Source organism: Vipera berus (assembly GCF_964194415.1).
Source record: "Vipera berus genome assembly, chromosome: 2".
NCBI lineage: Eukaryota > Metazoa > Chordata > Lepidosauria > Squamata > Viperidae > Vipera > Vipera berus.
In genome coordinates this window covers 73,641,701-73,785,879 of record NC_138203.1, presented here as the reverse complement: position 1 = coordinate 73,785,879, position 144,179 = coordinate 73,641,701, and the positions used below count along the sequence as shown (strand labels likewise).

Sequence of the window (144,179 nt, the reverse complement as noted above, 5' to 3'; positions counted from 1 at the left end):
TTTCCTCCTACCTCCTGGGCCGCTCGCAGTCAGTGTTGGCAGGAGGGCAGAGGTCGGCCCCGAGGCCTCTCGTTTGTGGAGTTCCTCAGGGGTCGGTCCTCTCTCCCCTCCTGTTCAACATCTATATGAAGCCTCTGGGTGAGATCATTCGTGATTTTGGTGTGGGGTATCATCAGTATGCTGATGATACCCAGCTTTTTCTCTCCACCCTGAACCAACCCAGTGATGCCCTCGATGTGATGTCCCGTTGCCTGGAGGCGGTCCGGGTCTGGATGGGGAGAAACAGGCTTCGACTTAACCCCGCCAAGACTGTGCATACCGGCATCTCGGATTGACCATTCTATTCCATCGTTAATTATAGGGGGTGAGGTGTTACCCCCCGTAGATAGGGCCCGCAACTTGGCTGTCCTCCTGGACTCACGGCTCAGTTTGGAAGATCATATAGGAGCCGTGGCCAGGGGGGCTTTTGCCCAGGTTCTCCTGGTGCGCCAGTTGCAGCCCTACCTGGACCAAGATGCCCTACGTACAGTCACTCATGCGCTTGTGACCTCCCAGATAGACTACTGCAACGCTCTCTACATGGGGCTGCCCTTGAGGACCACTCGGAGGCTTCAGCTGGTGCAGAATGCGGCCGCGCGAGTTGTGATGGGGGTTTCTCGATACTCCCATGTAACACCTCTTCTCCGCGAGCTGCATTGGCTTCCGGTTGCCCTCTGGGTGAGATTCAAGGTGCTGGTGATGACCTATAAAGCCCTAAATGGCATGGGTCTGGACTATCTTCGGGAGCTCCTGCAGCCAGCATCAATTTCCCATCGTCCTGTGCACTCCCACAGGGAGGGTCTTCTCAGGGTGCCGCTGGTCAGGGAGTGCCGGCTGGTGGCACCCAGCGGGAGAGTGTTCTCGGTGGGTGCACCTGCCGTTTGGAATCAGCTGCCGGTGGAACTCCAGATGGCCCCCGATCTTCGCTCGTTTTGCCGGGACCTAAAGACTTGGCTATTCGAGCTTGCCGGCCTGGACTGAGGGTTTTTAAGGTTTTATTTTTTATTTTTTGGGGCTATCTAATTTAATTTTTATTTTAACTTGTATATATTGTATTGTTTTAATCTGCCCTGTAAACTGCCCTGAGTCCTTCGGGAAAAGGGCAGTATATAAATCGAATTAAATAAATAAATAAATAAAAAGGGACTTATGACTTGTTTTTCACACTTAATGACTGCTGCAGCATCCCTGTGGTCACAGCGTTAAAATTTAGATGCTTGGCAACTGACTCATATTTATGACAGTTGCAGTGTCCTGGGGTCATGTGATCCCCGCTGTTGCGATCTCCTGACAAGCAAAGTCAGTGGGGAAGCCAGATTCACTTAACAACAATGTTATTAACAACTGCAGTGATTCACTTAACAACTGTGGCAAGAAAGGTTGTAAAATGGGGCAAAACTCACTGAACAAATGTTTCAGTTAGCAACATAAACTTTGGGCTCAATTGTGGCCATACGTCGAGGACTACCTGTACCTGAGCTGGTTTGGAATACTGGGAATTACAACCTCAACTTATCTGGAGAATATCTAATGGGGAATATTAGATTAGCCTTTCTGTGCAAGTACAGGTTGTCCTCGACTTGCAGCCATTCATTCAGTGACTGTCTGAAGTTATAACAACATTGAAAAAAAAGTGACTTATGACCATTTTTCACACTTACAACCATTGAAGTATCTCCGTGATCAAAATTCAGATGTTCGGCAACTGGCATGTATTTATGACTGTTGCGGTGTCCCCAGGGCCATGTGATCCCTTTTTGCAACTTTCTGACGAGCTACAAATTACCAATTAGATTAAGAATCTCACTAATTATTTCCACTGTCAAAAAGTAAAGGCCTGGATTCAGAGATGTGCCAGCCAAAAGAGGTTTATGCGAGCTTCCTTTTCAATCTCTCCTCTCCTTTAGGGTCCCTCTAAAAATACATATTATGAGACTTATCCTTCCATTTGAAGAGGTCAGGTAGAAGCAGGGAGATCCTTGAAAACTGGATGGAGAAATCTTTCGTTTCTGCAACACTCCATTTTCAAGGATCCCCGCATTTCCCCTTACCTCTTCCTCACAATGTAACCCAGGTATATCAGCTGGGAATGTTTGGAAATATGGAAACATTCATAGTATGGTTAAAGATCTGACTGCTCCATGAAACTCAGATTGGTAAAATTCCCACTTCTACTCATTCTGCTAAGAGAGAATTAGCAAAAGGGAGAAGGGAAATGGATCTGGAGAGATTTAGCAAAAGGAAGAAGGGAAATGGATCTCAGAACTGAGCAAACTCCAATTCAATTCCTCAGAAGTGAATTCTTCACACATCTTTTAGTCATCAGGAAACTATCTGTAGTGTATGCAGGTTCTGAATACACGTGAGGGGTCAGTGAATTAAGGAAGTGCAGAGCTGGAGAGCTCCGCGCAGGAACAGCAAGCAGGAACAGCGTTCGGTGGGAAGCCAGAACAAAGAGACAGCATTCGGCGGGAGAGCCGGATTTAAAGGGATTGGCTGACCAGCCGACAGGATGCTTGGATTTTAACCCATTGGCCAGGCAGTTACCTGGCCAGGTATAAATGAGGGCTGAAATCCTTTGTTCCCCAGTTCGGCCATGTTCCTCAATAAAGCAATATAACTCCTGAACCTGTGTCATCTCTGATTCTTGAACCCAACTTTACAACTGGCGACGAAGGTGGGATATTCTGAAGGGTGGTAGGAACCTCAACTGACTGGAAAATCGCCACCTGCATTGGATCAGAACGGAAGGAACGCACGAGATGTCCCAGGATGGTCAGGCTCAAATGGCTCAGGCGGGTCCAGCTCCCATGGTCCAGGTCAGTCAAGCCCCCACGGTGCCGGTCAGTGTAGCCCCCACTTTTAATAGCACTCATCCCAAAGAGTGGGCGGCATTCGTGGGGCAGTTAGAATTTTACTTCATCGCCAATAATATTACTGAGGACAGGATCAAGGCGGCCACCCTGCTCAGCACATGTGGGAAGGACATTTATCAATTAGCCATGGGCCTGTGTGCGCCCACAGCCATCAGGGCGGTGAAGTATGATGACCTTATGGACAAATTAAATCAGTATTTTAACCCGCACATGTCGGAGTGGCATGGACGTTCGAATTCGAAAAAAGGAACCAGCAGCCAGAGGAGTCAGGGTCTGCATTCATGGCTGCAGTCAGGCAGGCGGCTCGCCTGTGCAACTTCAACGACTTAGAAAGGAGATTGCGGGACCGAATCGTTTGCGGGCTCAGAGACCGGAAATTGAGACAAAAGCTGCTGGCCAGACCAGGTCTAACCCTTAAGTCGGTGCAAGAAGAGGTATTGGCCTGGGAGCTAGCTGAAAAGCCAGAGACGTCCAACGCCAGCCGCAGCAGCCAGGTAGGCACCATCCATAAGACGCACGGGGCAGAAGGAACCAGCGAGGAGGAACTAGCGGCCAAAGTAGATGTGCTTCATCTACGACCCCCCCCCCTATCCGTCTGGACGGCGTGGGAACCCAAAAGGACAACGACCAGCATCAACAACACCAGCCACCAACAGCCAGGACAAGAGATGCTCCGGGTGCAAAGGCTGCATGTCCCGACAGAAATGTGCTGGTTGCGGGGGGAATCATCACTGCTTTACCTGCAAATTTCAGGGAGCCAAATGCCGAGCGTGTGGCAAGATGGGACACATCGCATCCATCTGCCGGAGTCGGAGTCAAGACGCGCTACACGAGGTGGGCGCTGAAGCTCACCAGCCAGCAGGTACTGGGCGTCCGAAGCGCAGAGTGCCTATCAGCTATACCAAGAGCAGATGGGCGGTTTGTAACACGGGGGGTTCTCAATCACTCACCCCCAAAATTAAGCTAGAGGTGCACCTTCAAGGAGTTCCATGTAAAATGGAGCTAGACTCAGGCTCCGCAGTCTCAATCATTTCATATGAGACTTATAAGCTCATTGGCAGCCGGAGTGGCCAGCGGGTTCCCTTGAGGCCATCTAGCATTACCCTTACTGATTTCCAGAACACCCCGATACAAGTCCGGGGGGAGGCCACCTTCTCTGTGAGGTACAAGGGGTTCCAGGGGCCTTCGGACATCCTAGTGGTCAAGGGACAGAGGACCAGCTTCCTAGGGTTAAGCTGGTTCAAAGCACTGGGAATCCGCATCGTCGGAATTCACCAGACACAGACTCAGACGCCCAGCATCAAATCCGTGCGCAAGACTTTTGCAGATGTATTCGATGGAATGCTAGGAAAATACACAGGTCCACTGATTGCATTCAAATTGAACCCTAACGTTCAACCAATCAGAATTAAGCCCCGGAGAGTACCATTCGCCCTTAAGCATAAAATTGAGTGGGAACTCGACAAGCTAGTCGCGCAGGAGGTTTTGCACCCGGTAGACGGGGCAGAGTGGGAGACCCCAATTGTCACCCCGCTCAAGGCAAACAGTGACATCAGGATCTGCGCTGATTATAAATGCACAATCAATAAATCGTTGAACCCCCATGCATACCCAGTACCCACAGTTAGCAGCATCCTAGCATCACTCCAGGGAGGGGCCATTTTCGCTAAGCTGGATCTCGCTCAGGCTTATTTACAGCTCCCGGTCAACCCAGAGACTGCCGCTGCGCAAACAATAATCACCCACAAGGGGGCGTTCCGGGTAGACTGGTTGCAGTTCGGAGTCAGTGTAGCTCCAGGCATCTTCCAGGAGGTGATGGAGCGAACACTTAAGGGCATACCGGGCGTCTGCCCGTATTTCGATGACATCCTCATAGCAGGGGACTCAGAGGGGGTTTTGGCAGAACGACTGCAGGCTGTTCTGGGTAGATTTCGTGCTGCTGGCCTTAAGCTTAAGAAAGAGAAGTGCTGCATTGGAGTGCCTGAGGCAGAATTCTTGGGGTTCAGGATTGACGCTGAGGGGGTTCACCTTGCAGCATCTAAGGTGAAAGCAATCAAAGAGGCCCCCACACCAAAAAACAAGGCTGAGCTGCAAGCTTTCCTGGGGTTACTTAATTTTTATCATGCTTTCCTACCCCACAAGGCTTCAATCGCTGAACCCTTGCATAGGCTATTAGATAAGAAATCAACTTGGAACTGGACCAAGGCACACGACACCAGTTTCCAATCTCTAAAAATCCTGTTGGCAAGCAATGCCACCATCACCCACTTCATAGAAAATAAACCAATTTGCATTGCTTGCGATGCTTCTCCTTATGGAGTGGGGGCTGTGTTGAGCCACCTAGAGGAGGATGGCAGACAAATTCCCATTGCATATTACTCCAGGACCTTGTCAGCAGCCGAGTGGAACTATGCACAGATAGACAAGGAAGCCCTGGCAATAGTTGCTGGAGTAAAGAAATTCCATGATTATTTGTATGGGAGGAATTTCACCATCTTTACAGACCATAAACCCTTGCTAGGTCTGTTTACCACAGATAAGCAAACTCCACAGATCTTGTCACCCAGAATGCTCCGTTGGTCCATCTTCCTTTCGGCTTACTCTTATAAACTAGTGCACAAGCCGGGCAAGGAAATGGGCCATGCAGACGGGTTAAGCAGACTTCCTCTTAACAACACGGAACCAGATCCAGCACCAGCAGCCCAAATATGTGTTGTGACTCAGGGCCAGCCTGTGGGTCCGACAGCCGGGTCCGATGTATCGGAGGACTCAGATGTGGGGGAGGAGGGAAACGAACCGGCTGATGATGATTTGGAGGCTTTGCAGAGTCCTCAGCCGGGGACCTCTTCTCAGCTGTGTGAGCCCGAGAGTGCGGAGGATGATGACCCACAGCTGGCCCTGTTCAAGGACGCCCGACGCAGGAGGCAGACGAGCAGGGACAAACAAAGAAAGACTATGGGACTCCTCGGGAGGAGGCACAGGGAGACCACGCCCTGAGCTCTCTATAAAAGAAGTGTTTGGGGAGGGGCTGGTTGCTGAAAGCAACTTTTCCGCTTGAGAAGACAAGCTCTTGTGTTTTTGTTAACTGCGTAATTAAATCTTGGCAGAAGCCTTTTAGCCTTGGACGCTTTCCAGACTCTTCTTTTAATTAGGGGTTGCGAGAAGAGGGCTGGTTCAGAACAATATTAGCCATTCAAGATCTGCCAGAATGTCCTCTCAGTGCCCGAGACATCGCAGCAGGAACCACAAAGGATAGGATTTTGAGTAGGGTACAGACGTGGGTTAACACAGGTTGGCAAGACAAATCACCAGGGCCCGAATTCACGGCATTTTTCACAAGAAGACACGAGTTATCCTCACACAAGGGTTGCCTATTGTGGGGATGCAGGGTCATCATACCACAAACATTGAGGAACAGAGTAATCCACTCACTACACGAGGGGCATCCAGGGGTCATACGGATGAAGGCATTGGCAAGGAGCTATCTGTGGTGGCCGGGCCTTGACAAAGATATTGAAGAACAAGTAGCTGGCTGTTACATTTGCCAAAAATCTCAGCCACCACAGCCACATGCCCCTGTTCACAAGTGGGAGGAGACACACACACCCTGGTCCCGGATACACATTGACTACGCAGGCCCCCTGCACAACCAATCATTCTTGATAGTAGTAGACAACCACTCCAAATGGTTGGAGGTGGTGCCAGTCAGTATCTTGACCACATCAGGGACTGTCCAGGCGCTCATGGGGCTCTTTGCCACTCACGGCCTTCCTGATGTATTGGTCTCTGATAACGGTCCACAATTTACCTCCTCGGAATTCCAGGCGTTTTTGAAGACCAATGGGATTAGACACATCACCTCGGCTCCCTTCCACCCCTCCAGTAATGGCTTGGCTGAACGGGCAGTGCGCACCACAAAGGACGCATTGAAGCGCATCATCCATGGAAATTGGAAACAACATTTGGCCAAATTCCTGTTGCACCAACACACCACTCCCTGCACCACAACCGGGAAGAGACCAGCGGAACTTCATTGGGGCAGGTGCCTCATAACCACTCTTGACAGACTACACCCAGACAGAGTGGCGGCAGATGTGGAACACCCAAAGGTTCCCAGGGAATTTACAACGGGGACCTCATCTGGGCTAGGAACTATAGCTCCGGGGATACATGGGTGCAAAGGAAAGTAGTTGAGCGGATGGGACCAGTATCTTACATCGTTAGGGTGGAGGGGGGTTTACTGTGGAGGAGACATGTTGACCAACTCAGGCGTCGAGCACCTGAGAGGGGCCCAGCTAATAATGGGCAAGAGGCCTCACTCCAACCTATAGTGACTCAGAGTGACCCAAGAGACACCCAACCTGTAGTGATTCAGAGTGACCAAAGAGACACAGCAAACAGGGAGATAGTTCCCAACTCAGAGGGGTTGGAACTGCTCCGACCTCATCAACAGCTGGATCAGAGTGAGGGACTGATGTCACCTGGGGCCAGTCAAAGGAGGCCACATAACCCAGGGGCGACTACACCTGAAACCCCATCATCTTTTTCACCAGCACCAGGTGAGCATAACCAAAGAAGCATAAGTTCAAAGGACAATATCAAGCCTGTGGGGGGGATCCCCCTAGGCGGTCTGGCCGAGCTCACAGGCCTCCAGCCTACCTCTCAGATTATGTACATACTTGAGGGGGGGTAGGGGGTTGTGGGTAAGTTGTGTTGATAGTGTGGGTACGGGGAAAGAAGTAAATGGGAACGAGGGTGTGTTCCCGCCATGGGGGAAGGGGTGTAGTGTATGCAGGTTCTGAATACACGTGAGGGGTCAGTGAATTAAGGAGGCGCAGAGCTGGACAGCTCCGCGCAGGAACAGCAAGCAGGAACAGCGTTCGGTGGGAAGCCAGAACAAAGAGACAGCGTTTGGCGGGAGAGCCGGATTTAAAGGGATTGGCTGACCAGCCGACAGGATGCTTGGATTTTAACCCATTGGCCAGGCAGTTACCTGGCCAGGTATAAATGAGGGCTGAAATCCTTTGTTCCCCAGTTCGGCCATGTTCCTCAATAAAGCAACGTAACTCCTGAACCTGTGTCATCTCTGATTCTTGAACCCAACTTAACACTATCCTAGCCTAAAACTTGCTCTCTTCATTGCCAGTCCTCATCCCGTCTCTATTATCTCCTCAGTGATTGCCAGGCATCTTAATTGTCTCTGGGTAACCGGTGACAAACCTAACAGACACTTGAGAGACTGTCTGTGTTGTCAAATTAAGAGAGAAAACATTCCTTTAATGATTTAATAGAGTTCCATGATGACCTAACCCTGTCTCACTCAAAGATGGGAGACGAAATGAAAGCAATAACCAAGGACTTGGCCAAAAAAAACGGGTTGCTAGGCCATGTTTGGCTCCTGGTTAGGGTTACCTGAGAAACGACTACAAAGCACCTACAAGCTCTCTGAGAGGCCAGCTTTTCTATAGGAATGCCAACCATGGACATTCAAATTAATGTGTTACGGTGCATAAGGTTTAGATTAAGACAGGGGAAAGCAAGTTTCAATCCCACCCTTAGTCAGGGAGACGCCTGGTTTGACATTAGCCTGTGACAATTCCATTAGCAACTCTGTTTAGAAGGCAATAGAAGCAGCTATCTATAAAACTCTGAGTTAGAGGCAGTGCTTAACAATATCAATGAGGGTCCAGTTCACTTACATGTCCAGCCTTATATATAAACTCTAATGAGATTCTCCATGCCAATTTGTAGCTCTGCTTGTTGTATAGTATAAATTCCTGCATATTTCATTGATGCACTAAACCAGAAATATGCCCTAGCTTTTAAAACGATGTTAACATTTCCTTTATACGGCCTTATTCTGATCTTTTCATAGCCATTTAATTCACTGTAGCTGAGTTTCGGTTTTCATCCAAAATGTAAAATCTGACATGGACAGAACTTACCTCCAATGAAATCTGTGGCCAAAATTTCTCTCAAGAAATCATCAGTCTGCTGCTCTGGATGTTACAGAGAAGAAATAGACACAGCTTCCTCTAAAACAATTCTAAGAACTGTACTTTGTTCTCATTGTAGAGGACTTTAAAAAATTCCCTTAATTTCCTCGTCACACTAAATATTCCAGGTGTCCTTGAGGAAATAAAATAAAAGACCATTAAGGAAAACATTTGACTTTCCAATACTTTAGGACTAAGATCAAGATACAGCCCCTGCCTTCTTCAACTGAGTATACCTCTAGCAGTTAGGCTAGAAAACCAGGCACTGTTAAGAGGTCACTTTGGGCCTACACAGTGGCAATAGAAGTGGCAAAGCATCAGTTCTTCTCTTTACCAATTGCATCTGTGGATCACTAACTGGGGGCCCAGTTCAAAGATGAAGTCACCTAATAAGATTTTGGAAGCCAACCTTAAAACAGCCTGCTCATGGAGATGCAGATGATCCCAACCTGTTGGCTTTCAAGAAAGTGACAGAGATCTGGCTTTTTCCCCAGGCCCTGGCTGAAGAATGAATGAATGAATGAATGAATGATTCATATATAGAAACTGGGTATCACAAAATCCACTAAGTTTCCCCTGCAAGTGGAGAATGAATAACAATCTAGCAACCGAATTACACACTGTAACTTAGGAGTTATAAGTAATACTAAATGTTATAAAATATAAACGGATACAGTGAAGCAGAAGTCACAATGTGGTTCCTATGGACATGAATATATCCAACAATCCCTTCCTGTCCAGGTTCCAATGGTTTCATATTTCATTTTGCTAAAGATGTGTTTAAATAAAAAGAATTTACATATAACTATGGGGAGATGATGTGCTGCAACGTATATCATCAAGAATAAGCAGCATTTCTCATAATGCCTTTGTGCAAGGGCATCTGTAACAAGCCAAGGTTCCATCAAAATGTGTTGCAAAGTCACAAGGCAAACTGCACCCTTAAGGGACTTGGGAATGAATCCCAGGAGGCTACAGAGATGCCGGAGCAACTCCCTCAATTTGCATTCTGGTAAATTTATCCCAGGAATTCTGGGATTTGAAGTTCACGAGTCATAAAAGAGCCAAGGTTGCCTACCCCTGCACTATGCCAACTGTTTTGTGCAAGTATCAAAAACAGCTTCTCAAAATTCCAAATCTGGCTCCAGAGAATAGGGTTTCTCTACATTAAAGACTAATCCTCAATATGTTTACTTGGAATTAAGTCCAAATAAGGGAAACAAATTCCTCCCAAATAGGTGCAAATTGTCCAAGTTCTCAGAAAACAAAGTTATGAGAGGGTGTATATTCAAAGGTCTTAGTTAAGCAAAACAACAACAACAACTTGTTATTAACATCTAATTTGGAATGACTGAATATTTTTTTCATTTTTTAACTTTAACATTTTAATTTCATATAATGTTTTATATTCTGATGTTGTATGGTATACCACCTAGAGTTACTCTTTAAGAGAGATGGGTGGTTCAAAAATGTGAAAAATAAAGAAATCTAATGTATGAGTTCATTTTTTCAACACATACATACTAATTTGCTTGTGTGCAATGCAGATAGACAGATGAGAGAGAGATGAGAGATGAAAGACGTGTGTGTGTGTGTATGTGTGTGTGTGTGTGTGTGCACGCGCACTTTTGTCTATGCACTCCATTCTATTCAATACAACCTGCTCCTCTGGTTACTGTACAATCATCCCCCTTATGTTCATGAAAGACATAACTGTTACCATAGGAATTTCACATATGTGATGTTCCTCTTCCACAGGAGAGATATTGGCCTATGAAGCTTTATCCATCTTATCTTCATCCATCGCAGGTTCCACACTACTATAGCACAAATCAAAAGTAACTCAGACCTTTAGAGGGAGCACCCATAGTTTTCCCCACTTGAGGCCTTTGGTTATATGGTAAGAGAAGAGGACAAACCCCACAATTCATATTCAGTCATTTCAGGGCAGAATAGAAACATTTTGGTTTAATTCAACAGGAACAGGCTTATCAACAGCTTTATCTCAACAGGAAATCAAAACATTGGCAGTTCCTGCCTGATACAATAACAATTCACAAAGTGTGTAATTAAAGAACAACACATTGATCTCCTAACGTACATATATCTGAATTTTTAGAAACAAAGGAAGCCACATTCCAGATTTCTCCATCAAGAAATGCTGCTAAAATCACTCACAGGAATTTACTGGTTGAATCAGAAATTGTTAACCACATTCAAATCACATGCTTGACAGTACTCAATTCTGTAAGAATCAACTCACTGGCAGTTTTGCATGACACATTGGGAGAAAAGCCTTCAGTCATGTGAAATAATGATTTTAAACCTCCTCTAGGTTGCCTGTCATCCAAAGTTCCAATTTCGCAGGTCGAATCCCGAGTGCCGCGTAACAGAGTGAGCGCCTGTTACTCGTCCCAGCTTCTGCCAACCTAGCAGTTTGAAAGCACGTAAAAATGCAAGTAGAAAAATAGGGACCACTACGGTGGGAAGGTAACAGCGTTCTGTGCGCCTTTGGCGTCTAGTCATGCCGGCCACATGACCACGGGGACGTCCTCGGACAAGCGCTGGCTCTTCGGCTTTGAAACAGAGATGAGCACCGGCCCCTAGAGTCGGAAATGACTAGCACGCATGTGCGGGGAAACCTTTACCTTTACCTTTAAAACAGGTATGTCCTATAGAATAGAATAGCAATGGAATATGGGCTAAAGGTATCCAAGGTAGCATCCATTCTGAGTTTATACTACATAGCAAATCAGAATAGCAATGGAATATGGGCTAAAGGTATTCAAGGTAGCATCCATTCTGAGTTTATACTACATGGCAAATCAGAAATTTTGGGTAAAATTGATAGGTTAAAAGGCCTCTGATCTGCCCCTCCCCCTTTTTTAATAGCTCTCTGAGCTGCTGACCACCCCCAGAATAAACATACAATCCTAACATTTAGACCAGCATCTCACTGACTCCATCAAAGATCAGAATCCCCCTAGGACAGAGGTAGGCAACCTCAGCTCTTTTATGACTTGTGGACTTCAACTCCCAGAATTCCTTAGCCAACCATGCTGTCTCAGGAATTCTGGGAGTTGAAGTCCACAAGTCATAAAAGAGTCAAGGTTGCCTACCCCTGGCCTAGGATAAAGGTAGACACAAGAGATGGAATCTGTCTTTCAGGATTTCACACACCCAAATCAGAAGCGTCCTGAACTGCACATCTGCATGGGAAGGACCCATGTTAAAACCAGCATGTACACAATCCACACCCCCGAGCTGACACCAAGGACCAGTCCCCCTGTAAAACCAAGTTTCTGGACCCCATTTCCTCTATTCCCCTGAAACAAATCCTTATTTGTGGGAATAAAATGAATCTCCTTTTTCACAGAATGTCTGGATTTTATTTTTGACTTGTTCTTGCATCGAGCCAGTTTGTGGATACCCCAAATTATTATTTTAACAAAAATTTAAAAAGAGAGTTCAGAACAGAAAGCTCTGGATTTCTGAACGGTGACCCTGGTAGAAGTGTCACGTTTGAAAGCTATGTTGGCTTATATTACTTTTAGCAGCAGCACCAATAAATGGCTGTGTTGAAGCAAGAATTTGTGGATGAATCTTCATGATAATTTCAGCATTTTGAGATCAGAAACATGTGACAGATATAAGGTATGTAAGGAAGACATGTAAGAATTGACAACATGAACCTGCACAGGAATCAGATTACCATACCTCATTCTGTGAAACAGGTTAAAAAAAAACTGGCCTGGGGATAAGTACTTTAACTGAAAAATGATTTACAAGCCGATGCAAAGAATTGCAGCTTTGGACTCATTTTCAACTGATCTTATGATTTTCATTTATTTCTAAGAAATTACAATTCTTAGTAAGGGACTGTACTCTTGAAATAATTTCTCAAGAAGTCAAAGTCCCATTTTTGAGGAAAATTATGCCTTGCAGTATAAATAACTTCCTTGCAATGCTAACCAAAGGGAGAAAAGCAAGATCATGACAGTGCAATATTACGTTTCTCCTAAAATAATTGCGAAAAGTACTTAACTCAGAACTCTAAACATTGCTTCACATATCACATTACAAAATAAAGTTCAACCCATCTGACCCTGTCTTCCACTAATTACGGTAACTAATTTCCCTCTTTCCTATCAAATATAACCTGTTCAAGGCAATTTACAAAAAATAAAACAACACTGAATAAAAGCATCAGTGAAAGTAAAACCTGCAACAATAAAAAACAGAAACACACCAAAATAATGCTATAGTTATCCTGATCCAGTAGGAATCTCTCTTTGAGGACACTGTTCCATAGTCTTATGAAGTCACTTGCTCTGATAGGGAAAGAAGAAGGAAATTTTCATATACAAGAATAAAAATAAAAATTAAAGTTGTTAATATAAGAAGCTGGAGCTTTTCTGATAGCCTGAACGTTTAGAGCAGAGTTTTGTCAACCTTGGCAACTTTAAGATGTGTGGATTTCAACTCCCAGAATTCCCCAGCCAATTGCTGTGTATCCGCACACCTTAAAGTTGCCAAGGTTGAGAAACACTGGTTTAGGGTCAAGGTTAGTACCTTGAACTGAATCAGGAAGCAAATTGATAGTCAGTGCAGATTGGCATTATACTAAGCAAAAATACAGGGTTTCTATCTCAGACATGTCAAACACAAGGCCCGGGGGCCGGATCCGGCCTGCGAAGTGCTTTCATGTGGCCCGCGAAGCCATCCTGGAAACAGTGAGGGAACAGCCCCCACTGCCTTGGCCCTGGCCCAGAGACCCTCCTCCTGCCAGAGACCCTCAGATCTGTCCCACTCCTGCCCAGGCCCCCATAGGCACCCTCGATGCGAATGATGTAGAGCTGGCCATGCCCACCCAGTAGGCCATATGCACTCTAGCCACGCCCACCCAGTAGGCCACACCCACCCTGGCCATACCCACCCGGCCCCCTGAGGACAACCGCAATGCTGATGCGGCCCTCAATGAAATTGAGTTTGACACCCCTGTTCTATCTGAATCATCTACACTTCAGAACTACCTTAAAAGTAGCCCCATCTATAACACTAATCCATCTTGGAAATGCTTAGCACATGGAGGGCTCAATCAAAGTCTCCCTTCTTCTAGAATGGGACTATGATTGTGTGAGAGGATGGCCAAAGTCCACCTGTGACCATTCCAGATGGAGTCCAAGGAATGGTCTGCATGCCACTGTAAAGTCTCATCATCTTCCAGGGACCAAGTCAGCCACCTCGATGGAAGGGCAGCTGCCAACTCAGTGTTCAGTTCCATGGAATTGGCTGGTGCTGGACCAATGATACCGGTATTGCCAGATGGATAGTTTACGCCTCCTGTATTTCCATCAGCACTGCTGTTGTCTTAGTTCCAGAGGGATCAAGATATTTCTTCTTGAGCTGTAACCAGCAGAATACCTTCTGTGGGGTTATTGCCCTGGCAGGAAGGTGGCCTGGACCTTAGCTCAGGTCCTGAGTACCACCTTGGACCCTACCCAACATTCACCACAAGGAGGCACCAAGTCATGTAACTTGACCCTTACAGAGTCATAGCTACCTCCCAGAAAGTGTAAGTAAAGATAGTTGTGGTGTACCTTCCTGTGAGGAAAGAGTTCGAACTGATATGTATTACACAGAGACACAGTGGAGGCAATTTGTTTGTCAGAGAACAAAGAAGTGGTAAGAATGGCTGGGGTTGTGTGTAACTGCTGAGGAAGAGAAGAAACAAAATGTGAAAGTAAAAAGGGATGAGGAGAGAATGTGCATGCAAGCATGTACACAAGATGTGTGATGACCCAGGGCACAGCACAGAGGCAATGCAGTCAGCTGGCAATTCAAACAGTCCTTTAATTGCTCCAAATTTTCCCCCAAATGCTCCCACGTTTCTGGCAAGCCTCCAACAAAAGAAACACACACCCCTTCAGCTGACTCTGGCTGCAAGTAGTTTCACATACAGTCTGATTATTAAGGGAATGTACTCAAGGCCACAGAGATAACAAGGAATAACACATAAATCATAAACCTAACAAGTCTGTGTGAATACAGGCTTGCCTGAGCAGTTTCAAAAGAGAATCCAAAATACAGTCCGAGGTCTTTACACATTCAAGCAACGTTGTCAGTCAGTCCAATAGTCAGAGTTTCCAGGTTTCCAAGCAGAAGTCACAGAACAAGAGATCAGCAACAACACACAACACTCCAAGGAGTCAGTGTTTGTTCCCGACAAATGCCCCTCCCCACAGCGTCTCCGTAAATCTGTCTCCAGGTGTGCCTTGTGGAGTGGGCCGGGACGCTCTCCTCCCAAGTAGTTGAGCCTGACTGTGTTGCTCCCTCCTCTCCACTCTCCGTGCTCTAGGATCAGGTGGGGGTGGTCCTTGCTCATCGCCTGAACTCTGTCTCTCCTGTTCATCCTGCCCCAATCCTGAAGGGCCCTGGCCTGCCTCGGCCTGCTCTTCCCCACATTCCTCTGAAGCCACAGACACCTCTCCCACGGCCTCCATAGGGTCCCCTTCCAGCTCATTTTCCTCTGCAGATTCAGGCTCCTACTGAGGCTTGACAAGATGTGAGACAGAAGCCACCAGGATGTCTAGAGGGCGTGGTCCAAAAAGTAAAAATGCATCTATTTAGTGTGTGTGTATGTATGAGAGAGAGAGAGACAGACAGACAGGCAGACAGAGCACATAAAAAAGGCAGCACCCTTGTGACCTGCATTTTGACTTTTCTTTCGGCATGTGCTCCTCATATCCCTGGAGGTCACGAATGCCACAAAGCTAGAGGAGAGGCCAACTTGGAGGGAACTGCACATCAGTAGGGAGGGATCCAGCGATAGCACAAGTGCCCAGCTCTTCTTCCCCTGAATGAAGGACACCAGCTTGGGGGTGGGGGGGACTCAGAGACCTCAACAAAGATTTACCTCATGATGAAAGGAAGGAAGTGAGTGTGCACAGACGGGATGGGGTGGGCAGATGAGCTGTACAAATTCCAAAGAAAACTGAATGAAGGGCAAGGGAGCCGCTGAAGAGAGGCCCTGGAGGGTGCAAGGGGTTCTGAGGAGATGGAGGCAGAGGAGGATAATAAAACACTAAAGTTTAACAGTGGTATAAACCAGAAAACAAAGGGTGAGCAGGAAACAGAAAAGGTGAAGCGGAACACCCAGTATTTGGATGGAGACAAACACTCTTAAGCATAATGAAGTGTGTGATTTTATAGTTAAAAAACAGAAGGCTAACTACACCAATGAAGCTATAAACAGTTTGAAGTTGGTTGGAAACAGAGTAAGAAATTGAACTTTAGAAATAGTTGCCAATACCATTGTAATATAAGGCAAAGGACAGAGGAATAGAGAAGACAAACTTCAAAAAGACAGAGGAGAATAAATTTGTACAAATACAGAGGCAAGGTAAAACTGTAACAAGTCAAAATTCTCATTCCGATTTGTGTTTCTTTCGTACACGTTTCTGTAATAACACATTCTTTTTTAGTAGGAGCCAAATGTGCCCTGTCAGATCTGTAATGAACCTTTATTGTCAAAGTATAACCATGTATACATTGAGATTGGCTGAGCCTCCCACCCTCAACTCACAGTGACAACAAACCCTCCATCTTATTACACCATGTGAGCTAATTGCACAACACACAGGCCTCGCAAGGCCTAACATGCCTAAAAAGACCTCGTGACAGATGGGCCACAAGAAGTTGTAGACAACCCGCTTGCGCCTCACTCTTTCCTTGGTGTCTCACACATAGCAGTGATCAAGGAGATCTTAAGAAGCTGAATTTTATCAGCTCAGACAATTGGATGCTTTCCTGGGACCCGCTGTGCTTTCCATTGCCTCTCTCTCCTCACCGGCTCCTGATCCTTTGAATTAAACTAGCTAGTGACTCAAACTTGGCTCCATGACATGGATTTTTTTCTTCTTCTAACACTGGCCAACAGTCCTTTATCCAAGCTGCCAACCAATTGTGGCTCCATCCAAGGCAGATGACATTCTTCCATAGAGATCTTTAAAACTTCAGCCAACTATATTTTCTGGACTATCAGCACTTTTGCTTTCATTCACTTCCAAATAGAAACTACAGATTTCTACTGCCTTCCCATGGATGACTTAGACCTGAGGATCACTTGCATATTGAGAGCATCTTGGTCCAATCTCCAAATAAACTTCTCCAGGTTGATATGTAGATATCTAAATAGAATAAACCACAAATCTTTCTCAAATCTCTAAGCTCAGCATAATCAGGCTGAAGAAAAAAATCACCGTAAGATGGCAAAAAAGAAATACACTGTGGAGTCCTTGCTGCTTTTTAAGCCTGTTTGGCTCAAATTGGGATGTTGGCTGGTTCCCTAAGTTGTCACAAAAGTTGGTCAAAGATAGATAATTTTCACAAGGCACAGATCAATTAGAGAGTTTCACACAATGTTGTTGGCGCCACCCTGTGCTTTAGTTTATGACAAAGAGATGAAATATGAATGTAGGAGCAAAGGCTGGATATTTAGCTGAGGCATACCAGTAGTTGCTGGATTAACAAATAGAGATGGTATATTTAACCACAACTATATGCAAACTTCAGCTCTTCTGATAGGTGCAGGGTGCTGGACTCTAGAAAAGCAATAGCACCACCTAGTGTGCAATTAATATAAAGCATCTCACAAACGCCAATCAAAGTTGCCATCCATAGATCCTATTTACAAAGAACACAGAATCATAACGTTAAAAAGATGCTTGGAGGTCTTCTAGTCCTCAAATAATAATCCATGAGGGGTTTCTGATCATTAGAGGCAGGGCAAACAGTGGGTGGAGCTGCTTTTTCCTCTCCCTGTCTTCCTCCTTACCAACAATACTTTTCTTGGGCTTTCTGCTTTGACATAATGTCACAATTTATTTATGTCATAGCCTGTACACGGAAACTTTGTGGTCTATGTACACCTTTGAACTCATTGTTACTGTTCTGTTCCCCCCTCCCAAGGTACAAACAGACAGACAAGCAGGCACGATTCACAAGGGTTAAGTCTTTATGCTGTAGTAATTGCTTTCCGATAAAGCCTTGGCAGCAAGATACCCACAGTCAGCCAAAAATAAGCTCATTACCTCAAGCGTCCGCTGAAATGAGATAACTGCCAAACAATTAATCCAACTAAACAATCCAAAAACAGAAGTGAATAAGCGTTGTCAAGAATCCAGACCAGAGTTTCAAAGACGTGGCCAGAAGTTGTTTGAATTATTGTTCGTCACAAAGTTCTGAGAGCAGCCACACCCCCTTTTATACCTTGTGGGGTGTGGCTCAGTGACTCAGCTAATCCCTGGCCCTCCTACTCTTCCTATGCTGCTGTAAACGCTTGGCCCTGTGTCTTTCTCGGGGGTCTAGCCATGATTCATCTTCGCTAGTCTGTATCTGCTGCAGCTGCTCGGGCTCCGTCCTACCCTGGCTAATTACAGGCTGCTCCTGTCGGCCTTCAGATGGAGATGGGGGCCTTGCCAGAGAGGAGGGCCCTGGAGAGGGAGGCCTTGCCAGAAGGGAGGGCCCCAGAGAGGGTGGCCCTGCCAGTTCCTCCCCATCATCCTCAGAGTCCTCTTCCTCGGGTAGGACAGGCTTGGGGGTCAGGGCCACAACAGTTATACTCTCAGGCACAAACTTACATGAAATTAGATATATTAATAAATTTTGAATATGGGACAAATGATGTCAATGAGGTCTTTACATAGATGTCAATGTAGCCTGGGTTATCCAACATTGTGAGAATCAGATCTCAGCTTTTATATGTTATAATAGAAACAATATGGGCCTTTCTTGAATCATCTTCTCTTTCAGTCAGAAAACTGTTGCCCTACAATCTGGGGGACGAGGCTCTTTTTTGGGCCTGCAATTTAAATTGTCAAAAATAGAGCCAGTCAATTCAAAAACACAGCCAGCCAGACATCTGGACAGAGAGGCCCTTTGCTTGGTCCATCTCCATCTGGACAACTGCAATGTGCTCTATGTGGGACTAACCTTGAAAACTATCTGGAGGCTTCAGCTGGTACAGAATGCAACCATGCTAGCAATTTTGGGTGCCCCAAGGATGGTGCATGTAACACCTCTATTGTGCAAACTCATTGGGTGCCAATTTGCTTCGGGATCCAATTCAAGATGTTGGTTATGGCCTTTAAAACCCTACCTACATGGTTTAGGCCAGATTACCATCTTCACCCCATTACATTGGTCCATCCCAGGCAGAGAAAGTACGCTGTGGACACCATCAGGCAAAGAATTCTGACTAAGAGGAAGGGAACCTTCTCTGCCATTGCCCCCACTTTTCCCCTGAGATGAGGCAAGCCCTCACTCTCCTGACCACTGTAAATGGTTAAAGACCCAGCTCTGCCATCTTGCTTGGGGCTCTGAAGTCCCTCCCCCACTTTTTAAATCATACTGCAGGCTACTTCTGTTGACTCCCGGCTGCCAGCAGTTTGGCAGTTAGAGTTTCACCGGCTCAAACTTGACTCAGCCTTCCATCCTTCTGAGGTCAGTAAAATGAGGACCCAGATTGTTGGGGGCAATTATGCTGACTCTGTAAACCGCTTAGAGAGGGCTGTAAAGCACTGTGAAGTGGTATATAAGTCTAAGTTCTATTGCTATTGCTATTATTTTATTCCTACATATACATGTATGTATATTTTAATGTCTATTTATATACAGTCTAACCTCACTCTTTCCATCATAATTCTCAGCCAGAAGTTTAAGTAGACAGACCTGCTAACACCTAGAAGCAAGCAAAGTTATAACCAGAAGCTAACACAGGTTTGTCAAAAACAGATCATGCTAAACAAATCTTATTTCATTCTTTGGCAAAGTGACTAAATTAGAGCAGGGTTTTTCAGCCTTTTCACTTATTGTACCACTTAGGATATGGCAACATCCGAGTACCACCAGTCGCCTAGCAAGGTGTCAAAAACTTGATGATTAAAAAAAAAGGAAAAAAGTGATGAAGTACAGGTAGTCCTTGACTTACAACAGTTTGCTTAGTGACTGTTCAAAGTTACAATGGCACTGGAAAAGGTGCCCCCCAAGCCACAGCCGAGCAAGACACCTGCCTGCCTGCCTGCCCGATGGCGCTCTTCCTCCTGTCCGAGGTTTTCATTGTTGTGAGCATTTCTGTTGAGGATTGGCAGTGGGGGTGGGGTGGGGGGTGTTTGGTTTTTATTCTCCCCCTCCTTTGTATGGTGGTTGCAGCAGGTTTTGATCACTTCACATGACCCTGGGACACTGTGACCATCATAAATATGAATCAGTTGCCAAGCATCTGAATGTAAATTGCAAGACCCTGGAGATGCTGCAACATTCCAGCTGATCGGCGCTTCTTCTGCAGAATCACCAGGATCAGCACCGAGCTCCAGCTGGAGCCTGGCGTTGATCCTGGCGCTTCCGCTGAGCCCTGACAGCCCCGAAGAAGCGCCAATCAGCTGGAAAGCGGCACTGATCCTGGCGCTTCTGCTGAGCCCTGACAGCCCTGCAACTCCAGCCCTCTCTCGCTCAGGCTTGTGCAGTGCTGCCACCAGTTTAGCTCATTCCCCTCCCCCGCTACCACTTTTCTAGGATGGTCGCGTACCACCTGCCAGGTGGTACCCGTACCACTGGTTGAAAAGCTCTGAATTAGAGGACTACAAAATGTAGTGGACATAGGATTCTTGGATTTCAGTAAAGCATTTAACAAAGTAGATCACAACCTACTTCTTGGCTAGCTAAAAAAAAATATGGGATAGAAAGTATCATCACCAGACGGATTTGTAACTGGCTGACAAACTGCATTCATTGTGTGGTCCTTAACAGAACTACATCTACATAGAGGGAAGTAAGTCTTGGGGTACCCCCAAGGTTCCGTTTTAGGCCACATACTCTTCAACGTCTCCATAAAAGATTTAGATGAGGGAATAGAAGGGAAACTTATCAAATTTGCAGATGACACTAAACTTGCAGTAATAGCAACACCCCAGAAGCAATACCCCACTAAAGGTTCAGATGGATCTTAACAGACATGAACACTGGGCCCTATCTAATAAAATGAAATACAATGCAGGAAAAAAATAAGGTTTTAAACTTAGACAAGAAAAAACAAATGTACAGGTATAGATTAGGTAAAACCTGGCTCAATAGCAGTATCTGTGAGAGGGATCGTAGAATCCTAGTGGACAATCATTTAAATTTGAGTCAGCAGTGTGTGGCAGCAGCCAAAAACCCCAATCCAAACCTATATTGTGTTAACAAAATGATAACATCAAGATTATATGAAGTATTAATACTTTTACAAAGCTTTAGTAAGACCACACTTAGGCTAAAACATATGAAGAAGGTTGCAGGAATTGGGTATGTCTAGTCTAGTGAAAAGAAGGACTAGGGGTGACATGATAGCAGTGTTCCAGTATTTGAGGGGCAGCAACGAACCTATTTTCCAAAGCACCAGAGGGCAGGACAAGAAACAATGGATGGAAGCGAATCAAGGAGAGAAGCAACTTGGAACTAAGGAGAAATTTCCTAACAGTGAGAACAATTAACCAGTGGAACGGCTTGCCATCAGAAGTTGTGGGTGCTCCATCACTGGAGGCTTTCAAGAAGAGACTGGACAGCCACTTGTCTGGAATGGTACAGGCTCTCCTGCTTGAGCAGGGGGCTGGAGTAGAAGACCTCCAAGATCCCTTCCAACTCTGTTATTCTGTTAGACTTTGGTCACCCCTTGCCATTTCAGTTAAAAAAAAATTCTGGGGTCAAGTGAGAAGACAGAAAAGCCTTTCACATATTGTTATCTGGTTACATTCCTGCAACCTTCTTCATATGTTTTACCTCTTGACAAAAGGCTGGCTGGAGATGACCGCCGCGCTTTCCCTCAAGTCACTCACTGATCGGCTTTGGCCATAGACCAGGGGTAGGCAACTTCGGCTCTTTTATGACTCATGGACTTCAACTCCCAGAATTCCTGAGTCAGCTGACTCAGGAATTATGGGAGTTGAAGTCCATGAATCATAAAAGAGCCGAGGTTGCCTACCCATGGCCATAGACACAGGTTTCTCTTCCAGCCCATAAAAGAAGGCGGGGCTTCGACCGCAAGGACGTCTCTGCGTCTTTTTTTTTAACCCTTCTGCAGAAGGGAGGATTCTCTCCCTGACCTTTTTAGCGGTTTAAAACTTCATTTATTTACATCCAGCCTTTATTATCTTTATAAATTACTTAAGGTAACGAACATACGCCTTCCTCCTCCTGTTTCCCCCACAGCAACAGCCCTGTGAGGTCAAACTTGAGCGCGGTCTTCGTACTTGTCTAAGTTTGCAACTTTTACTTAATTTTGCATTTCTGAGCTACGAAGCTCCTATCAGCGTTTAGTCTATTTTAATCGCTACACTCAAGAGCAAACCCCCCCACCACCACCAAACGCGTCCCAGAAAGGACTGGCGTTGCAAAGAGTTGGGTATACCACCGAACTTTCCTTTTTTTTTTTTAGGAAAGGTGCATAGAAAAATGCAGTTTTATCATCTGATCACCATCCAGCCTGCTATGGAGCAAACAGATGCGGGCATGAATCATACGTGAATCATAGTCCAACTCGAGGCAAAATGAGGTCTCTATTACTGCAGCCTGATCTGAGAACAATTAACCAGTGGAACGGCTTGCCATCAGAAGTTGTGGGTGCTCCATCACTGGAGGCTTTCAAGAAGAGACTGGACAGCCACTTGTCTGCAATTGACTCTCCCTGAGGATGCATATGGCAGCTGTCAACCCGACACGGGTGTTCCCCCCCCCCCCGGTTGTTAGTTGCACCCGTTAGTTGTTAGTGAAAAGTGCATACCATAGCACGGGATCCTCTCTTCGCTGGAACTTTCCCTCCCTCCCTGCCTCGCTCGCGATTTCCACAACTCGCGATTTCCACAATGCCTTCGCCCATAACAAACTCCGGACAATGTTTATCAGCCACGCTGGGCGAATTGTACCCGGAAGTGCTTTGCATTCTAGGCCAACTAGCCGAGGTTCTGAGTGAGCGAAGATCACCTGGAAAGGTAAAATATGGGAAAGTTTGGACTAAAGGCAGGGTGTCCAACCTTGGCAACTTTAAGACCTATGGACTTCAGCTCCCAGAATTCCCCAGTCAGCATGGCTGGCTGGGGATTTCTGGGAGTTGAAGTCCACAGGCCTTAAAATTGCCAAGGTTGGACACCCCGGGCTAAGGAAAAGCCAAGAACGGAGAAGGGTTGGGAAGCATGGTCTCTCTTCGCCGTTTGTGCACGATTGGGGCTTGGCAGAGCAGTGGTGTATGCGCGGTGGTTGGCACTGACTGGGCATCGGTAGACTCTGGGACTACAACTCCCATCATTCCCCGGCCGGCCTTTCAAGAAGGCTGGGATACTCAACGCGCTCAGAGTGGGCGGGCTGCACATCCGTCGCCCGCGTGAGTTTGGGTGTCTTGACTTGCGAACTGCAGCTCCGAGGCAGATTCTCTCGACAAGGACTCCTCTTATCCCCTCTCTCGGCAATTGTGGTTTGTAAACAGCGATTTATGATTTAGTATGTAGGAAGGAGGAGTAACCATAGCTGGGCTGCAGATGCCTCCACCGCCACTAAGAGAGCAGAGCCGAGTTTATAGTTTTCGGTAGGTTTTTGAATCCTTTGTATGGCCTGGGATTTTTGCAGCCCAGATCTGACAGCGCTCATACAAATTCAGCCTATTGTTGGCAACCATCGTTAAAGGCACAGCAAAACTATCCACCCACATTTTCTGGTTTCTTCAAGATATAGGATAGCGTTATTATGTGTGAAACGTTTGGGAGATTGTTAATGATGGTTATACAGCGAATTCCCTCCTTATAGATCAAAATGGGATTCATCTTTTCAAAGTCTGTCAATGAAAACCTAAAGAATCAGCAGGAATTCATGCTGATGAATTCACGACTTCAGGTAGGTTTTTGCATTTTAGAACTTTGTAACAATGTAAGGATTTTAGAAATACAGTGTGATCTTCTCTTCCATTTAAAAAAATTTTTTTTAGAGTAAGGCATAAATAAAAAAATAAAAGATAAAATAAGGTGCCCATGTCAGTTTATTTTGACCTAGGCAATCTCGGCTCTTTTATGACTCATGGACTTCAACTCCCAGAATTCCTGAGTCAGCGTCTCAGGAATTCTGGGAGTTGAAGTCCATGAGTCATAAAAGAGCCGAGGTTGCCTACCCCTGTCCTAGTCTAAGGTGGAGACAGTTGTTCTATTTCACTTGGTAATGAAACTGTGCCAAATTGACAACTACTAGAACACATTTTTATATATTTTATCATATTTAATACCTATCCATCTCTCTCACAGAGGAGGGCTGAATCCTATATCGTCTATTCATAAGTACGTCTCATTGAGTTCGTTATTTTTTTATGTAATGCAGATTCATATTATATTGCTCTATTTAGAAGACAAATGTTATGATTTATATTGTTGGTAGCACGCTGCACATGTCCTCATGTAAAATTGTTATCCATAGGTAACAAATGTTAGAATACAGTATCTATTTACCTGGACAGTTACATTGAAATCAGTACATTTTTCTGTCAACAAAAGATCCTAAACCTCAGTTGTCATAAGGTCACAAAAGGGGATCATATGACCCCTGGGTCACTGCAACCGTCATAAATATGGGTCAGTTGCCAAGTGTCTGAATTTAGACTGTCACCATGGGGATGCTGCAATGGTCGTAAGTGTGAAAAAGTCATAAGTCACTTCTTTACAGTGCCATTGTAACTTTGAACGGTCGCTAAATGAACTGATGTTAAGTCAAGGACTACTTGTATTCAGAAGTGTTTGTAAGCATGGATGTGCCCCTTTTCTTTGGCCATTAGCCAGCTTCCACTGAGCCCATTTTTCTCACATTATTTTCCACTAGCTTTTTGCTTCTTGCATTCTTTTCACACACTGCCTATCTCCTCATTGTTTTAAGTACTAGCCTTTATTCAGGCTTCCCAAAACTCAGAGAAAATTGCATTGATGATTTCTTTTAATGGACTTCTCCGCTTATATTTTACATAAACGCACAGCTTTCCCTCATTATAGTGTCCTGAAAAACAATGAGGGATATTGAACTGGGCTTTGTGTGGCTTGCTTGCCAATTTCTCTCTTTTTGCCACTTTCAGTCACCCCCAGCTCCTGTTTGGCTTTGAAGGAGTTAAATGGTTGCACAGCATGGCAAAATTTGTCTACATCTTCACTAGATCTATTGCTGTCTTGATGCCTTCAGGTGCCTAATAATAGGCTCTCCTGGTATCTATTATTATTGTTTTACATTCTTTTACACTGTGGGGAGGAAGGGCAGACAAGTGAGTTCTGAAGTTAGACCCTCCATATCTGCTTAGTGACTTGATTTTTTTTCCTGTGCTGGCTGACGATATGATATGCAAAAATCCAGAGAAGCCAGTCACCTTGCTTATCACAAATGACATCATCACTTAATCAGGGCATCACCATTTGACAATAAGACAGATCTGACAGAGACAGAATGGGCACTGATAGGATCAACAAATTTATTCCAGTATTGTTTTTCTGCCAGGTTTCATAGATAAGTATATAGCTCCTTAACTCCACAGTGGGGTGAGGAAGAGGGGAAAAAAAACAAGGACAAGGCCATGCCATGTAGCACTTTATCATGTATCTAGAACTTGTTACTTTAGGAGAGTTCCAGAACATTCATATATATCTAATAAACTGTAACAGCAGGGTACAGCATGGTAGCCTATCATGGCATGCTAAACCACTGATCTGAAACTCTTTTGAGATCCAGTATGGCGATACACTAAAGTCTCATTTGGACTATCATGCAGGAAATAAAACAGATTGATAATATAATAGAGATACAGATAGTCCTTGTCTTAACAACCGTAATTGAATTAATGCGTAATTATGGTTGTTAATCATGATGGTTGTTAAGTAGGTCATCACATGACCCACCCAGTTTTATGACCTTCTTTGCAGGGGTTGTTAAGCAATTACGGTGGTCATTAAGAGAAGCCATTCTTTGCTATGGGCCATTTTTTTTTTGCTGGAAATCAGGAATGAATGCCAGTTTTTAGTAAAATCATTCTAAATTTTGATCATGTGACTGTAAGATGAGCGTACCCAAAATGCAGTCAGTCTCATGACGATGGGGAAGGAGCAGCTATCAGAACTTTGAATCTGGGTTGCAAATTACTTTTTCAGGATCCATTGTAACTTTTGAACAGTTGTTAAGTAACAGGTCATAAGTCAAAGACTATGACTATGTACTTAATCATTTGCTGCATTGGGGTATTTGAACTTTGTAGCAGTAATTACATTGAGTTGACACCTAGCTCTTGACCTTTTTTGACATTAGATGGTGATCCTGGTAATTTTGAATGATCAGGAATTTTTACTGATTCATAAATTAAGAGATAACCAATTACACATGGTGAATCAATGACTAATGAATCAAGTCTGGTTTTAAGAGCTATACTAAACATATTTTTCACTGGAACAAATATCATCATACTTGCAGATAGTTCTGTAAATATTTTTAAATAAAAATATTGCATTCTGATAAACATTGTCATAATATTAAGAGGTTGAAAAAAAAATCTTGTCTCTTTTGTCAGAAGTTATTGGGAAAACCTCATTTTTCTAAGTCATCCAAAATACGTAAAAGATAAATATTTATGCAGTAATTTGAAAAAGTGTGTGATGTTTTAAAATTCAACAAGTATTTTAAGATAATAATTCTTTATCCTGAAATTATGAAAATAGGTACCAAATATATAAAGGTTGAAGACATTGTTATTCTGTGTTACTGAAATATATCAGTAAAATCTTATCTTTTTTTTTTTACATTCAGCTAGAAAGGCAACTTCTGATGCAAAATCAAATGCGTGAGAGACAGATGGCCATGCAAATTGCCGGCACACGAGAGTTTCTCAAATATTTTGGATCATTTTATGCCCTTACAACTGTGGGCCTAACAATTGGGTATGCAATTCTTCCCCCCCCCTTAAATAGTACATGAGATAGATTTTATTTTTTTTCTCTCTCTCATTCTTTTAGTTGCTAAAGGATACATTTAATATAAAACATTAACTAAGAAATAAAACTGATTGTATATTCCAGTCTAGAGGTGTACATGAAATGAAAAATGTGTTTTGGTCCAGCTATGCATTCTGTATTAAAGATAATCACATTAGTAATTATCTTTCTTTTCTGTTTGTGCTGTTAGAGCAAATGGCATTTTAAGGGTTAAAGCTGTCTCCTTAAGGGGTGGCCTTCTGGGAAATGTAGTTTAGTTGGTCAGATCTGTGTTTTAACTGGCCACTGGGAGGGACTTGTATTTTTATTACGGGATTTCCTGGCTACATGCCAAGCTGTAAGTCTTTTGTCTGAGTCCAATGAGAGAAAGCATGTGTGCTCTGTAAAGATGGAGAAATTATTCTCTTTTTACCTGTGTGAATGGACAGATTATGAAAAATGCCTCAGATGAACTCTTCACTAAGTGCAAAATACTGTTCCTTTTCAACATTGCATCACATAAAGTCCTTCACAATACTGGTTCATACTGTATTATGGCAGAGTATGCATGCAGCCTCGCACTCCTGATAGCAAAAGAAACTAAGAAACCTGAGTTGGTTTACTATTACACCTACCGGTAATTGAAATTTCTGGTCTGTATCTCCAGTTGTGATTTCAATTGGAGCCAAGCTAGTTCTATTCTTAGTTTAGTAATATTGGTCTATGACAGGGGTAGGCAACCTTGGCGCTTTTATGACTGGCTCAGGAATTCTGGGAGTTGAAGTCCATGAGTCACAAAAGCGCCAAGGTTGCCTACCCCTGGTCTATGAAGAGAAGGATAAACAAAGGATCCGGGTTTGCATTTTTTGGTTGACTTCTGACAACTAGCCCCTGCAGGATTTTGGTTTGCTCTTCCTAGGACTGAGAGAGCGCCACTGCCCAAAATCATTGAGCTAGCTTGTGCCTAAGTCAGAACTAGAACTCACCGTCTCCCAGCTTTTAGCTGCTACCTTAACCACTACACCAGGTTTGCTCTATAGTACATTAAAACATTGCTTCCTGAATGGTTTAAATGTTTCATTTGCTTTTTATTTGTATTTGTTAGGTTTATATCCACCTTTCCTTCAGAGTTGAAAAAACAGTGTACATAGAACTCCAGCCTCCATTTTTTGCCCTTTGAGATAGTTTGGTCTGAGTGACTGGTCCAAATTCACCTAGTGAGCTGCTATAGCTGAGGATGGATTTGAAGTTGACTGTGCATTCTTAGGCTAACATCTTAACCTCTATATCACTCTGGTACAGGGGTCTTCAAACCTGTGGACTTCAACTCCCAGAATTCCTCAGCCAGCGTGCCTGGCTGAGGAATTCTGGGAGTTGAAGTCCACAGGTCATAAAAGGGCCAAGTTTGAAGACCCCTGCTCTGGTATATCAAGTAATACGAGCTAATGAGCTTGCTTGCTTAGAGTAAACAAATGGAATGGGAGGAGAATTTTCTTATCAAGAACTATCTTGCATTTTGGTGTGGAAAACAATATTAGAACAAATATTTATCATAATTATCTTCAGTCAATATGGCCAGAAACAAATTTACAGTAAATGAGTAACAATGGCACATTGTTCTGCTATAATCTGGTGAACTGAAAAAGCCCTTACAACAACCAATTAAACATAGGATTTACAGTTCGCACAACAAAATATAACTGTTAGCATAATTGTTAGCAAAAGTACATTAATAACACATTAAAAGAACTGAATATGTACGAGATTTGGTTAACTTTATTATCTGCATAATTATACCAAATGAAAATATAAACTAAAAGCTACAGAGTTTTATTGCCACAAAACCTGTTTAATTTCAGCATTAAGTAATCTTAATATTTTGCACTTAAAGCATTTTATCTGGATATTGACTTTTATTTCCAGTTTATTTAGTATATATTTTTTTTCAATACAGAGCAATAAAAAATAAGAGACCGCGACTCTTTATTCCAATTATACCTTTGAGCTTTATACTTGTCTATCAGTATGATAAAGGGTATGGAACTTTACTACAAAGAATGAAAGGTAAGTACAGTAATCTCTTTGCACAAATTTAGTATCATTGATTATCTCTGGTCTTACAAAACTGATGCAATATATACATGAATCCATCTTTTTCTTCAGGTGAAGCAGAGAACATCATTGACACAGAGTATGCGATGCTAGAAATGCCAAAAGGAGCTATGACTTTTGATGATCTTGAAAAAGCCAGAAGAGCACAAAGCAGATTTTTTATTGAGAAATAAAATAGCTATGTTTATAATCACATTGCTGATACAAGCATGGTATGTGGAACCTTTTCCGAAACTTGAAAACTTGAAAAGTTCATCATCTTGTCCATCAGAAAAGGAATATGAGGGTGCTAAAAACCAGATCCTCCTCACTCTCTGTCCCAAACAAAGAGAGTCTTATTTTTAACCATTTTAATTAGGAGCAGGAACAGTTTCTATTGATTATCATTGAAGCAAATTGTATAACCTGACTAAATAAGGTGACGCTTTTAAGAAAGTATTGCCTGTATAGCACCTGCTTTATTAAATAAAACCATTTAATATAATACAAATTCTATTTTTTATTATTTTTAAACCACTTTTATTTTTTATTCATTTTATTATCTCATCCTTTTCTGTAGGCTGACCTTGATACCCTTTGTGGGCATCTATCATAATAGATAATGAAATACACAGTAATGACGGAGAAGGGAACGGAATAAAGACACTGTTACTAAAAATAAATCCTACCAACAGCCTATACGTTAGCTAGCAGTATTTTCATAGAAAGGTGCAGTTGCTTTCTAAACTGATGGTTAAGTTTTCCTTGCACTTTCCAGGGCTCAGGACAAACAGTAATTCAGAGAGTCATTTTATTGACCTTGTGGGTTGATTTGGAACATACATATTTGCATCTGGAAACAAAAAACACCTTTTCATCCGAAGGCTCTTTTTACATCGGCATATTATTCCAAAAGCACTTCAAAAATAATTAATTGAACTGTTAGGTATTTTGATCCATGAGCATGCAATCACAACCACAGCATATGTGTGCAACGCTTGTAGCTTTGAGGATGGGTTGTAAAGGGACTTTTAAAAACTCCATTGTAACCCTAGAATGGTTGTTAAGCAAGTGGTTACCAACTTGTACTTGCAGCAGTAGACTGGGAGATTATTTGGGATGTCTTTGTTTCCACAGGTACCAACTAGTTTTCCAGTTTTTATTGTTTGTGGTAGGCCACCAGGATTTACTGGCAGATGTGGGTGCTTGGAACACAAGTGTGCCATTTGCACAGTTAGCAGCAGCAGCAGCAGCAGCAGCCCTGGCTATTAGGGGACAGAATACCTTTTTTCAACATTTTTGTCAAAGTGTGTTGTGTCGTTTGATCCCGAGGACATAATATGTACCTTGCCTCTCTGTCTGAAGCTTTAGGGCTCAACAGTAACTTTTTTTATACTGGTGCAATGATTTTCATTTATATCTACCTAATATTTGGATAGGACCTGAATAATTAAAATTCCTCTGTCATGGTTCAGATAAATGAGACAATTCAAACAAAATGCAGGCATTGTTTATCTAAAATGTCTTAATAATGAAACAAAACATCAGCACTCATGTAGGGATGCCAGAATCTGAAATCTCTTCCCCCTAAACCCATTGTAACACACACAATCCCCACCCTTATCTACACGTCATAAATCACATCATCCAATTAGTTTTACATATGAAGTTTCACTTCCCATTCTGTAGGCGGGCTTTTCTAATCTCAAAACATCTGGCTGTTTTCCCCCAAAGCGAAGCAATTTAAAGTAACAGGCTGTCTCTTATATTGTCAGTGCAAAAATATGTCAATGTTTGCAGCATTGACATCCTCATGGTTAGTGATAATTTATTTTTCTTTTTGCTACGATATTTTAATAGAAATTTCCTCTTATACTGGAATTCTTATAAGCCATACAATTATTTGGATTATTTATTTTCCATAACTTATCCATCATACAGCATTCACTGAATTGGGGTAAACCATTAATACATATTAGCTATCCAGATGAAATAAGTCACTCAAAGTTTCTGAGTGCATACAATATAGGTAGTCTTATGACCACAATTGAGGCTACATTTGTCTCACTGAGACATTGTTAAGTGAGTTTTGCTCCATTTTATAACCTTTCTTGCCACTGCAGTGAATCACTGCATTTAGTAGCACGGTTCTTAAGTGAATCTGGCTTCTCCATTGACTTTTCTTGTCAGAAGGTAGGGACTTTGCAACCGTCATAAATATGAGTAACCAAACATCTGAATTTTGATTATGTGACCAAGGTGATGCTGCAATGCTCGCAAATGTGAAAAATGGTCATAAGTTATTGTTTTCAGTACCATTGTAACTTCAGTCACTAAATGAACTGTTTTAATTTGAGGACTACCTGTAAGTTATCCTAAATGCACATTATTCATTTGGTATACATGATAATTAAATTACAACCTATACCTCCAACATGCCAAACAACTGAATTATGCTTATAATACCAATCACAAAGTATTGCTTTTATCTATGCTGATCTATCCACTTAGTTGTCTGCTATAATTACTCTGAGCAAATGAAAAGTAAAAACATATCGGCACCCCTAATTGGTTTACTTTAATAGTAATCAATTACATTTATATATTTAATATCCTGCCTTTATTAATTTTATAAGGCAAATATACATAATACTCCTTCCTCCTATTTTCCTACAACAAGCCTGTGAGGTGGGTTAGGCTGAGAATGAAGACTGGCCCAGTCATCCAGCTGGCTTACTAACCTGTTAATTAATGAAAGTTAGCTACATACCAAATTAATCTTTTGCACAACAGTTGCAGAGGTCAGGTCTCTATTTATTTCTTGCAAAAGTAAAAATCTGTTCTCGCATCTGTAGAAATAAATGTCAGAATTGTCCCAAATATGTAAACCATCATAGATGCTAATTATATACTGTATAGACTAGAGCAATTGTGCTATTGAATGGGATGTCTTTTGTCCATAACTCAGTTAGTGGCCTTGGATCAGCTTTTTTTTATACTTGCAATACAGGAATAACAATCTTGAGTATAGTGTTGCTGTGTGGTCTTACAATAAGGATCTTGAATAGCGTTTCTCTAGTTTTGCAATGAAATAATAGGTGGAACATTTTGAAGTGTTTAAATATGCGACATAGGAAATATTCTCAGAGAAACAAGGTGGTAGTTTAAGTTGAATATGCTTTACTGATTATACAAAGTGATGCTGTTCTGCAGATGGGATAAGATTCAATTTTTTGTTAATTTCATTTTTCTTTCATGCTGGTTTCAGAGCCAGCCCTTCACATCTTTCCTGTACAATTGTTCCATGAAATGCCGTTTTTTTCCTTTTCCTTCTCTTCATATTTTTAATGAATGAATAATGCTATCTGTCTAGTTGTAAACCATTTTGAGATTTACAGTGAGAAACTTGTCTCTGTCACTCATTCACACCGCGATATAAACCGAGTCAGGCGAAGGCTGAAGCTCGGCGTGCCTCTCTAGACGCTGACCGGGATTCAAGGCGAGCGCTTTCCCTGCCTACCTACCTGGGACCCCGGCATTGCACCAAGCAAGCCGTGAAAAGAGCGGGAAGGGGCTCCGTCATGGCTGCGAAAAGGCTGCTGCTTCTCCTGCTGGCCACCGCTGTGAGCTATCGGGGTACCCAGGAGGACACAAAGGGGCAGCCCCGGCTCACAAAACGAGACCCGGAGGATGCTCTGCGGCCGCGGCTTCCCCTGCGCGGCCATCTACCCTTGCGGGGGGTGTGTGTCCCACTGGAAGAGTATCAGCGAGCAGCTGCAGAACTTAACTCCGGAGTTGCCATCCAGCAGCGCATGCGCAGGTAAAGGACTGGCCGGCCGGCCAGCTGGCGGAAACAAAAAGAGGGAGGAGTCAGACGCAGCCGCCTGTCAATCTTCCTCCCGTAGTAATTAAGGGTTTTCGCCGTCTTACCTCAGCGGCTCTCGCTTAAAATAGGCGGGTGTTCCGGGAGGGAAAGCGGGGCGCGACCCGTTGCTGGAGTTCAATTGATCTCCTCCCGCCTCGATTTCGAAAAACCTCCCGGCATGAAATAATTGGCAGTCCCGTTAATGCTCTGCCCCTCCTGCAGTCGTCTGGCTTTTTTGCGAAGGACCTGGGGGGAGGAGCCTAAGGATTCCGATGTTATACAATCCTCGCACCGTGTCGGATTAAGGCAGCGGTTTTCAGCCTTTAAGAAGTGTGGCTTTCAATCCAGCCAGAGTTTTATCTGAAGTCCGCATTTAAAAGTTGCCGTGGTTGAAGAACACTGAAGGAGTCCTCTCTTCGCATGCACCTATCAACTCAACAGATTAGCAGAATGTTTGACCAGACTTGATGGTCTGTGTGCTTTGCTTGGATTCTGAGCTCTTTAGTTCAGGCACTGGAATCAGATAAATTATGTTCTATTTATTTGCTAAATCTGGTATTGTTAGTACTCTAGCCACAAAGCATTTGTAACACTAAAATTGTTTTCCAAACATAGACATGCAATGTTCAACCTTTCCTTTAATAAATCCTTGACATGTGAATCGTGCATGTACAGTTTTTACATTAAATAGGATAGGGATTAATTGGTAATATGGGTGCTTAAGCTTCTACAAATCATAAACTTACTAGTAGTCCTCGACTTACAACCACAGTTGAAACAGGAATCTATCATTGAGCAAAGTGATTGTTAAGTGACTTATTCACTAAACAACTGCAATCCTTGCATCCCCAGTTGTAGTTGTTAAATAATCTCCAGGAACATTAACAGGAGTTCCAGGAAAGGAATGCAAGGTGTCTGGAAGCCCTGGGAAGTGTAAACAGGGGGATGGAGGTATACATATACATAAGGGGGGCTTTTGCCCAGGTTCGCCTGGTGCGCCAGTTGCGGCCCTATCTGGACCGGAATGCCCTGCGTACAGTCACTCATGCGCTCGTGACCTCTCGGATAGACTACTGCAATGCTCTCTACATGGGGCTGCCCTTGAGCACCACGTGGAGGCTTCAACTGGTGCAGAATGCGGCCGCGCGAGTTGTGATGGGGGTTTCCCGATACTCCCATGTAATACCTCTCCTCCGCGAGCTGCATTGGCTTCCAGTTGCCCTCCAGGTGAGATTCAAGGTGCTGGTGATGACCTATAAAGCCCTAAATGGCATGGGTCCAGATTACTTACGGGAGCAACTGCTGCCGGCGTCAACTTCCCTTTGTCCTGTGCGCTCCCACAGAGAGGGCCTCCTCAGGGTGCCGTCGGTCAGGGATTGCCGGCTGGCGGCCCCCAGGGGGAGAGCATTCTCTGTGGGCGTGCCAGCCCTTTGGAATCAACTGCCGACCTTCGCTCTTTCCGCCGTGACCTGAAGACTTGGTTGTTTGAACAGGCCGGCCTGGACTAAGGGTTTGGGTTTATTTTTAACCATTTATTGTTCCGGCTAAATTAATTTATTTTTAATTTTTGTATGTTGTGTTTTATTGCCCTGTACACCGCCCTGAGTCCTTTGGGAGAAGGGCGGTATAGAAATTTAATAAATAAATAAATAAATAAATAATTGGGCTGCAGAAAAGGAGCTAAGATCTTAAGGATTCTAGCTCTGTTCCTGCAGCCCACCATTCCATACACACACACACACACACACACACACACATAAAGGTAAAGGTTCCCCCGCACATGCGTGCTAGTCGTTTCCAACTCTAGGGGCCGGTGCTCATCTCCGTTTCAAAGCCAAAGTGCCAGCGCTTGTCCACGGACGTCTCCGTGGTCATGTGGCCGGCATGACTAGATGTCAAAGGTGCACGGAATGCTGTTACCTTCCCACCAGAGTGGTTCCTATTTTTCTACTTGCATTTTTATGTGCTTTCGAACTGCTAGGTTGGCAGAAGCTGGGACGAGTAACAGGCGCTCACTCTGTTACGCAGCACTTGGGATTCGACCCGCAAAACTGCCGACCTCCTATTTGGTAAACAGTGTGTTGTCTAGGTATTTACAAATAATACTTAATTTTTATGGTTCCATATTCCACATCGTAATTTTCATTTATTTTCTCTTCTTCCAATAATATTCTCTTTTATCAACCTTAAATTAGAACATTTCTTGTTTTTTTTTAAAATAACAAATGTCTACAAATATCCACTTCATTATTAAGCTTCTTTTCTAATTAATCATCTAAACCACATTGTCATAGATCCTGTTTTTAGAATTCTCATTTAAATTTATTTTCCCAATATTCAAAAGAAAGGATTTTACTTGTTAAAATTTTCTAAGTTAATTATATATTGAAATCTTTTTCATCATATGAACCATCCCAACACTTACATTTTCCGTATCTTGAAATAGGAAGGACAGAAATAATAAACTATCTAAAAAAAACAAACAAAACATATCCCTCTTAAATACCTTAATAATCAATGTTTCATTTTTAAAAAACATTCAAATCTTCAAAATCCATTATATTTAAATATTTAATAAATTTCCCTCATATAAATCTTCCCACATTTTATATTTCTCATGTCATAGGCAAAAAATACTGTATTGCTTAAGAAGCCTATCCCTCCTAAGGTGATATTCAATTTTATTCAAAATTTTATTTCTTTAACCTTATTCAAACAAGTGTTTAATCTTTAAATATTCCATCAAACGAATCCCATCTAATTTCTTAATTCTGACTTTAGCCCTTTTTTGCCAAATACTTTTCCTACTATGTTCCATTGAACCCCAAGATCTGCCCATGGTTTTGTAGATGTTGTCAGTACAAAAATCAAGTCATTTAAAGTTTTTGTGAAAATATTCCTCAGAATTTTTTTTTCTTTTTTTCTTAGGTTCTCCCAACACTTTTTTCTCTAATTCTTGAATTCTTGATGTATAGGTTGTCTTTTCCATGTCCAGTATTTCCTGGAAGTTTTTGTCCATCTGAATCCTTCCATTATTAAATCTCATCTCAAAGTTTCTTTCCACTAGTTTATATCCAGTTGTCTGCTTTACATGATCTCTTTGTTTTCTGATCGTTTATTGGTTGTGACGTTAAATTGAGAATGCATTCATTTAAAATTTCAAATTCATTTTTAATTTTGTTGTGGTTTGAAATTAATGTCATTTGTATTTGTAGTAACATAACACACATTTCTTCCTGGAAAGTATTTATTTTTCTTGATGCATTCTTTCTGTAGACCTCTGATGCTCCAAAACGACCAAAAATCCTTTCTCTGCCAATTGCTTTAAAGTTACAGTTTAAAAAATATTTATAGTATAGGAAGGTCAATTTTTTTCTAAATTTTATAGAGATAGTCCACAATGTTTCCTTTTCTTTTATTACAGCTGTTCCTTGTTTGGTTAAAGCTCTGAAGGTCACAATAACAAGGTTTTTTTCTGGGCTGTATATTTAGGGCAGTATTTTCATCCACCGCTAGATGTCAGCACCAGTCCAACTTTCAATTTTCAAAACAAATAAGCCATTTATCTCGTCAATAATCTTTTGCCAGGAAACTTAATAAATTCCATCGATTTCACCTTTTCCAAGTTTAAATCTTACATTAATTTTATTTCTGTGTATTTTTATTTCCCATAAATTTAATTTGCCACTTCCTTTTGGAGGAGGGTGGAGGAAAGACCTCCCCACACACACTTTTGAAGGATTTTTACTTCTGGTTTTTTTTCCAGGAAATCAGATAGATAGAAGAGAATCAATATTCTTACCCAGTTCAATCACACTGTTTATGAACGTTTAATTTAGTGCTTTTCGGCTTCGGCTGCCTGTAGCTTGGGCTAGCTGGCTCAGGAATTCTGGGAGTTGAAGTCCACGAGTCATAAAAGAGCCAAGGTTGCCTACCCCTGTGCTAGACTCATGGATGACACTAGCCTTCTGTTGGGTTTCTGGAGAGCTTTCCCAGGACATCCCTCCTTTGCCACCTCTCCAGGATGGCTTTTGGCCCATTTAGGGTCCCCAGAGAGAAATCAGCCATAGGGCACAGAGCCCCACGATCCCTCAACTGTCACGCTAACTACACAAAACCGGAAGCCAACTTGCAACCTTTCCTATTGGCTTCCCCAGACTTTCTTGGGAAACCGGCAGAGATTGTAAATGACTATCACATGATCATACGGTTTGGTGGCAACCAGCCATTAAGTGTGAACAGGTTGCCAGTGACCCAGGACGCAGTCATGTGACTTGGAGGGTGAAGGAATACTTTACAACAGCCAGAAGTGCATTATGGGCCGTAAAGCATCTTTTCTGAGGACACCGTAATTTCAAATAGTTGTTAGTCAAGGATTACCAGTATTTTAACCCCTAAAATCATGCCCAAAGAACAGCTCATAATTTTCAGCCCAACATACTATTGGGAGGCTAGATTCTCCAAATGGGAAGCAGGATATACATTGTTGAAATCTGCCACTTCCTCACGTCTTTTTTCTCTCTCTTGCACTTCAAAGAATGTCCATTTGTAGATACTTTTATGGCCAGTCGATTCTTCTATAAAATTCCTGAATAGGGCTACACTCTTTCATAGCACAGATCTGGATCGTCATCTTTCATTTCAGCAGTGAAATAACTTTCAGTTTTGCAAGTTAAGGAAAGGAGTCAAAAATTATGTGGAAAAATAAGAGGAAATGTACAGTTTTAAAAAATATTTAATACTCTTGTTATCTTAGTATACATTTAAAGCACATTATTCTGAATTCTATTGTACTGGACCACAAACCAATTAGCAAATAAAAATACAGAAGTGTTTTACAAAATACAATCTATTTATATAAAATGGTATAGATTAAAAAAAGTTCTAAAAAGCAATAGTTATATTATCACTTTACTTAATGGCAGCAGTCTTGTCTGTGCAGCATTTTTTTTTTCTTAAAGCAAGTCACAGCAATAATTGGTATCATGGTAAACCATTATGATAAAAGTGAATAGCGCTCTGGGAAAGGAAAAAAACCCCCAGATGATTTGTAGTTACCCTTTTATATTAACACACTTTATTAAAACACATTTGCTTTTGTAGGCTACAGCTCACTTCATCAGAATTATGGAGTGAGCTGTAGCTCAATAGAAGCTAAACTTTTTAATAAAATCTGATAATCTGTAAGGTGCTTCCAGATTCCTCCTGATTTTTGGCTATCATAGACTAACACAGCTCTCTTCCTACAGTGGAACAGAAAAATAACTGAGAACACTATTGATACACAAATGGTGTAATGTTTAAATGATATGTACAAAACTGTTATCACAGAATTACAATTTTTTATTCGATTGACTAGTTATTATAGTTTTTGAATTGTGTGAGCAACTAATAATCTGAAAGCACAAATGAAATCAAGACCTCATGCATAAGGACAGGAGCCACAGATGCAAGAGCTCAGCAAACATAATTTTTTGAGAATCTTCTTCTCTTGAAAGCCTCCTGTGTCTTTTAAAATCTTGAATCAGAACACTTTTAAAGTAGTCTCCAATCCAGTCTGAAATACTGTCTCCAGAAACTTCCTTGAATATATGGAAATATTTGTGCCAAAAAATAGAATCTGCTTTTGAATTTCCATTTAAACAGAGCTAAAGTGAAATGAATAAAATGAAGAAGAAATTTGGACAATGCTTTACTTTTGACAGCACAATCCTATCATGTTCACTTAGAAATAAACCTAAGCTCAGAAAGTATTATTTTGTGCAAGTGTTTATATGTCTGCAACAATGGAAATTCAAAATTGAATAGGTTTCAAACTTAAAGCACTTCAAATATTTGTTAAATATTTGAAATTCCTTATATCAGAAAACTAGAATATTCCAATTCTATTAGAACAAACAAAAAACTTGAAAAAAATAATCATGGAAGAACATTTCTTTCTTTGCATTACACAAAATTCCCTGAGTTTTCTTCCTTTATATGGAATATGAAATCCTCGATCAAATGAATGCAGTTCAATAACAGACCGATATTGAACCTGATGCCTCGTGTTGGTTTCAATCTGATGCTATGATAATTTGGTTAACAGGGGAATCCCACCAACAAGCATTTACCACAATATTCCGCAAAACCAAAATGAAATTTCTGTACAATAAATTTTATATCAATGTACAAATGTGCCCCGTATCATCCAAAGCCATTAAAAATATACAGTCGAACTGTCTCTTAAAATGCTATTGGGGGAAAAATTCAGCCATCAATAACAGGATAACAGACATTTTACAAAATATAATTATTTACAATTTCACCTTCCCTGCCCCTTGTTGCTTAGCATAATTTCCTACTCTTTAAAATAAAATTAAGGTTTTACCTGAGCAAATTAGATACTGGGATGGCTCCTCTCAATAAAGGGACTTCCTATCACCTCCCATCAATAGAACAACGGTTTGTGCATTCTCCAAAATACATGGATCTTGTCCCCTTACCAGTGTGCCAGACTGAGGAAGCTGGCATATCTGGAATATGCTAGTGCTCATAGTGGCACAAACAATTTTAAACTGGCACCCACAGGCTGGACATCTGCATTCTGAGGTACTTGTTTAATTCCATACAAGATTCACATTGCTGTACCTTCTTCTATGCTTGAGGTAGGTAGGTAAGTAAACTGACTAGAGGCTTACAGAATATGGCCACCTACCCTACATTTTTGCTAAAAATGCATTTCAAGTTTTAATTTGCAAAGAACCACTGCTTCTTTGACCGAACTTACTCATTCGATATCAGGAATTTAACTGAGCTCAAATTTGATTAAAAGAAACTTTACATTTCAAATGCAAGACTTGGTGGTCAAACTATGGAATAAAGTATTCAATTCACTTGCTTTCCTCTAAATTTTTATGGCCAGTCCTTACGTTAACATAGAGTTTGAAAGCACAAGAGTGCCAGAAACAGCTTACTATTTTGCAAATAATGAAGTTGTGCCACTGACACTGACAAGCATAAATCTGCAGTAACTAACCCTTATTTCACAATGTAGGCAGTGTAATCGCAACCAATTCCTATTACATGGCTGAAGTTACATATAGCCAAATCATACAATAACCTAAGAAAAGATGGGCCATGATTATCCTGTAACATCACAGACATACTTCTCCTTTCAGGTGAATGAATCATCCTATAAGGGTTAAGGAAATAACAAGACTAATGAGGATTAAGCTGCTACAATATGGTTTCAATCTTTGCACCTTTAGGAGACATAGTTAAGCTTTACAAATCCACAAACACAAAGGTAGGAAAATAAACAACTATATGCTTATTTAAAAAGGCAATTTTAACAAGTTTTCTTTTAGAAAAATACTTATCTGTTCCCCCCCCAAAATGTATATATATACAGTGCATTATGCTGCCTCAACAGGCATATCTGCTTTTGCTGACCCGCCACTGGCTCAGATAGGCATATAGTTGCTCAATCAAGTACTAAACATATTATTTGTTCTCGTCACTGGAGCCATAACACCTTGACATGGTGAAAACTAGCTATGCTAGCATTAAAAAAAATGTAAGCCCTTGTGTAAGCCGTGAAAAAGCATGAGGAACCATTTTGTTTCCTATAGAAAAGGCAAACAGGAATTCCAGGGAGTTTTTTGGAATGTAATCCACAGGCACTCAGAATTGCTTTATGAATTCTGGCAGGAAAGAGATGCCTTTTTACATTTTGCAAAAGTTTCCTTTTTTGAATGCCACATTGAAAGTATGTGGATCTTCCACGGTATAAAGGCAACTCCAAGAACCAGATGTGCTATCTTCTCCTCTTATCTTGAGAGCTCTTTGCTTCTCCACCATGTCTTTTTGTGTTTAATGCATATTCTCAAAAGAACTGCATGATCATATTCAAGAAATATGCAATAGGTAAATGAACAAATTAATCTCATCTACTTTTGGGAAACACAATGGACAAATGGAGCCTAAAAAAAGAGATTACAAATCATTTTTTTCTAATCAGTACAAGTGATCGACTACAGCATGAATCTGATGTCCATAGGCATTGCTAAGCTTCAAATCAAACATTTGTTCCTCTTCAAAGTGATGCCTTTAGGAATGTGATTTTTTTAACAGTTGTCCTGAAGCTGATAGTACACATTCTGCAGGTAATCTACTGTTTAAGAGCACAATTCCGTTTTCTTAGAATAAGTCTCAAGAAATTAGTAGGCCATAGCCCATGAAACAGAGGGTATAGAATTGCAACCTAAATTTTCTTCAGCTCAGAAAAGAAAAAATCTGTAGACCAACTCTCCACCTTTCCATGACTTTTCTTCTTGATGTTTTGATTTGCAAATCTGTATTAGGCGATACTAACTACTGTTTTAAAAAAGGAACTTTTTCTATCAAAGTGCTTTTCCATTGGTGCATTGTAATAGCATTCCTGATGAAGAAGCTAAAGCAGAGATCTTCACCGTTTTTAAGTTTTGATGGGATGATTTCCTCAAAGTCTCCACCTTCAAGGATGGGAAGAAGATGTATGGGAAGGCCAATAATCTGCAACTGCCTAAGGAGCAAAGTACACTTGCTCTGCATGTTTTCATGTCCCTTTGAATGAAGTTCAGTATTTTCATCCACCCAGACCTTCCCTTATGACATCCACTCTCAAAGCAAGATCCCTAAAAGATGGCCGCTGACTTGCATTATTATTCCAACACTCTGCCATGATGATATAAACCTTGATAAGAGAAAAAACATCAGTATGAGATAACAATAACAATGACATCAATAATAACAATCCATTAAAAATCATAAGGAGCTGCTTATTTTATCTCGACTATTAATAACCTTGGAACCAAAGACACTGAACACTTTGGTATACTATACATTATCTCATATAAAAACCTTACTCTCTTAGTATATTATACTAGGTAAAGGTTCCCCTGCACATGCGTGCTAGTTGTTTCCGACTCTAGGGGGCCAGTGCTCATCTCCGTTTCAAAGCCAAAGTGCCAGCGCTTGTCCACGGACGTCTCCGTGGTCATGTGGCCAGCATGACTAGACGCTAAAGGCGCACGGAACGCTGTTACCTTCCCACCGTAGTGGTCCCTATTTTTCTACTTGCATTTTTACATGCTTTCGAACTGCTAGGTTGGCAGAAGCTGGGATGAGTAACAGGCGCTCACTCTGTTACGCGGCACTCGGGATTCGACCCACCAAACTGCTGACCTTCTGATCGACAAGCTCAGCGTCCTAACCCACTGAGCCACCGCATCCCTTTATACTAAATGTATATCTTATACTAAATGTATCTAATTCATAGGCATACAATTCCTTCATGAGGCAAGAACAAGACTGAGGAATGGCTTAGCCTACATAATATATAATTTTATAGAAAGAGAATAAAATTTAAACTGTTCTATGGGAAAACCAGAAATCGATTACTTTCCCCAACTTTCCCCTGTGTCTTTGTCTCCATCTTACCTATTAATTTTTTTTCTATTGCCAATGAGCCTGGTAATCATAATTCTAAACTACTGAGAAAAAATTCTCATTCCATTTAGCCACGAGGTTTTATCAATCAAGTAAATTTGGGGAAGCTGTATTATACACTTAAGATCATTTCTTATTTTCAAAAGGGACATCTATAGTCTCTTTTGAGAATACCTTTTATGATATTTTACATCTGGAAGTGAAAAAATCTTATTAATGTCAAGTAGAGAAAATATTATTTAACTGCTTTGTTATTATGGTACAATCTAAACATAAGGAAACATTTGTGACCATAAAAATTATCCATTGAATTCAAAATGCACTGAATTCATTTTAGGAATGACTCTCATTCAATGTATCTGGGGGTAGTAAGATTTTAAACAAAATATAGAAGGACCTCTAAGAGCCAGGAAACTGAAAACAGCCCCAATTGATTTCATCATAAATTATTACATTTTTAGGCTGCTGGTTTGTTTATAATTGAAATGGCTAATTAGAAATTAAACCACTTTTGATTTTGTAAGACGCCTGATAGACGCTGACCACAAAACATCAGGTAGTCTTCGTTTACAAACAGCTGTGAAAAAAGATGACTTTAACTAACTATTCCTTGAAGCTATTGTTGCAGCATCCCTATGGTGACACGACTGTGATTCAGGTGCTTGGCAATCAGCTTCCAATTACAATTGTTGCAGCTTCCTGCAATCACATGGTCATCATTTGTGACCTCCCCTGCTGGCTTCCCACAAACAAAGTCAATGGGGAAGCCGGCAGGAGTTTGCAAGTTGCTCCCATTGCTTTTTCTCCCAAGGAGACTCTGGATGGCAGGAGATCTTTTACTGTGGAATGCCCACCCATAGCCCTGCCCATAGCTCTTGCCTGCGGATCTGCTTTGCTGGGATGTGGTTTCAGTGGCATTAGGAAGTGCTTCTGGATTCCTACCTCTTGCCATGTTGCAGTCATGTGAGGTCCTTAGCGAACAACTTATGCAGTCCTAGCTTAACAAATAGCAAGATTGCCTGGATTGCTGTCACTAAGTGATGCAGTCATATGACAAGGCACTTCACGACTGAACCATTTAATAATGGAAAGCCCAGTCACAATGGCTGTTGTAACCTGAGGACTACCTGTAGTCCTATGAGAAGTAAATGCAAGCAATCTCTCTCTGTTGAAACCATCTCTACTAACTGCAGAAACAATTCAGGCATTCTCGCTGCGTGCAAGTTACACCCAATACCTCATCAGGGCACCCATCAGGTCTCGGCAGCCTCCCATTATTCTTCAAAAGCTCTATCAAATGGAACACAATCATCTGGTTTTGCTTATCATTTCCAATCATGCGCATGAACTCCTGAAATAAAAATCCGAAACTGAACTGTTGCAACAGTAACAATAGCATTCTAGGATTATTTCTTTTCTTTTTTAAAAAAATAAATTTGGATTATCAGGGCAAGTAATAAGCACAGATGAAGCAACAAAACTTAGGGACAGTGAAAGTTGCAATCACATCACTCCAGGACGCTGTAGCCATCATAAATACACACTGGTTGCCAAGTGCCCAAATTTTGATCACACGGCTATGCAGATACTGCAACGGTTTTAAGTGTGAGGACTGGCCGCAAGGCACTTTTTTCAGTGACATTGTAATTTTCAACAGTTGCCAAACCGTTGTAAAGGACTACCTATAATTGCACCTAGTGGTAGCAGCCGCCAATGTAGCGTATAAAGAAAGCAGGCTCGTTGCACTGGTTACACTTAAAAATAAACTTTACTTGGTTCTTCCTCTCTTTGAAATTTTTCCATTCAACAGTGGCGTAGCGTGGGTTGTCAGCACCTGGGGCAAGCACCCGGCCGCTGCACTGTCCCTCCCCCAGATAGTCCCTCGCTCTCTCTCCGCACCGCACCGCACGCCTGGCACCCCCCCCCTCCACAGTGGGCGGCGACCCGGCGGCTCGGATCAGATTCGCACAGCCAGCACTGCAGTGAGAGTGAGCGAGCCAGGCAGGGACAGAGAGCTGCGAGTGCGAGCGCCCCCCCCAGATGTTGCGCCCGGTGCGGCCGGCCCCCCTGCACCCCCCACGCTACGCCACTGCCATTCAATCTGGTAATTTTATACATGTTATAATTTTAAGTGTTTGAGTTTCACAAATCCTTGCCTTTCTTTTCTCCCATATTCTCTTTTTCCCCCCTTGCATTTGTCTCTTGGACACAAGCTAAAACACATTTCCGGCAAGCTGTTTGAGATTTTTTTCAACAAAAGAACTGAGAAAAAGTGCTTCAAAGAAATAAATAATACTTTTGTGCTTCAGGTGTGATCCTTCAGCGAGTCTCCTGTTATTTTTATATTTGATTCAAGCTACTTTTGGTGGTGTGGAGGAAACACGTAAGGAAGTTGAGCGTGCTGCCAAGAAGCTAATCTTTTAAGTCAAGAAGATAACTACAGCACTATACTTTCACATATAAAAATGATGTAGGCATATATACACATTACTTACCGCTGGAGGGCTTTTATTCTTGTCTATATAAGTGAAGAGTTCATACAAAACCACACCAAAGCTCCACATATCTGAGGCCACAGAAAACCTGTTGTCTGTCAAAGATTCCAGAGCATACCTGCCACATAAATTTAATAAATAAATAAACAAACAAACAAAAACCACCTGCAGGATAAAATGAGAGGGCTCAGAAATCTGCAAATGCAAATAATACTTTGAGCATAACCAGGTTGAGTGACTTTTTAATTGAGAAATTCATGGTAGTTAAAAGTCTTATGAAATAATCTATTGCATCCTTCTAGTTTAGAATCAATCAGCAATCAGAAACATACCAAAATATAGGACTCTCTCCTGGTTCCTTTACTTTGTAATATTCCTTATCCTGTGGCAAAACTTTTGTCAAGCCAAAGTCTCCAATTTTCACTCTGTTTTCATTCTCCACCAAGATATTCCGTGTTGCCAGATCTCTATGAACATATCTTTTTGAACCCAGATACTCCATGCCCTATATATATAGATGAAATGATGAAATCAAAATTAATTGATTTAGTGAGTACCAGTCATGTAACTTATTTCTGAATATTGGACACTTTTTTTGCAATAACATCCCATTAAGCTGATCAAGAACAAGGCATTATAAAGTATCAAAAATCATCTTGCACTCTCAGGAGAATTTTTTTTTTTACAAGACAATGTTGAACAGGAAGTTTCCTAAAGCTGATTATAACTCATAATTTTCTATTAATTACCACTACATGTCACCTTTGTCTTTCTTGTCTTGTTAGGCCAGAAGGATGAAATGATGAACTGTTTGGTTCTTAAGCTTGTTTCCATCATGCATCGACATGTATACATTACAACTGACTTTTACTATATTCTTCACATTCTAAGGCAGAATTAGGCTTGGGGGGATCTCTAACCCAAATTTGTCTTTCTTTCTTTCTTTCTTTCTTTCTTTCTTTCTTTCTTTCTTTCTTTCTTTCTTTCTTTCTTTCTTTCTTTCTTTCTTTCTTTCTTTCTTTCGTTTGTATGTTTTAGCCAACTAGAAAACTGATATTAAATATTGCTATGAATTATTTAGTTGATTCAGATAAGAGCAGAAAGAATTATTTCTGTTCCAGGATATCTTTCACTGGAAACCCATCCAAGTCAGTTTGGATCCTGTATGTAATTGTGATTGCAATACTGCTAAAATGAAATAAGTATGGGCTTTATGGTTCATGGAAAAAAGTGTGTGTGTGTGTGTGTGTGTGTGTAAAATATAGCTGCCCATCTTTCAACCAACAGTGGTTGCCTCCCAATCAAAATAAGTGATCTACAACCATTCCTTTAGTGATCGTTCCAAGTTACGACACTGAAAAAAGTGACTTATGGCTGGTTTTCACACTTATGACCATTGCAGCATCCCCATGGTGTTGCGATCAAAATTAGGGCACTTGGCAACTGGCATATATTTATGAAAGTTGCACTGTCTTGGGATCATGGGATCACCATTTGTGTCTTCCCCAGTTGGCTTCTGAATAGCAAAGTCAACGGGAGAAGCTAGATTTGCTTAATGATTGCATGATTCACTTAACTGCAATGATTCACTAAACAACTGTGGCAAGGTTGTAAAACAGGGCAAAACTCACTTAACAACTTGCTTAGCCATGGAAATTTTGGGCTCAATTGTGGTCATAGGTCGAGGACTACCTGCATTAAAAGGCTACTTCAGGAACAAATGAAGTAAGAAGTATCACTATCAAAGGCAGAGAAAAATCAGTTGATGCCTAGGATAATCCCACTCTACACCAGCGTTCATTATTATTACATTATAGAACTTAACCTTTTTTCTCTGGCCGCTACAGAAATGCCTTCCCTCCCCCATCATCAGTCAAATGAAGAGGAAACTAGTGCATTCAACTGCTTTTCACCATTAAAAACTAGCATACGTCAAGAAACAAGATGTGAAGCAAATAAAATAAGCAAGCAAGGGTAGTCATGGCTGTGTTATGAAAAAAAGATTGATTAAAGAAAGGGAATGGACTGATTTTGTGCCACTGAGGAGGAAAAAAGATTTCCCTACAAGAACAGTTCACGCCTAGAGTTTGTGGAAAACAATGAAGACTGTAATTCAATTTAATCCCATAGTAGGCTTAGTAGGCTTAATTAATGTATTACCTTACATATCTGAGAAGCATACTGTAGGAGTTTCTTATGATCCAACCTGTCCTTGTGTTTCTGGAGATAATCCCGTAAACTTCCATAGGGTAAATATTCCATTATCAACTTTAGATTTCTCCGTCCTTTCCAAACAAACATAAATATTTAGAACTATAGTTTAAAGTGATTTCTTCATATATAGTACTGAAATTCTCTTGCATAAGGATACTTCTGACATGATTATGGCCAACAAACATGTTTCTAAAAAAGAAGGGAGAATCACCATGATTTTGTCCCTTCAGATAGAGGCTTGTTGTAATCCAAAACACCAATGCTGGATGAACCTTAATATATATTAAAGCTTCAGAACATTACACTTAAAGCTCTAACTCTAAACAACTATTCCATGCCAACAAAAGAGAAAACAGCAATTAACTGAACCACGGCTCAAGAACTAAGGGCATTATATTATCCGTGTGCTTATCGTTCCAAATACAACTTTCAACCCTGTCAGCCACAGGAGGATGTCGAGATTCTGTTCCAGTGCTTGGAGGCTGTTTAGGTTTGGATGGATAAAAACCATCTCCAATGCTACTAAGACCAAGTGGCAGTGGGTGTGTGGGTCACCCAGATCTCATGATATTCTATGATCTTGGATGGGGTTGCACTTCCCTGTTCAAGAGTGTTAGGTAATCTGAAGGATCTTTCTGGACTCACAACTCTGGCTTATTGAGTAGGTAGCAATTGTGGCCAGGAAGGCCTTTGGAATTTCATCTGCTGGGCCAGTTTTGTCCTTTCTTGGATCAGACAGTCACTCATGCCCTAGTCACTTCACTGCTGGTCTACTGCAATGTGTCCTGTGTGAGGCCTTCCTTGAAGACCACCTACAAGTTTCAACTAGTGCAAAATGCAGCAGCACGGGCAGCATGCCTCAGTATGCCCATTTAACACCTCTGTTTTGTGATCTGCACAGGTTGCCAGTTTGGTTCCAGATTTAATTCAAGGTGCTGATTGTTACCTATACAGTTCTACCTAGCATGGACCTGGGTTCTTGAGGGACCACCTGTCTTCCAGAGTATTTACCCTGACAATTCAACCTAGCAAAATTGGCGTGCTCCAGTTTCTTCAATTAAATAATGTAATCAATAGGGACTCAGGAAGCGTACCTTCTCTGTAGCAGTGCCTGCCCTCTAGAATGAGGTCCCCCCCAAGCCTCAAATGATGCCCATCGTGCTGCTGTTTAAAGGCTCTAAGTGAATCTCCTTTACATTCTTTTTCCCCCCAATCCAGTCAGTTCCTATCATCTTGCTATCTTATATTCCTTATTTCTATTATTGACTGTATCTTTTAAAAAGTTTTTTACTTGTGAGCTGCCCAGAATCATTGGGAGTTGGATGGGACACAAGAGACGGGAGGGAGGGAGGGACGGAGGAAGGAAATACAACTTTCTATCCTGAACTGACAACAGGACACAAATATGAGAAAATAGAAGCTACAACTTCTGCTGTTCCCTGGCCAATGAACAAGAAAAATGATTGTAATGTGAGCATCACACATGCCCTCAATAAAACAGGCATCTGAAATGAAATCACACCGTTTTCAGGGAGATATAGAGAAACATGTATCACCTACATATCGCTGAACTGTAACTCCCAATAGCTTCAGACAGCCTGACTAATGAGCAATAGTGTTTCCCAATAACATGTGGATGGCCTCAAGCTCACCAGTTTGATTCATAATAGCTTCTGTGATTATTAAATAGATTTGTAATTAAGACATGAAAGGCCAGTATTATCTAGTTTGGTTTTGAAATACCATTTGTTTCTAGCATCAATCAGCAGATTTAAAAGTAAAGCAAAACACGTTTTAGGTTTGATAGTAATATTCTTTCAAGCAAATATGAATATGTACAAGAGATAATTTTTAGAAGTTACAAAGAAATAATTTTGCAATTATTTAAAAACCACAGCTAATCATAGTCTATTTCATGCAACAGCAACAAAAAATAAATACCAACAAAAAGACCCTCAATATGGAAAAAATAAGCTTCTCAAATTTTATGTACAGCAAAACTAACCAGAAATATTAAGACAAAAACAAAGAAAGTAGTTCATAAAAATGCTTCAATACATTAGCGCCAAATATTATCATAGGCCACCAGCATGTTGCTTAAGTAGGTAATGAATAATGTGATTAAATGTGCAAGGTACCTGCACTATAGCACACTCCTTTGTATTTGACAATGTTGTCGTGTTGCAGAGATTTGAGAATTTCAATTTCTCTTTCGAAATCTCGCAGGTATTCTTCTGTGCTGTGCTGCAGTTTCTTCACAGCCACCACTTCCCCTGTATTATCTTGCAGTGGATCATATCGACACATTTCCACACTACCAAAATTACCCTGCAAAATGAAGAAATAGAAGCATTTTGGAAAAGTTTTGTGTGTGTGTGTGTGTATAGAGCAGCCAGAAAATCAGGTAGCCTTCACTTAGTGACCATTACAACAGACCTCCCTAAGGTTACTTATGACCTAGTTCCTGAGTACTGACAGCTGTACAATCTCCCATGGTCATGTGATCACATTTTGGGCACTTGGCAACCAGCTCTCATTCATGGCCATTTGCAGTGTTTCAGTTACATGACCATAATTTTTGATATGTTTTGCTAGTTTCCACTGTTTACTTCCTGTTTCTGGCAAAAAATGCCCATGAACAACAGATTCACTTAACAACTGTGTTCACATAACAACCACTGCAAAATAGGCCATAAAATCAGAAGTGGTCACATGGTGCCCAACAAGCATCACAACTTACAACCATAATTCTGGGCTCAATTATAATCATAGGTTGAGGATCATCTGTACTACAAATGTTCTTTCAGCCTAATGTAAGGCTTTAGGCTGATATATGATGTGCTGTGCAATATTCCAGCCATTAACTGGATGTAATTCAATACCAACAGCTGTCCCAGTTTGCATTAATTCAGTGTATTCAAATGAAGGAAAACCAAATTATACACAGATAAGAAAAGGATAGGTTATAGCCAAGATAAATGCACTCCCAGGGGTGGAGAATTATTTTCCCAAGGGGTCACATGAAACTGAGACTCTTGTGGAGGGCTGAACCCATAGGGCTGTGAAGGTGTGTAGGCACACATGCATGCACATACGTAAATTGAAAAAAAGAATAGCAGGCACCTGCAAAATAAAAGCAATCCATGTGGGCTGGACAGGGACACCCAAAGGACTGAATATGGTCTGGAGGCTATAAAATGACCAGATCTGCCTTAGGCAGTGATCTACAAATCTTTTTTTAAAAAAATTCTATTCATGAAAGGTAAAAGTAAAGGTTTCCCCACTCCAGTCGTGTCTGACTCTAGGGGGTAGTGCTATCTCTGTTTCTTAGCTGAGGGAACCAGCATTGTTTGAAGACATTTCTGTGGTCATGTGGCCAATATGACTATAGGCCAGTGATGGCGAACCTTTTAGAGACCAAGTGCCCAAACTATAACCCAAAACCCACTTATGTATCATTGGGTGCCGGGTGGGTGTGGCCCTTTGGGGGTGTGTGGCCAATTGGGTGGGCATGGCCCATTGGGAGGGTGTGGCTGCAGTGATAGCTGCAGACTGGGTGGGACTAAAAAGTTCAATCAATCAATTCCAACTTTGCGAGAACTTTTTTTTCCCCACGAGAAGTTGAAATTGACTAATTGAACCTTTTTTTGGTACGTGGCGGCGGAGGCCTAAAGCGAAAAGGTTTTATAAAACCCAGCTGAAGGCCTAGGACTGGGGCATGCATGCCCACAGAGAGGGTTCTGCGTGCCACCTGTGGCAACCATGCCATAGGTTTGCCACCACAGCTATAGGCCGAGGAGCATGGAACACTGTTACTTTCCCACCAAAGTCTTGACAACCTGGGTCTTGAACCCGGGCTGTCAGCTTTCCAGCTGCCAAGTTCAGTGTCTTTAACCACTGAGCTACTGCACCCCTATATTCATAAAAATACATATGCAATATGAATTATACTGATTTATGGACACCTAACATGGCCTTCCAATTTATATAGTGCATAATTCTGAAAAAAATGTTATATCCTTGCAGTAAGATATACCAGCTTCTTACCTTGCCAAGTTGCTGCAAGAATTTGAGGTGTCTCTCTTCAAAGTAAGTTGGGTCCCGTCCTTCAAAGGCTTCAGAAAATCCAAGAGCACCAATTCTCATATTTGGTAACATATCATTTTCTGTTAATAATTCATAGTCTTGAAAAAGAAAAAAATCCCCAGTTATTTCAGTAGGTAATACAGATTTTACATATATTACCTTACTGTAATACTTACAACAAATACTTATGTAAACTTGGTGTTCCTATATTCAGGTTCCAGGGAGTAGCTGAAATTCCAAGGGAATCCAAGAGAATGGAAAACTCTTTCCTCCATTTTACCTACCTGGCGTAAATAAACTGTTCAGATCCCGTATAACTGCTCTGAAAGAGGGCCGGAAATCTGCTTCATATTCCATACAATTGTTTATCAGATTTGCCAGTTCTGTCCAATTGGGAGCAGGAAGCTGATGCCTGTCTTCATAAAATTGTAATTTCTAGACATTGAGACATTATAAGGATTATTAATGTAATTTTAGACTAATTTTAAGATGCTTTCTATAGCAAGAGAGACAATTGGTCACATTTCTTAGCATGCAACAAGCACATGACAAAAGTTTTAACCTGGATCTTACGCTCAAAATTCAATTGCATTTTGCTAATTCCACACCAATTATGTCTATTTAAACATCTCTCAACAAGGTTGTAAAACAAAAGCATTTCCTCCCAATGTTCTGTCACACATTTCCCCCAAATCCTTTTTCTCAAATAAGCCAATAATTGCAAATAAATAAAAACTCACAAATCTGCATAATGGGCGAATCATCATAAATTAGCAAATTAAAAGATGATTCACAGAGCATTTATTGGCAGAGTTGGGATGTTTTCCCTGAATCAGTGATATCATAAATGAACTGCTTAAGCCTTTTGAAGCTCCAGACAAGACCTAGGAGCACCCCTGTTTTCTTTTCCTGAACAGAAAGTCACCTTAATAAGTCACACTGCATGTTCTTAATATGGTTTTCAGCCTTAAGTGACAGCAAAAAACTAAGACAACTTAATTAGTACTTGAACGGAGAGCCACAGGGAAATCCATGGACTGAAGGCTGGGTTGAAATTTAAGAAAAGGCCAGGTGGAAAGCAAACCCTTCCATACCGTTACCCAGAAAACAATAAAGCTGCAAGGTACAGAGTTTAACCCAGGGGGGCTTACTTAAAACAAAGCGCAATGTCCTTAATACCTCTCCTACTTAATGCAATTGAACCCCATTCCACAAAATGAGGAAGCATTTGGTAAGTTCAACAAAAATAAAGTGACAAAAAGGAACGTGAGGGAACCAACCTTTTCAGCAAAATCCTCAGGCTGGGCTATAGCTTATGTCTGATGGACCAGAAAGGCAAGCATGGAAATCATACCTGCCAGTAGGTCAAAAACTATTTTCTAGACATTAATGAAAGAGGGAGAGCCAGGAAGAAACTGCACTCAAATGCGAGAACAAATGTGGTGTGCGTTAGCATCTAGCAAGTTTCCCTGTAGAGCAGGGGTAGGCAACCTCGGCTCTTTTATGACTCATGGACTTCAACTCCCAGAATTCCATGAGTCATAAAAGAGCCGAGGTTGCCTACCCCTGCTGTAGAGGGACGGAGATGCTCAACATGACTTACCCTTTGAGAATCCAGTGCATTGAGAGGTTTGTCTCCTCCACTGCAGATTTCCCACAGAGTCGTCCCAAAACTCCACTTGTCTGCTGCCTGACTCAACTGCTTAGGGTTTTCAATGCATTCTGGGGCCACCCATGGAATCCTCTCCAGAAGAACTGACAATGAAAAAAAAAAGGAGAGTGAACTTTTACAGAGAAGGGATTATAAATTTTAGACTAAAGACACCTGGAACGTTTTAACTGCTTTACAATTTTATAAGCTCTTGAAGGGAAGTTAATAAAAGTTAGTAATGAGTTCTAAGTCCCGTCTTGGACATGTAGCTGTCTGGGTGAGCTTGGGCCAGTCACTTTTTCTCAGCCCTAGGAAGGAGACAATGGCAAACCACGTCTGAAAAGCCTTGCCAACTTTGGGTAAGAATGACATGATTGTTGCATGAATATTAAGTTTATGCACTGATTTCTTTGCTACAAAATACACTTGCTTGTATGTATTAGACACTACTAGCTACAAAGCCAGAGTAGCTATGTAATTCTGCTGGATTTGTACCAAGAAATTATGAGCATTCTGACTCTGCAGAAAGTAACTGCAATATACTGCAAATCAGAATCAGCTGAAAGGGATCTTGGAGATCTTCTAGTCCAACTCCCTGCTCACGCAGGAGACCCCATACCATTTTAGACACATGATTGTTCAGTCTCTTCTTAAAAACGTCCAGTGATGAAGCACCTACAACTTCTGATGGCAAGCTGTTCCACTGGTTAATTGTCCTCACTGTTAGGAAGTTTCTCCTTAGTTCCAGGTTGCTTCTCTCTGATTAATTTCCATCCATTGTTTCTTGTCCTGCCTACAGGTACTTTACTTTGGTAAATAAGTTGATTCCCTCCTTTTTGTGACAAATATTGGAATATTGCTATCATGTCACCCCTAATCCTTCTTTTCTCTAGACTAGCCAAACCCAAATCCTGCAACTGTTCTTCATATGTTTTAGTCTTCAGGCCTTTAATCATCTTAGCTGCTCTTCTTTGCACTTTTTCCAAAGTCTCAACATCTTTTTTGTAATGTGGCGACCAAAACTGGATGCAGTATTCCAGGTGTGGTCTTACTAAGGCTTTATAAAGCAGTAGTAACTCTTCACATGATTTTGATTCTATGTCTCGGTTTATACAACCAAGGATTTTATTAGCATTTTGGCTGCTGCCACACACTGTTGGCTCCAGTTTGGCGGGTCGAATCCTGAGTGCCGCGTAACAGAGTGAGCGCCTGTTACTCGTCCCAGCTTCTGCCAACCTAGCAGTTCGAAAGCACGTAAAAATGCAAGTAGAAAAATAGGGACCACTACGGTGGGAAGGTAACAGCGTTCCGTGCGCCTTTGGCGTCTAGTCATGCCGGCCACATGACCACGGAGACGTCCTCGGACAAGCGCTGGCTCTTCGGCTTTGAAACGGAGATGAGCACCGGCCCCTAGAGTCGGAAACGACTAGCACGCATGTGCGGGGGAACCTTTACCTTTTTACTAGTATTTCAAGTTCACCCTGCTTGTTCTCTAAAGTTTGAGCATTTGTGTGTAGGCATTTAAGTCTTTTATGGATCTTGGGTATGTTTCTTATATCTCCTACTTTGTATCTGGATTTTCCATCCTTTCCATCACTCTCTACTTCACTGTGATTTTCCTTTTCTTCTTCTTCTTTCTCTTCACTAACTCTTTATATGGTCATCTAGTGGTTTTTGCTTGGAACCGGGTTCTAAAGGTCTAGAAGATTGCCCCCCTCCCCCCCAATTTTAAAGTCCTTCTAATAAGATGAGTCAGTCATTTCCCGAATTCTTTGAGGTTACATTTATGATATTTTTATCCTTTTTTTAGCACCATTGCAGTATGCAATATCATCTCATAAGAAAGATATTTTTTACAAATGCATTCTATTTTAGATAGCATAATATATTATCATATGATGATAAAAAATGTTGGCTGGTGACCCCCAGGGGGAGGGCCTTCTTTGTGGGAGTGCCAGCCCTGTGGAACCAACTCCCCCTTGAGCTCTGGATGGCCCCGGATCTCCAGTCCTTTCGCCGCGGCCTTAAAACATTCCTTTTTCATCAGGCTGACCTGGACTGACGACAGGGATTTTTAAAATGTTTTTTTAATTTTTAATTTATTAATTTTAATTTATTTTATTGGGGCTGTTAATTTAATTCTTTTTAACTTTTGTATCGCTGTATTTTATTGTTGTCAGCTGCCCTGAGTCCTTCGGGAGATAGGGAGGCATATAAGTCCCATAAATAAATAAATGAATGAATGAATGAATGAATGAATGAATGAATGAATGAATAAATGTATGTCCCACCATTGTGGAAAGATCACCCTGGAAATACAAAGGAAAACAGGAATTCCCTGAAATAAAATAATCAATAAAATTGGAGAAAGAAAGCCATGCACTGACACTTTCATCACGTGATCAAATAGGGGAGTCAGAGACTTACTGTCTTTTGGCAAAACTGTAATGCTGATACCAGGATCGCTAAGTTTGATAAAAGGAAGGTTCCCAGACTTCCTATCTTCCTCTCTGATAAGCAAGATATTTTTTGCACATACATTCCCATGTACCAGGTTTTTATCCTCCTGAAAAAGATAAATGTGAAAATTTGATTATTCTACTAAATATAACGTAGTGGTGTGCATTTAACTAACTGTTCAAAGTCAAGCTGACTGTGTTTACTTCAAAATACTATTTAAAAATATTAAGCAGAAAGAGATTATAAAACTGTAATACAGTGTACTGTAATTCTAATTCAGAGATATGCCACTGTTTTAGGCTTGCTGGTCACCTATGGCACTACACAGTATTTGGAATCTTGAGATAGGTGTGATTAAAAACGGAAGTTAAAACTATTTCTAACTTCTTCAATTTATCTGTCCTCTTTTAATATATATTCATGGCCCAACAATTGCAAAACTCCTATTCTGAGAAGTGTCAAAACTTTGGATTCAATCCAGACAGCTCCCAACCACTAAAGCAGGGCTCTCTAAACCTTTAAGACTTGTACAATTCCCAGAATTCCTTAGCTGGCCATATTTGGGGATCTCTAGTCTATACTTTAGGAACACAGTGATTTTAGAACAGCCTTTCTCCACTGACTATAATATTAGTACAGAAATCAGAGAAGACATTCTGTAAGTGGTTCCTGAACCTTGCCAAAATGGGAACTGCATCATTTTTTTGGTATATATTTTGTTATTTTTTAACAATAATTCAGTAATTTGTAAACAATATGTTGTCTAGGTAACATTTATAAGACAATCTTTAACAATTGATTTCTATAATCTATATTCCATATGTTAATTTCAGTTGATTTCCCCTTTCCCCAAAGTATCTTTCTTTGCAAAACATTAGATTAAGACAATTCTCATTATTTTGATTAACAACAATTAAGTATATAGTTTTTCCAATAATCCTATTTGTCATTTTAGTTGCCTTATCGTAAATCCTGTTACCGTGCTTATTTCAGCTTATTTCTCCCCCCAAATTCTAAATATTCTTACTAGTGACAATTTTTTCAACAATTAACTACATTTACAATGGTGGATTTAATTCTATTTTTTCCATATAAGTCCTCTCATACTTTTATATTTCTTAATCAATAAGTAAAAAAGTAGAAAGAGAAAAGAGGAGAGACACAAAAAAGACAAAAGCACTGATACAAAAAATAACATACAACTTAAAATATGTATCCCTCCTAATGTAATATATATTTATTCCCTCAATCTAATTCTTTTTGACCATAGCTGAGAATGTATTTATTTAAACTTTAAGCATTCCATTCAGTAGATCTAATCATCTAATCCTTTAACTCTCATTCAAAACACATTTTTATGCTTTTCTTATCCTCACATTTAAATAACTAAAATGTTTGCTTTATTTAAATCATTCCAACTTTTTTTTACAGAAAGGAAAAGGAAAAAAACATATTGTATTAATTAAAAAAATCATCCCTCTAAAAGTAATGTATTTCAAAGTTTTTCCATTTCTTTAGCCATATTCAAACAAACGTTTCTTATTGTATTTGTTAACAAAAAGAAGAAAAAAAATCTCTCTAAGAGTAATATATTCCAAAGTTTTTCCATTTTTAGCCATATTCAAACAAATGTTTCTTTTTTAAGTATTCTCTCTGATAAGTCCCATCATCTATTTCCTCGATTTCCATTTTAATCTTTTTTCTCTGGCCATTGCCTTTCTTAATCAGTATGTATTGCTGCATCATTAGTTTCCCTGTAAAGTATTTTTTCTCATTCTTTTCCTTATCTTCAAAGTTGCTTGGACGTGTTGAAATATTTCCCATTTGAATTAAATCATGATTTTTTATTTTATATGGTTCCATCTTTAACTCTCTATCCTCAGAATTATGTTCAGTCAACTCTACTGTATTTTCCTGGGAAATTTCTTGGAGTGAAATTAAGTTGGAGATAAGTTGATTCATACTCTCAAGGTTGTTCTGTATTTCTTTGTAGTTTAAAATCATTGTCCTTTGAAATTGTTGACACTTATCATATGTTTTCTTTTGTAAAGTATTCATTGCTTCAGATTTGTTACTCTCACTTTGTTTACACAGCTGCATTTTCTAAGAACTTTGAGGGTCAGAGAAAAAAAGAATCCTCACCCACCAGTAGGTGTCAGCATTTGCTCATTTTTCAGGTTTTTCTAGTCTTTTTTCTCTATAAAGGGTAAGTTTCACCGCTTCCGGTAACCAAAAGGAGGGAGTAAAATCCCCCTCCTTTTTTTTTCTGGAGATCTCTTATTTTTGGGACTTTCTTCTTCAGGAAAATAGGTAGGATAGAGAAAATCAATATTCTTACCCAGATTCAAGCATGCTGTTTAAAATCCGTTTAGTTTAAAGCTTATGACTTCCGTTGTTTTCACCTATGACTGGACAATGGAGTTAGCCAGCCTTTTCTTCTGTTGGTTTCTGGGAGGCTTCTCCTGGACCGTTCGGGGAGACCGCCGTCTCTCCTAAGTCCCTGGGATTTCCTTCCTTCATTCCACCCCTTCAGGGTGGGTTCTGGCCCCTTAGGGTCCCCAACAAAAAGAAATTTCAGCCGAAGAGTTCGGCATTCCGAATCTTCAGACTGCTTGCCGGAAAACAGGAACCGGAAGTCCGGAACTGCGTCATTTAATTTAGCAGAGAGCATGGAAGGTATTTAGGAGACAACTGGTTGCACTCTGTGTTGCACTGCCTGATTAATATGCACTACATCTAAAAAAACTGTGATTTATTTTGAATTCTCAATTGGCCCCTTCTTGCTATAGGCTACAAGAAAGATTTCAATTCAGGCTTAATATAGTGCATTTATGCAGTGTGCTGATGTGAAAATCCTTCACCTGGACATGATAGAAACATTCAGTGGTGTATAAAGGTTAGAAAACAGGGAAACAGAAAACACGACCCTAAAGATCATAGCTTGGTGAAGTTGACCCAATATACAATTTGCCCTAAAACAAACTAATACATAGTTTTCAAAAGATAAATTACCACCATTCTCCAATCACTGGTAGGCCTGCATAACTCCAATATCTCATCATAGAAAAAGCAGTTTCCTGCATGTTTGTTAGCAACAAATTATGAAAAAATACACATTTAATTATAAATAACTAAATAATATCTCAACTATGAAAAGTTTATGAAAATGGCTAATTATAACCTAAAGCCAGAACTACCCTGAATGAAATAATTTTTACCAATACCAAAAAATTAAAACGAACTTACCAGAAAATGCATTGCCATTGCTAGTTGTTTTGCAACTTCTAATTTCCACAATATATTTATAGAAGTTTTATTTTTCTTCAAGTAAGTATCCAATGATCCAAATTTTACATACTCCTGGACCAGAATATCTGACAAAAAATATATAATAATTTTTAATACAATGGAATTCAAACAGTAACTTTTAATTACCACACTGGTTAATTTTCTTATGTACAACGGTATACACTGTAAAGTACGTAACTAAATCTCTTACTCCTTAGACCAGGGGTGTCAAACTGCTGGCCCGTGGACTGGATGCATCATAAACAAACTGCGCCCACCCCATTGCCAGCAATGGCAAAAATGTCGCGATACATTGCGACACATCACATGATTTTGCGAGTTTGACATCCCTGCCTTAGAATAATTAATGCTAAATACCGTAGTTCTTGGAAATAGAACAGAGATTATAAAACTGCTTTCATATTTTTACCATATTCATATTCTTACTAGACAAAATAACTACACACAGGAGCATTATTAAATACATGTATAGATAGTCCTCAACTTACAACCACAACTGAGACTAGAATTTCCATTGCTAAGCAAGGTGGTTCTTAAGTGAGTTATGCCTGATTTTACAACCTTTTTGCACCATTGTTAAACGAATCACTGCAGTTGTTAAATAAACAGGCAGTTGTTAAGTGAACAGGCCTATCGATTTACTTTGCTTGTTGAAGGCTGGCTGGGAAGATCACAAATGGCGATCATATGACCCCAGGATGCTGCAACCATCATAAATGCTTGTCGGTTGCCAAGCACCTAATCACACGAACGTGGGGATGCTGCAACGGTTGTAAATGTGAGGACTAGTCATAAGTCACTTTTTTCAATGCCATTGTAACTTTGAACAATTGCTAAATGAATGGTTGCAAGTTGAGAACTACCTGTACTTAATATGACTGTATGCTATGGAATACATAAAGCACAGTATTTCATTAATTTCTCAAAGTCTATCATGTCTCTGAAAAGTTGGGGACAGTATTAATAACAACACAAGCTGATGTCAAATGTGTGCAAGATTAAATTCAGGTAAGCACTAATTACTTTTTCATCAGTTTAGATAATAAACAAATCTTTTCTAGTACTTTGCCAGCTAAACCACCTGAATTACAGCAAAATGACCTCATCTCTATCTATTTACTAGACATTACTGGAAGATGTGATTTTCCTTTTGCTGACTCACAGAGCTAAGCAGAAATTTTTCCCCACAATACCAAATACAAAGAGGCAGATGCAAAAAGTGTTTGATCAAGCATTCTAGATAAGCAAAGGTGAACTACAACTTCAGACCAATTTAGCCACAAGCTTCTAGGGAGGGCATTCTCAGTGGGTGCGCCAGCCCTCTTGAACTGCTTGCCTACCGAAATCCGGATGGCCCCCGACCTCCGCACCTTCCGGCGCGATTTAAAAACTTACCTGTTCCAGCAGTCCGGCCTGGCCTGATAGCTCTTGGGGTCTCAGTTGTTTTTACTATTGTTTTTCACTATTGTTCAATCTGTATACCTACCTTACTCTGTACACCGCCCCGAGTCCCTCGGGAGAAGGGCGGTATATAAGAACAAATAAATAAATAAATAAATAAATAAATGAATGTATTCACTGAGACGATCCTGCCAGAATTTCCCAGATTTTGATTTGGCATAATTTCACTAAACTGGTATTAGCTCAAGGTTCTCCAACATACAGGCAGCACAAGACTCTTTATTCCATACTCAACAGGAACTACCACAACAGATGTTTGAGTTCTGCCATCCTGAATTGTAATTTCCTGTTAATGTTCACTGTGGGTCAATTTTTGGTGCTTCTTTCTACCCTTCCTACGATTTAATGAACTCTTTACCCAATACCCTCTTGCCTTGAAGGCAGGTGATTCTTCAGAGAACTGACATTCTACCCTTGAAAGTTCTGGCTGGTGGGACACACAGTTTTATTATCTTCTGATAAGTCTCAGGAGCAGTCCATCTCAAGATTTCAGTCTAAGGAACAAAATAATCAAAATATCCAGATCTGCTCTGATTTTCATACGGGCATAAAAGTAGCCATGAAATATTGCAATTCAAAGTTGTTTTGATGGATAAGATGATGATTAAGAGATTTTAATAATGGGCCATCATGTGGATATGATGCAAAGTTATTTTCTTAGATTGTTCAATTTTTTTAATGAAAAAAATGAATGTCAATCTGAAGCAAAAAGACATTAAAAAGCGCTTTAATCAAAAATAAGTTTCACACACATATACACACTTTCAAAACACATAATAGTCATTATATCAGAATTCATTGTTTTCTGGTGTAATCAGTGCTTTTGTAAAAAAAAAAAAAGTGCCGGAACTCCATTCTGGGTGTTCTATGACAAAATAAGCCCTAGGTATAATGAGGACCACTAATTTAAAAAGTTTTAAAAGGAGATTGGGCAACTAAAGGGAGAAGCTATCAAAGACTACTGATCACAGATTGTGTTCTTTGAAACCCAGCTGCTACTGGTATAGAGGTGGTCGGTTACCAACTTACACTTGTGATCGTCTTGAAAGATTCAAGTTGGTTCTGTTACTAAAGTAAGTGAACTGTTGATCTGACCCAGCAGGATTCTTACGTACTAATACAGGGGTGTGAAACTTGCAACATCACATGACATGTCACGACATATCACTTTTTTTCCATTGCCGGCAATGGGGTGGGCGCAGTTTCACCATGATGCATCCGGCCTGCAGGCCAACAGTTTGACACTCCTGCACTAATAGAAAAGAACATTTGCAGCTCAGCTTGGTTGTTTTCCTGCAGATGTTCCATTACCAAATTAGCTAGCACTGAGATGCTAGCACTGAGATGTTACCTACTTTGGTAATGAAATATCTGTAAGAAAGCAATCAAGCTCAGAGAGCTCCAAAGACTTCACAGGATTTTTCTGTTTTCAAGAAAAAGCATAACTGTTTTACACAAATGTGGTTAGAGTAAAACCTTCACTACTTCATGTTTTTACCCTTATTCGTTATTCAACTACTGTATCTCTACTATAGTAAGACTTCTGGAAAAAAACTCTAATCAGAGTACAAACCATTAACTGGATTTACTCACTTTCTTCTCCACAGACACAAACTCCATAATTTAATACTAAATGTTTGTAAGAAAGCTGACTCATCATGCTTGCTGCTTCAAAGAAAGACTGCAAGAAAAAGATAACAATCAAAAAGTAAGTCAAAGTAAGAACAGAACTGGTTGGAATTAATCCAGTTATATTGTCACACCCCTTCATTCCGTCTTCTGCTACTTCTACTTGTTGCACAATTAATTCTGCAGGACTGGTCTTGTGTGTGTTTTTTTAAGAATTCATTTGCCACCGTGAATAAGTATTTTAATAGTAGATGTAATGGACTGTGTCAATGGGCTTGGGTAATGAAGGGATGAGATGTTACCCAGGAAACAACCAGACAAGAGAGGTAGAAACCTCCAGTGGCTTAATAGTCAGAGAAAGAAAGTAGCCACCCTAATGGTTCAAGTGGCAGTGGGAAGTTTGTCCTTTCAGACTTGCAAAATTCTGTTAATTAAAATAGAATTAGTTCATACTGTTGTATTTTCTCTCTGGTTTCACCTGGGAGGACTGGCAACAGTGTTGATTTACTGACAAGAGGTAAATCTGTGATGAGCATCTGAATGCTCTTCATATTGGGTTGTAATAGATGACAATATTTGATATGTAGAAATAAAATTCAACAAAACAAAGATGGGAACAATTAACAAATGAGTCACTAGGAAATTACTTTTGAAATCCAAGGTACAGAATTTTTTTTTATAGTCAGAGACAAAACTTCATAGAGAACTTTTATCAGTTGTATCATATTATCAAATTCATTCAGAAGGCATGGGAAAAGCTGACAGTTTGTTTACCTAACTGCTGATGGTGTAGAATCATCTTAATTCCTAATTATTATAGACATACCTCTTAAAAATTTTTCATGGAATAATCAACTTCATAATATCAGAATTTATCAGAACTCCTAGCCAGCAATAAACAACAAACCAGTCTGCACTACCATGAGAAAGACTGGAAGATAAGTCGAAGATTTTATTCTTCTGAAATCATGACATTAATTTATTAAAGTACATACATTAAAGTATATTCATTTAGAGTAGATGCAATATTTTAGTACAATCTCTAAGCCAATCTCAATTCTGCATTGAAAAGCTGAAAATCCGCAACTTCATTATCTTAGGAAAATGGAAGTGTATATTTTGTATAAATTGTTTTGCTAAACCATTCGTGGGAGAATAAAAAAGAAGAAAAGCTGCCTGCCACTCAGATAAACTTTAGTCTCTTGGATAGTCAAAATCCTACTGTATATCTAAAATGTGAGTAACTTTGCATACTTTTCAACAAAGGAAAATTCATCAGGTTTATTTAACTAAGAAATGGCTATCAACAGATAAATTTGACTTGCATTTTGGTTGCTCCTTTCAGTTGTGATGCTTTTTAATGTTTTTATTGTTTCATTCTGTATTATTTCAAATCATTATCATATCTAGTAATTAAAAAGTAGTGTCTTTTAATTAATATTAATAGGACTTTTTAAATTAATAAACAAACCTCGGAGTAGTGTCTGTGCGTTTTATCCAGAACTTTCAGCAAGACTTCAGTCTGATACAATTTACCATAGTCTCCAACTTCTTTCCTTACTCCTTTGAAAATTTTAGTGAAGGTGCCTTGCCCAAGGCTTTCATTCTACCCAAAAAACAGAAACAAACCACCCAAAATTTGAGATTAAAGGAAAAGGTTAATTAAACGACATGAAAAACAATAAAACATGTAAAAAGTAAAAAAACCAAACAGATATAAGGTTTCTTTGGAGCAGGGGTCCCCAACCCCCAGGCCGCGGCCCACTACTAGGCCCTGAGCTGTTTAGAACCAGACCGCAGAAGTGATGAGTGCGCGCACACACACACACACACATCCCTACTTGCGCAAGCAGTGGGTGAGCACATGTGCAGTCCATTTGCATGAGTGGGGGTGCATGTGCCTGACACTTGCACAAATGGAGCTGTGCATGCGAGCTCGCCCACTGCTTGTGCAAAACCATCCCCTCCCCCCACTCCAGTCCACAAAGTTGGAAAGGTTGAGGAACTCTGCTTTGGAGCACAGAGATGTTTTTAGACACCAAGTTAAATAGCCTCATATTTTAATACTAAAGAACTATAACCTGAGGATGGAAAGGCTGTAACAATAACAGCTTAAGAGCTCATCTTTATCTTAATAAAAGCACAAATCTATGTTAAAAAGGAAATAACACATCCTATCTCAATGAATGTACTTACATAATAAATGAAAAACAATTTTCAATGAATAATGAAGGGAAATCTTACATCTTATATTTATATGCTTTTATCATTATAAATATCCAGCTTTTGGTAAATGCACACAGCCTAATCATATTTAAATTAATTGAACTTAATTTCAAGGTGTTGATAAAACAAGGGTACTAGTGTATTAATCTTACAAAGATAAGATCTTCATTCCGAATTTTGTGAAAAACCATCTGATTGACATTATTATGTCTCTGCAAGGTAGGCGATGTTGGCATGTCAGAATCTCCATTGCTCCTGAAGACAAGAAGGTTGGACTTATCTGCAAGAAGTAAAAAAGAGTGCACTCAGCCATGAAGCTTCCTATGTAAATTCTGATTAATAAAACTAGGTAATTGTGGGGTCCTTGCTGCAACTCTCAACCTAATTTCCCCTCCCTGCTGTGTGATCAAAAATGGGGAAAGAAGATGGAATAAAAATACAATTATTTGTATTTTTATGCACGGAGACGGCATTGGTCACGCTGGTGAATGATCTCTGGAGGGCTAGGGACAGGGGTTGTTCCTCTGTCCTGGTCCTATTAAGATCTCTCAGCGGCGTTCGATACCATCGACCATGGTATCTTGCTGCGGCGTCTCAGGGGGCTGGGAGTGGGAGGCACCGTTTTACGGTGGTTCTCCTCCTACCTCCAGGGCCGCTCGCAGTCGGTGTTGACAGGAGGGCAGAGATCCGCCCTGAGGTCTCTCATTTGTGGAGTTCCTCAGGGGTCGGTTCTCTCGCCCCTCCTGTTCAACATCTATATGAAGCCGCTGGGCGAGATCATTCGTGGTTTTGGGGTGGGGTATCACCAGTACGCTGATGATACCCAACTTTTTCTTTCCACCCCGAACCAACCCAGTGATGCTCTCTCCGTGATGTCCCGGTGCCTGGAGGCGGTTCAGGTCTGGATGGGGAGAAACAGGCTTCGTCTCAATCCCGCCAAGACTGAGTGGCTGTGCATATCGGCATCTCGGGTTAACCAAGTTATTCCATCCTTAATGATGGGGGGTGAGGTGTTACCCCCCGTTGATAGGGCTCGCAACCTGGGCGTCCTCCTGGATTCACGGCTCAATTTTGAAGACCATATAGGAGCCGTGACCAGGGGGGCTTTTGCACAGGTTCGCCTGGTGCGCCAGTTGTGTCCCTATCTGGACCGAGACGCCCTATGCACAGTTACTCATGCGCTTGTGACCTCCCGTTTGGACTACTGTAACGCTCTCTACATGGGGCTGCCCTTGAAGACCACTCGGAGGCTTCAACTGGTGCAGAATGCGGCCGCGCGAGTTGTAATGGGGGTTTCCCGATACTCCCATGTAACACCTCCACTCCACGAGCTGCATTGGCTTCCGGTTGCCCTCCGGGTGAAATTCAAGGTGCTGGTTATTACCTATAAAGCCCTACATGGCCTGGGTCCGGGTTATTTGAGGGAACACCTGCTGCCGGCATCAAACGTCCTTCGCCCAGTGCGCTCCCACAGGGAGGGTCTGCTCAGGGTTCCGCCGGTGAGAGATTGCCGGCGGGTGACACCCAGGGATAGGGCCTTCTCAGTGGGAGCGCCTGCCCTCTGGAACCAGCTGCCGGTGGAGCTGAGAACTGCCCCCGACCTCCGATCATTCCGCCGGGGCCTGAAGACCTGGCTCTTTGAGCTCTAGGGCCCAGGCTGAGGAGAAATTTTTAATTGGGGTTTTTAATGTGTACAGGGTCAATTTAATATTTTTTAATTTGGTTTTAACTTTTGTATGTTGGATTTTTTTTTAATTCCCTGTAAACCGCCCTGAGTCCTCAGGGAAAGGGCGGTATATAAATGTAACTAAATAAATAAATAAATAAATAAATAAATAAATAAATAAATAAATAAATAAAGTATCTTGTTACGCTTTATCTAACCATAACATTAAGGAACATTTCTGAGCAAAATAGGAATGGTGTAGCATTAAAGGAAAATTGCATGAACATCTAAGATATATCCATCGTGTATCACATGTTGCACCCTCAAGTTTCAAATAACTTGAGTTTGTGATCATGTAGGATATTTCATTGGATTGGCTATCATACTTCTTTAACTCAAATAATACAGGTAGTCCTCAACATATGACCACAATGGAGTCCAGAATTTATGCTGCTAAGTGAGAAATTTCTTAAGTGAGTTTTGCCCAATTTCATGACTTTTCTTGCTACATTTGTTAAGTGAATCACTGTAGTTGTTAAATTAGTAACACGGTCGTTAAGTGAATCTGGCTTCCTCATCGACCTTGCTTGTCAGTAGGTCACAAAAGATGATATCATGACCCCAGGACACTGCAATGGTCATAAATATGTCAAGCATCTCAATGTAAATCACATGACCATGGGGATGTTCCAAAGTTCATAAGTGTGAAAAATGGTCATAAGTCACTTTTTTCATTGCTGTTTTAACTTTGAATGGTTACTAAAAGAATTGCTGTAAGTTGAGAACTACATGTACTGCATCTCCACTTCCAACTACAAAATACAACATAGCATTTGCTTGCATTTTCTCTGACAGAAAAGACATCTGCCACTCCTGTCATAGCCACAGTACAAATGATAAGGCACACAGAAGAGCAGCTTAAATTAGGAAGCCCTGCTACTAAAATTACTTTACTAGCTCTTTATTTTTTCTCAATTTTCTGCCTGTCTCCACAATTCTTGTGTAGCACAGAAACCATACAGAATCCTGGTAGAGGATTCAAGGAAAACCTGTCTCCTTTCTCAAAAGAGCCACAAAGGGAACACAAATTCTAATGCCAGCTGCTCTATCTGTGCTAGCTGGGACTGGTTCCAGAGTCAAACTACAGTACACACATCAACATTTTCAAAGTGTCCAGAGCACAGCAGCTCCAAAGCTAAGTTTGTAAAACAGTGTACAGAATGAGCCATTTGTTAAATTCAAACAGATTTTAGAATCCTCTAGTGAAGGATGGAATGATTTAAACATTTCCTACATTTTTAGGGTTAGCAACTTACATTTTTCTTTCATTACTTTCCTCTTTATCCTAATCCCAATGTATCACAAAAACACAAATATGTGTACACAAATATCACTTGTACCATGCATTCTGGACAATGAGTGGAGCATATAGGTTTTACTGCAAGAATGTGGAACTTAATCTAGACTGAGAATGAAATCATTCCTAAATCTCAGAAGATCCAATTATATCCGTCAGCGGGGGAGGTGGCAGCAAAATGGAGCTTCAGTATTTTGAACAGCATCTTGGCTGTTGTCTAAACTCAAGAATTGTTTACAGAAAAAGAAAAACTTTGACTCTTGGCTAATCTTTTAGGGGGGAACTTACAGAAAGGATTCAAGGTGGCTAAATATATTGAACTGCAATTTTGACAGGTTGACAACTGATCCCTGAATGAAAGAACTGTTATAAAATACTGATTTTACTGATGCCTTGACAATTGGAAATACAGTAGATTATAAAAACTACATATAAAAATAAGAACTATATAAAATTGGGCTGTTTGGATTTTGAGTTTTGGCTGGTTTGACAAGGCTAATTATAGAGACTATGGCACTGATGAAGGATTATTTGAAAGGAGGAGATAACATGGATATGGCATACTTATCAAAAAATGACAGAAAACCACATTTAATACTTACTCCTGAAGGACCTAGCCTAGAATATCAAAGACCCCGAGAAGCATCTTTTCAAGACAAGACAAAATACTTTCCAGGAGGAAATGTATGTAATGCTATGACAGACATAAATGACAATAGCTTTAAACCACGAGGAGATCAAACACAACTTTGACGACATAAATGAGTACATTTCTAATCTAAAGTCACAATCAAAAAACACTCAGAAAATGATGGTAAAGAATGAACAAGCAAATCAGATAACTGAACATAAATTAGATGAAAATGACTTAATCAGCCAAGCTACAAATGAAGAGAAATATATTTTAATACAAACAGGAAAAAACCTACAACACTTGGACGTAACAACAAAAATGGAAAAGATACTTTATTCATTAGAACGTGAAACTAAACCTGAGGATAAGAAAGCATCCTTCTGCACGGCAAAATATTCACTGCAGTGAAGGAGAAAGACAGTAACTGCTCCTTGCTCCTCCTTTCCTCTTATCTATCCTAATTTTATCTCATCTCATCTATCTAATCTTATCTATTAATCCTAATGTCTGTCTGCCTAATCTGAAGAATGTGCCTATGAATGTCTGTATACCTATGCCTATACGAGAACCATGTTGTTAAAACTGCTCTTTTATTGTTTAATGTAGGCCTTTGAATTTTTCTCAAATGACAGTTATTTCTCTAGTTCAGTTAGGCCACACAATAATATCATCCTCAACAAATAAAATTCAAATTGCTTACCTTTTGGCTTTGGAGGGCAGCATCTGGTAAACTGGAAAATCATTTTATCCGATCGGACAGTTTCTGTACGGTAACAATTCAACAAATCCACAAGGTTGGTAAAACTTTTTCTAGTTCCAGTGAGATTATATTCTCCATTTTCATTTTTTGTTATCATGCAGTGTTTATAATCAATTATGCTGTCTTGCTGCAAAATGTAAGGACAATTTAAGGACAATGCTTTAATTCAACAAACCTTTGTTTGTAATTGTGTAAATTTAATCAAATGTCATGCATAATTCTAATTTGGCAATCATGACTAGGAATATGTCCTGTAGCCATTCTTGGTGGGGAAGTGAAGTAAAAAAATAACCGGGAGAACAGAAAAGAACAGTTTTTATGACAAAGGAATGGCTGGGTAGGACATGGTTCATTCTAGTTCATTACTGGTTTCTTGTAGCTTTCTAACTTTCGCTCATCACATAAACTCCATTACAAACAATGAAATAAGTTGATGGAGGAACAAAATTATGTTTTAATTTTACTCTGAATATACCGCTGTTATGACATTAATACTTAAAAGATGCAAAGTGTAAAATCTGGTCGATATTATCTGCTCTATAAATGCCATCTATTGTAGCCTAATTTTGTTTTAATCTACAATAAAGCTTTCTGGAACAAAGGACTGACACAGCTCAACACTTCAGCTTTGTTTAATGCAAAGGAACTGAACTGTACTACTAAGAGTTCCTTTAGCATATAAAAATAAACTTGTATAGCAAACATTTTGATTTTTTTTTATAAAGCAAGCTCTGAACATGAATCATCCTAATTGCTTTGTACTCTGCTTAGAAATATCACAATAGCAATAAGACACAAAAATTGGCAACTTATGAGGCTAAATATATGAGAACATCAAGCATGTTCTTCAAAATTTTTCATAACTTCTTAAATTGCAGATACTTATGAATAATATACTTTAACAAATGAAGAAACCTATCACTTCTTGCTAAGTTATTCTTGAGTAACAAATATTGTGCTGTGTCTTCTGAAGAACTGATAATCTTTGTAAACCATTTCAGAAGTTCCTCTGAGAAGTTCCTGAGGCTTTCTGTATCTCTTTCTAAACTACTGTTCTATTGGCAAATTCACACAAATGGATATAAGTCACAACCAAACTCTGAAAATTTAAATATTATTTGGCACTTGAATTAACAGAGAGAGTAAATGGGAAAATTAAAAAAATATTGATCCAATTTGTGGCCAATTTTCATAAATACATATGCTATTCTCAAAACGGAGACGCTGATCATGTTATTCTGAAAACAAAAGGTGATTTTTTTTCCCTTAAGAGTCAAGAAAAGCAATAGATAAAAATATATATATCCAAAATAAAAGGAACTGAAATCTCCTCTTAACTGTAGTCAAAGCACTTGGAAATCTGGATCATTAATACTAACCTGCACGGCAAAGGTAAGAAAGTATTTATTAAACTCTTTTGGACTGCAACGAAGAACATAATAGCCAGTTTGATTGCCAGCTTTTTTCAGTTTACTGATTGCAAAGTCCATGCTATTTAAAAAAAATAAGAGGAAAAACAAAGTATTAAAAAGAGCTGACATTTCTGAATTACAGAATATATTGGGATATAGCAGATTTTTCACAAAAAGAATCTGTCAGTGAAATGGCAATTCCTCTTCTTCTCTCTTGATCTAAGACTACTCTTTCCACAATATTTTCAGTAAATAAAAAACTGTTAAAACCAGTTCCCATTTCCTTGACCTGTTCTCTCACCAGCAGAATACTACCAAATAAAATTTACAACTAGTCCTCAAGTTACAATAGCAATTGCGACCTGGATATCCAGCACTAAGCAACGTGGTTATAAAGTGTAACGTCACATTAACTCATTGCTTAACAACAGCAATCCAGCTGCACTCCTCTGGCCCTGCTGGATCCATGTGAACCTCAAAAACATTTCAAGAAGGTTACAAATGATTTGGATAAAGGGCAGGTGCAGCCTTGGGAAAATGGTTTAGCGTAGCCAGCCGCTGCCATACAAAAGGCCAGACCAGGCGTGTTTCAGCAGCAGCTGCAGGAAAAAGAAGGTGGTGAAGGTTAGCTGTGGACAGCACAATTGGCAAGGCCAGCGAATGCAGCCTGACAAGGGTGGCAGGGCCAGCATGGGCAGGGCGGCAAGGCCAACAGGCTGTCCCAAAGGGCAGAGATGGGAGGCAGTTGAAGGGAATTAAGCATCCCTGCAGTTTTAAGTGCGGTCAGGCTGCCAAGTGTTCAAATTCTGATCATGTTATTGTGGGGGTGCTTCAATTGCAATTGCTTTGGGGACGTCATAACCTTGAACCGTTGCTGAACGAATGGTTGTACTTTGAGGACTATCTTTAATTGAATAGGACAAAATTGTTGTGATTCCTCGCCAGCCAGTGGACCCGGCAGCTGAGTCTGAGGAATCAGAGGAGGAGGAGGGGCCTGGAGTAAAATCAGAGTCAGAGGAAGGCTCTGAGGAGCTCCAAGACTTACAGTCTGACAAGGAGCCTGGCCCCTCTATTCGTGCTCAGGCTGAGACACAGCTGTGCTAGGAGTCTGAGTAGGACAGTGATGAATCACAGCTGGGAGATATCCAGGATGCCCGAAAACACCGGCAAGAAAAGAGACTAGGACAGAGGAATGCAATGGGGCGACTCCAAAGGCAAAGGAGAAGGCATTAGGAAGCCACACCTTGGCTGAATAATAAAAGGGAAGTTATGGGAGGTGCTGGTTGCCAAAGGCAACCGTTCGTGTTAAGGATTGAGTTTCTGTGGACTGTGTTTGTTTGCCTTGGATATTGACTCAGGTCTGTGAGAATAAAAGGGGTTGTTTTTTCCTGCAGTTCCAGCCTGCTTGTTGGAAGAGGGGTTTCTCCTTGTGAGCATAACAAGGACTCATGTAGGCTAGGACAGAACAAAAATGGGATGGACACAACAGAGATTAAAATAATTTAAATATATTTTAAAATAAAATGGGACATCAGAAGAGGTTTGAAGAAATTTGGCAGACTATAAAGGACACAATTCAGAGAATTATTTGTGCTCCAGTTAAGCCAAAAAAGAAATTATGTCATTCTAGATAATGTGATTTCCTAAAAATGGACACCAATATCTGATTTTCTGAGTGACATTGTTACAGTGAACTTTTTACTATGCAACTTTCACTTGATTTTATAATTCATCACTACCTTAACTGAAACATGTTAATATATTGAATTGCTCAGAACCGGGACATATTATATGGAATCACATACATCCCAGTGGTGGGATTCAGCCGGTTCGCACCACTTCGGCAAAACCGGTAGTTAATTTTTTGTTGCCCAGGCCCAGAATGGACTTCTGGAAGTGGCATCCATACAGAGAACCGGTTGTTCACCTATTTGAATCCCCCCACTGATTTCTACTCAGAAATATTTTTTCCTCATCTTTATGAAAGGAAGGGGAAGAAGAAGTCTGTACCAAGAGTAATTTCTTTTTGTTAGCAATTTTCCATATTTTCAAACAATCATTCAAATAACTGGTGTGTGCATAGATAAAAACTTAATGATGTACTAAATTGCTTTTTAACTTCCTCTATTGCTAGCAGTAACAACAAAAACAAGAACAAAGCTATTTCAACCTGCTTCCTCAGGCAGAAAGAAGCTTCTTCCTTAATATGGTCCATGTTGCATCTATAGCCCTGGAGGCAAGTTGTGTGTACAAATGAGCAGGGCTAATGTGCCAATGATTCCTGTGTTCCCAAATGCCTAACCTAGCATCTGATGTGCCTCTAGTTCAAAAGGTTATCCATTCCCAAAATAAATGTCAGAATAAAGTACTACTTACGAAATTGGGCCATGGCAATTGCTCTGGATATTTTCAAGAACTGAAGGAGGTGCCACTTCCTTACAAAGGTAATGATGAGCATCCGCTGTTAATCTATAATATCCATCAATTAATGATACAAAAGAAAGTGCATCTTTTAATGAATGAAATTCAGCTTCCTGTAAAAGACAAGGAAAAAAATGTGGTTGAGAATGTAAAGTAATAAAATGCAAATTACAAAAAAGCATAGTCAATGCTATGCGCTGAGATGAATAAGCATGAGTTTTCTATCTTAACATTATGTTTTTGAATAATGCTATTTAATTTGTTTACTTTATTTGCGTGCTGCCCATTATTGAAGACTGAGCAGCATACTTTACTTCCAAATAGTTAACACTCTGCGTTAGGCATTTATAAACTACTTTTCTTTTATTTTTTTCTGTATTTCTTCTATTTTATCTTTTGTAGAAATTCAACTGTATGTTTGTGTGTGTATATATGTGTAAATAGAAAGGGCTAAATTACCGTATTTTTCGGACCATAAGACGCACCCAGTTTTTAGAGCAGGAAAACAAGAAAAAAATTCTTTCTCCTTCTCTCTCTCTCCCTCTCTTTCTCTCTCTCCCTCTCCCATTGTCCCTTCCTTCCTTCCTTCCTTCCTTCCTTCCTTCCTTCCTTCCTTCCTTCCTGCCTTCCCTCCCTCTTTGTCCTTCCCTCTCTGCATTAGAGCAGTACCCGCGGAGGTGGCCCTGCAGCCCGGCTTTCTCTTGCAGAAAGCAAGCTGAAACGGAGTGAGGGAGATTGGCAGAAATGCGAATCGGCCGATCTCGTGCTCCTGCAAACTCCCTCGCTCAGTTTCAGCTTCCCTTGCTACAAGAGAAAGCAAGCTGAAACGGAGTGAGGGAGATTGCCAGAAATGCGAATCGGCCGATCTCGCGCTCCTGCAAACTCCCTCACTCGGTTTCAGCTTCCCTTGCTACAAGAGAAAGCAGGCTGAAACGAGGCAGATTGCAGCAGCGCGAGATCAGCCGATTCGCATTCCTGGCAATCTCCCTCACTCTGTTTCAGCCTGCTTTCTCTTGTAGCAAGGGAAGCTGAAACCGAGCGAGGGAGAGTGCAGGAGCGTGAGATCGGCGTTTCTCAGCACGTGCCGATTCGTGCTCCACTTGCAGAGGTTGGGGTTGGCCATACGGATCACCTTCGGACTATAAGACGCACCCTCGTTTCCCCCCCACACTTTTGGGAAAAAAGTGCGTCTTATGGTCTGAAAAATACGGTATCTGGCATCCAAGCTTCTGTCTCCTGCCAATTTAAGCTAAGTAAAGAGTTATCCAGAGCAAAACTTTAGCTCAACGTATTGATACATCTATACCAGCGGTCCCCAAACTTTACGGCTTGGCGGCATGGCAGAGGGGAGGAAAGGGGAACCAGCATGCCACTTGCCCAACTACTTGTGCGGTCTGGTTCTGAATAGGCCATGGCCCAATAGTGGGCTGCAGCCTTGCGGTTGGGGACCCCTGATCTATACTACTAAAACACTTGTTATGACCTTTAACTGGGTGAAACAGTGAATCACAGGACAACAATTTTTGAACCAAGGGATGAAGGGTTAACTTACAGAATGCATCCAAAATCCAGGACACATTATTCCCAAGGGAATGAAATTTGGGAAAGTTGTGACTGTTTCAGTGCTACTGGCTGCTGTTGAGAGATTGTGCCATTTGCTAATGTTGCAAATTCCTATGCGCTGTGCTTGCCTGTATTGGATACCGTATATACTTGAGTATAAGCCGACTCGAGTATAAGCCGAGACCCCCAATTTCACCCCCCAAAACTGGGAAAAGTTGTTGACTCGAGTATAAGCCGATCCGCCGTTCTGCATGCCTCGGAGGCTGGATCCGCGCTCTGCAAGCCTCTGGGATCCTGGGAGGCCTAATGCAAGCACCAGCCCGCCTGCCTCAGGTCTCCCCCACCCCCAGATACTGGGCTTCAGCACAGCTGGCTGTCTTGCCAAAGAGAAACATCTGGGAAGGAAAACCCTGTCTTACCTCTTTCCCAATTCTGCCTCTGCCCTTCCTCCTACCAAGGTGTTCTGGGACTAGTTCCCTAGCCTTTTGGAGCTTTTGGTGTTCGCCCATCAGCTGTCTACGGGGAGGCAACAAAGCTGCCTCTCTAGGCTTTGAGAAAAGGCCCCTTGCACAAAAGGCAGCTTCAGGATGAGCTTCCAAAAACCCTTTCCTTCCTTAACGCCCTCCCCACCTTCCCCCAGAAAGCCATATTTCTTTTTTTTTTATTGAAAATTTTTATTGAAGTTACAATATTATCCCCTCCCCAACCCACCCCAGAACCCCTCCCCCTCCCCCATATTTCTTCAATAACAAAAACATAAAAAGCTGGTTGGGATGTACTCGCTGATTTCCCCCCCCTTTTTTTAGATGCTAAAACTAAACTCTCCCTCTGCCTTCCAACCAATATCCCTTTTTAAAATCTTACCTTGGCTCCAGATGGAAGAGTAGAGGAACTAAGCTAGTAAGGAGAGAATTTTTTTCTGCAACTTTTTACTTCTGAAGTAGTAGTAGTAGTAATAGTAGTAGTAGGAATAATAATAATAAATCCCTAAAAGTTGTGCCAGAAAATGGAGGACGCTGGGTCTTTGCAAGTTTTAGCTGTCTGTCAGACTGCCTGAAAAGGGCGGCCTTCAGGCAGCCAGGCGGACAGCTAAAGCTTGCAAAGACCCAGCGTCCTCCATTTTCTGGCATAACCTTCGGAGATTACTTTAAAAAAAACAACAAAAAAAACCTTCAGAGGAAAAACAGCTGCAGAAACATTTTGTCTCCTTGCTGGCTTGGTTCATCTACTCTTCAGCCAGGAGGGAGTCCAAGGCCTAGAGAAGGAGAGCTTTGCAGCATCCCTATGGACAGCTGATGGGCAGACAGCTGAAAGAAGCAGGCAGGCAGGGCGCGGAGGAACGGAGACCTGCAGGTCTCGGACTGCGGTGGCTTGGGAGAGGTGCGCGCGATCCCGGAAGCACCAAAGCCTCGGCCGCGCACAAGTCCTCGGTAAGATTTTTTGTTGACTGGAGTATAAGCCGAAGTGGAATTTTTCAGCCCAAAAAGTGGGCTGAAAAATTCGGCTTATACTCAAGTATATACGGTAATTTGTCCCCTCTGAGAAATATTTCTATTGCTGGAAAGCGACTTTCATCACAGGCAAATCTTTATTGAAAATATGATAATTTCTTTCAGCTGAGAGAAACAACCTCTCAGAGAGAGAACCCATAATATCAGAAGAATTTCCTCCCTTTCAAAGCTTGAAGGAGAACAGTACCTAATGTCACAATTAATGAAACATCTCTGTGCAATACAAAAGGAACAGAGTCGTCTGCATGTCTGAACAGCTAAGAAAAGGAGTTACCTAGCCACTATGTAAAACAAACAGGCAGAAGACTGGTAGAATGCATCAAGGAAACCAACTAGAAGTCAGAAGACAGGATGAAAACTCTTTAATTTCACAGCATATGGACAGACTTAGCCATAGTTTCAATTGGGAAACTGTGACCATCCTAGACCAAGCCAAGTCCAAAAATGCTATGAAATTTCTAGAAGACTTCCACTCCAACAAATTAGCCATCAGTAGACACATAGGCATAAACAATATCTACATATTATACAAAGAGGCAATCAAAAAACCAAAAGGGGGATAAAAAGACCAAAACACCTTCCCTCCAGCAATCAGCACCCAGATGAGCATAGATTAACTCCAAGATTAGCATCAGGTAAACAAAACCCCAATCAAAGAACTGCCAAAAAAGCTAGCAATAAACAGCCCAAAGAACCTCTAAGATAGGGGTGTCAAACTGCCGGCCTATGGGCCGGATGCGTCATGTCGAAACCACCCCACCCCATTGCCGGCAATGGAAAAAAGTCATGATACGTTGCGACATGTCATGTGACGTTGCGAGTTTGACACACCTGCTCTAAGACTACTTCCACCAACACTTATAGGGCAAGCCATTAGAATATAAATTGAGAGCAAACCCCACTCCTTATTAGCACTGATAATGTTATCTAGTTTGGGTAATTAAATGTCTGAAAGAAAACAACCAGAGAGCACCAAGGATCTCTCATTTAAAAGAGTGAATGAAGCCCTCCTTCAGATTATTAACCAAGAACTCCCTCAATGAGTAAATCATAGTATATTGTCTCTTAGCTGGGATTTGATCTTCTGGCTTTGCCAGGTGCAAACAATCAAAGTGGCTCCAGGATTCAGGTCAAGAGGTTCCTTTATTTTGTTGACTCCACTGTACATAAGAATCTTGTCAGACTGTTTTCTCATGGGAAAGCCAAATAGAAACCCAAGTGTTCGTCTTCATATGCTTCCTCCCATCTATAAAGTCCAGACTGGAATATCTCTTAACTCCTGCCTTCCTTTCAGTCACTGATTCCACTACAGGTTTCAAGTTAATGTTAAGGTCATACACACCATGAAAATGGGTGTCAAACCTGCGACATCACGTGACGCATTGCAATGTATCGTGACTTTTTTCCCATTGCCAGCAATGGGGTGGGCATGGTTTTGGTGTTATGCATTTGGCCCATGGGCCGGCAGTTTGACACCCCTACACTATGAGGAAGCAATGAAGTTATTTCCTCCTCCCTGAAAACATCAGCAAACTCTGTATGCTTCTTTTCTGGGCAAGGAACAGGAAGAAGCATTAAAGTGGAAAGCTTACAATTGGTGCTGTTGACATTTCTGAGTTGGAAAAAAAAATTAGTTGCTCCCAGTGAGCATCTGGATTACGTGTTTGTGGCCAATCAATGCCCATCACTCTGTGAAACAGAGTGGCAAGAATTCTTTGAAATCAGCCAAGTCTCATCTGTTATGAGCTAATTGTATTATTTTGTACTGTAGTGTATTTCACAACCTGAGGTTCAATGAAGAATATCAGATGCACTTGATGACCAAACAGGATTTATAAGTGGTAGACAAATGAAAAATAATGTGAGACATATTGTAGATTTATTGGAATTTTTGGAGAGAAATAACCAGGTCTCCGCAGCGCTGATCTTTTTGGATGCTGAAAAGGCCTTTGATCAATTGAATTGGCAATTTTTATTTAAAGTATTAGATAAGATAGAGTTTGGGGATAGGTTTTTACAACCTATTAGAGCAATACATCAGAAGCAAACAGCTCAAATAATAATTAATGGTAGTTTGACAGAAGCATGTAATATTGAAAAGGGTACAAGACAGGGCTGTCCATTGTCACCTTTGTTGTTTGTTCTAACACTGGAAATATTATTGATTAAGATACGTGACTCAAATAAAATTAAGGGAATTAAAATAAAAGATCAAGATTATAGATTGAGAGCGTTTGCGGATGACTTGGTTATTACATTAAGTCAACCGACTCAGTCGGTTGTAGACCTGATGGAGATAATATTGTTATATGGAAAAGTTTCTGGATTTAAGATAAATACGCAAAAACTAAAATATTGTCTAAAAATATGACTACAGAACAAAAGGTAGTCCTAGAAAAATTAACAAGATTTGAAATAGTTAAAAAGAGTAAATATTTGGGGGTATATCTTTCAGCTTCAAATGTGAAATTATATAAAAATAATTATGAATTGTTATGGTTAAAAATACAAAAAGAGTTAGATAGTTGGAAAAAATTACAACTGTCTTTATTGGGAAGAATTGCAGCAGTGAAAATGAATGTTTTACCAAAAATTTTATTTTTGTTTCAAATGATACCTATACTCAAAAAAGATTCAAATTTGGAAGAATGGCAGAAAGGTATTAATAAATTTGTTTGGGCAGGGAAAAGACCAAGAGTAAAATTTAAGATAATGCAAGATGTACGTGAAAGAGGTGGTCTTAAAATGCCCAATTTTAAACTATATTATGAGGCTGCTGCTTTATCATCAATTAGTGATTGGTTTAATCACAAGGGAGATTATTGAATATTGAGGGATGTGATTTATTATTTGGCTGGCATGCATATTTATTGTATGATAAGAAGGTGGATAATGTTTTTAAGACACATATATTAAGGTATGCCCTGTTGCGAGTCTGGAAAAAATATCGATATAAGTTAAATTATAAAATACCAATTTGGGCAATACCTAAACATGCAATAGAAAATATAAGTGTGGGATTTAAACATGATGTAACTACATACAGTATAAAGAAATTCTTAGAATGGAAAGGAATGTATGGCAATTAAAGCCATTTAATATTTTAAAAGAAGAAAAAATAGTGCAGACTTGGTTTCAGTATGGGCAGTTACAAGCTAGATGGAAGGAAGATCAGAAAGCTGGTATTTTGACAACTGATGAAAATTTGGTTAAACAAATAAGAGATCAAAGTCCAGCGCATATAAGGAGGATATATAATGCACTGATAGAAATAGATTCAGAAATGGAACTTGTTAAAGACTGCATGATAAAATGGGCCCAGAATTTTCAGGAGCCCATAACGATGGATATTTGGGAAAAGATATGGGTCAGAAATGTAAAATTTACACAGGCACAAAATTTAAGAGAGAATTTTTATAAAATGTTTTATAGATGGCATTTAGATCCTAAAAAATTAGCAAGTATGTATCCGAATTATCAGCCCAAATGTTGGAGGTGTGGTTGTGATGATGCAACTTATTATCATATATGGTGGACTTGTAAAAAAGTTAAAAGTTTTTTGGATTAAAATTTGGTGGAACATGCAGAAGATATTTAAGAAAAAGATAAGGTTTTCTCCAGAGTTATTTCTGTTGGGTATTATTACAGATTGTACTCTTATAGATACTAAATTGATGTTGAATTTAACTACAGCAGCAAGACTTTTGGTAGCGCAATATTGGAAGAAGGAGGAACTGCCTACTATAGAAGAGTGGACTTTAAAAGTTTCAAACCTGGCGGAAATGGCAAAGATTTCAGCATATTTGAAAGAACACTCGCAACAGAGATATATTTTGGAATGGAGAAGATGGATCGATTATATTCAGAATAAATATGGGACTAAAAAGTTTCATTTAGCATATGAATAAGTATTAGTATTATATGAAGTATTATTAGTTAGTTATTATTATTTAGTTATTTAGTTATGTTTAAGAGGAGTTAAAGTGCGATAGAATTGAAAGTGTTTTTTTAGTTAGTTAGCATATTTTAGCTTAGGTTGGAAAAAGTTAATACTCTGTATTCAGCTCTGGGAAGTCGGGGGGGAGGGGGAGGGAGGGGAAGTGGGGGGGTGAGGGAGGGTGGGAGTTTATGTTTTCAAAATGTATTTTAAAACTTTTCAATTAAAAAAAAAGAATATCAGATGCACTTGCCTGTTACCAGTTGCTTGAGCCTCTCTTGAGGCCTTCTGATCTTTTTGAAGTATGTGCCTTTCTTACTAGGTAGAGATTTTTAAATGGGCCACAGAATTCAACCCAATGAATAAACAAACTGAATACCTTTGCGTCACACACAGATCAAAAATCATTGAACATGGCCTTTGATACACTATAAAATTGAAATTTTAGTTTTTTCATTTAAATCAATATTGTTGGCATCTATTACAGTCCAGCCAACCAAGCAGAAAATAAAGGTTATGTTTTTCAAAAGCAAACTGAAAGGTATATATTTCAAAGAGACACAAAGTAGTAATGATGGGGAAATTCAATTGTCCTGACATCTGTTAGGATACAAACTGCAAACATGGTTTTTGTTGTATACTTTGAATTACTTTAAATCACTAGGTTAGAGGAACTGCATGCTTCTTTCACCAAGCATGAGGCTGAATTAGATGTGCCTTCCAACTTTATGATTCTAATAAGACATTATTCAATAGCAAGGAACTATTCATATTAACTATACTTGGTTTAAATATGCTTGAATCTAGTTTTATTTTGATTTAGCCCCTTCCTCTTTCTTGAAATATAGTGCTTGATCTATCACTCAAAGGACACATGCTATAATCAGTGTGGAAAATGTTTATGGGCCCTGATTTAGGCCCAGGCAGTTCAGCATTTTAAAAGGTCCACATCAGTGTGTATTAGATCTCATACATATACAAGAAGTCTTAGTATCTGAGTCATTTCCCATAGATATCTATAGACAAAAATATGTGTTCTGTACTTGTAATTAATATCTAGAGCAGAGGTCCCCAACGTTTAGGGCACCAGGTACCGGTTCCATGGAGAAAGGTTTTTCCATGGACCGGAGAGTGCGTGGTTTTGTATGCGGCCTACATCCCATGAATGAGACTTTGCTTGTTTTTGCAGACCAGTTGCTGGCATGCGAGCGACCCGGTACCAGTCCATGGACTGGAGGTTGGGGACCCCTGATCTAGACTACATGTTGATTATGTTAAAACCATCAACTTTCAGAACAAACCATAATTCAATACAAGGGTATTAGCAAACAATTTTACACAGGCTTAGAAAAAACATTCAATTTCTCAAAAGAATTATCGAACTGAGGGTGAGTGAAAATTTGCCACACGATCATTTTTTAAAATTGTGTAAGTATGCTCTCATGTCAGGAAAAGAAACAAACATGGATAGCTAACATGTCAATCTTATTCAGGCCTGTTTAAATACAAATACCAATAGGTAAATCTCTCCCAATATTTCCACACTGAAATAAGACATGGTTTTGGGGTTATGTGCTTCTCTGTTTTCTACTTCAAGAATAGAAATCTCTACTTCAAATTCATTTCCAAAAAGAAGATTCAGATAGCTGCATCTTTACCCATAACTATGTTTGGGAATCGGAAAGCAATGTGGTCAATTAAAAGTATAGCTAACATGTGGGCGAATATTGTTATATTTGTGCCTCCCATCCACATATTCTAAAACACTTCTCAAAAACTGAAACACTATATAATGCTGACTGTAATATTTAACAACATATAATAATCACATTAATTTTGCAAGAGAATAAGGGTTATGATGTAATCCTCAAAAGCTTCCTTTTTAATTGGAAAATGATTTTATTGCACATTGTAGAAATAACTGTTTCTATGATTGCCAACTGTGGCTGTATTAGATACCAAAGTAATGCTAAAATGCAAAGCACATTATCTAATTTATTTGACCAATTAATACACATAACACAAAGTCACCAAAGTTAGCTACAGTACCAGATTCTTGCTGTCCTGCTTGTGAATGGTTACAATTCTACTTTCTCCAGAACTTTCTTGATTTGCTTGCTTAATACTGACATCTATAATATCGGGAAAATCACAGTAGGTTTGTATGTCCTGCAAAAAACAAGAGCAAAAAACAATGACGCTTTGGAAGATAATCATTTGAAATATTTAGATCAAGATTTTAATCAATTCAAAGAATGAAATTCTAATTTAATGTTTATAGATCTGAACTGCCAAATACTTTAGGGGCCCACTGCTAATAAATATATGTGATCATATGTGGCAATAAGTGAGGTCTTTAGGACAGGAGGACACCTCCTGCCCCCTTACAACATCTGCAGCAGAAATAGGGATTGGAACATAGCCATATAATCAAAACAATTAAATGAATATCAGAAAAAATTCCAAAGGTTAACAAGTAGAAGGAATCCATCTGAATAAACCGTTGAAAGATTACTCCACCCTCAAGCATCAACTGCAAATTGTGGTGAAGCAATTTCCAAACATTTCTCTTCTATAGTTCTAAGGAAAACCTCATGAAATACAAAGTTGTAGTATTACCGTTAAGAGACAGAACATTAAAGGAAAATGTATATACCAATATCGCAGTGAGAAGTTGAAAATGCCATTTTCTGTTTTACAATAATTTCTATTGCTAAATCAGTTTTCTCTGCAGTAATAATACTGGTAATTTTAAGTAGTCCATGTTTACAATCCTGCTGGTTTTAAGTACAAATTAAGAATTACATGTGCATTAGTGCAGGGGTCCCCAACCCCCAGTCTGTGGACCAGTACTGGGCCACGGCATGCCAGCAACCGGTCCGCACAAACAAGCAAAGCTCCATCCACAGGATGCAGTCTGCACAGAAAACCACCACTCCCTCAGATCCGCAGAAAAATCTCTCTCCACATAACCGGTCCCTGGTGCCCCAAAGGTTGGGGACCTCTGCATTAGTGTGGGTAGGCAATTATGAATATTAAGAAGCAACATATGGCTGGAATTCCACAAGGTTAACCAACCCCCTGCATCATGGAGATTGTGGAAAAGAAGTAGGTGCCCACTAAGATTTACGAAGCTTTCAATCTTCCATTCTGCCCATTAATTATCTTCTGAGAAATTATCTACTTATCTACTGTGTAATTTTTAATCACTGTGCAGTGTTGTTTCTAATTAGTTACCATGCATTCTCATGACAAAGCAAAATCCTTCTGTCATCCAGTGACATCTTAATAGGTTTCTACTGAAGTAAGTATGAAAGAACATGATCAAATATTACCTCATCTGCAAGCATCTCACTGACATTTTGTTTTCCTCTGGAATATTGTATCCCGCCATTTCCACTTATAATAACAGTTGCAAAAGATTCTGCATCTGAAGGTTCTCTTCCAGGATCCTTCACGTTAAACACTTCTGAGTAAAAGGCAGACTGGAGGGTTTCCAAATTAATGAGATACTTCAGTTTCAGATTTCTGGCAGTTGCTTTGCACTGGCTGAATTGCTGGATAAATTTCCGGAACCTGTACCTTATTCTTTTTCGTGTCAAAATATGATAATCTTGGATTTTTTTCCTGATGCATTTTGGCAAAAACATTTTGTAGCTGTGAATACAAGAACTACCAAATGAGTAATCAAACATCACTAAGCAATTCAAAGACAGTTATTTTTCTACAGTAAAAAAAATCAAGGGGTTTACAACTGAGCATTTGTATCACCAAATATTCTATCTACAGCCAACAGAACTAAGAACTTAAGGGGAAAAAAATAAATATACTGTATTGAACTATAGATAAAAAAAAACAATTCAACTCTCTTGCGTTTGGCTGCATTATTACCCTCCAATAAAATGAAGCACACTGCTAGCTCCTTTAAATCTGTCAATATCTGTTTTCTGCAATCCAATGTAGTACAATGGACAAGATGTACATTTTAGGAATGTGAAGAGGAAATTGCTGACATAACGTAGGTCAGACATATCTTTCAGAGTTGTACATACTGTACTGAAAGTTTTTGGGGAAAGTACAGCAGTGTGAGTTGATTTTAATTTTCAACGTGTGACCAGAATAGAACTTTCCTCCCCCGCCCCCTTCCATCCTTCCTTCTGCTTTTTCGTCTTGTGGACCCTCTAAAACAGATGACTATGAAGTACTGGTGTGTGTGTGTGTGTGTGTGTGTGTGTGTGTGTAAAAGGAATAAAGAATTGACTTTTCTGCTTGCACAATCACAGTTTGGGGCTTCTGCCAACAGATCTGAAAACCTCAACAACCAGTTTTGAAAAACAGTTAATAGGTTCAGAAGCAGTTATTGTTCTAAACCTAATGAATATCTAATCTATTCATGTTTTGCATTAAAGAAAGAAGATCATGACAGAAAAGAGGAGAAATGAGTTGCCCTTGATACAACTCTTTGTCATCACTCCTTTAACTTTACTCTCATTTCTAGCAGAGGCAATACTTAGATATGAATTGCAGTGATCTATCTGGATAGAGTATATGAGATTGAGAATGTATTTTTACTTATGCTGTATATGTGATTGATGTGCTATTTCAAAAAATAAATAATTACCTTACAGAATTGTAAATGGCTAATGGAGTTTGGTCCTTCTCTTTGGCCATTCTCATCATATCAAGGACAGCCATTCCAAGACATTCTTCCTGCGTTTCATGAGTCACAGCCATTATTACCCACCCGTGGACAAAATCTTCTCGCCACTGAATCAAAAACAAGACCGAGAACTCCTGATGAGTGTTTCACTGTGGGTTATTTTTACTGTAACTTGAAAAGTCTTCCATAAAAATCAGTCCAAACCACACAATTCAGCAGTATTTTGAAGCTACTCCCAATCTTGTTATACTGAAGAGTAATAACCTTTCAAGTATTTTTAGATAAGCAATATAAGCGTAATCAATTTATGAGTAAATACCTACAGATCTATATAATGAGTTAACATTTTTTACCTGAGCAAATAGGTAAGACATGACAATATCATCAAGGACGGGACTCTCTGCACTTCGAGAAACACCATACCGGTATGCTCGTATACTGTTGCTACAATACCAGTGTGGGAAATAAAATCTGTACAGAAACAGTATGTCACATATTAAAGTTTTTACTTTTTCACAGAATAAAGTTACTAAAATCTAAATGAGATAAAATTAGGGTTTCGAGTATGTTACTCTGTCAATCAAACTATTTTATTTAATTGTTACCTTCAATTTTTTTGAAAATAAACTTCATAAATTTGGCTGCTATTCAAAATTCATGGGAAGAACATTCACACAACAATTTTAGCATTTTGTTTTTCACTAAACCAAGCAGTAATTTAATGCATGTCAAATAAGTTTTCAATTTGAAATATTATTTTGCCTTAAATTGGCATTTAGTTAGTAACTTTGTCAACTGACAAATAATTGTCAATCAAGCCATTAAGACAAGGACTGTTAATTAATGGAAGGAAATCTGATTCAGAGTGAAGCCTCTCTGGAAAGAATTGAAGTTATTATGCTAGATTTTATAATTAATAATAAAATAATATATATAAGGACTCAATAGTTGGACAAATAGGCCAAATCCAGTCTAAACATCTGGCTGACTATGCAACCAACCATAATATAAATTACTATGCTAAATGTAGCCAACTTTGAAGATCAGACTTTTGAAGCAGCCACTGCAATCACTTCAGTCATTATTTTCTCAATGTTTTCCTAAGCCCCATATTAAAAAAAAAGCTCTGAATTCCTGTTTAAATAAATTTCTGGTATAGAAGAAAGTAAGAACATCTAAGAATATGGCTTGTGAGAAGAAAAGGCAGAAGTAGTTCTCTAGAGAAAGCTATTGGGCATGGTACAATTTTTGTTGTATATCAATGTAATCCTAGATCTTGTAGAACTGGAGAATAAACTTTCCTCACTACTGCCAATGCTACCAAATTACATTATGAAGCTGTGAAGAAAAGGTAGATTGTTTACCACATCAGCTATCTGATAAGGAACAAAATAATTTCATTATGTGTGTGAGATCAAAGACCAATCATCATGTCGGCATTACAATGTGGAAGTGTCCAACAGCCACTTTTCTAGTCTGAGGCAACTACTTCCATTAACTCAAAATTAGTTTTCAGATCTGAATAATAATAAAGGAAGGGTACAAATTATCTGCAGAGTGACTTCAATTTGCCCTTTGCTTACTCAGAGGCTAGTTTTACAGTATAATAATGTGAATCCTAACATAAAGAACTTCACTTTTTGACAATGCACAAGTATCTCTTCATGGTCTGTATGTCATACTTCGTCTACCACAGCTTGAATTACATTGTGGCACAATTCAATGTTCTAGGACAAGTTTCTTAAAATGTGGTGCTAGGACTCCTGGGGATCCTCCAATATCCTCTCAGGGGTCCTCAAATTCAAAATTATTTCTCAGTCTATGTTGAAAATAATACAATGTCAAAATTGCATTAAATAATAATGAAAAGCAGTATAGCAAATTTACAGTAAATATAAGTAAATATAAGCTACAAAATATCCTTTGGGGTCCTTCATAATTTTTAAAAACTAAAACATATAGATATATTATGTATTTCTTTTCTTTTTCCTTTATTATCCCTTTAGAATGTTTTTGTTTCACTCAATGACATATATAACCATTAAGCCCCACTGCTGCCTAATGTCAAATGTTAATAGGCAGCACTAAATATCCCAGCCCTAATTCTGACACATATAATTTCAAGTTTTGATTTGATACAAGGGGTTTTGGTCTCAGCTGGGGAAGAAATTCGCCCTCTCCAGCTGCGGACCTAATCAGGATACAAGAAGTGACATCTCAGTTGTTAAGACTGCCTGTAGACACAAGTAGTCCTCTCTTAATTGGGACCAGCAACTCCATTGCAATGGGAAACAGTTGTAAGATGCAATTTCATGTAACTATGTCAACTTATGACATTCTCAGCTGTCTCAGTTGCTGTCATTAGGCAAATCCCACATGATTGCAGCATCCCATGGTCATGTGATTGCCATTTGTGGACTTCTGCCAATTTCGCCATTGACTTCGCTTGTCAGAAGTTGGCAGTGAAGGTCACAAATGGCAATCACATAGCTACAAGATGGTTCAACATAATTGCAAGATGGCCACTGCAATGTTCTGCAAACCATAATGACAGCTGTCATAGGCCGCATTTACGCGGCCGCACTGACAGCTGTCAAATCTGACACATGCGCAGACGCTCCCGCAAGCACACGCGGCCGTTTGACAGCTGTCAAACGCCGCGCATGCGCACACAGCCGCGAACTGTCAAAACCGCGGCTACCCCACAGCGGCAGCCGCGAGCTGTCAAATACTGACGCATGCGCATTCACCACTCATCTGTCAAACTCGCGGCAACCCCCGGCGGCCGCCGCGAGCTGTCAAAGTTGGCGCATGCGCAGTCGCGGCGACAAGCTGTCAAACACCGGCCGCCCGCCAAAACCAGCTGACAGGATTCCCTGCCTAGTTACCTGCTAAGCGCTGTCGCTGGGGAAATTTCTGCCCTAACAGCTGACTGATTGGCCCCCTGTCTTGGAGGGAAAATGCGCCCAGCTGATTTGCTGTCCCGTTAGACAGCTACCTATATAAGCATGCTGTTTTACCGTTCCCGTTGTCCGGGCTGACTAAATAAACCTGTTAACGAAGACGCGTCTCCTTTGTCCTTCCTGCCGCTAAACCACCTGGCGACGAAGGTGGGATCCCGGTACTAGCCGAAGCCACGGGCCAGGAGTGTTGCTGTCCGGTCAACCGCTGAAGTCACTTGCTAAGTCACTGACCGGACAAGCCAACCTACCAGGCGCCCAAGTACCGCGGACCCGGAATGGCAGCCCTAGGACACATAAGGGAGTTCGACGTCCGGCACCCCGAAGGATGGGAGTCGCATTTGGGCCAGGTTGAGGGGTACCTCCTTGTAAATAAGATCACGGAGGACCGCCACAAGGCCGCCGCGCTCCTATGCCTGAGCGGGCCAGCGGTGTACGATATCGCCGTTGGCCTCTGCAGCCCGGACCCGGTCACCACCATTCCGTTTGCCGAGCTCACGGACCGCCTCAGCAAACACTTCGTGCCAAGGCGGTCCGAACTATATTGGCGGCTATCGTTCGCCCGACGGAAGCAGCAGCCGGGTGAAACCACCACCGCTTTCATCGCGACCGTCAGGCACGCCGCCCGCAAATGCCATTTCCCCGACCTGGAGGACCGGATCCGCGATCAAGTTATCGCCGGTCTCCAGAACCCGCGCCTGCAGAGGAAACTTGTGGCGAAGCCCACAATGGACCTCGCAGAGCTCACGCTGGAGATAATGGCATACGAAGATAGCCACCGCGACGAAATCGAGCCGTTTGGCGAAAACCCGGGCAACTCTGTCCATCAGGCCAGGGAGCTCGGCCAGGGGCCGCCGGAGCCCGAATCCAGGGTCGATGCGATCCTCTCCCGCTTCAACCGGATGACCGCCGGCCGGGAAAGGAGCCGCAACCAAGACCGACAATCGGGCCCCAACACGAAGAAGCCGCAGACCAACGCCAGAGCAAAGTGTGCCAGTTGCGGCGGAAGCCATGCCCGAGCCACCTGCAGGTTTAGGAACGCAAAGTGCCACGGCTGTGGCAAGACCGGCCACATCCGATCAGCATGTCGCAGCCTAAACCGGGAGACCCTCCACGACCTTGACGAGATCCCCGCAGGTAGGACAGTCCCTCCCCGCCCTCAACCAAAGGTCATAGGGTCCGTTTGCTCCTTAACTAAAACCCCCGCTAACAACATCCCCAGAGCCAAAGTTAGGACGTGGGTCAAAATACAGGGAATCCCCTGTGAAATGGAGGTCGACTCAGGATCCTCCGTTTCAATCCTGTCGGGAGACACCCTCCAAAAGATAGCCACCAAAACAAACCACCACATTCCTATCCAACCCTCCAGGGTCTTGCTGGCAGATTTTCAAGGGGCGCAAATAGACTTAAGGGGACAAGCCGTCCTGAAAGTCGATTTTAAAAAATTCTCAGGCCACTTAACAGCCCAAATAACTAAGCAACCAAGAACTAGTTTAATAGGACTAGATTGGTTTGAGGCATTAGGCATTCGCCTCGAGGGAACAAACCGCATCCAAACCGACTCTTTAGATACTATCTGCAAAAAATTTGCGGATGTGTTTGACGGCTCACTGGGCAAATACAATGGCCCCCCCATCGACCTCAAGTTCAAACCAGAGGTCGGACCAGTTAGAATAAAAGCCAGGAAAGTTCCCTTCGCCCTAAAACCCAAAATAGACAGAGAACTAGACCGCTTGCTCAAACTAGGAGTCCTAGAACCCACTGACAGCGGAACTTGGGAAACCCCCATAGTGACACCTGTCAAACCCAATGGTGACGTCAGAATCTGCGCAGACTATAAAGCGACCCTCAACCGCGCACTCAACCCGCATGCGTACCCAGTTCCGTCAGTAAGAGATGTTCTATCGGAAATAGGGTCCGGCTCCATTTTCGCCAAACTAGACTTGGCACATGCCTTCCTGCAACTCCCTGTAACCAGGGAAACCGCAGAAGCCCAAACCATAGTGACGCACAGAGGGGCGTTCAGGGTGAACCGCCTCCAATTTGGCATCTCCGTGGCACCTGGAATATTCCAGGAAGTCATGGAGCGCACCCTCAAAGGCATCCCCGGAGTCTGCCCGTATTTTGACGACGTGCTCATCGCGGGCGATTCCACCCAGTCCCTAGCAACCAGGCTGCACGAAGTCCTCTCGAGATTCCGCGCAGCTGGTTTAAAATTAAAACGTGAGAAGTGTTCAATCGGAGTGCCCTCCGCAGAATTCCTGGGGTACAAAATAGACGACAAGGGCATTCACCCCACCAACGCAAAAATACAGGCAAAACAAGCCGCACCCCCCCCAAAAAATAGAACGGAGCTCCAGGCATTCCTAGGGCTCCTAAATTTCTACCATTCATTTCTACCCGCAAAAGCCACAATAGCAGAACCCCTTCATAGGCTCCTGGACAAAGGGGCCCCCTGGAAGTGGACTCCACTTCACAATGACAGCTTTAAACAGCTAAAAAAATTACTTTCCAGCGATACAACCATATCGCACTACAACGAAACCAAACCCCTATGCATCGCCTGCGATGCTTCCCCTTATGGCATCGGGGCAGTCCTCAGCCACTCCCTTAACGATGACACGCAAGCCCCGATCGCTTACTACTCAAGGACACTTTCAAAAACCGAGCGCAATTACGCGCAAATAGATAAAGAAGCCCTGGCTATTGTGGCTGGAATTAAAAAATTCCATGATTACCTCTATGGCAGACCCTTTAAAATCTATACAGACCACAAACCTCTCCTGGGCATATTCACATGGGACCGCCAAACCCCGCAAATTTTATCCCCGCGAATGCTTCGCTGGACGACATTCCTCTCTGCCTACTCCTATCAGTTGATCTACAAGCCTGGGAAGGAAATGTCCCACGCAGACGGCCTTAGCAGGCTCCCACTTCCCCAAATAGACCCTGATCCAGCCCCAGCCGGCCAAGTCCTGGCCATACAAGAACTCACTGAATGCCCAGTAACAGCTAGAGACATCGCACTTGCCACAACCAGGGACCCCACCCTCAGCAGGGTACTCTCATGGGTCACATCAGGTTGGCAATCAACCTGCCCCTCACCCTCCATCCAACCTTATTTTGCAAAAAGACAAGAGCTTTCAACACATTTAGGCTGCATCCTTTGGGGCTGCAGGGTAATAATCCCCTCATGCCACAGAGCAAAAGTTCTCCAAACACTACATGAGGGCCACCCTGGCATCTCAAAAATGAAGGCTCTGGCACGCAGCTACATCTGGTGGCCATCCTTAGACAGGGACATCGAGCAGCATGTAGCCGGCTGCTATCTCTGCCAGCAAACCAGACCCTCCCCTCCACACGCCCCGGTCCACAAATGGGAAACCACTTCCAATCCTTGGTCCCGCATCCACCTCGATTACGCAGGACCGTTCCAGGGACAAACATTTTTAATTATTGTAGATAGTTACTCTAAATGGCTGGAGGTTCTCCCGGTTTCAAGCACCACATCAGAGGCCACTATTCAAGCCTTAAGGGGAGTTTTTGCCACCCACGGTCTACCAGATGTCATAATCACTGACAACGGACCTCAATTTACCTCCCGTGATTTCCAGATCTTCACGAGGAGGAACTGTATTAGACACGCAACATCGGCTCCGTTCCACCCGTCCAGCAATGGCCTCGCAGAGGTCATGGTAAAGACCACCAAAGACTCTCTGCGCAGAATGATCGTCGGGAACTGGCACCGTCGACTCGCCCGCTTCCTCCTCGCTCACCACTCCACTCCCGTGTCAACCACCGGTAAATCCCCAGCGGAACTAAGATGGGGTCGCCGACTGGTCACTCGACTTGACAGACTGCACCCAGACAGACCAGCGGCCGAAAAAACCAACAACTTGCCACACAAAACATTCTCTAAGGGACAAAATGTCTGGGCCCGAAATTATGGGGGAAGGGATAAATGGACCCAGGGGGTGGTTCTCGATCAAACCGGGCCCCTGTCATACACCATAAATGCTGGCTCGGGACTCACACTACGGAGACATGCAGATCAACTCCGACCCAGGTCACCCCCCAACACCTCCACGCCAGAAACAGCGGCGGAAGATCCTGCACCCCCCAGCACCGTTCACCCAGAGAATGTCCCCGATCCAGCCGACCTTCCTCCCGAGGAAGCCCCCGCAACAATGGAGAAACCGTCACCTCGCAGATCCACACGACAGAAAAGGCCGCCAGCATACTTACGGGACTTCGAATGGGCCGGGAATGCGCCAACAAGTTCTAACACTGTTAAAAGTTAAAAATAATTACCTTGTTCAGTTCAAGGGGGGGGGAAAGGGGTGCAATGTTCTGCAAACCATAATGACAGCTGTCATAGGCCGCATTTACGCGGCCGCACTGACAGCTGTCAAATCTGACACATGCGCAGACGCTCCCGCAAGCACACGCGGCCGTTTGACAGCTGTCAAACGCCGCGCATGCGCACACAGCCGCGAACTGTCAAAACCGCGGCTACCCCACAGCGGCAGCCGCGAGCTGTCAAATACTGACGCATGCGCATTCACCACTCATCTGTCAAACTCGCGGCAACCCCCGGCGGCCGCCGCGAGCTGTCAAAGTTGGCGCATGCGCAGTCGCGGCGACAAGCTGTCAAACACCGGCCGCCCGCCAAAACCAGCTGACAGGATTCCCTGCCTAGTTACCTGCTAAGCGCTGTCGCTGGGGAAATTTCTGCCCTAACAGCTGACTGATTGGCCCCCTGTCTTGGAGGGAAAATGCGCCCAGCTGATTTGCTGTCCCGTTAGACAGCTACCTATATAAGCATGCTGTTTTACCGTTCCCGTTGTCCGGGCTGACTAAATAAACCTGTTAACGAAGACGCGTCTCCTTTGTCCTTCCTGCCGCTAAACCAGCCACCAAGGGCATGAATCATGATCACATGACCAAGGGGACATGCCAATGGCCGCATCTATGAAGACCCATCTTATATACCCCTTGTTCAGCGCTATAGCAACTTGAAACAGTTGCTGAATGAGTGAAGGTTAAACAAGGACTACCTGTGTACTATTTTCCAGGTGAGTTAAAGCCATGTAAAGGGCCAGAAAGTATTATTAGCCCATAAGAGATTTCTGCTGCAGGGTACTTAAAGAAGGAACTTTACTCCTGAGTAAAAAGAATAATCAGGAGCATACAAGATAACAAATGGGATCCTCCTATAACTTTCAACTAAGGAAAAGCCTTGCACCGAGCACTGATCCTGACACTCCTGAATAGGGTTTTACAGAATCTTTATCAGCCATGCTGCCCTAAAATCTCTGAGTGATTCTATTGCTCAAGATTGTCAGTAAAGGGCTAAAAATAATACACTCTTATTTATGAGATCGAATTTGGGTTGGTCACCGGAACCAGAGGTGTACTCTTCCGAGCTTTCAGACTCATATTGGAGCCCATCTTCAGGGAATTTTTCTCTACTGAAATACATGCTTTTGGCTATTCTGTGAGTCATGTTTATGTGGTGTCTTCCTATTGGCTGATTGGTGTGTTGATGGCTGGCGATTGGCTGTCATTTCCTTGTGCTGCCAAGGCCTCGGCTCCCAAGTATTTGATAAAGTGGTGTAATTCAGCACTCCTGTTAACTTTTACTTATGCCCATATATTAAAAACTCAGATTAAAGAAATCATTAGCTGACACCTGTGATTCTCTGATTAAAGTTCCTCCTTTACATATGATTGAAAAAGTTCTTTAAGATGATACATAAATGAAATCAGAGTCTAACTCAAACCTTCTCCAGAAATAACTGCTTTGTTTTCAGGAACAAAACAGTGCAATCTTACCCAAAACAAAGCCCCATTTACTTCCAATTAAATGACAATTAGCATTACCTTATTCGATAGAGTACAGTGATAGTAGCTGATCCATCTATTTGGAAGGTGTAATTTGGAGGATACCAACATCGGTCAACCTCATTCATTAGTGCAAACATGTTGTGGTACACAGGCAGGATCCCTATAAGGCAAAAGAGGAAAAAAGAACCTCACTACAGATAGTCCTTGCTTAACAATGATAATTGGGACTGGAATTTCCACAGCTAAGCAACGTGGTCATTTGATTGTTCCACTTAGCAACAGAAACTTTGGCATTTCCAGTTGTCATCATTATGCAAATCATTGTTAAGTGAGGATGTTACATGATCACAATTTGTAACCTCTTACTTGTTTCCTCATTGATTTGTTAACAAGAAGCCATCAAAGGAGGTTGCAAATGATGATCACATAACTGTGGCGATGCTATGAACAATGTAAGTACAAGGACCAGTCATAAGTGTGAACAATTGCTGAATGAGTGGCAGCTGAATGAGTACATTCTGTAAAGTCTTTATCACACAGAACGTGGTACTTAGCTGGCTGTACCCACAAGGTTTCACCCTTTCTTTGGATTTTAAATCTCAAAAGATGATCAACAAAAAATTTAGAAGCTAACACCTAAACAGAAACATTATATCTCAGTAATTCTTTTCAGCAATTTTTAAATAATGTTATACAAACACAAGAGATATGAATAAACATTATACAGAAAAGAATAGGGCAGGATGTCTCTTCAGCAGCAGTCACTGTATAACCTCCCTTAACTACTGGCTTTGATTTCATGAGTTATATATATGGTCTCTCTCTGCAAAGAGAAGACTCTTTGGCCCAGAAGATGCTCATCTGATCAGAATGAGAGTTGACTCCCAGTAATTTTATAGTCAACACATGCATGTGCTTGCACAGGTGTGTACCTGCATCACCATGCTACTCCAAACTGTTCCAGAAAGCTGGAGAATCTTTGTAACAGCATGGGACAGTTCAAACTGAGCAAGAAAATTACAAAATCAACTTCCTCCTTGAATTACGAAGTTTTAATATATGTACCGTATATACTTGAGTATAAGCCGAATTTTTCAGCCCACTTTTTGGGCTGAAAAATTCCACTTCGGCTTATACTCCAGTCAACAAAAAAACTTACCGAGGACTTGTGCGCGGCCGAGGCTTTGGTGCTTCCGGGATCGCCCGCACCTCTCCCAAGCCACCGCCGTCCGAGACCTGCCGAAGTTTGGGGAGGTTTGGGGAGGTGCGCGCGCACCTCCCCAAACTCCGCGCCTTGCCTGCCTGCTTCTTTCCGCAGCGGAAAGAAGCAGGCAGGCAGGGCGCGGAGGAACGGAGATTTGCCGACGTTTGGGGAGGTTTGGGCGCCTCCCCAAACCTCGGCAGGTCTCCGTTCCTCCGCGCAGACCTGCCGACGTTTGGGGAGGTTTGGGCGCCTCCCCAAACCTCGGCAGGTCTCCGTTCCTCCTGCCGACCTTTGGGGAGGTTTGGGCGCCTCCCCAAACCTCCCCAGGTCTCCGTTCCTCCTGCCGACCTTTGGGGAGGTTTGGGCGCCTCCCCAAACGTCCCCAAACCTCGGCAGGTCTCCGTTCCTCCTGCCGACCTTTGGGGAGGTTTGGGCGCCTCCCCAAACCTCCCCAAACCTCGGCAGGTCTCCGTTCCTCCTGCCGACCTTTGGGGAGGTTTGGGCGCCTCCCCAAACGTCCCCAAACCTCGGCAGGTCTCCGTTCCTCCTGCCGACCTTTGGGGAGGTTTGGGCGCCTCCCCAAACCTCCCCAAACCTCGGCAGGTCTCCGTTCCTCCGCGCAGACCTGCCGACCTTTGGGGAGGTTTGGGCGCCTCCCCAAACGTCCCCAAACCTCGGCAGGTCTCCGTTCCTGTTTGGGGAGGTTTGGGCGCCTCCCCAAACCTCCCCAAACCTCGGAAGGTCTCCGTTCCTCCGCGCAGACCTGCCGACCTTTGGGGAGGTTTGGGCGCCTCCCCAAACGTCCCCAAACCTCGGCAGGTCTCCGTTCCTGTTTGGGGAGGTTTGGGCGCCTCCCCAAACCTCGGCAGGTCTCCGTTCCTCCGCGCAGACCTGCCGACCTTTGGGGAGGTTTGGGCGCCTCCCCAAACGTCCCCAAACCTCGGCAGGTCTCCGTTCCTCCGCGCAGACCTGCCGACCTTTGGGGAGGTTTGGGCGCCTCCCCAAACGTCCCCAAACCTCGGCAGGTCTCCGTTCCTGTTTGGGGAGGTTTGGGCGCCTCCCCAAACCTCCCCAAACCTCGGCAGGTCTCCGTTCCTCCGCGCAGACCTGCCGACCTTTGGGGAGGTTTGGGCGCCTCCCCAAACGTCCCCAAACCTCGGCAGGTCTCCGTTCCTGTTTGGGGAGGTTTGGGCGCCTCCCCAAACCTCCCCAAACCTCGGCAGGTCTCCGTTCCTCCGCGCAGACCTGCCGACGTTTGGGGAGGTTTGGGCGCCTCCCCAAACCTCCCCAAACCTCGGCAGGTCTCCGTTCCTGTTTGGGGAGGTTTGGGCGCCTCCCCAAACCTCCCCAAACCTCGGCAGGTCTCCGTTCCTCCGCGCAGACCTGCCGACCTTTGGGGAGGTTTGGGCGCCTCCCCAAACGTCCCCAAACCTCGGCAGGTCTCCGTTCCTGTTTGGGGAGGTTTGGGCGCCTCCCCAAACCTCGGCAGGTCTCCGTTCCTCCGCGCAGACCTGCCGACCTTTGGGGAGGTTTGGGCGCCTCCCCAAACGTCCCCAAACCTCGGCAGGTCTCCGTTCCTGTTTGGGGAGGTTTGGGCGCCTCCCCAAACGTCCCCAAACCTCGGCAGGTCTCCGTTCCTCCGCGCAGACCTGCCGACGTTTGGGGAGGTTTGGGCGCCTCCCCAAACGTCCCCAAACCTCGGCAGGTCTCCGTTCCTGTTTGGGGAGGTTTGGGCGCCTCCCCAAACGTCCCCAAACCTCGGCAGGTCTCCGTTCCTCCGCGCAGACCTGCCGACCTTTGGGGAGGTTTGGGCGCCTCCCCAAACGTCCCCAAACCTCGGCAGGTCTCCGTTCCTGTTTGGGGAGGTTTGGGCGCCTCCCCAAACGTCCCCAAACCTCGGCAGGTCTCCGTTCCTCCGCGCAGACCTGCCGACCTTTGGGGAGGTTTGGGCGCCTCCCCAAACGTCCCCAAACCTCGGCAGGTCTCCGTTCCTGTTTGGGGAGGTTTGGGCGCCTCCCCAAACCTCGGCAGGTCTCCGTTCCTCCGCGCAGACCTGCCGACCTTTGGGGAGGTTTGGGCGCCTCCCCAAACATCCCCAAACCTCGGCAGGTCTCCGTTCCTGTTTGGGGAGGTTTGGGCGCCTCCCCAAACGTCCCCAAACCTCGGCAGGTCTCCGTTCCTCCGCGCAGACCTGCCGACGTTTGGGGAGGTTTGGGCGCCTCCCCAAACGTCCCCAAACCTCGGCAGGTCTCCGTTCCTGTTTGGGGAGGTTTGGGCGCCTCCCCAAACCTCCCCAAACCTCGGCAGGTCTCCGTTCCTCCGCGCAGACCTGCCGACCTTTGGGGAGGTTTGGGCGCCTCCCCAAACGTCCCCAAACCTCGGCAGGTCTCCGTTCCTGTTTGGGGAGGTTTGGGCGCCTCCCCAAACGTCCCCAAACCTCGGCAGGTCTCCGTTCCTCCGCGCAGACCTGCCGACCTTTGGGGAGGTTTGGGCGCCTCCCCAAACGTCCCCAAACCTCGGCAGGTCTCCGTTCCTGTTTGGGGAGGTTTGGGCGCCTCCCCAAACCTCGGCAGGTCTCCGTTCCTCCGCGCAGACCTGCCGACCTTTGGGGAGGTTTGGGCGCCTCCCCAAACATCCCCAAACCTCGGCAGGTCTCCGTTCCTGTTTGGGGAGGTTTGGGCGCCTCCCCAAACGTCCCCAAACCTCGGCAGGTCTCCGTTCCTCCGCGCAGACCTGCCGACGTTTGGGGAGGTTTGGGCGCCTCCCCAAACGTCCCCAAACCTCGGCAGGTCTCCGTTCCTGTTTGGGGAGGTTTGGGCGCCTCCCCAAACCTCGGCAGGTCTCCGTTCCTCCGCGCAGACCTGCCGACCTTTGGGGAGGTTTGGGCGCCTCCCCAAACCTCGGCAGGTCTCCGTTCCTGTTTGGGGAGGTTTGGGCGCCTCCCCAAACCTCGGCAGGTCTCCGTTCCTCCGCGCAGACCTGCCGACCTTTGGGGAGGTTTGGGCGCCTCCCCAAACGTCCCCAAACCTCGGCAGGTCTCCGTTCCTCCGCGCAGACCTGCCGACCTTTGGGGAGGTTTGGGCGCCTCCCCAAACGTCCCCAAACCTCGGCAGGTCTCCGTTCCTGTTTGGGGAGGTTTGGGCGCCTCCCCAAACCTCCCCAAACCTCGGCAGGTCTCCGTTCCTCCGCGCAGACCTGCCGACCTTTGGGGAGGTTTGGGCGCCTCCCCAAACGTCCCCAAACCTCGGCAGGTCTCCGTTCCTGTTTGGGGAGGTTTGGGCGCCTCCCCAAACCTCCCCAAACCTCGGCAGGTCTCCGTTCCTCCGCGCAGACCTGCCGACGTTTGGGGAGGTTTGGGCGCCTCCCCAAACCTCCCCAAACCTCGGCAGGTCTCCGTTCCTGTTTGGGGAGGTTTGGGCGCCTCCCCAAACCTCCCCAAACCTCGGCAGGTCTCCGTTCCTCCGCGCAGACCTGCCGACCTTTGGGGAGGTTTGGGCGCCTCCCCAAACGTCCCCAAACCTCGGCAGGTCTCCGTTCCTGTTTGGGGAGGTTTGGGCGCCTCCCCAAACCTCCCCAAACCTCGGCAGGTCTCCGTTCCTCCGCGCAGACCTGCCGACCTTTGGGGAGGTTTGGGCGCCTCCCCAAACGTCCCCAAACCTCGGCAGGTCTCCGTTCCTGTTTGGGGAGGTTTGGGCGCCTCCCCAAACCTCCCCAAACCTCGGCAGGTCTCCGTTCCTCCGCGCAGACCTGCCGACGTTTGGGGAGGTTTGGGCGCCTCCCCAAACCTCCCCAAACCTCGGCAGGTCTCCGTTCCTGTTTGGGGAGGTTTGGGCGCCTCCCCAAACCTCCCCAAACCTCGGCAGGTCTCCGTTCCTCCGCGCAGACCTGCCGACCTTTGGGGAGGTTTGGGCGCCTCCCCAAACCTCCCCAAACGTCGGCAGGTCTGCGCGGAGGAACGGAGACCTGCCGAGGTTTGGGGACGTTTGGGGAGGCGCCCAAACCTCCCCAAACAGGAACGGAGACCTGCCGAGGTTTGGGGACGTTTGGGGAGGCGCCCAAACCTCCCCAAAGGTCGGCAGGTCTGCGCGGAGGAACGGAGACCTGCCGAGGTTTGGGGAGGTTTGGGGAGGCGCCCAAACCTCCCCAAACAGGAACGGAGACCTGCCGAGGTTTGGGGACGTTTGGGGAGGCGCCCAAACCTCCCCAAACGTCGGCAGGTCTGCGCGGAGGAACGGAGACCTGCCGAGGTTTGGGGACGTTTGGGGAGGCGCCCAAACCTCCCCAAACAGGAACGGAGACCTGCCGAGGTTTGGGGATGTTTGGGGAGGCGCCCAAACCTCCCCAAAGGTCGGCAGGTCTGCGCGGAGGAACGGAGACCTGCCGAGGTTTGGGGAGGCGCCCAAACCTCCCCAAACAGGAACGGAGACCTGCCGAGGTTTGGGGACGTTTGGGGAGGCGCCCAAACCTCCCCAAAGGTCGGCAGGTCTGCGCGGAGGAACGGAGACCTGCCGAGGTTTGGGGACGTTTGGGGAGGCGCCCAAACCTCCCCAAACAGGAACGGAGACCTGCCGAGGTTTGGGGACGTTTGGGGAGGCGCCCAAACCTCCCCAAAGGTCGGCAGGTCTGCGCGGAGGAACGGAGACCTGCCGAGGTTTGGGGAGGTTTGGGGAGGCGCCCAAACCTCCCCAAACAGGAACGGAGACCTGCCGAGGTTTGGGGACGTTTGGGGAGGCGCCCAAACCTCCCCAAACGTCGGCAGGTCTGCGCGGAGGAACGGAGACCTGCCGAGGTTTGGGGACGTTTGGGGAGGCGCCCAAACCTCCCCAAACAGGAACAGAGACCTGCCGAGGTTTGGGGACGTTTGGGGAGGCGCCCAAACCTCCCCAAAGGTCGGCAGGTCTGCGCGGAGGAACGGAGACCTGCCGAGGTTTGGGGAGGCGCCCAAACCTCCCCAAACAGGAACGGAGACCTGCCGAGGTTTGGGGACGTTTGGGGAGGCGCCCAAACCTCCCCAAAGGTCGGCAGGTCTGCGCGGAGGAACGGAGACCTGCCGAGGTTTGGGGACGTTTGGGGAGGCGCCCAAACCTCCCCAAACAGGAACGGAGACCTGCCGAGGTTTGGGGACGTTTGGGGAGGCGCCCAAACCTCCCCAAAGGTCGGCAGGTCTGCGCGGAGGAACGGAGACCTGCCGAGGTTTGGGGACGTTTGGGGAGGCGCCCAAACCTCCCCAAACAGGAACGGAGACCTGCCGAGGTTTGGGGACGTTTGGGGAGGCGCCCAAACCTCCCCAAACGTCGGCAGGTCTGCGCGGAGGAACGGAGACCTGCCGAGGTTTGGGGACGTTTGGGGAGGCGCCCAAACCTCCCCAAACAGGAACGGAGACCTGCCGAGGTTTGGGGACGTTTGGGGAGGCGCCCAAACCTCCCCAAAGGTCGGCAGGTCTGCGCGGAGGAACGGAGACCTGCCGAGGTTTGGGGAGGCGCCCAAACCTCCCCAAACAGGAACGGAGACCTGCCGAGGTTTGGGGACGTTTGGGGAGGCGCCCAAACCTCCCCAAAGGTCGGCAGGTCTGCGCGGAGGAACGGAGACCTGCCGAGGTTTGGGGAGGTTTGGGGAGGCGCCCAAACCTCCCCAAACAGGAACGGACACCTGCCGAGGTTTGGGGACGTTTGGGGAGGCGCCCAAACCTCCCCAAAGGTCGGCAGGTCTGCGCGGAGGAACGGAGACCTGCCGAGGTTTGGGGACGTTTGGGGAGGCGCCCAAACCTCCCCAAACAGGAACGGAGACCTGCCGAGGTTTGGGGACGTTTGGGGAGGCGCCCAAACCTCCCCAAAGGTCGGCAGGTCTGCGCGGAGGAACGGAGACCTGCCGAGGTTTGGGGAGGTTTGGGGAGGCGCCCAAACCTCCCCAAACAGGAACGGAGACCTGCCGAGGTTTGGGGAGGCGCCCAAACCTCCCCAAAGGTCGGCAGGTCTGCGCGGAGGAACGGAGACCTGCCGAGGTTTGGGGAGGTTTGGGGAGGCGCCCAAACCTCCCCAAACAGGAACGGAGACCTGCCGAGGTTTGGGGAGGTTTGGGGAGGCGCCCAAACCTCCCCAAACGTCGGCAGGTCTGCGCGGAGGAACGGAGACCTGCCGAGGTTTGGGGAGGTTTGGGGAGGCGCCCAAACCTCCCCAAACAGGAACGGAGACCTGCCGAGGTTTGGGGACGTTTGGGGAGGCGCCCAAACCTCCCCAAAGGTCGGCAGGTCTGCGCGGAGGAACGGAGACCTGCCGAGGTTTGGGGAGGCGCCCAAACCTCCCCAAAGGTCGGCAGGAGGAACGGAGACCTGCCGAGGTTTGGGGAGGTTTGGGGAGGCGCCCAAACCTCCCCAAAGGTCGGCAGGAGGAACGGAGACCTGCCGAGGTTTGGGGAGGCGCCCAAACCTCCCCAAAGGTCGGCAGGAGGAACGGAGACCTGCCGAGGTTTGGGGAGGCGCCCAAACCTCCCCAAAGGTCGGCAGGAGGAACGGAGACCTGGGGAGGTTTGGGGAGGCGCCCAAACCTCCCCAAAGGTCGGCAGGAGGAACGGAGACCTGCCGACGTTTGGGGAGGTTTGGGGAGGCGCCCAAACCTCCCCAAAGGTCGGCAGGAGGAACGGAGACCTGCCGACGAGCCGCGGCCACACAGGGTATTCCTGTGTATTCAGGCTTGCAAAATGGCGGATCGAGCCTCTGCTGGCGGCAGAGGCTTGCAGAACGGCGGATCGGCTTATACTCGAGTCAATAACTTTTTCCAGTTTTGGGGGGTGAAATTGGGGGTCTCGGCTTATACTCGAGTCGGCTTATACTCAAGTATATACGGTAATTGGATAACAGAGTTTTGTTTTTTTCCAAATTCATGATTTGAAAGGAGAAACAGAGGGTTGAAATATCAATCCTGTAGACCAGGGGTGTCAAACTGCCAGTGCCAAATGTGTTATGGCAAAACCGTGCCCACCCCATTGCCGGCAATGAAAAAAAAGTCATGATATGTCGTGACACGTCATGTGACGTTGCAAGTTTGACACCCCTGCTGTAGACAGATCACGTCATGTCAATCTGCCATCTCAAATTTGAAAATTCAGAGAGCTATATTTTGTTCTACTTCCAGCTACAAAGGTAGGTTCTAATGCTAACATAACTTGGAATAATAAAATGATCTGAGGAGGTCCTTGAATTCATCTGCAGATCCTTCTGTCTGTTCTATGTGAAGGCCCTTGATTCAGCTACTCCTAGGATTAAAAGCCTGGGCCGACACAGCTATACATTATGATGGAGATAAGCATCTGTTTCCATATTTTAACTGTAAGCTGCTTTGGAAACTAGTTCTAACTGGTTTAATAAATTATGGATATAATTAATTTATGAGAAGTAAACCTTATTTATTAATGTACCTTCCCATTCTTTGCAAAGGAGCCTAAGTAGCAATAAGTTATGCTAAGACTATCGGAAGTACAGAAGCAGGTAATATGCACCTAATTACATATTTTTTCACTGTTCTGCTCTTTCAGCGTTTCATTATTCCTCCGAGGTAGTTGTCCATCTTGTCTTAAGTTAAGTTTTAACTTACAATGGAATAATGTAGAGAACTAGTCCTCACATTTTATTGAGGTGCTGGTAAAAGTGTGCTAAATGTTCTGAGCTTGAAATATTCTGACTTCAAAGCAGCTGTTTCCTTAGTGTTTTGAGCAAAAGTCAAAATATGTGTGTTCTGAGAGTTTTGTACACCCACAACACAGCTGCATGTACATTGTTTTGTTTGAGAATAAGTGATTTGCTGCTTGTGGGAAACACAGACTACATATTGCTGCCAGCAGCTGGCAAAACAGTTTTGTTTTAGTATTCTTAGTATCTTTAGTATCCTTATGTAAAATATATATTTAATATTTCTTTCTCTACTGATATAGGCATGAATCTTCAAGCTTAAGGGTATGCAAGACACTTGATTTTGAGGTCCTGGGTTGACTTTTGGTTTTCTAGGTTGCCAGCCTCACTGCTGTGAACCCCTATTCAAGACAGGCATCTTCATCTCCTGACCCTCCCAACAGCCTCTGGATTTCTAACAAAAGAACAAGTTAACTAGGGGAGTAGTCAGTACAGCTTCCTTCTCTACCTGTGTTGAAAGAGCAGCCCCTTCCTTCCCCCACCCCCAACATGACTGATGCCGCTGCAAGAACACTGACCTTGAAAACTGGATGGCCATGTGTCACCCCTGCTACATGGCTGTATTGTCAGTTGATTTCCAAGGGTGATTCAAGATTCCCTTAGTTAAACACTGAGATAATGTGGGATGGAGGAAATATGCCTTCTTGGTCACAATGCCCACCCTCTGGAACAGAGATCGGGATAGTGCCCTCTCTTCTCCTAGGGTTCCAGAAAGCTCTTAAAACCCCGCTTTGGTCCCAGGACTGAGGTTAAGGTATTAATGTATTTTTGGAGGCCAGGTTTTGTTTTGTTTGTTTGTTTTGTGTTGCTTTTAAAAATAATTTTAATCCAAGCTATCTGTGTGGTTTTATCTCTTTGAATGGATGCTTTGGTTTTGCATGCTGCCCAGAATCCATCAGAGTTAGGGCAGCTATCCGTCTCCATTTCCCTTTCCTTCTCCATCTCTTTCGACTTACAACCAGTTGTTTAGTGACCATTTGAAGTTTCAACAGCACCGGAAAAAGTGACTTATGACTGGTTTTCACACTTATAATCATTGCAGCATTCCCGTGGTCACGTGATCAAAATTTGGGCAATTGTTACCAGGCATGTATTTATGACCGTTGTACCATCCCGGGGTCATGCGATCACCATTTGTAACCTTCCCGGCTGGTTTCCGACAAGCAAAGTCAATGTGGGAAGCCAGATTCACTTCACACCCTCATGATTCACTTAACTTTAGTGGTTGTTTTAGCAACTGTGGCAAAAAGGTCATAAAATGCGGCAAAGCTACTGAACAACTGTCTTGCATAGCAATGGAAATGCTGGGCTGCATTGTGATCGTAAGTTGAAGTCTACTTTAATTCTCCCTCTGACATTTTATGAGTTGTGGTTTTGGACAGTAGTTTTTTTTTAAAAGAGTAGATTTAGAGTGTAACAAAGCAAAGGCAAAAAGCTCACAACTAAATGTGGTGGGAGAAGCAGGGTGAGCTTCCTGAGGCTGACCACTCAATATCAACAGAGTCCAGCCATTCACTTGCAGCCTCCCTCTCCTCTCTTTCTCCATGAACAAAGCAGACTCTGTAACAACTTGTTGCTACTATACTGTACGCTTAAGAATTTTTTTATTTGCTCAAGCACTAGGTGTACTATATCAAGCCTTGGCCCTAGTGCACAGAACAAATAAGAACACTCAAATGCTTGAAATGAGTGTGCTGTGGGTAGGCACAACAACAGACTTTATATGAGATGTGACAGAGACAATGGGGTTGCGTGACCAGCTGTTCCAGTGGCTGTTTATCCCCAACTAAAATTCCCCCTAAGTACCACCTACACAAAGCAGAAAAAGTCTTTCCTATATAACTGATACAAAAAGGTAATCCTCAGACTACTGTGTTCACTACATCCAAATATAGGCATGCAGTACATTATATGTATTAGGTCCAAACCAAAAAGAAGCATGAATATCTTACCTCTCTCATTCAGCTACTGGTAAGGATCAACCACGAGATCTGTCCTGTGCATGTTTCCAGATCACATTTTGATCTCTACAATTATTTCAAAACTTAAACAGAGAACACATCTACCTCTTACTCATCAGTGCTTTTAAAGTGCCTTTATTCTTCTCTCTTAGTTGCTTTCCCCACTTCAAGCTAAATTTCTTCTCTTCTAGAAGCTAACTTCTACTCAGCTATGAGTACCAGAGACCATGTTCATATTTGTAATTTTGAATTTATATTTAATATTAATTAAAATTGTACAATAATTTAGTATCTTTAATGATGATTTAAACATCCAGATACTGAATTCAAGTGAATGAACAATTTGGTTACATATGTTGAGCTTTTCTCTTGAGCAGGAATTATGCATTCTAATTGTTTTTCTAGACATAGGTTAGTGCGTTGTTGTTTAATCATTATACACCAGCCCTTAGTGTCACAATTTTAAAGAATAGTATTTCCACACCAATTAGTGCATTGTCACATCAATTGGCACACTGATATACAGAGGTTTAAGCAGTATATTTTGAGCTTCCTTGGAATATGCATACTTAAGCTTTTTCAGGGTATGTTTAAACAACTGAAATTTATGGATTCAAATATGGTGGATAGCAGATATTACCAAGAAGATAATATTTAAACATAGGTAAAGGTAAAGGTAAAGGTTCCCCCGCACATGCGTGCTAGTCGTTTCCGACTCTAGGGGCCGGTGCTCATCTCCGTTTCAAAGCCGAAGAGCCAGCGCTTGTCCGAGGACATCTCCGTGGTCATGTGGCCGGCATGACTAGACACCAAAGGTGCACGGAACGCTGTTACCTTCCCACCGGAGCGGTCCCTATTTTTCTACTTGCATTTTTACGTGCTTTCGAACTGCTAGGTTGGCAGAAGCTGGGACGAGTAACAGGCGCTCACTCTGTTACGCGGCACTCGGGATTCCACCCGCCAAACTGCCGACCTTCTGATCGACAAGCTCAGCGTCCTAACCCACTGAGCCACCGCGTCCCTTGTATTTAAACATACTATTAATATAATCCAATTACCGATAGTTTCTTTCAAATTTGAAATGGAATTACTTTAAAGTAAAATATGTTTTACCTACTCGTACTTCTAGAATACTGGTTTGCTATCAGCGATGCAGTCTATCAGTGCAACAAGATTTTTTTTAAACAGAAAGAAAAAGCTAACTGGGTTTAGTTTAGTTTCTCAATTTTCTCATTCTGTTTTATAATAATATAAAATGGGAGACATTGAATGTATTCTATAGTATAAAAAGTATTAAGAAGATAACTGAATTATAATCCATTTAAAACGTTTGCATACAGACAATTAATTTGAAATTAGAAGTTTCCAGAATAGTAAATTACAAACACTAAGTAAAACCATCACAACACGATTTAAGCATAAAACAATTTAAGGTTTTATTTTCTGACATTCATTTCTTCAATGTGTAGATGATACCCGGTTATGTATCTCAACCTCAAATTGACCAAGCAATGCTGTCCAAATCTTGACCAGGTGTCCTTAGGCTGTCAAGGATTATATGGGGAGGAATGGGCTTAAACTCAGCCCTGGCAAGATTGGGTAGCTATGGGTTACTCAACCTTTCTAGGGCCAATAATGTGACACCTTTAGTTTCTTTGGGACTCATGCACAATTTGGAGGCTTTCTTGGACTCACTATTTCAGACCAAGAAGTGAATGGAAGCTATGGCTAAGAAGACTTCTGCTGAAATCTATCTTGTTAAGCAATTGTACCTTTCTCTTGACTGTGAGGCCTTTCAGACACTCTCTCTTTGATCACCTAACATATAAACTATTAACAAAGGAGAATATTTTTAGCTCAAGTTTGAAATGAGGAATTCTTGGGATTCATTACCCAAACAAAGTAACATAATCAGTGCTAGTCTGATCATGTTACCTAGTTTGGGTAATGAAACCTCTGCAAGAAAATAACCAAGCTCAGAGAGCACCAAGGACCCTTCATATAATAAACTATCACAATGCAGCCTATTTGCGGCTCTCCTTGAAAACCACTTGGAAGCTGCAGAAAGCAGTAGCACAGGCAATTTTGGATATATTTTATCAGGTCTCTGTAATAGCTTCGCTCCATGAGCTCCAATGGTTACCAGTCAAGGAAAGGATATAATTCAGGTACTAATTATGACCAATAAGCAAGCTCTTTGTGGCATAGGGCCTGGTTATCTAAATCAGAGGTCCCCAACCTTTTGGGCACCTGGGACCACTGGTTCTGAGGAGAGTGGTTTTTCCGCAGACCGGAGGGGGTGTGGTTTTGTGTGCTGTCTACATCCCGCAGATGGAGCTTTGCTTGTTTGTGCGGACCAGTTGCTGGCATGCCGTGGCCCGATACCGGTCCACGGACTGGGGATCCCTGATCTAAAGGACTGTTTTCCATGGCTTCTGCATAGGCTATACAATTGGCTAGAGATGGCATGCTCCAGGTCCCATCCACCTGATGGAACCTAGGAAACATCCTTTTTCTGCCAAAGCATTTGTCTTCTGATTCAGCATCCTCTCCTTGAACTACACTGCCTCTTTCCCCTGGACCATGGTCAAAGCAGCTCTGAAACCTGGCTGTATCTCCAAGGCTAGAGTGGATATTGGTCCCACATGGTTGATTGTCTTTTAATAGTTGTTTTCTTCTAGATTTTTTGGGGGTGGGTGGGAGGGTAAAAAATTGGATTGTATTATTCTTCTGTTTTTAATGTATGATGCCTAGAGCTGGGTGGCCTTATAAATTATTTAATGTATTAATGAATACTAATGAATGAATGCATAAATGTTAAATAATTTTCCATGTGTCATTGTTTATTTTTATGGCTCATTTGATTCTTTTTAAATAAAATCCATCATAACCCTGTGAAAGCTGATGTATGAGAAGGTGGTATGAAGACCAGTTCTAATGTGGCTGAGATAGCGAGATTAAAAAAAACCCTTGTTCTTATGTTGTTACTTGGTAATTATTTCTTAAGGAAATTTACCCTTTTGATTGAAAAAAAAAGAACAGAATGCTTACTACTAATAATAAAAAAGAAAACTGCAAATATTGAATTTTTACTAATTTTCTGAATATTGCTCACTGGACATATTGTGTATCTATGCAACCTGTCCCTCTGTCGGGAGCAAAAGAATAGATCCACACATGTTCAATTAAACTGATTTACTGCTAATAGCCTATGCACAGGAATCTTCTTAACTAATGGTTGGCACCTGTACAGACTTAGATAAGGGTCAATGGTACTCAAGGAGGGTTGGACTTAGTTCTCTTATGGCTACATAGGGATTCTGGACTGATCCCTCTTTTCACTTTGCCCTCAGGTCCTGCCATCCCTTCTCCTACTCCTCTCTATGACTCTGCAGAAATTTTAATATGGAAACTACGTATCAATTTAAAAGCAGAAAAGCATTCTGGCACTATGATTATGTATCTGGGATGAAAACCAAGTCAGACGGAGGATTAAGATATGTCTCTGACCTTTAGCATTCTTGCCATCAGACAGATCATAGCCAAATAGTTTCACTTACTGCTTTCTGTAGCAACTGCCAATGTTAGCAAATCTTGTTTTTACAATGCAAACAACGCTATCTTGTTAAGTTTTTTTTTTAGTTGTCAGTTACCTGCTGCCAAAAGGTTTAAATCAGGGCCCCTCCTTTAAAACAAACAAGTGAAATTTGCAAAGACAACATCTGAAAAATTAGCTCTATGCAAGCATTTCTAGGCATCTCCCTGCATATTTTGCAATTTAAAATGTGGAATGTAGTGTGTGTTCATATGAATTCTGTTCTCTAGCTCTCCACTTAATCATCAGGAATGTGAACACAAAGTTAGCTACACTAAGAAACGTGGATAAGTTGGGACTGTAAAAAATACACTGTGCAGGAATAGTGGGACTAGGCTTCCTGCACCCCCATCTTCTCAATATTTTAGCTCTTGTGCATAAAAAACAAGCCTACTGGCATATCCCTATTGCTCTTTTTGTGCAAGAAAAACACACACTGCAAGACAAAAACAAGGATATTCTTCCAGTATGAAGTCAAGTTCTCCTGAGAGAAATTGACGTTACATGCCAATACGAGGCAGAGCCAAAGCCAAAAAAATTCATATTCAATCACACATTTCAGCCATTATGCTTGAAAAAGGCCTACTATAACAGTAAGGGTCACCATTTATATTAAAACAATATTAAACTAATCTCTACCATGGTATTATATAGCATATAACCATGTTAAACCAAGATCCATCACATTATGGCTTATTGCACTGTATGAAAACAGTCAATAGGATGTAAGATAAGAATAGGTTAATTCAGGTGCCGTGCCGTACCATGTCTTGCAAAAAACATACTTTACACATACTTTACAAACCCAAATTGCTTTGAAGATCCAAACAGGCAAAATATTATTTGTTTGTCTACACCAGGGGTAGGCAACCTCGGCTCTTTTATGACTCCCAGAATTCCTGAGTCAGCTATTTTTCAGTCCATGAGTCATAAAAGAGCCGAGGTTGCCTACCCCTGGTCTACACAAATTCATTCCTGTCACCAGGGTAAAATAGTAAAATTATTAGCTTCATATAATTTGAGGCATGGTCCAAATTGTACAGCTATTTTCAGAGTTATGATGGTAAATAAATGGTGCAATAATATCACTTACAAATAAATCAGCCATGAAGTTATTTCTTGTATATATTGATATGGATATTTTAACTGTGGAATCTTTGCCAAATTAAAGTAATCAATGCCTCGTATTAATTCTGCAACAGGTGCTTCAGAAGACAGAAGTGTGAACACAGCATCTGTGTAGTCATTATCTGTCTCCACGATGACAAAACTACAATGGAAAACTCCATACAACAGTTGCATAATCTTAGGAACACACCCACAGCTCCAAAGGTTGCTTTAACAAATTGCAGACAAGCACTGCATTCATGGGTCTCATGTCTTCCAAAAACCGCTATCAAATTACTCACTGGATAACAAAGATGTCTGGCACTGTTCTCAAAAATGATTTTGGAAGTAACTGTTAAGATCATGTATCATTTCATGAGTTAAATTACTTTTTAATCTATTTGACATATGGTACATAAAATAAAGGTAAGGATCACATATAACTGCAGTGAAGCTCTGACTAAGTAATATAACAGCCTTTCCCTCAATCCTTTAACAAGATTCACTTAATCCATTAAACTATAAAATCTAATCAATAAAAATATATGTAACACGTATCTCTAAAATACAGTTCAGAAATACATAAATGAGCTCCCCTTTCCTCTTTTGGCATGATCAATCTAACTAGCTATTTTATTTTAGCACTGTACATAAACTTTCATTAGTCTTATTTTTTATATATTTTATTTATTTATTTATGAAATTTATTTGCTGCCCATCTCAAATCCAAATGACTCTGGGTAGCATATGACATAAACCATTAAAACACTTTAAAATCACCTATTATAAAATAACACCGCAGATAAAATCATTAACACAACATGGCAAAGGAGGGAGCCAGACACACGGGGTGGGTGGAGTGGGATTAGGTTTTAATTAGTCAACCACCTCCAATGTGACGCTCCCCCATTGAGTCCTGAAACCATCTGGCAATTCTTATCCATGGTTTACTGAAAGCACAATTTCTGAAGCTCTGCTATAAAGAAGTTATGTAGTACGTTTGAACTTGGTTTTGTGACTGGACTATGGATAAATTAGAAACCATTTTTTTCTGCTGAAGAGAAAGGGAAGGAATGAGAGACTTTGGAGGAGTTGGGTGGCACGCAAACTGAAGAGAAAGAGGTAGAGAAAGAAAGAAAATAAATACAAAATTTGTCTACCATTGCATACTGAAAAGGGGAGGGCTCCATTCCAAAAGTTGAACAGACTCATTCATTTGATCCAAAGAAATTGCAAAACAACTGTCCAAATACAAGGTTGTTTCTTACTAATTCCTAACAAAGGAAGACAATATATTTATACATTTTTTTTAAAAAAAAAAGTTATGTTCTTACCGCAAGCCTTACAGCAGGCAACACAAATTTCTTCTGCAACATACTCTCCAGCTGGAAACAGTAGATAGTCACCTTCTGTCTTTCCTGGGGAATTATAAAGGTAAATTCGAAACAGCTGTTCGGATGGTTGAGAAATGGTAGAATTTCCAACAATGCCACCGTTTTGATGAATAGTAGATGATACTGTTCCTTCCATATCGGTCACTGTAAGTAAGGCCATGATAACTTTACATTCTGTTCAGCATATCTTCCTGCAAGGTATTAAAATTAAAATATGTAATCATTTTAGTTATATATCTAGAATATTTTGCATTCATTTAGACTTAGTCTATAGATTTGGTTTATTCAAGGCAATGTCCAACATTCCAAAAATGAATGCATTCTCTTTCTGAAACTCTTAAGAATTTAACATAGCTGATGATACAGTTTTATAGGATCATTGACTCTCAACTGACCTTCGAATTAATCTGAAGCAAATAATGCTTCCTATAGGAGAGAACCAATTTCTCAAAAAGACTAAATCCAGCAAAATGTAAATATGTATGTTCTGATACTACTTAGTAACTAAGAAAAGAGATCACTGAGAATTTCAAAACTCCAATCATACTTAACATTTCATCAACACTAGAAACAATCTGCAGCACCAAAATCAAATCAAATCCAATCAAAACCAGACAGGAGTCTAGTTATGCTTGAGGGAGAGTGTGTTGGACTTTGCTGTTGCAGGACCTTGTAAATGACTGTCCTTATTGTGTCATCTCCTGCAGGAATATTAAGCAACTTTCCCAAAGGCATAAACCAAAGGAAAAAAAATCTGGCACCCCAACAAGAGAATAATAACAAGGCCAGCCGTTCATCCATTCAATTTCAACTTTCAAACCAATAGCAGGCTTTCTGAATCTTCATTCAGAAATGCAGTATAGAATCAGTGCCTGGTTGATTATTGAGTGGCTGTTTAATTAGCTTTCTGGGGGAGGGGATTAATTCTGCAGGAAAATTTAAAAAAAATCATTTTTTTCCCTTCCCTTGCTAAATATTAGAGTTATCTACCACCACATTCATCAAAGTTTTCCTCTTTCATCACATCATCCTTGAAAATATTGTTAACAGGAGGAAATCTCATGTTTTCTTCCTTTTTAACAGCATCCCAATAAGTAACTTCCTGCTGCTGTTAGCAGTGCAAAATAGTTACGCAGAGCAAGATTAATAGGAAGAAGAAAAAAAAATTGAGTTGCCCAGCTATGTGCATCAAGATCAGAGGGAACAAGAGAGAGCAGTGTGGGTTCTCCCCGCCAGCCATTTTTCTGCCAAGATATCAAAGGGTGATGGTGGTGATGTACTCAACTGACCCCTGATGCGTTACCTTATATGAACACCTTTGCAAGGTTCTGCTTTTTAACATTTCCCAGTACTAACATATTTTGTTCCTTTTTGGAAGCTTTACCAGGCAGACAGCTCATTTTTCGGAACTTAAACAACTCATAATACCTTCTTCACGTGTACTTGATGACCTAATCCAAAGTTCATACAATAATAATGCGACTGCTTTTAAAATGCTACAGGATATTTTGCTGCAAAAGATCCCTTCAATATTGTAAAATGCAACTCTATTGTAGCTGCTGCAAAATACAGGCTCGCATAATGGATATCTGGAAGCTTTTAAGTGACAGATAAGGAGCTGCAAGACAATGAATCCACTCACATAAGAACTGTTGCATGAAAACCTTTTCTATCTGACCCTCTTATTAGCTTTAGTTATGTACAGTATACTGAATAATCTAATGTCCAAAAAGAATAGGTAGGCTCCTGCAAAATATATACATTTCTTAAAGATAAATGCTTCATCACAGTCAAGTAAATGAGTTTACAATATGTTGGATACATTTGATATTGAGATCTTTTGGATCTCACCTCCAACATGCAAAACATAGCAGTCCTGACTGAAATAGGATTTTGGATTATATTTTTAGCTTCAGAATCCCTTAGCCCAAATGAGCAAGGCTCTTTAATGTTGCACTAGTGTAGATTGATACTGATTTCTGGGACAGGCGAGATTCTAGAGGAAAAAATGATATTTTGTCAGACTCTGCAATTTTTCACCATAGACAGACCAGGATTATAATAATATAGTTTCTAATTTTATTCTCAATGAAGGTATTTAATAATACTTCATAAATGGCAAAAGACCTCAATAATGTAAGCTAGCATTTGAGCTGCTATGATTAGACACAATGGCAAAATATATCAGGAAGACAGTCCAGGAAAAAAATAAAGCTGGCAGTGCTTTATATAACCAGACTCAGAAATGATCAAATGATGCCTGAGATAAAGATAGTATCAGAGTTATCAAAGCTGCAAATAGTTGCAGATTGAGAAGATAAAAAAATTAAATTACTACCCAGCTATTAATTTGCCCTTTAACTTTAAAATAATAAATGTATTATTTTATTTACTCCTAAATTTATTTTAAGCAAGATAAACTTTTAATGACCTAATTTTACTTATGCACATCACAAACGCAATTGGATGTTTTTCAAGTATCCACAACAGAAAATCCTTCTTGCATAAGAATAAGGGGGTGAGGAAGTTTCTAAGATTTAGGGACACAACTCTATTTGCAGACCCTCTGAAGAGCCACAAGAGGTCATCTGATGATTTGATGGTATGCCTGGAATGAAAATGTTTGGTGGGCTTTAATGGTGAGTCGTGTGTATGAGCCAATCTGCTTTCTGTCACAAGCTAATTTTGAAAAATACATTAAAATTACTGCACTGAAATTGCAGTATATAGCAATAGAAAGGTTGGAAATTGAAGAGTGGGGGGGGAATATTTTGACCCCCTGAGGCTTTCTACTTTTATTCCTAACCTTATTTTTGAAATAATTTTTTTTAATTTAATTATGGGACTTATATGCCGCCCTATCTCCCGAAGGACTCAGGGCAGCTAACAACAATAAAAACAACAATAAATACAAATATTAAAAGAAATTAAATTTTACAAAGCCCCACTAAAAACCAGTAAAAATTAAAAACATAATTTAAAACCCCCAACGTCAGTCCAGGTCGGCCAGTTGGAAAAGGTATGTCTTTAGGTCGCGACGAAAGGACCAGAGATCTGGGGCCATCCGAAGTTCTCAGGGGAGCTGATTCCAAAGGGCAGGCGCTCCAACAGAGAAGACCCTCCCCCTGGGGGTCGCCAGCCGACATTGTCTGGCCGACGGCACCCTGACGAGACCCTCTCTGTGTGAGCGCACAGGGCGATGGGAAGTCGTTCCTGGCAGCAGACAGTCCTGCAAATATCCCGGACCTAAGCCATGTATGGCTTTATAAGTAAGAACCAGCACCTTGAACCTCACCCGGAGGGCAACCGGCAACCAATGCAGCTCAGGCAGGAGGGGTGTAATATGGGAGTATCGGGATGCTCCCATCACAACCTGCGCGGCCGCATTCTGCACCAGCTGAAGCCTCCGGGTGGCCTTCAAGGACAGCCCCATGTAGAGAGCGTTGCAGTAATCTACACGGGAGGCAACGAGTGCATGAGTGACCGTCTGTAAGGCATCACGGTCCAGATAGGGGCGCAACTGGCGCACCAGGCGAACCTGGGCAAATGCCCCCCTGGCCACGACCCCTATATGGTCTTCTAAATTGAGTCGTGCATCCAGGAGGACACCCAAGTTGCACGCCCTATCAACGGGAGGCAACACCTCTCCCCCCATAACCAAAGATGGTGAATCTTGGACAACACGAGATGCCAATACATAGAGCCACTCGGTCTTGGCTGGGTTGAGTTGGAGCCTGTTCTTCCCCACCCAGATCCGTACCGCTTCCAGGCAACGGGACATCACGTCAAGGGCATCACTGGGTTGGTTCGGAGTGGAGATGAAAAGCTGGGTATCATCAGCATATTGATGATACCTCACTCCGAAACCACGTATGATCTCACCCAGTGGCTTCATGTAGATGTTGAACAGGAGGGGAGAGAGGACCGACCCCTGAGGCACCCCACAATCAAGGGGCCTCGGGGTTGACCTCTGTCCTCCTGCCAACACCGTCTGCGAACGGCCTGAGAGGTAGTAGGAGAACCACTGTAAGACGGTGCCTCCCACTCCCAACCCCTGGAGATGTCGCAGCAAGATACCACGGTCAATGGTATCAAAAGCCGTTGAGAGATCTAATAGGACCAGGATAGAGGAATAACCCCTATCCCGAGCCTGCCAGAGATCATCCACCAGCACGACCAATGCCGTCTCCGTGCTGTACCCGGGCCTGAAACCCGATTGGTACGGATCCAGATACTCAGGACCAACGGAAGCTGCCGTGCCACTACGCTCTCAACAACCTTCGCAAGAAAGCAAAGGTTGGAGACAGGACGAAAATTATTTAAAATAGCTGGGTCCAGAGCAGGTTTCTTGAGGAGGGGCCTCACCACCGAGGCGGCAGGGAAGCACCCCTCACTCAAAGAAGCATTGATCACTGCCTGGAGCCAGCCTCGTGTAACCTCCCGAGCTGCATAAACCAGCCAGGAGGGACACGGGTCCAGTAAACATGTGGCGGCACTTAATCTACCCATGATCCTGTCCACTTCATCTGGAGTCACAGGGTCAAACTCCTCCCAGATAATATTGGCCAGACCTATCGCTTCCTCCTCATCAGATACTGCCCAATCAGAGTCCAGGCCGGTCCGAATCTGAGCGATCTTGTCCAGCAGATGCTGACTAAACTCTTTGGCCCGTCCCCGCAAGGGATCTTCCCCTGTCCCTTGATTTAGAAGGGAGCGAGTCACCCTAAACAGGGCGGCCGGGCGATTATCTGTGGACACAATGAGGGCGGTAAAGTAAGTACGCTTCGCTGCCTCCATTTCCACAAGATAAGATCTAGTGAAAGATCTTAACTGCGCTCGGTCAGATTCGGACCGACTGGATCTCCAAACGCTCTCTAGGCCTCTCCTCCGGCGCTTCATCTCCCGTAGGTCCACAGAGAACCATGGGGCCAACTGGAACCTGCGCCGGGTCAGAGGCCGCAAAGGAACAACGCGGTCGAGAGCCTCAGAAGCAGCCCGTTGCCAGGCGTCAACCAAGGTCTTGACCGGGCTGTGGGAGAGGGAGGCTGGAATCAAACCAAGCGCTGTCTGAAACCTTTCTGGGTCCACCAGGCACCTGGGGCGGAACCACCTGGTCAGTTCCGCCTCCCAGCAGCGGGAGGTGGCATGACGGAGGCCGTCGCAGGAGATGATGATCTGTCCATGAGAGGGGCTGTACAGATGGAGAAACCCCACCCAGATCATTAAGCCACTGCCCGGAGATAAAAATAAGGTTGGGCGTGTTTCCCCCCTCATGGGTCAGACCCTGAATAATCTGGGTCAGGTCCATGGCCATCATGGAAGCCATGAACTCTCGGGCCACCCCCAACATCCTCCCCAGGGAGGGTAGGTTAAAATCCCCCAGCACCAAAAATCTGGGAAATTCCACCAACCCCAAGAGAGCGTCGAGTAGCCCGGGCAGAGCTGTTGCCACACAGCTGGGAGAGAGGTACGTAAGCAACAGGCCCAACTGACCACCAGGGCCCCACCTTAAGAGGAGGGACTCACATCCGCCTATCTGAGGGGTAGTGGCCTCCCGCGGACAAAGGACCTCCCTAATAACAACCGCCACCCCGCCGCCCCTACCCTGAGCCCGAGGCTGATGCAGCACATGGAAACCTGGAGGGCATAAATCAATCAGAGGGACTCCTCCCTCCGAGCCCAACCAAGTTTCTGTAATGCATGCCAGGTCTGCGTCTTCCTCCTCGATCAGATCAGCAGCATGGTTTTAGAAGGCTTTAAGGTTCATGTAGTGGCTAAAGCCCCAGGCTAGAGACAGGGAGACCTTAAGTTCTAGTTCTGCCTTAGACATGAAGCCAGCTGGATGGTCTCAAGCCAGTCACTGTCTCTTAGCTTTAGGAGGAGGAAGGCAATGGCAAGATTATATACAACATACGTACAGTTTTTAGAAAATCTGTGATAATTTATTCCAAAAGATTCTAATCCACAATTCAAAAACTGGTATTTCAGCATCAAGATATATCAACACAGTTATAAAGAGATTTGGAAAACTATGATCATACACCGAGTAATCATCAATCAGTCAATCATGAACTTATCTGTTGTGAACTATGATCCATTCAACTATTCAATAAACGTTTTAGCAGGTGGCAACTATCCTGAAAACAAATGCTGCAAACTGATGATTATGTAGCCATGAACTAAACAATCTGAGCAGTTTCATGTATTCAGAGTACAAATACTTGTGGATACAATTGCAAAAAAACCCAAAAGCAAATTACTATAAAACAGATACCATTCTCAGAAACTAAAAACAGTTGGGAAATAATTCAATCCCTCTTTTTATGTATATAAAAAAGTAACATTTGGCATGACTATCAGGAAGCTGCAAATGGTCCAGAATGCAGCAACTTTTGCAGTTTTGAGTGCTCCATGGTTAATTCAAGTTACATCATTGCTGCATGAGCTGCATTTGCTCCAAGCCACTTTCAAGGTACAATTCAAGCTGCTGGTTCTCATCTTTAAAGCCCTAGACCAGGTTACTTGCAGGACTACTTGAGGGTATCCTCAGGGTATCCTCACTTCCTCAGCGTCTTGCGGAAGAACAGGGTAGAACAACAGCTAATGACCCTCTTTTACTGGTCTACTATAGAGAGTGTCCTCTCGCACTGTATTGTGGTTTGGTACACTGGCCTGACAGCCATGGACAGGAAAGTATTACAGAGGGTGGTGAGCACAGCACAAGACATTGTGGGCTGTCCCCTGACACCACTGGATGACATCGCCAGGGCTTGCTGCCTTGGAAGAGTGAGGAAAATTCTCAGGGATGACTCACACCCTGGTTGGTATCTCTTTACTCTCCTACCATCGGGTAGGAGATATAGGAGTATAGCCAGCCGTACCAACAGGCTGAAGAACAGCTTTTATCCATGGACTGTTAGGCTCTTGAACGGGAAATAATTTTATGTGTGACTGACTTGCGAGGCCGGTGTGTTGTGCAATTAGCTCACATGGTGTAACAAGATGGTGGGTTTGTTGTCACTGTAAGTTGTGGGGAGGGGGGGCATGAAGGGAGGCTCAGCCAATCTCAATGTATACATGGTTGTACTTTGACAATAAAGGTTCATTCATTCAGTCATTCACTCATCTGTTTTACCTACTAGATTCGGAGCACGGTCGCTCATGTGGTTAGAACACTGGGTTGACAATCAGAAAGTCTATGTTTGAGACCCGAATGCTGCTATGCATCAGGGTGGCTTGTGTCATTGGCTCCAGCTTCTGCCCACCTCGCAGTTCGAAATCGTGAATAGATAAATAGGTAGCACTTCAGTGGACAATTAATAGGGAAATGAAAGGAGCCCCCAACCTGGCGTCCTTTGGGCAATGGTGATGTCATTGTGTAATCTTTTCAACCAGGAAGCGCCTCAGTGCTTCCGACATGAAAGCAGCAATCTACTAGATTACATAGGGTGGGCCTCTCTCCTAAATGTTCTCATCTCAGAGATGCTCCCAGCCTTTTGGCATAGTCTTCCACCTGAGGTACAAGGGATTCCTACCATTTTAGGAAGGCCATGAAGACTCAGTTCTACCTCCAAGCACTGGGATAAGGTACAGACTGATCTGGGAGACTGTTTGACCTGGCATCTGGGAGGAAGGGTAGTTTTGTTTCTAGTCTTGTTTATTCTTTGTTGCGAGCCACCTAAAATCATTCTATGAGTGCCCATATAACCATAAATCAAAAGGGGGGAAAAAATCAGATATATTCTCCGAGGAAATTCTGCTTTTCCTGAAGGGCAGGAAAAGGTAGCTTCACCTGTTCTGTGCTTATTAATATTATTCATGTAAAATACCAATACATATGCACAATTTCATATTTATTGCCTCAGTTACTTTACTGTTTCAAAAGACTCTACAACAATAACAATTATCAGAATCAGCCTTCTCCAAATAAGTGCCCTCTAGATATATTTGACTACATCTCCATTAATCACAACCAGGTGAAACATCTGTAGGCATCTATCTATCTATCTATCTATCTATCTATCTATCTATCTATCTATCTATCTATCTACCTACCTACCTACCTACCTACCTACCTACCTATTTAAAATTTGTTTGCCGCCCATCTTGCTGCAAGGTAACTCTGGGCGGCTTACATCAACTTTTCCCTATTCCATGAAAAAAACCAGCAATCAAGTAGCAAACAAATGGTTTAACACAAGCATTTGCCATGCTAAACAAAAACAAAAAAGATGTTCAAGCATTAAAAAAATAGTTTGCTGTTAAAAGAGTTTCAGTATGCAGCATTTTTCTAAGTAGAGGTTTTAACTAAAAATGTTATTTAATTTCACCAACTGTGAGCTAATAAAATGATTGTGGCCAAAATGAGACATACAGCAAACAGCAGATCTCACTCCTGTATTTAAACAGAATTAAAACAATGAGGAATATAGTATCCAGTTCTTTATTTCCGTTGTTTACTTAGAATTTAAAAAAAATCTCCTTTGAATTCAAGTTTCAAATAAATTATGAAATGATACAAGCAACGTTTTCTATTTAACAATGTATCTTAATTAACAAGTAAACCAGAATAAAATCTGTATTTTTAACACAAGTTGGCTCAACAGGAAATGACACTACAGGTAGTCTTCGACTTACAACCATTCATTTAGTGACCATTCAAAGTTACAATGGCCCTGAAAAATGTGGCTTATGACCGTTTTTCATACTTATGACCACTGCAGCATCCCCATAGTCACATGATCAAAATTTGAGCACTTGGAAACTGCCATGTATTTATGGATCAAAAACTCACTTAACAACGTTCTTGCTTAGCAATGGAAGTTTTGGGCTCAACTGTAGTTGTATGTTGCTTTTTTTCTACTCTCATGGAAAGTACAAATATTACAAGTTAAAATTATTGGATGCCCAATAATTACCCAATCCTAACGTAATATTCATAAAAGAGGAAATATACTTCCAACCAATGATTCAACCATTCACCTTTGAATATAATGAAAAAACTAATGTTCATGGAGGCAACCATGAGTTAACCTCCAGACAAAAGCTCTGTTGCTAACAAAGGTTAGTATACAAAAATGTCCATCTACTTAACCTTTTGGAATGTTCCTGAAAGCCATATACAGATAGTCTTTGACTTATGACCACAACTGAGCCCAACATTTTTGTTGCACAGCGAGACATTTGTTAAGTGAGTTTTGCCCCATTATATGACCTTTCTTGCCACAGTTTTTAAGTGAATCACTGCTGTTGTTAAGTTGGTAACATAGTTGTTAAATGAATCTGGCATCCCCATTGATTTCGCTTGTCAAAAGGTTTTAAAAGGTGATCACATGATTTTGGGAAACAGCAACAGTCATAAGTATGAACCAGTTGCCAGGCATCTGAATTTTGATCATGCGGATGCTACAAAGGTTGTTAAGTGTGAAAAATGGCCATGTCATTTTTTTCAGTGCCATTATAACTTTGAACTAAATGAACTGATTTAAGTCGAGGACTACCTGTAAATGCCTATGTCTTGGAAACATAGAGCCAGGGTATTTGTCTATGCAGATACATTTTGGAAGAGACAGAAGCAAAGAGGCTCACCAACATAAAGCAGCTGCTGAAAAAAAATTAGCTTCATAACTGCTTAGTGAGGTCATAAGTAGGTAGATAAATAAGAGGGTAAGGTTCAATGGTTGGGCAAAAAATAACTAAAATTTGTGGTGGGATAAACTAACTGAAGAGTCATGACTAATTCCTTTTCACATTGACTGCAGTTATTCAATTTTTAGTAATGGATAACCAAATTATTGTGGTAAACTTTTGCTAAGATTATGAGGCAACAACATTACAGTCTGTGGCCAAACTCTACTATTCAGGTACTCTGGCTCTGAATATGAATGTTCTGCTTAATTAAGAGAGGTCACTGCAGAAGTTTCCTAGCAAGAAATGAACTTTGGAGATGCAGCCTAGAGCTCCTTTGAAAGTTGCTGTTCAAATATTTTTAACTGAAAAAAGAAAAAGAAAATGTATTATACCTGAGGCATCTTCACATAAGTTTAAATTTAATATAGTTCCCCTACCTCAAATTGAATCCACTTAAATAAAATTACATTTCTGGAAACATCAAAATATTGATTTCATTTTCTTGTGCCCCAAGCTAATAAAAAGTTATATAAAATATATCATATGACATACACCATATATTCTCTTAAGACTTCTTTCAACCTTTATGTGAAATGAACACATCAAGTATTAAGTAACAAATTAATAAATATGTAGAACATGGTGCTTTAACAAGTGTTTATTTAACATAGAACTTGTATACCAATGACTATATATTTGCCACATATCTGAAAAGACAGCTAGCCTGTAATCTAGATGTAAGTCAGCATGCATAATGAAGATCACACTTATCTCTGCAAACACAGCTTGGCAGAAAGCAGAAAACCACAAAAACAGAGCATGGCTCTGAAAGTAAACATCACTTGGAAAATGAAAAAAAATGTGTGTGCGTGGACACACACACACACACAAACTGCTGGTGGTAAACACTTGTATTATACTATAAGAAGATTAATATGTACAAAAGCTTTGTAGGTTCTCCTCCCCACCTCACAGCATAGCAACCTTTTTTGATTCAGTAGTTTGGGAAATAGATTAATTTGGATTAAAACAAGTTTAAACAATTCTTGACCAATTTGATAATTTAGAACAAGACAGATCATCCAATTTTGAGTTCTACGATGGGTTATGATTTGCTTAACCATCATTTAATCACTTACAATTGATTGTACAGTATGTATATTAATCTATAAATCATGATTTATAAACTATGTTTGCTAAATATGTACAAGTCACAAAGGTAAACTTGGTTTGCCATGCAAACTTGATTTTGTCTTAGCATGAGTTAATCCTTCCACTAAGCAGTTTGGGTCTGTTAGCACTGTTGTTTTAAAAATAATCTTACTGTTGCAAACAAACCCCCAGTCTGCTGTAAAAGGTTTTATAGGAAAATATGATACACAAGTAGTCAACTTACAACCACACTTAAGTAAGGTGGTTAAGTAGGTTGCATCTGATTTTATGACCTTTTTTGCCATGTTTAAGTGAATTACTGCAGCTGTCAAGTGAATGACGTAGCCATTAAGGGAATCTGGCTTTCTGATTTGACTCCGCTTGCCAGAAGCCAGCTGGGAAGTCTACAAATGGCAACCACATGTTCCTGGAATGCTGCTGCACCGTTGTAAATATATTTGCCAAGCATGTGAATTTTGAGCATGTGAGTGCACGATGCTTCAATATTGTTGTAAATGTGAGGACTAGTTGTAAGTCACTTTTCTCAATGTCATTATAACTTCAAAGAGTTACAGTGTTGTAACAAATGGTTGTAAGTAGAGGATTATCTGTACTATCTCACAAAGACTTTGGCCACTGATGCAAATTAGTCTAGCCTTGTTTATATCCAAAACAAACATTCATATATTTACTTCTTTATCACCAGGTTATAATTCTGCAGGAGTTTATTTTATAAAAGCAAACTATGTCAGAATAACATCAATGTTTGTTCTTGATCCTTCTTGTAAACAAACAGAACAGTTAGGAAGTTAATGATTTGGGGTCTTTTTCTAGAAGGCTGAAGTACATTTATAAGCATATCTACAACTAAAATACTTCATGTGATCATACATATAATACCCCAAGTAATATTTCCAAAGGTACAATAAAAAATTACAATTGATTCTGCTCTTTGGTTTCAGATCAGTTCTCAGCTTACTAATCAGGTCCTCATTTTACGATGTTTATGACATGAATTTTCATTTCAGTTTTTCATAGATACTGATGGTAATCAAAACTTTGTAGACATTGTTTCTGCAATGTCCATCTGCACACCCATAAAGTCCTTCACTCACCTCAGCTTTTAGAAGTAAATAAGAAACAGGTACTATTCCTCATTTCAATCTTTAAAAGAAGATTAAGTTGCATGAGAGAACAGACATGTAGAGCTCTCTGCAGGTAGTGACTGGTTAACAACTACCCCATATAGTGACCATTTGAATTATGATGGCATTGAAAAAGTAACTTTATGACTGGTCCTCAATCTTACAATGGTCATATGATTGCTATTCAGGGGTTTCACAACCGAAACACATTTACTACATTCATAGTATAGACACATGATTACCATTTGTGAACTTCAAAACTGGCTCCAACAAGCAAAATCAATGAGAAGCCAATAGATTGCAAGTTGTGGTGATGTGATATCACCCTGAACAATCATCAATGATTTGCTTAATGACTGCAGTGGAATTGACACAGTATGTCTGACATAGTTATGTGTTGCTTAACTAGTGTGTTGCTTAGTAATGAAGTTGCAGGGCCCAAATGTGGTAGTTAAGCGAGGACTACCTGTATTTATGTTACCTAACGCAAATAATCACACACAACAAATACAGGGGGTGACACACTTTTTTATTATTTATAAAATGTAACCAGATTCCCTGCTAAGTGAAATGATATCTCAGTGTTAATGATGGATATTTTGAACTATCCCAAATGCTGGAGAGAAAATCTTTTCAACAACAAAAACACTAAGACTCTTCTGTTGCCACAAATGTCTTAAAACCAGCTGTCTAATTTATTAATCTGTTATGCATGCATTATAATGAAGCAAAATAAGAAAAAGACACATTCTTACAATGTTCCATTATACTTCTTTATCTGGTCCAGATCTGAAAAATATAGAATTAATGCTTAACAGTGATTACATTTTTTTTTAAAAAAAATCAGACTGTATAAATTGCCAAGGTCTGACCATTTTCAAACTCTATTTTGGCAGCAGAAAATGGATGCACCTGAATACATTTCAAACTAGGCTTTGATCATTGATAAGGTAAGACTACTTCAGTTGCTTTAATAAATAAGCTACTGTTGGAAGAAAAGTCTTCATCATGGTTCCATCCAAGCCGGGGATAAACAACATGGCGACTGCTTTAGGAAGAAGGTTACAGTTTATTGCAGAGGAAAGCCAGACAGAAAGATGGATCCAGCAGAAAAAGGACTGAGCACATGTGGGGAGTGGGTTTTTATACCCCCTGGACTCTATTGTTTGGTTATTTCCTGTTTCAGGCTTTGTATTTCCTGTGTTATGTATTCTGACCTGAGTCTAGGTGTGCCTTTCTGATATTCTTGATGGTCCTGCTTTCCTGGGGCTGGAGTATGTAGATGTTACGGCTTTGTCTTCCTAAGCTTCTAGCCCCAACCTTCTTGATGGCTTACACTTGAATGCCTACAGAACTTGGGGGAGGGAGAGCTAGGGCTATTAAGCAAACTGGGCATGCTTTCCTGGTTCTACAATATCTTTTTTTAGGAAATATAATATAATATTTTAATATTTCCTTTTCTGGGGAGCTGACTTCCCTCACTACCTTAGAAACTAGAGGGGGAAATACAGAAGCTGTTATACTTCTGAACCACTTGGCTGATATCAGTTATAGCATCATTTCCTACTGCCCTTATGTAGTGATTGTGATCTTACCTGTTGGCACATGTCCAGAAATGATGCTGGGAGTTACCTTCAAACAATATTTACAGACAAGGCCAATGCCTTTGACAGTAAATATAACTTAACTCCTCCCTCAGGACTGGGTAAATGTAATATATTTTAGAACTAAAACATGAAATTGGTTTAACCATTGCTCTGCCAGGAGTATAAGACTTAAATAAGAATTTAAAAATTAATCAACTGAAAAATTATTTTCTTCAGGGGGTTAAAGAGACATTTTTATTCTGAATACAGTGCTCAGTATTTTTCTTCTAACATTAGTCACTTCAAATTCTTACTGAATATGAAATGCTAATTTTTCATCTTCCTCTAATGGAAAAATATTCTAGAAAAAGATATTTACCAAAGTAAGACTTTAAAAAACAGTCCCCTGAGTCATATAATTAAAGGTTAAATAAAACTGAAACTGACATTTTAAAAAAGAAAGAATCTTCACCAAATCTCCAACTTTTCCCAAGTTAGCTGATTAAAGATATGGGTCAGGAGCAGCTGTGCCTTTTTGAGTTTATGAAATCAATCCTTGATTTTGGATGTGAATGAAATGGAAGATCTTAGAAAGCACTGTATCCAGACAGAAACTATTTAGTGTAGGTTAGGAAATTTTTAAGAATAGTAATAATAAAAAGAGAAAGCAAAAGTAGTACTAATAGTAATAGGTGCCTTGGGTACAATCCCAAAACAACTGAAGCACTATTTGAACACCATAACTATTGACAAAAATCACCATCAGTCAATTGTAAAAGGCAGCTTTGCTCAAAACAACTTAACTCCTGTGATGATGCCTCTAAAACTATCAAACATCAATATCTGCTTGTCCCATGTCCTTGGAAAGGACTTCACAGTTGATAAAAATGCCAAATCTAGTTTAAACATTTGATTGTGCAATGAACCAGTAATAAAAAAATGTGAACCCAATCCTTCCTGAGATTGTAAATATTTTTAAACCATGAATAAACTATTTTTAAAACTATGGAAACTGCTTTGAATGTTTCTAAAAAATATAAATACTATCAATAACATTAAAAAATAAACATACAAGTCAAAACAATGCAGTTAAAAAGTCTGAAGATTGAGAAAATGCTAATCCAATTTGCAGGAACTATAACTGGGTGGAATAAAAACCCAGCAACAAAATTCAGAATAATTTGGTAGGTTAAAGAACTGAGAGGGAAATAAGAGTTAAATTTAACACAAATACAAAGTTTTTCAAATAGGAAACAAGAATGAAATTCACAGCTACAGAATGGAGGATGCCTAGTTAGGCAGTAATACTTGTTAAAAAAAAAGCCTTGGAACAAGATGCAAAAAACCTAACAAAAACTAACAGAAGACTATGTTCTGATCATGGTATTTTAAAGAGACAAATTGTAATACTTTATGTGTTGCAAGCAAAAACTAAGCAGGGGAAAGGTAGGTTGGGATTCTTGGGGGATATAATTATGATTCTTCTATATACATGCAGAATTATCCTCTGTCCAGGTAAGTTCATAGTTAAGATTCTCTTTTGTTTATAAGCCAACTTACTTGTAAAGTGAGTGTACGTTCGCAGTAGGTGATTTACAGCGAACAGTGATTTGAATGCTTTTGGCTTTGTTCTTTTATTACATATACAACAATGCTTTTTATTATTCTTTTCCTCCCTGTGTAAGAAAGTTACCTTGAACATATGGATGAAAGCCAGTTTTAAAATTAGCATCTAATTCTATTGCTTAAGCAACACATACAGTACATAGAAGCCTATGTATACAAAAGAGACTTAGGCATATCTCTTTGTAACTTTTGAGCTACAAATGATATTTCTGTCATTTGCCATTTCCTCTAAAATCTCACAGAACTTTCAAAGCTTAAGCAATCTTAAAATAATGCAATAAAAGTCAATGAATACAATTACATGCACAGTGGGATAGAATAATTTAAAAGCGTGTGGAAAAAAGAATTTCAGCTGGCATAAACATGTGAAACATCATACGAGCCTCCTCTTGATAGGAACAAGTCCACATCAAGAGTATAACTACCAAATCACCGTGAACCAGAATAGGTCTCTGAAGATGAGTGTCAATAGGCAAGCAGGGAGCTTTTTGGATACTGTACATGGCTCCAAATTGGAAACAGACCAGGAATTAGTGGAACTGTTGACATAAGTGGAATTAGTGGAATAGTTTCACAAGTGACAAGAAACTTTTCTGAGACTTGGTCCTAATAAGTAACCGGGCTGCAATATTCTTGATTTCACTTGTTGTCAGAGCCCTGTCATACTTTAGTCTTTTTTTTTTTACAAGATATGCAAGTTGCTGCAGCAATATAATTGACACTTTCGTGAAGAAACCAAATCCTTTAATGAGCTAAATAAAATTCATCTGTTAATGTGGTTGGTGTACTCTGCATTACAGACACAAGGCAATGGCCATTTATGTGTGAAGTAACTGTATCACCCCAGCTCCGGCAAGGGGAAAAAAGTCGTGATACGTCACGTGACGCGGTGAGTTTGATACCCCTGGCTTAGAAGTAGTCAAAATTATATAAAAAACCCAACAATGCAATCCTCAACAGAAGACTTTGTTCTGATCATGGTATTTTAAAGAGACAAACTGTAACACTTTATGTGTTGCAAGCAGAAACTAAGCAAGGGAAAGGTGGGTTGGGATTCTTGGGGGATATAGTTAGATGACGAGGAAGGATATGTTTGTGGGATACAAATAAATTAAACCAATCCAACGTTGTGGCAACTTCTTAAACAGCCATGGGAATAAGGCAGGGAGGAGCAGCAAAAATTTTAAATGTCTAATAATTGCTGTCACAGGAGATTTCTAAAGCTTAGAAACCAGACAAAGGTAAATACAGGCAAAGATAACACAGGTTTGCAGACTATTGCTCTAACTTTAAAAAAAGGGCACTGAACTCAATTTGTCTATTACTCTTTAAAAGATATTCCTTCTCTACATTACAAAAGAAACAGCATTTAAAACTGCAACTGGGTATGTAATTATCAGCCCAACTTACTTCACAGAGTTGTCATTGTATATAAAATAGAAGCCAAGAATATTATGTATGTTTGCCACCTTAGTAATAAAAATAGTTTGAATAAAAATCTAATAATAAATAATACACTCCATGTCTAATTTATAAACTTTACATAAAAGAAAAAAGCAAAACATCCTGCAGCACTTTACATAATACAAAATATCATGAGGGAAGGATCATTTGGATGAGATGCATATATTTTTAAAACACAGCTGAATTTCAAGTATTTTTGCACACACTGCTTGTATGTTTTATTAATTTTAAATTGAATCTGATAATCAAATTTATGAACCTTCTCTTCTTCTGCTTTGGTGCTATCTGTACTTGTTTGAAATGAAATTACCACAAATTAACATTTTAGGCATCAGCATGTTTCACTATGTTGATTATGTTTCAGGTTCCTACTGCCATTCTGTCTCTGCAACCTCAGCTTTTCTTTTCCTGTATGGCAACAGCAACAACTAGACATCCCAAAAGCTTTAACCATAAACCCCATTATTACACCAAAGGATCCTCATTTCTCCTCAGCAGCATGTTGAGTGCAATCTGATCTGAGGGGCTTATCATCAGGCAACAGATCATCAATTATTTCACATTATTATCCATATTATTTTCTTGGTAAAAATATAGGGATGGTTTACCGTTGCCTTCTCCTGCACAGTATGAATTCACCCCTTGCCACTGTCACTAAGGTGATCATCTGCCTCCTGCATCTTCCTATATTGCTGCTGCTTTATATAGTTGCCTGGTTGCTTGGATGACCTTCATTCCTTAGGCCAGGGCTTTTCAACCTTTTCACCCATTGTACCACTTTTAGAATATGGCAACATGCGAGTACCACCAGTCGCCTAGCAAGGTGTCAAAAGCTTGATGACCCAAAAAAAAAGAAGGAAAAAAGTGATGAAGTACACGTAGTTCTCAACTTACAAAAGTTCACTTAGTGTCTGTTCGAAGTTACAATGGCACTGAAAGAAGTGCCCCCCAAGCCACAGCCAAGCAAGACACCTGCCTGCCCGCCTGGCGGCGCTCTTCCTCCTGTCCGAGGTTTTCATTGTTGTGACCATTTCTGTTGAGGATTGGCAGCAGAGGTGGGGTGGGGGTGTGTGTGGTTTTTATTCCCCATGTCTGCTGGGTGGTTGCAGCAGGTTTTGGTCACTGTGACCATCATAAATATGAATCAGTTGCCAAGCATATGAATGTAAATCACAAAACCCTGGAGATGTTGCAACATTCCAGCTGAACGGCGCTTCTTCTGGGCTCAGAAGTGCCAGGATCAGTGCTGAGCTCCAGCTGGAGCCTGGCGCTGATCCTGGCGCTTCCACTGAGCCCTGACAGCCCTGCAGCTCCAGCCATCTCTTGCTCAGGCTTGTGCGGTGCTGCCACCGGTTCAGCTCATTCCCCTCCCCCAGTACCACTTTTCTAGGATGGTCGTGTACCACCTGCCAGGTGCCAATATACCACAGGTGGTACCCGTACCACTGGTTGAAAAGCCCTGCCTTAGGCGACCTTGCTGGGAATATATATTCTTGGCATACATTGCTGGCATTCTTTGCTGATCCTTCCAGGAACATCCCCTTGCCACAGCGGAATGTAGCCTATATAACATTGCAAAAATGCTAAGGACGAGAATCATTAAACTAATCAAACTCTTTCCAGCCACAAAGGTAAATATGAAAATACTTAATGAAATATGAAGGTTATTACACAAGGTGGTGTTATGAAGTCAGACATTACTTCATGGCAACAACTAAACAATTAAAGATGGATTTTAGTCTTTTGTCAAATATTACATAAGTCTTAAAGCAGTTTAGGCAGCAAAGCATTCAACACTGTTCTGGCATGAGATGTTATTAGTTTTCAGATTCATAAACTTTATCCAGCTCCCTGTCCCAGTTCTGCAGATGCTCAGCTTACTTTCAAAGTTAAAAAATAGGCAAAACAGAGTTTCTTACTTTGTTCAGATTTTACACAGAAGGGACACACTGCAAACTATTATTCAAAATAATAGGTTGCAGTATCCCATCAAATGCTAACATAGTACCTCAAAATTTAAGCCACAAAATTACATATTAAAGAGAATTTCCAAAAGCAAACTATGTGTTTTACTTACTCTTAAAGGAAATTCTGTAGCTGACAGTAATTTCTAATTTGGTCATCTATTAAATAGATTACACTGAAAATATCAAGACAGCACTATTAACCCACCTCAAATGTACAGTTTTCTACAAAGCATTACTGTATATCATATATAAGTGATTGGAAGAAAAACAACTTTCATTGTATACATCTGATTCAGGATCAGCCTATGGTTTCTTGGACTAGAGGTTAAAAATATTATACCAAGGGTCCCCAACCCCCGGTCCAGGGACGGGTACCGGGCCGCAGCATGCCAGGAATCAGGCCGCACAAACAAGCACAACCCCATTTGGTCCACAGAAAAAAACGCTCTCCAAGTAACTGGTCCCTAGTGCCCAAAAGGCTGGGGACGCCTGTATTATGCAGTGTAATTTTTGGAACTGCTTAGAACAGGGGTGTCAAACTGCCAGCCCGCAGGCCATATGAGTCACATGGAAGCTGCACCCATTCCAGCTCTGGCAAGGGGAAAAAAGTTGTGATACGTCACGTTATGTGACGCGGTGAGTTTGACATCCCTGGCTTAAAAGTAGTCAAAATTATATATTTTTAGTGTGCATTGATTACATGGAAAAATTCCCAATAAATTTGAAAATAATTAGGTCAAAACAAGTAATCTCACAACTCAAATTCCTCCTAAATAGTCCAATTCAACTCTGAACTGAATAGTTTAGAGATATAGATTAATTTTTTGCTTCAGGGAGCAGGCATGTAAATTATTATGAAAAATATTGTGTCATAATAAATATTAGGCTTTAACTGCAACAAAGTTCAGATTTTAAAAATTCTATGTGCTTGCTGACATATTTTTCATCCTACAAAGTAATATATTTTTTACTTACAAATCTTTCATAAATACACCATGTTTTGCCACCCATTTAATAATGAAGGTGTTCAATTTTTTTATTGTGAGTTAATATTAAGGAAACCGAAAAAGAATCATTATGGATTAAGACCCTCAAAGTTTCCATTCCTACCATAGACCTCTCAAAATCACTTTTTAAATCTGTTCACAAGGAAAAAAAATCTGAGAAATATAGTAGCTGCTTAGTTCACATGAATCTTCCCTGTTAGATATACAGGGCTGCTTAAAAGTTTGTGAATACTTTCAAATTTTCAGTGTTTCTGATAATAAATATGACTTAAAACATGATCTGTTTTCCACACAAGTTCTAAATCTAAATAAAGAGAAACCAAGTAAATGAGTAAAAATTCATTATTAAGGAAAATGATTCAAAGCTACGTATTTGTATGTGACAAAAGCATATGAACCTCTCATTATCAAGTTCATTTGAAGAAGAATCAGGTGTTCCAATTAATGGGATAGCGATCAAATGTGAGGGTATGAGGTCCTGCCTTATTTAAAGAACATTCTGGTTATGCAACTGAGGGATGCAGAAATCTGTTAAATCAATACCACTGCCCAATCCACCACTGCATTGTCCTTGCTGCCATGTCAATACACCCCTTTATACACTATCTTCTTTTACTGTTTAAACGCTGCATATTTGTCTTTTGAGGAGCTCAATTCCATCAATAACTTTCTTAGTTTTCCTTTTCCCTGTTATTTCATATGTTGTTTTGAATTCAAACCTCATTCTCTCCGTGTACCTAAAGCATCAATATGCATTGTTCATGTTAGTCATTCACTTCTGTAGCCAATTTGTAGTCATTCAGCACTCAGTCATTCTTAACATTATTTTTCTTGTACCATCACACTTAAATACTCCATGTTGCACAATTTATATTTATGCTTCTCTTGACATAAAAGAGGAAAGAAAAATACAATGCCCCTTTCTTTTGAGGGTCATCTCTCACAATAGGCCATGAACTGATCCCATTGTATATCTTCAAATGTTTTAAATTTATTTTGTAAGTAACTAAATTGATCATGCTTAGATCTATATTCATTTGCTGTTTATATGCATAAACAGAGAAATGTTTAAATCAAATATTTGAGATGCAAAAAAAGTTTCTAAAGAGATATTCATCAGTTGCCATTGTTATTGTCAACCCTCAGGCTGCTGGACAAGATTAAAGAGGCAAGAACTATATAAATGTCAATGTAGTCATGCTTTAATACCAGTCTGAGATAACACAGAATCTTGGAATCTATAAGAGGAATTCCACAGCCTCATTTAAAATAAGTTAATTAAAGCTGAATCTCTCTAACTGATTTGATTTTTTTCTGAATGTACATTTAAGTATGATTACTGAACAATGACCGTAATAAATTGTATAGTTATCAAAATCCATTAAATAACTCAGTGCTTTTACATTTCTGTAACAGTCATACTTCAAACGCATAGTTCACTTTTCTAAAATAAAACCAGTTCTCTTCTTTGGTACCCTTGTCCCTCAGCAATTCTAAGAAAAAATATATATTCAGAAATGAAAACTTATGAGTCAGAACATTCTCCATTAATTTTATTGTAACTCTGTTAAACACAGGTATTTTTGGAACCAAAGGCTATATGTCCAGCTCACACAGACCTGCCTATTTGTAGTAATTACAACCACACCACTTATTCAGAATATGACAAACTCTTTAGAGAGGCTCATAAGGTGGTCAACGGTTTACAAATTGTTCAGAGATATAATAATAATGATGATGATGATGTTGTTGTTGTTGTTGGAAGGGACCTTGGAGGTCATCTAGTCCAACCCCCTGCTCAGGCAGGAAACCCTATACTATTTCAGGCAAATGGCTGTCCAGTCTCCTCTTAAAAACTTCCAGTGTTGGAGCATTAACCACTTCTGGAGGCAGGTTGTTCCACTGGTTAATTGTTCTAACTGTCAGGAAGTTTCTCCTTAGTTCTAGGTTGCTTCTCTCCTTGACTAGTTTCCATCCGTTGCTTCTTGTCCTGCTTTCAGGTGCTTTGGAGAATAGCCTGACTCCCTCTTCTTTGTGGTAGCCCCTGAGAAATTGGAACACTGCTATCATGTCACCCCTCACCCTTCTCTTCGTTAAACTACACATACCCAATTCCAGCAACCGTTCCCTATATGTTTTAGCCTCCAGTCCCCCAATCATCTTGGTTGCCCTTCTCTGTACCCTTTCTAGAGTCTCAACATCTTTTTTACATCGTGGTGACCAAAACTGGATGCAGTATTCCAGGTGTGGCAATACCAAGGCATTGTAAAGTGGTATTAGTACTTCACGTGATCTTGATTCTATCCCTCTGTTAATGCAGCCTACCACTATGTTGGCTTTTTTGGCAGCTGCAGCACACTGCTGGCTCATATTGAAGTGATTTACTAGGACTCCGAATCTGGAATAAAGTTTGTCCACCACCCAATTTATGACAAAATGCTTACAATATATTAACTGCTAGCACCAGCTCAGAAAACTGCACGATACCAGCATAAAAAATGACAGATGACCCAGTCTGAGAATTTAAGGCTACTGTTTGTCATAAAACAACTGATGCATTTACAATGCATGATTCTGCATATTCTGGCTTATTATTCACAAAGAAAAGTCTATCTATCTATCTATCTATCTATCTATCTATCTATCTATCTATCTATCTATCTATCTATCTATCTATCTATCTATCTATTTATTTATGGGACTTATATGCCGCCCTATCTCCTGAAGGACTCAGGGCGGCTCACAACAATAAAACAGCAATAAAAAACAGTAATACGAATATTAAAAAAGAATTAAATTACAAAGCCCCATAATTAATTACTAAAGCCAATAAAATTAAAACAATATTAAACTCCCCCATCCTCAGTCCAGGTCGGCCAGTTGGAAAAGATACGTCTTTAGGTCGCGACGAAAGGACCGGAGATCTGGGGACATCCGAAGTTCTCGGGGGAGCTGATTCCAAAGGGCAGGCGCCCCAACAGAGAAGGCCCTCCCCCTGGGGGTCGCCAGCCGACACTGTCTAGCCAACGGCACCCTGAGGAGACCCTCTCTGTGTGAGCGCACAGGGCAGAGGAAAGTCATTCCTGGCAGCAGATGGTCCTGTAAGTATCCCGGACCTAAGCCATGTAGGGCTTTATAGGTAAGAACCAGCACCTTGAACCTCACCCGGAGGGCAACCGGCAACCAATTACTAACCTCTCCCATCCAGCACCAAGGGGAAGCAATTAGATATAAAAAACATTAATGGACCAATAAAAATTTTATATTTAGAATTTCTGGAGTTGTCTTTGACCTGAAATCAAAGCTTGTTAGAAAAATGACATTCTGGTTTCTTAGAAGGAAAAGAAGGCAAGACTCTATTCAAACATAATTCCTCTTTTAATTTGTTAGCCACTTTCAATAGAAATAACAATATACATCTGTGAATAACAAGCCAGAATTCTAGCTTAGAACTGAGAAGTCAGGGCAATAATTCTGACTAACTGACATGCACTATTATGAAAATAAGTCAATTGAAACCCAATGTCCAAACTATGACAATTAATTCTTTAGACTATCTAAATGCACACTTTTTGCTATATTCTATTATTAAATAACTCTTCTTTATTTTCATGTTTACTATAGAAAATAAAATGAATGTTGCATTCTATCTCAGCTTTCTATAAATTTATAGATTCAGTATAGACCCAATATTCCAGAATTAAAGTTTCAATATCTTCTCACCCAAATCTAAGGGAAATCCAATAAAGGAAAAGCAAAATCTCAAAAATTATCTTAAAATTCTGTTCAGCTACTGAGTTGATAAGAAACTTGTAGTTTACTAAGAGCATAAGATAAATTAATTGGACTCAATTACACATGGGATACTGGAGAGAAAAAATGGATTCAACTGCATACTGGACATTTTACATAACTTTGATAGTATTGAACAAATCAGTATTTCATAGAACCACATTTTTAAAGAAAAAGTTCATTGCACCATACAGATTAAATCAAATGAATAATATATATATTGAATTAACTTCACACTCTTATTCTCTTTCCAAAAAAATAGCTCTGAATTCTCTAAAAGCAGCTTAGAAATTTGTCCTCATGTGGCAAATCCAAACAACGTACAAAATTATCTGAAAAACAACTCAATAATCAGCTTTAAATCTGTATTGAATCTATTAACAATTCAAAAAATAACTTACTTTGTGGATATATTTATGCCACAAGAGTAAAATAATCCTTTCCCATAGCAGAATTACTTTTTATTTCACCCCTCCCAAGAGCTGATGTTTTAAAATATTTTGTCAACCATAAAATACCCCTCAACTACAGAACCTTATAAAGTAACATTTACAATTAACTGGTACTGAAATGTAAACATTGTACAGAAGAGATTTCAGTAACCTTAGCCATTTTAATAGCTTTGCATGGTGCCAAATGCTTTAGAAAATATTTCACTCAAGATCAGACTTTTAACTCTTGTGTTGCTAATATTGGCAACTCTAGAGAGCAAATATCCTTTGTGCAACTGGATTCTTGATTTTCTTACTAACAGGCCCCAATATGTGCGAGTTGGAACAAATATTTCTAACACCATTTTATTGAGCACAGGTTCTCCTCAGGCTGCGTCCTAAGTCCGCTGCTGTTCACCTTGTTGACCCATGACTGTAGTGCTAGATTTGCCACCAACTATATTGTGAAGTTTGCAGATGATACAACAGTAGTGGGCCTTATTCATGATGACAATGAGGGTGCTTACCGCAAGGAGGTTGAGGGTTTGGTGAACTGGTGTAAGGAAAATAGCCTAGTTTTAAATACTGGAAAAACCAAAGAGATTATTGTCGATTTCAGAAAAGGCAGGCACAGCCACACTTCTCTGTGCATTAATGATTCACCTGTGGAGATGGTTACCAGCATCAAATTCCTGGGTGTGCAGTTAACAAGTAGGCTGGCTTGGTCGCTCAACAGCGAGGCACTGTTGAAGCGGGCATAGCAGTGCCTTCATTTTCTGCATCACATGAAAAAAATACATCTTCCTTCCCCTATTCTTACCACTTTCTACAGAGGGACGATCAAGAGCATCCTGTCATACAGCATCACAGTCTGGTTTAGAAGCATCACTGCTTCAGACTGGAAGGCAGTGCAGAGAGTGGTGAGGATGGTTGAATAGATCATTGGCAGTTCCCTCCCTTCCATCCAGTGCATAGCACATAAGTGTTGCTTGAGCAGGGTCCACAAGATTGTCTGGGACGCTACACATCCTCTTCACGCTACACATCGTCTTTCCTTGTTAACGTCTGGGAGGAGGCTCCGTGGTATACGAAGCAGAAAATCCAGATTCAGTCACAGTTTTGTTCCATACAGTATTAACCTTGTGAACTCTAAAGCTTCCTCCTTCCGTTATGTATTCAAGATGTACAGTGAATAATATTTATGTTACTTATATGTAAGGGTGTAGGCCTATACATATGTTGTATATAGTATGCTTTAAATGTGTGTTATGTATGTGTACGCTTTGAGAGGAAGCAACTAAATTTCATTTTTAATGTGCCCCCACAAGAAAAAAATGACAATAAAGGTTATCTAATCTAATGTAGCATCCTGCATTATTTCAGTTTTTCAATTAATCAAAACAATTTCTAGTTCATAAACCTGGATAGCGAGATGGGCACCAAACATATTTAATAAATAATAAATTTAGTAAATAAATAAGCTTGTCTAAAGTTTTCTTTGCTGTCTCAGTAAAACTGAATCAGCCCTTCCTCTTCCTTGGAAGGCTGCAGATTGAATATCAAAAACTGCAAAATCTGCATCACAGGGGCTACAAGGGGTCAGGTACATATCCTTACATGGGCCAGGTCCTCTTACCCCCAATACCCAATTTCTATATAGATATTCTCTCCGAAACATCCTGCTGCTTTCTTTATACAGATAGTTTTCAGGTTATGATCACTTATTCAGTGACAATTCAAAATGTGATGGTGCTGAATGAGAGGGAAATATGACAGTCCTTAGAATTTTGGTCATCATCACATGCCCACAGTCATAGTGATCACGATTTCCAATTTTCCCTGCCAGTTTCCCACAAGGAAAGTCAATGGTGAAGCCAGTAGGAAGTTGGAAATTGTGTTCATGTGAGGTCCTCATTTACTGACAACAACCGGGACTGCCAGAATGTATTTATTAAATAATTTTTATGGCCACCCAACTGACACACTGTAACGTTGGATAACATTAAAAAAACAAAATAAAAAAAACCCACACCTCCAACCCGCAATGGTGGCAACAATACAATCATATCAAGTACTTGATTGGCTACATATCTGTTTGGAGACCCCAGGCCTACAGACAGAACCACATCTTCAGAGCCTTCCTGAAAAGTAACAAAGCGAGGGCTGATCTTATCTTTGGGGGTATTTTCCAAAGAGAGGGAGCTACTACTGAGAAGGCCCTTTTTCTTGGTCCCACCAGGTGAGTTTCCCAAACAGATGGGACCTGCAACATGCCCTGCCTTCTTAGTAGGTTGGGTAGATTTAACTGAGGAAAAGCAGTCCTTCAAATAAGAATTGCAATTACAATTCCAGTCCCAATTACCATTGTAACACATAGACTATCTGTAGATGGGATGGAAGTAAGGGAAGGCATATGAATTTTTTCTTTCCATGTTTATTATCATATTTAGAACAATTAAGATGGGAGAAAATAAGAGAATTTGATTATTATGATCCACTCTCTCGTGCTTGACCTGCATTTTTAATTAAACACCTGGAAGAGAGACTGCTCAAAGAAACTAGCTCTTTCTATTCATTTTTGCAAAAGAATAACTCCGAAACTTCCAGCTTTAACCTCAATCAGATAATTATTTCTCTCTTTTGTCATAGCAGGTTCCAATATACGCTAGAAACTTAATCCTCATTAATATGTGACCTTGTTTTACTGATGCTGAAGCAGCTCTGGGGGTGGCAGAGGAAAGAAAAGGTTGCAGAGCTGTAAAACTTGCCCAACAAAAATGAAGACCACACAGTCCTCACTACTGTGACAAATGGAGGAGGGGCCCCTGGTGCAGTCAGTAATTAATAGGAACAATTTAAATAAACACAATGCTGCTTATTTTAGTCCTGGTATCACTTTTCATGTCCTCCTGCTTCAGTATTAATCCTGCAAATTCTAAATTAGCCAGCAATACAAGAATATCTTGCAATACAAGTGTTTCTTGCACATTTCCTTTCCTACAGCTGTTACTGTTAGGAAAAGCTGTTTTCTACTCTTATGGAGATCTAGCTAGTCTCAGAAATCTTTTGGAGAAAAGGGAAGACACGCCTTTCTTTTCCTACTTCTACTCTGCCTTGCCCTAATGTTTATTTAGGGGTGTTTTTTTGTCAGAAATCTTATTCCTGCCTTAACTAGATTTAAGTTGGACCTTGGAGATATTTGCTGGCTTTTATCTTTGTCCCTCAGCATGGTAGCTGATTAATAAAAGGGAAACAGTATCTAGGACAGTGATTGACAGTTCCTCCATAGACAGGTACGGCCTACTGAAATCAAAATTAAAGTCTTTTTAACAGTTGTCTCTGAAAGCAATCCAGGCACTGAATATCCTGTGTCAATGTATACATTTTACTTTTCCCAGCTTTGGAAGTTCTCATTTTGGGAAATTATTAGGAACTTAATGGAACTAAATTGTTAGGAACTAAATAAAATCCTTTGCTATTGAAGTGTATAATATCTTTATCTAATCAGGAATGCAATGAGCAGTCCAAGTTTTGCCTCCGGGCTACTTTTACCTCCCAGAGCATGCATTAAAATGGGAGCAGAAAGGTTTTAGCCATATTGAAAGTCTAGGACGTAAAGGAAGGAACAAGACAAATGAAAACTTGAGAAATATTAGACCTTACTGAGCAGAACACTTCACAAGTCTTGGTGAAGAGTGAGTTTCCTGTATTTGTGGCTAATGATTGTCTTCACTGGGCACAAAGCCTTCATGCTGGCACAAATGAAAATGAACATGCTTCCTATTGACTATGCTATGCTGAACTTTGGCATCTGAAAGAACCAATCAACAAGTTTACCACGACTACATATACGATCTCATCCCTTGATCATTATTCTGCTGTGTGCAACGGCATATATGGACAATGCCTATGAACGGCACAATATATTATAGTATTTTCCAAAGAGAACAGAACTACCTGTTTAAGGCAACATGTTGAGACGTTTTTTGGCTGCTGCTCAAAAAGGAGGTGAGATGTGTTTTCTATGTGTCCTCTTACTGAAACAAGACTGCATTTACATCCTTAAACAAAATTGCCCTATTAAAAAAGGTGTCTTTATGTATAACATAAGATAACCTTTATTGTCATTTTTTTACTGTGGGCACATTGGCACACATTAAAAATGAAATTCTGTTGCCTGCTCTCAAAAGTGTAGAGATATATATCATACAAACATGCTACATACATAAATATGTATATATCTATCTATACCATCACATATAAATACATATAAATATTAATCACTGTCCATCTTATAAAGCAAACATCTGTTGCTTAGACACTTAATCCTCATTCATATCTAACCTTCCTTTGGTGATGTTTAACTAAGCAACTCTGGGGGTGGAGAGGGAAAAAGAGGTTGCAGGGCTATACAACTGCCCAATGAAAGCAACCTCTTTATTACTGGATCTCATCCTGGCAGACAGAGGAACCCCTGGTGCTGTAAATACAGGGACAGTTTAAATAAAAACGCTGTTTCATTTCAGTTCTGGCACCTCTTTTAATGTTCTCCTGCTTTGGTATATATCCTACAATATCTTACAAGTAGCCAGCAATAGAGTAATTTCAGAAAATACCTATCCCCTTCTAAAATCATTTTATGTGAACTCACCTCCTTTTATATAAGATAACCTTGATGTCATTTTTTTTACTGTGAGCACACTGGCCCACACTTTGCTCTGCCTCTTCTGCCATATCAAAGGGTGGTACCACTTATGCCCAACAGAGAATATAAATCTGCTATACACTAATTATGTCTGCTGTAAATTCACTACTATCTATCTCTGTCCACCACTGGGTGCCCTTCAATTGTGTTGAACAAATTCATTTTCTTTATTCTTTACTCCCAGCTCCTGTTACACACATGCCCAGATTTGGTTTATGGTCACTCATACATTCACAGCCTGTTGTGACAGATGGCTCTTGTAACACCACTACACTCACACACAGCTGTCTAACTAGGGTTTCCAGATAGGTGCAGCTAAAGCAGATGAGAAATATAATTCTGATCAACAGCCAGGAAACAATTAGCAACACATATAAATAATTTTTAACCAAACACTGAGGCACATAAGGAAAACACAGAAACACAATGAACTTTAAAGTAGCAGCAAAACTTTACTGGTTACAATGTACATTTCCTCCCACACACTTATCTCCACTTATTTGACTGTGCCTTTAGCCTGGTATTGGGAACTGCAGGTATGCTACATAAACAGCTTACTCTCTTGAAATCTTTTCCTCTCCAACCTTTCCACTATGCAGGGGGAGAGGGAAAAAAGCAAGTGCTTTTGTAAATTATCTCTCCTTTGCCTGATTCTTTCCTGCTGGTGGTGCAATTGCATTTTTTCAATGTGTAGAAGAGCAAACAGCTTTCTCTCTTCTAATCCCTTTCTCTCCAATCTCTCTACTATATGGGGAGGGGGAAGTGTCAGAGAAAGGAGATATTGCCTTCAGAAATAGTTGTTGTCCCTTCAAGAATGAAGAGATTGGAGAGAAATTTCAAGAGAGTACTGTAAGCTATTTACATAGTGCATCTGCAGCTCCCAGGCCAGGCATGAATACATTGCTTTTGATGTATAGAAGAGGAGTTTACTCTCTTGCAATCCCTTTCTCTCCAATCTCTACTCTGCAACAGAGGAAGAAAAAAATCCTGTCAAGCCAGGCATAATATATGTACTGATTGCAATACCAATCATGTGACTGAGGAACACTATGAAGGTCATAAATGTTCCTAAATTGCCTGTAAAGTTGAAGGTCATAAATAAGAATTACCTGTAATCGGATATGGGACTGAGTGTTTCTGTGAACTTAGGTCTCTTTTGTCTTCTTCTGATGACCTTTCTTCTTTGATCCTTAGAGGTTTCCTTCTTATGTTTCTCTTCAAGGGAACTTTTTGAGAAGGTTATTGACTTTGCATAAATGCCTCATCTTTAGGTTAAGGTTGATCTTTAGCAGGCATTTGTATGTATGACTATGTAAATATATATGTATATGTATGCATACATATGTATATGTATATGTATGTGAATATGTATATATTTAAAGTCCTAAACTGTGTTTGATACAGATATGAAAAAATATGTCCATCTGAATACTTTACACTGCTTCCTATAGACAAAGCAACACCGCTCAATATTACAGTGCCATCTCTAGAAAAAAACCTAATTTAGCTATAGCTTGGAGTCACATTCTTTTTTTTTATTGAAAAGTTTTACAGTACATTTTAACTTTAACAATCCCCCCTCCCCCCACCCCTACCTAACCCTCCCTATCCCTCCCACCCATTCTTCTCTAGATAAACTCTAAATATCCAGGATGTAACACAACTATTTATTTAAATCCCAGATCATTCCATAATCATGTTAAAGTCAAGAAGATATAAAACTTTTTTTTGGTTTCCTTATTTTTTCAAGAGCAATGTCACTAATTTATTCTGTAATCCATATCATATATATGTTGTACTGATAGGCTTATGAAGGATAGCAACTTACAACATAGTGGAGAGCCAATCTGATAACAATGAATCTGGTTCATCTGCTAGATAAGACTGCTACTTCTATGTCCTTCCCAACTTAAAATCATACATGCAGACCTGTGGAAAGAAGATATTTTCTTTCCCCACAGCTATAAACAGGCCTGAGGGGGTTGTTTCCTTATCAGAGACTTTTCTTATTTTTAATTTTTTTAAAAATACGGAGAGTTACACAACAGATTATTCATTACACACATTGCTGTTTGTGAAGCAACAGTTCCTCTGTAGATTTATAATGCTTTAAAAAAAAGCTATTATTAAATCCCCAACATTATAATTTGTGATCATTCCCCACAAACTACTAATACCTTCCTAGAGTTGCAATTCAACAGTATAAAAAGCACAAAGGGTAGATGAAATCTATCAGATAAAGCAAAAACAAACAGTGATAAACAGCATCAATTCTCTTAAGTTGGTGCTGCTGAAAATGTCAATTCTGGCTAGATTCTCACCACCTGCAAAGCCAAATTGTGTTTTCATCACTCATGCCAAACAGCAAGGTCCTGTGAGTTGCAGCCAGATTGGTTGCAAACCACAACTTCTTCCAATCATTCTGAGCAAGAAGTTAGCCACCCCTTCTTTCCTTCCCCTACTCAAGAAGCCACAGGAACTTTGTCTTCTTTTGAGAAAAGGACTCATTTCTAGAATTTCAGCTTTATAAGCAGAAAAGAAGGCAGAATCAAGTCACACAAGTTATCCTTGAAAAAGAGAGTCTCCCTAAAGTCTGAGACGAATCACCCCAACGTTCTCAATATTTATAAATGCACGCTATATCTTAGCAGAGCGTCATTTAAAACGGAAACATCCTTGGGATTAAAAAAAGAGAAAGAAATACGAAAGAGAAGAAAGAGTAAGAGGCCTCTTCTAACCGCAGCCCAGTTCATCTCGCCTAAGGCTGTTGACAGCCTCAAATAAGAAAATGGTCGGCTTTTTTTAAAAGGCGGAAGAAAAGGGACACCCCGGAGCTTCTCTCAAATTCAACCCCAGCTTATTCTGACACATTGGAGACCGTCTTTCGTTTTCGTTTCTATCAGAGGCGAGGGGGATTTTGAGGGGTAGGCAGAGAAATGAATTGAAAAACAAACACAAGCTGATGTCTCACCCTTAGAATAAATGCCAACAGCAATGACCGGCAACTTCCCCGCCCTTTTTTTCTCCTCGTTTTCCTTTAAAACACACACACACACACACACACACACACAGACACACACACACACAGACACACACACACACAGAGCTGATTATTACGCGGTTAGGTTAATAAAACCTCGGAGAGCACCAAAAACTCCGGAGCTCAACCTTGGAGTCTCTCTCCAATTGAGGGAGGGGAAAAAAACAACCCCAATATAACAACCCAAACTTTTGCCTTTTGCAAAACTGGCCTTGGTGGAGCAGTGGGCTAATGCCTCTTTAAGTAACACCAGCTGCCTGCAATTAGTGCAGGTTCGAGTCCCACCAGGCTCAAGGTTGACTCAGCCTTCCATCCTTCTGGGGGCAATAAGCTGACTTTGTAATAATGCCGCTTGGGGTGTGTGTGAAAGCCCTAATAAGCAGGCATATACATAGAATGAAGGCTACTGCTAAGCTTGTAAGCCGCCCTGAGTCTTCGGAGAAGGGCGGGATATAAATGGAATTAAAAAATAAATAAATCTCTAGAGGAAGGAGCAGTCTCCGAGCGCGCCCGTCCCGCTCCTGCAACTGTGGGCGAGTCCCCCCCACAGATAATCAGATAAAACCAAACTAAAACGGGCGCCCGGGAAGTTAACTCACCCGGGGTTGGTGTCGGCGGAGGCTTCCACCAAGCTTCTCTCAGCTCTGGCCGCCGGGGAGGAGGAAGAGAGGAGCTGGAGCTGGAGCTTGGAGCTGCTGCTGCTCTTCCTCGCGCGCCTGCTGCAACTGTCGAGCTCGGCCTTCAGCGGGGATTGCAGGCTCGGTCTCTTTCGCTCGCTCGCTCGCTCGTCGTGTCCGCCTTTCCTGCTCCTGGTCTTCCGGAGGGAGGGGAAAAAAAAAGTACAGCCACAGCCACCGCTTCCGCACAGAAGTCCAAGCCGAGCGGGAAGCTGCTGCTGCTGCTGCCGCCGCCGCCGCGCGCGCGCGCCGGACCTGCCTTCTAGGTGCACGAGCTACTGTCGCCAAGGAGCGGAGAGCCCCGGCAGGCTCCTCCCCCGGGAGGAGGAGCTAAATGCCCGGTTTCAGAAGTGGCTTCAGCTCCCAAAGGAGAGGAAGCGGGGGGGGGGGGGTTGGTCGAGATCGGAAGAAGGGCTGATTCTTATAAATCTTTAAGAAGGGGGAGCCGTTTTAAATAGGCCAAATATTGCAAATCGCCCTAAACGGACAGAGCAATGCATACTCAGTCACGGGCTCCCTCGCCCCGTTTTCCTAGCTTCGCAAAACACGGAACTGTACAAGAACTAATGAGCCTGTCATCCCGGGTGTTGCAAAATGCCTTGTTTAGGTGTGTAAGGATAATAATAATAATAATAATAATAATAATAATAATAATAATAATAATAATAATAATAATAATAATAATAATAATAATAATAATAATAATAATAATAATAATAATAATTTGGAAGGGACCTTAGAGGTCATCTAGTCCAACCCCCTGCTCAGGCAGGAAACCCTATACCAGGGGTAGGCAACCTCGGCTCTTTTATGACTCATGGACTTCAACTCCCAGAATTCCTGAGTCAGCTGACTCAGGAATTCTGGGAGTTGAAGTCCATGAGTCATAAAAGAGCCGAGGTTGCCTACCGCTGCCCTATGCCATTTCAGGCAAATGGCTGTCCAGTCAGTTCTTAAAAACTTCCAGTGTTGGAGCATTCACCACTTCTGGAGGCAGGTTGTTCCACTGGTTAATTGTTCTAACTGTCAGGAAGTTTCTGCTTAGTTCTAGGTTGCTTCTCTCCTTGACTAGTTTCCATCCATTGCTTCTTGTCCTGCTTTCAGATGCTTTGGAGAATAGCTTGACTCCCTCTTCTTTGTGGCAGCCCCTGAGATATTGGAACACTGCTATCATGTCACCCCTCACCCTTCTCTTCGTTAAACTACACATAACCAATTCCAGCAACCGTTCCCTATATGTTTTAGCCTCCAGTCCCCCAATCATCTTTGTTGCCCTTCTCTGTACCCTTTCTAGAGTCTCAGCTTCTTTTTTACATCGTGGTGACCAAAACTGGATGCAGTATTCCAGGTGTGGCCTTACCAAAGCATTGTAAAGTGGTATTAGTACTTCACTTGATCTTGATTCTATCCCTCTGTCAATGCAGCCTAGCACTGTGTTGGCTTTTTTGGCAGCTGCAGCACACTGCTGGCTCATATTGAAGTGATTGCCTACTAGGACTCTGAGATCCCTTTCACAGTTACTACTATTGAGCAAGGTACCACCTATACTATACCTATGCATTTGATTTTTCCTGCCTAAATGTAGAACCTTACTTTTTCACCATTGAATTTCATTTTGTTAGATAGCGCCCAGTGTTCGAGTCTCTCCAGATCCTCCTGTATTTTAAGCCTATCTTCTGGAGTGTTGGCTATTCCTGCCAGCTTGGTGTCGTCTGCAAATTTGATGAGTTTCCCATCTATCCCCTCATCCAAATTGTTGATGAAGATGTTGAAGAGCACTGGGCCCAGAACAGAGCCCTGGGGCACCCCACTACACACTTCCTTCCATGTAGATGCAGTTCCATTGAGGACCACACGCTGAGTACGGCCTGTCAGCCAGCTACGAATCCATCTGGTGGTGATGCTATCTAACCCACATTTTTCTATCTTATCAAGTAGTAGGTTGTGATCTACTTTATCAAATGCCTTACTGAAGTCCAAGTAAATTATATCTACAGCATTCCTCTGGTCCACTAATTTTGTCACTTGGTCAAAGAATGTAATAAGATTTGTCTGGCATGATCTGTTTTTGACAAACCCATGTTGACTTTTAGTGATGACTTTGTTTGCATCAAGGTGTTCGCTGATTTGTTGTTTGATTATCTTTTCCAGAATCTTCCCAGGTATTGAGGTCAGGCTGATAGGTCTGTAGTTTCCTGGATCTATTTTTTCCCTTTTTTGAAGATGGGAACTACATCAGCTCTCTTCCAGTCCTCTGGTAGTTCCCCAGTGCTCCAGGATCTTTGAAAAATATAGTTCAGTGGTTCTGAGATCACGTCTGCCAGTTCCTTGAGAACTTTGGGGTGTAATCCATCTGGTCCTGGTGATTTGAATTCATCTAGGCTGGACAGGTGTTCACTTACCATTT

The 144,179-nt window shown here is 41.6% G+C and overlaps 2 protein-coding genes across 4 annotated transcripts; one reads left to right on the top strand and one right to left on the bottom strand.

Annotated features, from left to right (window-relative positions):
• The first annotated feature begins 22,716 nt into the window (after window positions 1-22,716).
• PLGRKT (plasminogen receptor with a C-terminal lysine) lies at window positions 22,717-29,717 on the top strand. 2 transcript variants are annotated; one of them, XM_081315588.1, is made up of 5 exons: window positions 22,717-22,935; window positions 23,744-23,830; window positions 26,756-26,886; window positions 28,874-28,983; window positions 29,083-29,711. In XM_081315588.1, exons 1-5 carry the CDS (start codon window positions 22,810-22,812, stop codon window positions 29,202-29,204), a joined length of 576 nt encoding a protein of 191 aa, XP_081171714.1. In that variant the 5' UTR covers window positions 22,717-22,809; the 3' UTR covers window positions 29,205-29,711. The 2 variants fall into 2 exon arrangements, with proteins under 2 accessions (XP_081171714.1, XP_081171715.1); XM_081315589.1 differs by lacking the exon at window positions 22,717-22,935 and adding an exon at window positions 23,332-23,414 and having other exon boundaries at window positions 29,083-29,717.
• A 7,875-nt stretch (window positions 29,718-37,592) lies between these two features.
• JAK2 (Janus kinase 2) lies at window positions 37,593-142,006 on the bottom strand. 2 transcript variants are annotated; one of them, XM_081320851.1, is made up of 24 exons: window positions 141,695-142,006; window positions 109,491-109,741; window positions 92,642-92,765; window positions 84,152-84,269; window positions 83,760-83,905; window positions 82,474-82,795; window positions 81,188-81,307; window positions 72,083-72,240; window positions 69,674-69,785; window positions 68,235-68,421; window positions 64,030-64,157; window positions 63,123-63,257; window positions 61,616-61,703; window positions 58,499-58,626; window positions 55,220-55,358; window positions 52,745-52,896; window positions 51,426-51,576; window positions 51,103-51,239; window positions 49,194-49,383; window positions 47,002-47,126; window positions 45,174-45,346; window positions 44,842-44,959; window positions 43,584-43,697; window positions 37,593-41,591 (listed from the first exon to the last, which is right to left on the bottom strand). In XM_081320851.1, the coding sequence occupies exons 2-24, from the start codon at window positions 109,708-109,710 to the stop codon at window positions 41,484-41,486; spliced, it is 3,393 nt and encodes a 1,130-aa protein (XP_081176977.1). In that variant the 5' UTR covers window positions 109,711-109,741; window positions 141,695-142,006; the 3' UTR covers window positions 37,593-41,483. The 2 variants fall into 2 exon arrangements, with proteins under 2 accessions (XP_081176977.1, XP_081176978.1); XM_081320852.1 differs by lacking the exons at window positions 37,593-41,591; window positions 43,584-43,697; window positions 44,842-44,959 and having other exon boundaries at window positions 45,175-45,346; window positions 47,007-47,126.
• Window positions 142,007-144,179: the final 2,173 nt, after the last annotated feature.

Excerpts from the sequence above, each read along its gene's own strand:
- PLGRKT (XM_081315588.1), top strand. The coding sequence starts at position 22,810 with ATGCCTTCGCCCATAACAAACTCCGGACAATGTTTATCAGCCACGCTG. Across the intron at positions 22,936-23,743 it reads AGCGAAGATCACCTGGAAAG|ATCAAAATGGGATTCATCTT; the intron begins GTAAAATATGGG and ends CCCTCCTTATAG. Across the intron at positions 28,984-29,082 it reads TTTACTACAAAGAATGAAAG|GTGAAGCAGAGAACATCATT; the intron begins GTAAGTACAGTA and ends CTTTTTCTTCAG.
- JAK2 (XM_081320851.1), bottom strand. The coding sequence starts at position 109,710 with ATGGCCTTACTTACAGTGACCGATATGGAAGGAACAGTATCATCTACT. Across the intron at positions 51,240-51,425 it reads GAACAGTTTATTTACGCCAG|ACTATGAATTATTAACAGAA; the intron begins GTAGGTAAAATG and ends TTCTTTTTCAAG. Across the intron at positions 47,127-49,193 it reads AGGAGTGTGCTATAGTGCAG|GACGGAGAAATCTAAAGTTG; the intron begins GTACCTTGCACA and ends TTGTTTGGAAAG.